The 144,179-nt window shown below is 36.7% G+C and overlaps 3 protein-coding genes across 22 annotated transcripts; 2 read left to right on the forward strand and 1 right to left on the reverse strand.

Moving 5' to 3' along the window:
• Positions 1-8,667: 8,667 nt before the first annotated feature.
• Positions 8,668-31,856, reverse strand: LOC18446352 (vesicle-associated membrane protein 711). Of its 2 annotated transcripts, XM_011629557.3 has the most exons (5): positions 31,375-31,856; positions 22,551-22,741; positions 13,804-13,967; positions 8,953-9,053; positions 8,668-8,763 (listed from the first exon to the last, which is right to left on the reverse strand). In XM_011629557.3, exons 1-4 carry the CDS (start codon positions 31,589-31,591, stop codon positions 8,963-8,965), a joined length of 663 nt encoding a protein of 220 aa, XP_011627859.1. In that variant the 5' UTR covers positions 31,592-31,856; the 3' UTR covers positions 8,668-8,763; positions 8,953-8,962. The 2 variants fall into 2 exon arrangements, with proteins under 2 accessions (XP_011627859.1, XP_011627858.1); XM_011629556.3 differs by having other exon boundaries at positions 8,668-9,053.
• An 11,047-nt stretch (positions 31,857-42,903) lies between these two features.
• LOC18446354 (alpha/beta-Hydrolases superfamily protein) lies at positions 42,904-103,019 on the forward strand. Of its 18 annotated transcripts, none has more exons than XR_016047167.1 (14): positions 42,915-43,380; positions 57,687-57,762; positions 58,977-59,062; positions 81,816-81,909; positions 82,015-82,091; positions 82,493-82,620; positions 83,532-83,603; positions 88,179-88,249; positions 100,088-100,163; positions 100,969-101,112; positions 101,305-101,391; positions 102,531-102,634; positions 102,744-102,879; positions 102,976-103,019. XR_016047167.1 is itself a non-coding variant. In XM_006856474.4 (12 exons), exons 1-11 carry the CDS (start codon positions 43,111-43,113, stop codon positions 101,345-101,347), a joined length of 1,137 nt encoding a protein of 378 aa, XP_006856536.1. In that variant the 5' UTR covers positions 42,904-43,110; the 3' UTR covers positions 101,348-101,391; positions 102,531-103,019. The 18 variants fall into 18 exon arrangements, 3 of the variants coding, with proteins under 3 accessions (XP_006856536.1, XP_011627860.1, XP_088711410.1); XR_016047168.1 differs by having other exon boundaries at positions 102,531-102,608; XR_016047176.1 differs by having other exon boundaries at positions 42,942-43,380; positions 83,532-83,596.
• A 19,034-nt stretch (positions 103,020-122,053) lies between these two features.
• Positions 122,054-139,621, forward strand: LOC18446355 (proteinaceous RNase P 1, chloroplastic/mitochondrial). 2 transcript variants are annotated; one of them, XM_006856475.4, is made up of 8 exons: positions 122,054-122,176; positions 122,468-122,548; positions 133,057-134,261; positions 134,833-134,922; positions 135,063-135,244; positions 138,879-138,999; positions 139,137-139,205; positions 139,296-139,621. In XM_006856475.4, exons 3-8 carry the CDS (start codon positions 133,158-133,160, stop codon positions 139,437-139,439), a joined length of 1,710 nt encoding a protein of 569 aa, XP_006856537.2. In that variant the 5' UTR covers positions 122,054-122,176; positions 122,468-122,548; positions 133,057-133,157; the 3' UTR covers positions 139,440-139,621. The 2 variants fall into 2 exon arrangements, with proteins under 2 accessions (XP_006856537.2, XP_020530573.1); XM_020674914.2 differs by lacking the exon at positions 122,468-122,548.
• The last annotated feature ends 4,558 nt before the right edge of the window (positions 139,622-144,179 follow it).

Below are 144,179 nucleotides of genomic sequence, written 5' to 3' on the forward strand. Positions count from 1 at the left end.
TCAGCAACTTTGGCATTTAAGGAACGAATATAGATATTGGATCTGTAGGGGTAGAGCACCCAGCCATTTGGAGGACCAAAACATTGAATCAGAGCCACTGCCTACCAGAATTCTACTATAGGCTAGAAATTGAAGCCTAACAAAATTTATGCCTTTCCACACAGTGCAAGTAGAGAAAGAGACCGAAAGCTTCTTAGGGATGATATGAGTAGGGTCCCAACCGTACTTGGCGACGACCACCTGCAACCATAACTGATCCTGTGAATGAGAGGAACACCACCACAATTTAATGAGGAGGGCATCATTAACCGCTCTGAGTCTCTTGATCCCCAGACCACCAACTTTCTTAGGTTGACAGACCACTTGCCATTTAATGAGATGAAACTTGACCCATTCCAAAGAATCTCGCATCATTTTCTCAAGGATCTTGACCACCGACTATGGGGCCCTGAACAGGGAGAAAAAAAAAACGGGGATGTTTGCCATAGTTGCATTGATGAGGGTAATCTGACCTCCAAAGGATAAATACTTGCACTTCCATCCATCAAGCTTCCATTGAAATCGTTGAATAGCAGGATTCCATTGGGCTGCCGACAATCGTCCGTCAGTGAGGGGAATACAAGTAGTTAATAGGGAAGGAGGCAACTTGGCTCTTCAGTCAGCTGGCCCGAGCCATAATTTCTCCTTCCATTAATTGATACCCATCAGAGTCTTGTGCAAGTTCACCTTTGCCCTAGAGACAACTTCATAACATTTGAGAAACAACCACATATTTTGAATTTGCATAAAATCCCCTTCTGCAACTAAGAGGGTATCATCGACATACTATAAGTGGGTGACTGTAAGGCCATTAAGTGACACTTGCTACCCATAAATGAGATTGCATTCAACCAACCCATTTAGCATAATGCTAAAAGATTCAGTAATAAGAGTGTAGAGAAAAAGAGACAAGGGGGTCTCCTTGACTCAGGCCTCTCGAAGCCTTGAAATATCTACACGACTTTCCATTAATAAGGACCAGAGGATAGGCAGCCCCTAAGTTAAGATCTCCACTTAGAGGAAAGCCCAGAAGTTCTATAACTTTATCTAGATAGTCCCATTCCACTATGTCATAGGCTTTTTTGAAATCAATTTTCAAAAACACAACCTTCTTACCCATACTTTGTGTAGAATGAATAATTTCTCGAGCGACTAAAATACCATCCATATTTTGTCTACCCTTAACAAAGGCAGACTGTGGGTCATGAACAACCTCTTCCGTCACAACTTTGAATCCATTGGCTAGAACCTTGGTCAAGATCTTATAAGAGGAGGATAGGAGATTGATAGGCTGAATATCTTGTAGAGATTCTAGTGATTGTTTTTTGGAATAAGATCAATAAACGTGAAATTAAGGGCTTTATGGACCACACACCATCTGAGTAAAATTCCCTAAAGAATTGAAAAATTCTCTTTGATATGCTCCAGTATTCTTGAAAAACGGCAATGGGGAACCCATCTAGACCAGGAGCTTTATCCCTGGGGAGACTAAATCGGCACTCTCAATCTCTTCAATGGAAAAAGGCCTAGTAAGATCCAATACACTTACAAATAAAAGCTTTTTGAAAGGAAGGCGGTCAATGGAACAATGGATACGAGGTTCCAAAGAGAAAGCAGAGCGGAAATAGGATACAATTGCATTTTCCCATGCATCCGAGTTATCTAAGTCCACTCCTAGAATATAAATCGAGGATATATTGTTTGACCATCTCTTAGAATTTGCAATTGCGTGAAAATATATTGAATTATTATTACCTTCCTTTATCCACTTCAATCTGCAGCCCTGAAACCAGTAAATCTCATCTTCTTTTAAAAGATCATGCAAACTGTTCTTAAGACCATCCCTGGTAGCCACACAGCTAGCATCCAGGCCCCTTTGAATTTGTTCAGGTTGGTTAAGAACATCCAGTAAGTGTGAGACCTCCTCAATTTTGACTTTAAGGTTTCCAACTTCGACCTTAGCCCAAGACTTAATCCTATGTTTCAGCTTTTTTAGTTTTTGAGCAATAACAAAGCCCGACCATCTAGAGAAAATAGCATTACCCCAACCGGACTGGACCTCTGATTTTAAGGAGGCCTCATTCATCCAAAATAGTTCAAACCGAAAAGTTGGGGTCTCAAAGTTGGGCCCCAGAAGCTCCACACATCCGACACACCAGTGGAGGGCAACTTGATTTCTTGAAGAAACAAAATATGGGGTTTGGAAACCCGCAATTGACGTCTAAAAGCTCTCTTCTTCCTAAGATCCCCAAGTCCCTTGATGTTCCAGGAGCATATCTTCATTAGGGGTCGAATTCCTTCCCACCCTAGAGGGGCCAGCAACTAGTTGGTCGTATGGGAATTCTGCAAGTAGTCTCTGGGCCTTACTTTGTCTAGCCCTCCTTCTATTTGGAGCCTGGTTCCAGTTCAGGTCCTCCACGGCAATGGCCTCTTCCACTACTATGATCTCCCCCGTATATTCCAGCTTCATGGCTATCAGCATCTCAGCCGTCTTGCCAATGACCTCCATCATGTTATACTGATTTTTGAACCAGTTGGGGTACCTTGGAGAAAGGTTTTCCTCCTCAAAAGATAATTCGGTCACTAGGATAGGTGGAGTATCCGGACAGGAAGCCAAAAGAAGACCCTTGGGAAGATGTTTAGGGGTAGCAGCCCGGGAAGGCATCTTCACAGAAAGGTGACCCCAGTAAACCTTCAATTCCCTCTTAGAGAAGTTCTTTTTCAGAGTTCCAGGGGGGAGAGCCAGAAGAGACTCTACATCTTGAAGCGTGATATCCTGTTTCTTAACTTCCCAGATGGTCACCCTTTGTGTTGCCATCTCCTTCCCTAGGAGAGATACGGCAGTTGGACTCTACCGCTTCAGAGTGGCTCATCGACGCCAAATATGTGCCATCATCAGGCTCTCCCTCGGGATCCAAACGAACCATTGATTTGTAGTGGAATAACAATTATGTATGAATATCAGATCGGATGGTATCCAGAGCTAAACTAGGATGAGGGGCTCCCAAAAGGCGGCTCGAGTCAACAGTTGGCATGGAAGGTGAAGGGTTTGAAGCATTATTTTCTATCTGAGGGGCTTTGCCCTTTGACACGTCTCTACATGGAGCATCCACCAGAATAGTTGACATTGACTGACAAAGATCATTATGCCCCTTTGGAGCGATATTTGAATTTGAAAAATAGCCATTCCCGCTCAAGCTCGAACAATCATTAGCATTGCTGGAGTTTCTCCGTCTCCATTCCCTTTTGAACTTGGCCTTTTTGGGAGGAGGGGCTTCCTGCCAGTGAGTCCCCTTGTCGGAAGGACCATTGCCAGACCCCTCAAGCGATATTGTTTCCTGAACACCACTTGCCATTCAACCTTCGTTGGCCCAATATTGGTAGCATTAACACCCACCTTAGGTGAGGAAGAGGAGGACAAGGCCACAGAATTGGACGTAGCTTGTTCAATCGAAAGGATAGGCTAAAAAATCAACGCCACCTTTAAATTTAACAAAGACGGCACCGACCTCCCTGGTGGTAACTTAACATTAAATCACAAAACACCTAAAGTAGGACCAGCTGAGGTATTCCAATCAAACTCAACAAGAAAACCAGAATAACTAACCACTAAAGAGAAAACCTCCTTAGTCCAAGCATAGGAATACCTTTGACCAAAACCCAAACAAAATGCATATGAATGTAGGAGTGATTCAGCATAGGAGTCCACCACAGGGTGGTAAGAGTCACTCTCTGAAACCTTCAGAAGCATCGTTGAATGATCCTTCCAGCATCTGCAACAGCATCAATGACAACAAGCATTCTATCTCCAGGGATGCGTTTGCATGAAACCGGCCACTTCCACGTCTTAGTAACCCATGCACAGAATGAGCCAAGATCAGCTAAAGGAGGAGAGAAAGAGCACACTACAACCTTTTGAAGCATTTCCTTCCGGGGCTCCAAACATGAATTAGCGACCTCAACAATCCGCACAGGCTCGATAGGTGCCTTTGGCCCAGAAGGAACTGGATCCCCAACAACATAAGCAAAGGACTGACAACTCTCCACCTTAAAAATAGCATTGGCTTTCACAACATCTCTTCTAATAACTCCATTAGAACCATCAAGCGGGGAGGGTCACCGGGGACCCTAAGAAGGGCAACCATTGGAATAAGCCTGCCCCTGAAAGCCAAAGGGATAACCATGGTGAAAGTTATGTTTCTTTTTCGAAGGACGAGAAGAAGAAGCACCAGAGAGACCAAATCTCCCCATGAAGCCACAAAAGAAAACCCCACCCACCCCAGGAACAGGAAGAAGAAGAAAGAAATACCCACCCACCTCAGAAGCAAAGATAGAGACAGGAAAAAAAAAAATAGTAGAGGCAATAAGACAAGAGGAAGCTAAAAGAAAGCATTAGAAAATATGGGGAAGAAAAGGATACATGCAAATGGAATGACCAACGAGGGAGGGAAGGAAAGAAGAAGAGAAGGTGCAAAAGGCTTCATGGTGAGAGTTTAGATAGAGAAGGAAATTATTTATTTCCTGTAGGATCCCTTCAAACCCATTTTCTCTTCCTTAAAATCTAAAAATGCAAAAGTTTACTTTCTCCTCGACAAAGGCAACAATGAGACACCCTACAAATTCGAGGAAAGGGGTTGAGGACGTGGTGGTCGCACTTTGGTATGGCTGAAATTTTTTAGATAGGGTTCGGATCCACACAAATATGGATTCAGATTCAAAAACTATATATAGCATCCGGTTCCGAATTGCCATCCTCATGAATTCCAATTTGTATATTATAAAATGGGATTGTCTACTAAGGGGACTATTTATTTTTTGTACATGGAGGTCATCATCATTTTTATCCCTTAAATTTTAAAATGGGTGGTTATAAAAGTGTCATAGAATCGACATTGTTTCAAAAACAAATTCTCGAACTTCATATATCCCCGTAAGCTATCCAATTTGCCAGCTAATGAGTGGAAATAATTGTGACATCCATGTACAAAAGATATATGATCTTTTTTTAGACCTCCACCTCCATGTATAAAAGTTCAGATAATTATATTTATTATGTATATAAATTAATCAATATATAAATTATAATATATAAAAAATAATATTTATTATTTAAAAAAACTAGGTCTGATCTGGATTGGATGCACCTATACTTGATCCTATTTCATATTTAAATTTTGGACCAGGATCCAAATTTCGGATCTAAACCTTGGATCCAAATTCTCAGCCCTATACCGTGGCACCCTAATACCGTTGTAGTGTCTATTCCCCCATTGGCTCCATCCTACTGAAACCTTAAAACAACTAATTCCTAAGGGCTCAAATAAAAGGAATTTGCTATTCAAAAAAATTTGTAAGTTTTTTAAATACCAATTAAAAAAAAATACAAAACCTTTTTTTTTGTTCTTATAAAATCGCTTGGGTGTTAGAAGTCTTTTTTCTCTATGCGATTCTCTCATTTACTGCAATCTCTTGTCTAATCTCCTTCCTCTTCCCAAACTTCTCCCTTTCTCTCTCTACTACAATTCTATCTCTAGAATTAAAGTGGGCGAAGGAACCAGGCGATTTTCTCTCTCTACCATCCATTTTCTCTCTAATTTGATTTACTCTCCAAAAAAATCCTCGTTCTCTCTCTTTCCCGTTTAATTTTCCCGTTCAATCGTGATTCCCATTCACATTAAGGAGCTCAAGGACAAGAATGTTGCAGTGGATACGGCTCCATAAAGGGGCTCTTTGTTGCAGCAAGAGGTCTGCAAGGGCGAGAGGACCACCAAGTGACACGAAAGCTCAGTTATTGCCTTTTGGATGTTGATCTTTAGAGAGAGAGAGAGAGAGAGAGTTGGTTTAAGAGGGTTTAGAGAGAGGGAGAGAATCGGGTTGTTGGGTCACGGTGTGGAGTTTGCACAGGTGAGAGAAAGTCGCACTTTTATCGGAAAAAACTAAAATACTATGGTTGTCGAACCGGTTTAACATCCGTTTTACAATATTTTTGGATTTTGGATACATCCAAATCGGGACTAAACCATTTGAAAAAAAAGGTAGGAGCTATCTTTCCACTAAATTTCCAAATTCTTTTATGAGTACTTCAATCAATCTATACCTGCTCCCGCTCTTCCTCTTGATAAACCCTCCCTTAAGGCCTCCTTTCTATTAACAAATTCTTTACATTTAAGAAGGGGATTACGGGGAAGATGGAGAAAGTAGGGAGAGAGAAAGAAGTCGAGAGAGATGACCCAGCGGGAAGCATGCGATGATTCATGCGGTAGTAATCAATATTTCAAAATAAGGAATTTGGGGCCCACTTTGATCACCCGTTTCCCAAGTTGCCACCGGTGAGGTGGCCCAAAATGGTGTAAAGGGAAAAAGAAAAAAAAGAATGAGACCATCTCATCTCCATTTTCTCTCTGGACCTTATTCGCTAGCCAATTTTTTTTGCAATTTTTAAGTGAATCATGAGCTTAAGAATGGAGATGAAACAATGTTTGATAATGAAGAATGCACAGATCGTGAAAAATCAATTGGAAATGGTGAAAAAACAATCAGACACTGATATTTTCACTATTTTGAGCTGATTTTTTGTCCCAAGCCCTATAGTGGTGATTGAAATCAAGACGCCTTGAAGAACCAGGAAACCAAGCTTTTGCATCGAATGAATGTGGCAAAATTTTTTTAAGCAAAAACTAATTTAACGCCATTTACAACTTTTTTTATCCCAAAAGCCCCAAAAAGGGTCTCATGTGCGAATCGGTAAGGACTTGGGAATTTCTGCTGTCCCAACAAAAAAAAAAATCATAATCAACTGATTTCATGGGTGCAGTTTGTATAGAGCCGAGGCTCTAAATAATCAAAGTAAACCGAATCTTTAAATAGTGTTGAGAAATGTGGTTTCAATATTAGAAATTTTTGTGATCGTCTTAAAATGTATTTTTATCTTTGATTATAAATAAAACTTCAAACAAAGTATAAATTGAGCAAATCTATGAAAACTTGAAAATTTAAAAAATTGACGGTCTAAAAATACATTACAAGATGTACTATTTTCAAAACTTGAAATCCATTTTTTTTCATATCCATGCATCTTGATATCAAGATGATCAATTTGAGGATATTGGAGCATCAAAACAATCTCCTCAAGAGAAATTTTTGAGGTGGCCTCTAATTTGATTGTTTAGAGCCACGGCTTTTATATAAACTTTTTCCAATTATTAAGGGATCAAAACATTTATCGCTGTTGACGGTTCATTTTTTAATTGTCCATTTTACCATGTAAAAAAGAACGAAAGAAATAAATATTAAAAATATCCAAATTGAGGTTCATGGGGCCATTTCAATAATTGACCCACTTATTAAGCCCCAACCAAATAACATGACCATCCCCACCTGTTTAGTGTGGCTCAAATTATTAAAAGGGAAAAGTTTATATAAGTTTGCAACCTTAAAATGTAGAACTACTGATGCACCTCAAAAATTCATCGAAATATATTGTTTTAATATTGAAAAACCCTCTAATTGATCATCTCAACATCGAGATGTATGAATATGAAAAAAAAAAAAAGATTTGAAGTCTCAAAAATAATGAATCTTGCAACACATTATCTAAACCGTCTATTTTTCAGATTTTCATATATTTACAGATCTACTTGATTTTAACCATTCTTGGAGTTTAAACTTTTATAATTATATATGAAAATAGATTTTCAGACAATCTTACAATTTTTTAACACAAAAAATACATGTTATTATTATAAAGTTTGGAGGTGGACCTTAATTAGATTGTTTAAAATTGCAACCTTATAGAAACCGCACCCTCATTAAAATAACCTATTTGTTCAAAGTTCTCAACCGGGAACAAATGCAATCTAGCATTTTTGGAGATATTTTTGAGGTACCGTAGTACACTAGCGTCGTTTTTTGTTCTTTTTTTTTTTTGAGAAGATAACAGCTCTAATTGTAATTGAGATCTTTTAACCCCTTTAATGCTTTGCAAAGATTTTGATCCCTTAAATGTTATTTTTCCTTTATTGAATTAGAAGCTATAGTATTTAAAGGAGTGAGACACAATCAAGTGTTTCAAAACCTGAATTGCTGGGCCGGATTGTTCACCTACAAATCTGTGTCGGATCACTAGATTGGTGATCTGGATTGGATGTAAACCGGTCCAACTTGGTGATCTTAAAAAAACAAAAGAAAATAAACGAAACAAAAATTAATACAGGGGTTTGTTAGGTAAGAATTTTGAGAGACCTAAGAAAACATTACATAGAAAAATATGTACACAAACGAAGGGGGGGAGGAGGGAGGATAGGGGGAAACCATGCCCGGATCCATACTATCCAGGAACCAATCCGGTCCAAACTAATTCCCATCCAGATCAGCAATTAGGATCGAAAATCGCCGGATTTTAAAACACTGAGATGCACAATTGTATAGGTAATCACTGAATTCTACAAGCACGACTCAATTAACCACAGGCCCCAATTGCGATAGCATCACAAATGATAGCCAAGCAGAAGTACTACTACATGGCAACTGCTTGCCCTGGCACTAAGAACCTTTTCTTCTACATTAATCAATCGAAATTCTAAGAGACACGATCAAGAGAGAAAGTTCCTTGCTGCTTGATTGTTTGCCTTTTTAAAAACAAAAAAAATAATAATCATAGATAACTTCTTCTCAAACTTCAACTTACTTTTAGTGTTCTACCTCATCTTCAGAGGCTTGCAGAGCCTGCTTATGAATCAGGCAGAGAAATAGAGTCAAAACATAATCTTTACAACCGTTCACACCCTTCACACAAGCAATAGATATGATTGGAGCACGACCAAGAAAATGTCAAAAAAATGTAATATCAGGCCACGAAACACCCGTAAAATAATTTGCAGAAAATTCAAATAAATAAAATACAAGACAACATACATCAAACCGCTCACTTCCGGCAGGATGGTAGAGTAAACCCATGACAGACAAATACGAGCACCACATAGATGACAATCAATAGGAGGGCAATTAATGCAACCCTGCGGCATACACAAACAGCCCTCATCAGAATCCCCTTCAAAATATACAGCTATAAACACAAGGAAGTTTTTGCTTGTTACCAAATAATAAACTTTGGCTTTGAGAGAAAATGGCGATCACAAATCTCGATCTACAATTAGTTAAGAAAAAAAAGAAGGAAAAAAATTCTTTTCCATACGGACTTCTTCAGGCTATAGTTCTAGAGAGAGCAACACAATGCAATAAAATTAGCATTGTATCCAATGATGGCCTTTTTAATGCTTAATACATATGTTAGGTTTTTCTTGGCCATCATGCTGAGAGCATGGTCCCAAGAGATAAAATCCGTGATGGGTATTAACTACTTTCTAGAACTATGCTATACAAGTCAGTAGCACAAGAATTTTTCTTTTTTTTTAAGGTTAACTATTTCTTCATTAATTTGCAAAAGTGATGTACAAGTACAGTTCCAGGTACGAGTGTACTTACCGTAGACTCCATACATTACAGCAATATGACTCAAAAGAAAGTAACAATCAAGATTTAGATTCCTTCCCTAGCCAGTTCAGCCTCTTTATTTGCCTCTATTTGTGCTCTAATGATACGATGATTTGGCTTTATGAATTCCCAGATTTCCTCAAAAAAATTGTTCGGACTCCAAGGGCAGGAGACCTCTTCACCAGCCCAATTGAATAATTTGTTAGAGCCAACCCAAATTATAATGTTAGTCCATGTGAGGTCTTGATATTCAGAGATCAATGAGTAACGACCATGCCTCAGCTTCATTAGCTTCACCTATCTGAAGTGTGCAGGAGTACCTCCTTAAGATTTCCCAAAATTGTCCCTTGCAGAACATAGACATAACCCCCCCCCCCCCCATGGAACAGCCACCAAAATTCAACTTGACTACCCCACTAGTTGGAGAATTCCAAATTTTTAGATCCATGTTTTCTTCTGATTTTTGTTTTGAGTATTACTTTCCAATTGTTAAACCATCCACTGAGACTCAGTACCTTTCGCGTTCTAGCCAAGGACATTACTGTGTACTTTTTATTTAACAAGGATGCTTGTGCGTGTATGACCGAAAACACTTTTCGTTTCATTTTAGAAAAACAACTTCTTGCCACCATTTAGTTTTATATCTTAATAATAAATAATGTTATACCTCAATTTTAGTTAATAAATATTTCTATCACAAAAACCTCTTTTTATAATCAACAACATTGAACATCATGTAAACAACATCTGAGAAGGTGATGATTAACTATACCACTGACCAGCTGGTTCTTTATGTCCGTCTTAGCTAACAAAAAAAGTTCTTTCATCAAACTGACATTTATATCCTACTCTGCAGATCCTCAGGACAGTTGATCTCAAAGTGACTTCCAAGGGAGACTGGTAACATCCATCTTGCCACCATACCAAATTCTACATTATCTGCTATTTTCCCTTTTGTACGCAGTATTCCTCCACAATAGCAGGCAATCAGGCACAATGCTTTGTAAGTCACCACTATGACAAGAGTCATTTAAAGCAAAATTGCACTACTTCAGCATTAGAAGGCTGAAGAAGATTTTCCATCATTTTTATATGTCCAACATATAGTCAAGATCCTTGGGCTGTGTTGGGGGGTTTCTGGTAAGGGGAAGTAGCGTTTGCAATTTTGTAATGGATTGGGTTGCAAGAGGAAGATAAATGCTAGGGCTTAGTACAGGGCAATGGGCTGGTCAACTGTGTCTCAACAATAAATATTTCAAAACTCAAAAGGGGAACAATTTAGATTTTTAAACTTTAACATTTATGAATAACAAGTTCTGATGGATGCAAAACAAGTTCAATGTGATAAGGTCTTCACGATCTTAAAAGTACTTGATTCGTTGATGGGCAGTCGTACTCATACCATTCATATAATAATAAGAAAACATTGGAATTTTCTTTTGTATCCATAAAAATTTGGGTATCAAATTCCTATTCAATAGGAGGGAGCAGATGCATCGAAATTCAGAACTCCTGAGTTACAAGATTCAACGAGAAGAAATTTTCAGGTTACTTGAGTAGGAAAATATTTTAGTCTGTGAAGTTAAATTCATGAATACAAAATACCAAGGAATAATAATCAAAAACTCCCTAATATGATTACATGCAGGTAATTGCAAACAAAATACAAAGTAGGCATGTCATAAAGGGACCAGATAATATACATTGTACAGGTATATAGTATTCTTGTACACTTGCACCCTGAACCCACATCCATTGAATAATGGTTTCTGCCACGAGAATTGTGCAGATATATAAGTGGCCAACAACTCATCACGCATCGTCCTTGGATAGACATGGATGGTGTATGTTGGGTCTTGAGTACCCATTCCATACCCCGTAAGTCGTATATATATGAAATGTTTTCCTTATGATAAAAAGGGGCATCTGTTTTACCAATTAAACTCCACAAATTAAACATGATCACAAAAGATCAAGAAACGAGATTTTCTAGACATGAAAAAAATGTGAGGTTTGTACAATGCTAGAAGATATTTATTGGTTAAAGGAAAGAACAAAGACTCCAGCTCACATCTATATACCTGATCAGTGCATTATTACATGGAAGGTGCTACCTTGGCAACAGTCTCCTGATCAAGAAAGTGGGTTTTAAAAAAAAAAAAAAGGACAACTCATCTCTTATCTCTCTTTATCCTCCTCCTATCCATGCTTTAGTTTCTCGTTTAATTTATAATGAAGGGGTAGGGGTAGGGGAAGAAAGAGCAAAACCTTTTACATTTGAAATCTAAAGATATATTTTATTAAAATTTACAATATATTTGATCAAATAAACAACTTTGTATAATATTATGCAGGACTTTATATGATAGGACTTAAGTACATTAATATTTGTCTTAACATTTACTTGATAAACATAATTGTAAGTCAAATAAATATATTTCTAGTATGTTTATTGTATATCTAATTTATAAAGACTATGTATGCTTTATTTTCTATATTTTCAGCTTTTTTATATATTTAATGCTCTCAAACTAGGAACCTTATTCCTACCAAACAATCCCTTGCCCCTGCTCCTATAGTTGGAACTCCCACACTCTCTCTCTAGTCGTTCATCATCCTTGGTGCCCAAAGCCAAAAAGAAGCTACCCTCTGATAAGGCCATAGAGAAGAAGAAAGTTGGAAAGTACGCAAGGACAGGAAGCCCACGGATAAGAAGCTTGGGGGAAAAGCACTTGTGAAAAGGCGGCACTAGGCCAGCACCCGATTAGGGCAAGCCAGCCTATAATAGGCCACATCCCATTGGAGAAGGTGCCTAGGCTTTGGGCCTTTAAGGGGCTGCTCAGGTGGCAAGGCAGCCTGTTTTTTAATACACGTTTAAGATGTTGTCATAGTTGGCCTCGGCATTGCTAGCGCACTACAGAGAGTAGAAATTTGAGGATAACACTGATGTTATAAGGACCAGAACCAAACAGAACAAGCATCCAATCCTGCTATAGATTTTGGTTGTACAAGTTGTTTGCTGACCTTGTTTTCAAATGAATATCAGTTGACATGTTTTCTTCATAATTGTTAGAAGAGGGTGTTGAGAGCGCGGGATCATCGGTAGAAAAAAGTTCATTAGTTTGGAAGCTTAATAGAAGAGCTAGTACAATATATTATATTTTACTTCCAAATCATCATCATCATCCAAGCCTTATCCCAACTATTTGGGGTTGGCTACACAAATCATGTACTTTCAGTCAGACTATGAGTCACACTATCTCTTTCTACTACAGCCATCCATGTCCTTATGGGCCTTCCCCATGCCCTTTTAGGGCCTTCTGCTGGAACCAAACCACCCCTCCAAACCCATGTTGTTCTAGGTGTATGCTGCAAATGGTTAGACTACCTACATTTACTTCCCCTCATCTTATCGCCCATGGAGCTACCCTTAAGTTCGCTCGGATGTCTTTATTCTGAATTCTATCCTTTCTTGTCTTGCCACTCATTGATCTCAATGTCTTCATCTCAAGTATACTCATTATGTGGATATATTGTTTCTTGACTGCTCAACATTTCGTCCTATAAAGCATGAATCTTACTTCCCTTTCAATTTCATTGGTACATGCAGCGATCGCATAGGACTCCATAAGCACATTTCTATTTCATCCACCCAGCTCTAATTCTGTGCGCCACATCTTCACAATCTCTCCATTCTCATGAATTATCGACCCAAGATATTAAAAATAATCTCTTTTAGGTACTTCTTGGCCATTAATCTTAACTAATTCCTCATTTTCACTCATAATATTACTGAAATTGCATTCCATATATTCAGTCTTAGGGTAATTTTAAAGCCTTTAGATTCTAGGATATTCCTCCAAATCTAACCAACTTATCAAAGAACCCGAGATCTATTCCTTGATTCTTTGGAACTCCTATTAGCCACCTACGAGGACGACAGCATGAGAATACTAAGAAGCAATGCTGCTGTTGTTTCTGTCCTTTGCTACAGTCAGCATACATGGTTTGGACATCTATCCCATGACATTTATAATGGCACACATTAACTTCAGACATGTACAGTCTTGTTGGAAAGCCAGTATCGTAAATTCTTTGCATGTTCCACAACTCCTGAATCGGAAAAGCAATATGCTTTCTTTACCATAAAAAAAGGAGAAAAAGCACAAGTAAACAAAGCAAGAAACATAAAAAAGCAAAAAATAAAAAACATTATTTGATGTCCATAGCAAAGCATAAATGAAAATGAAATGAGTTGAGTTATTCTCATACGTGAGCTTGACATTTCTCCACCAAACAGTGTTCTTGAAACGACGAGCTTGCTTTCTGAAGCGAATTGTGTTCCCTTGCATATTGGTAGTCTTATCAACCAGTAACTCTAAACGATCTCCTCTTTCCAGAACTTTATCAATATTCTCTATCATGACATTGCGCACCTGTTTACCAGATAAAGTAAATAACATAATTCGTTTCAAATTATACAACAAAGAATTACAGATAACACACATACAGAGTTCAAATGATTGCATAATTGACTGACCAAATAATGAAACAATAATATGTCCAGTAAAGCACATTCTTAAATTAAATCACATTAATGCATCAATTCTTAGGTGAAGCAATCACTAAATAGTAAATAATGAAATAAACATTAGATAGACCATGCTTTTGAAGTACAACTAGGTATATGCCAATGTTATCAGGACCAGACTAGACATCGAACAGATGGAAGCACTAGATCAGTCAGATTGCTCGATCAGAAGCGGCTCATCAGTCAGCAATGTTGAAACGCCTGGAGCAATTATTAGGAACACTAAAATCCTACCGATGGAGCAATTTACATTGTTCTATAGATGCATTAACGACCAAAAACTTAATAAGAAAAACAATTTTGTATCAAAACAAAGACACCAAAAATTGCAGAAAATCCTAATTAAGAAACAGTTTCTATATTTTAGCATCTTCCACAGTTCCACAGAAGCATTAAACAATAAAAATAAAACAAAAATAAATGAAAACAAAAAACCAAATATCGATATAAAAATGTATGAAATCCCCCAAATAGGTAAGCACCCACAACAATAGCCATAAAATCATTATCTTGCAAGAAACCTCTCTCTCCCTCTCTCTCCTCTCCCTCTCTCTCTCTCCACATCTAAATCCCAACCTAAATATCACTAATTAACAAAACACCCCTAATAATATTGGAAACGACAAAAGGAACCACCCAAAAATGGCTAAAATTGATGGAAACAAGGAATGAAAATGGCACCAAAACTTTTTACTATAATCCCATTTCCTTATCGAATTAAGAAAAGTACTCTATATTTTATATTTTATGCTCAAGTCACCCTTTGAGAGTGCATTTTGTATATTAATTTTATTTTTTTGTATATTAATTTAATCAGTGCATAAAAAAAATTGGGTATACAAAATTATTTTGGTCATTTTATTTTATCAAATTATATAATAGGGACGATCAACTTGGACAATCAAACCAACCAATCTAGGCATCACACTGCACATTCTCTAGTTCAATGCTAGTTCATTGATCACCATTACACGGCCCCCAATCTGATTAGTGGGCCCACCGATTCCTAGACCAACTAATAGAACATGCTTGTTTTGTAGGTCTTGATTTCAATGATATATGTATGTTTGGTAGGTTGTGATCGCAAAGTTTAGGCACTTGCTTATGGGTTCAGATGGTTACAAATAGGTATAAACAAAGGTAAGTTCATAGTCCCCAAAATGTCTTATGAGCAAGTAAAAATTCAGCCAAAAGATAACTAGGGACCTAGTCCAACGTTGAGTGATACACATTTATCGCACATTGTGCTTATTCCTCTCTATAAATGCCATTTTGAGTTTTTCTTTTTCCGATAAGTGACATAATTTATTTGTCCATCTTGTTATTTAACCCTACATAGGAATTAACCTTTAAGTTATTAGTTGAAACAGTGTTTTAAAAAACGGATCAGTGACCCGGATTGGGCACCTCAAAAACCCATTCGGATCGGTGAATCAACGATCCGGATCGGGAATCGGTCGGATTAAGCTTTAAAAAAATCTGAAAAAATTATTAAAATTCATTATAAATGTTGTTTTTTAGGAATCCAATAAGAAATGTAGGTATTCCATTAAGAATTTTCATTTTTTTGCATGAATATGCGAATATTGATATGTTCGTTCCCTGCATGAACTACTGTTTACCATTTAATTCACATCACACAAAAGGATAAGCATAGAATTATCATGGATTAAGTATATATGGACTACAATAGAGCATACAATTCGTAACATACGACCTAAAAATAAAATGAAAGACGACGTCGTTCTTCATCTTGGTCACGCTGGTGCCATTGATTGAATTCACGTGACAATTCATTGACTCGTTCTAAAAACGAATCATCCAAATTAGTGGACACCTGACTATACCCAAATCCTTAAGTGTTAGTGTTTTGTTGTGCTCTTAATCCAAAATCTTCGAAGCATGTCCATCCTTCATGCTCACCTTCATTGTCGTGCTCATCCCTACCCTCTTGTTGTTGGGACTCGATATGTGAATAATTTGGTTGGGATTGGGAGGCCTCAGAATCATCATCCCTCTCATTTTCCATTAGACCCCCTTCATACTCTCCCTCATTAGGTGCAATATCACCGACATCTCCAACAAATTGTGGATATATTGGCAGGTTGCTTCCTCTTTCATGCTGCTCATCACCTTCTTCAAGATGTTCCTCACCGATAGCCTCAAGGAACGCTCTCTTGTGCAACATTGGCTCCTCTTCCTCTACTACCCATTGTTCCGCTGTGTCTGTGGCAAATATTGTGTCCAAGTCTATCGGCCTGTAGTCTTCAAGCTTCCTTCTTATTTGTCGCTCTCGGAGGTTTAAGTTGTAATGAACGTAGCCTAGTTTATTAAGCCTCTATGAAGCGAGTCGATTCCTCCTAGTAGTGTGAAGCCATTGGAACGTACTCCAGTTTCGCTCACACCCAGTAGCAGAACATGTCTGGGAGAGCACCTTGATTGCTATCCTCTTTAAGTGAGGTGCATCACTACCATATATCTCCCACCATTCAGCTGGATTAAAATGCAAAAAGTATTGTAAGGGCAAGAACAATTCATAAGATTAAATATATGAATGAACAAAATATTAATTAAGGGTTAACCTGGATTTATCTTAGTTCGAGATTTCCTGGAGGGTCTAGTTCCGAAGGATCCTATAGCATCTCTATACATAACAAGCTAAAACAAAATATTTTCGTTTTAGTGCATTATTCCTCTCAAATTATAAAACTCAATGAAGTACTTACCCAAATATTAAATATTACCTCTTATATTGCTACTACCTGGTTTCGATGGCTTCTCTCCAGTCTGACAATAATGTATCTGACCCCTTCCATAATCTTGTGAGGATGTTCAGGTGTCAAATAGAAAAATTTTGAGCTAAAGTAGTAACCAAGAAAATACGTAGATAGAGAAAAGTCATTTAAAACTTCATAAAAATATATGTACCTGCATAATGATTTGGACAGCCAAGTTTGGTGTTCCACCTTTCTGTAATCTCGATCACTTTACTAGCAAAACTACACTTCTCCCTAATAGTTGATTTAGCCCTCTTGATACCTTCGTAAAAGATGCCCATGGTAGCTTTCTTGTCAGCATCCACCATTCTTAACACCGTTACCAAAGGGGCAGTGGCCTCTACGACACTGAAATATCGAGACCAGAACCTCCTATTTGAGACTATGCCGTCCACTTTTAGCCCAGTACTCGACTTCGAGATGCAGTCATTTAACCACTCTTCACTAGTAAACAATCTCTTTAAAGCACCTTCAGATTCTCGAATGGAGTCTACAGTCAACTAATCTGTCGCAAAGCGGGTTATGGCAGGCCTGATTATCTCTTTTTTCTTAAACTTTTCTCTAAACAAAAATAAGATTTTAGAATGGTTATATATAAATCTTGACACCAACCTTGCTTCATATAGAGTCTCCTTCACAATTTTGATATCACCGATCTCTTCTAACATAAGATCGATGTTGTGTGCAGCACACGGAGTCCATACTAGATGCTTCCTCTTATCCATCAACTTGGTGCCCGCAGAAACAGATGCACACGCATTGTTCGTAATAAACTGGACTACATGCTTATCTCCCACCTCCTCCACTATCTGATCATATAGTCGTACCAAGAAGTTTGCATCCTTCTTTATCCCTGATACGTCTTTGCTAGACAAAAAGGTTGTACCTTTTGGGGATTAGGCCAAGAAGTTATGAAACTCCTTTATGCTAACTTTATTCAACCAACCATCACTCATGAGAGTAATGCCTGTTCTTGGCCAACTCTGTTTATATTCTTCAATCCAATTTCTAACTTCCTCCACCTCTTCATCCAAGATTGGCCCACTGAGCTCATATGCAGTCGGGGGTTTTACCTCGGGCCCGGCACTCTGTATTGCGTTGACTATAGGTGGGAAATATGGACTATTGGCTGCATCAAAAGGGATCCCTTTATCGTAGAACCATTTACCAACATATCTACCCAACATGTGCCTCGTACCATTCACCATGCCTTTGAGGGTCATCTGTTGTGACTTAGGCTTTGAGAGAAATAGGTCTATACGGCTGACTTGCAATACTAGCACTCCTAGATAAGCCAGGAACAATTTCTTCAACGTCCGATTCCTCTTGATACATATTGCCACCACCCCTCCATATATATTCAAGCTGGGCCCTCCATACATGCTCGAGCAGGGCGCACCATGCATGCTCGAGCTGGGCCCATCATGCATGTCGGAGCTAAGCCCACCATGCATGCCCATGTCATAACCACCATGCATTCTAAACTCGCTTTCCCTCTGGTATGTTTCCTGTAAACTCATTCTTGTCTCCATCTCTAAGTCATTATTATATTGCTCTTCTGGATCATTCCCGCTCGACGGCGTATATAAACCAGCTATCTCCTCATCCATCCTCTATGTTTTACAATTTTTTTACCTCTGGTAGCCTTGAGAAATGTCGTCGTCTGTTTTCTTACATTACTAGGGACACTATTGCACGCAAAAACATCTCCCTTAACCCCTGCCAAGTGTTGCTTGAACCTATGTACCCCACTACTTATCATTTTTTGACAGTAATTACAAATAATTTTGTCTTTTTTGTTGGGATCAAGTCTGACCCCATGTTGTCATGCAGGGTCTTCCCTAGATCCTGCCATGGTTCAACTGTTTTAATATATAAATGGTTAATTTTTTAACCTGACAATTCAACATGAAAAATAATGACCATGTGTAGTGATAATATGTAGGGGTAGTTCATGAAGTTATCTTTTTGTTAATGCAAAATACTTCTACTGACAAAAATATTTTAGTTCCTACTGGCAAAAATAATTTATTTATGCAACAATATAGATAAAAATAGTTTATATCAGCCATTACAATAATATTGTCATCAATAATGCCACTACACGTACATTTGGCACAAAAAATATTTACAATGATATAATCATTCACAATGCCACAACTAATATTTACAATAATATAGTGGGCACAATCCCAACTCAATTAAAATGATCACAAATAGTTGTACATCTCAATTACAAAATGCAAGATAATATAATAAAAACTGTAAGCTCCAAACATGCCTACAACTCCATTATCAAGAATATATATATAATTTATGTATCAACATACATTTTTTTGCATTAAAACTTTAATAATAAAATTGAAAAATGCAAGATAATATATTCATCATACATGCCATGATTTTTTTACAATGATATTCATAGGTTAATACCAAGAATATACATACACGCCACAAATAATATTTACAATGAGATAGTCATTCAAGATAATATAATGATAAAATATTTATCAATCATATACATACATTTGATGCATTAAAATTAAAAAATACAATTTTGCATTAAAAATTTAACATGTATTTTTTTGCATCAATAATTTATCAACATGCAATTCTTTGCATTAAAAATTTAACAAACAAAAATAAAAAGTACAGTTTAATTCGTCATGATAATCAAAACCTGGTCACGATTTTCACAATTTTTCAGAAAATCACGAATTCTCGAATAACTCAATCATCAATTTTTTTAAAAAATAAAAACGCAGTTCTTCACAGACCCACCTGACATCAATCATTCCATCTCAAAAATCAAGCTCAAATCGAATAAATTACATCAAATTGAATACATGTTGTGATAAACAACACTATAAGGAATCAAAGCCCTATAATATTAACACATTATTATCAAAAGTTGAATAACATCGATTGAATGGCGGGAAAAAAAAAAGCAGTTCTTCACAGACCCCCCTGACATCAGTCATTCCATCTCAAAAATCAAGCTCAAATTGAATACATGTGATGATAAACAACACTATAAGGAATCAAAACCCTATAAAATTAACACATTATTTGCAAATAATTGAGTAAAATCGATTGAAAGGGGGAAAAAAAAAACGCAGCTCTTCATAGACATCCATCATTTTTTCTCAAAAATCAAGCTCAAATTGAATAAATCAAATCAAATTGAATACATGTGATGATAAACAACACTATAAGGAATTAAAACCCTATAAATGTAACACATTATTTGCAAATAATTGAGTAATATTGATTGAATGGCAGAAAAAAAAATAACGCAATTCTTCACAGACATCAGTCATTTTTTCTCGAAAATCAACCTTAAATTGAATAAATCAGATCAAATTGAATAAATCAGATCAAATTGAATATATGTGATGATAAAAAACACTATAAGAAATCAAAACCCTAAATTATTAACACAATATTTGCAAAATATTGAATAAAATTGATAGAATGGTAGAAAAAAAAAAAAAAAACCGCAATTCTTACTTGTTTTTCCTGCACCCGTGGTTTCAAATTCAAATATGAGATGAAATCGTCCAAAATACTCACAAATTATGAACAACTTCTAAACAACACTCTTAAGATAAAAAAACCCTCAGATTTTACAAAAACTGATGTCCTATTTTGCTTGAAATCAAAGAAATGACGAATCCCTAAAACTCACGCTTTGTTCTTCACAGATCGAAATATTTGTGATCAAAATCGATGATTTCTACTACAATTTATTGACTGAAATGTTTAAAAAGATTAGAGTAAAGGCTGAAAGATTCGATTACAAAGCTGAAAAATATGAAAAATGACAAAAAAATGATAAAAAACCATGAATCCCGTGAAGAACACTATGCAGCCCATGTTTTACTATTGGGAACATGTTTTACTATTGGGAACCGGCTTGACTCGGCGATTCACTGTTGGGAATCGTCCGGTTCTCTCTAGACACGAATGATTCACGGTATTTTAGTGGAACCGGCACGGAAGTGCCGGTTCCCGAGTCGAACCGGGCGAGTCCGGTTCGACTCGTCGACTTTTGAAACACTGAGTTGAAATAATACACATATACACATATATGAAGGGGTTAGGCCATTATTTTTATTGATGAGAATTCGATGTTTTTTGAAATTGGATATGGTATCAGAGCCACTTTGAACAAAGGCAACCCTTCTACATCATTATCATCATTAATCGAACCTTATCCTAAATATTAGGGTTGGCTACACAAATCCTATTTTGCCATTCCACTCTAACAAGGTCATTAGCTCAATCAAACCATGAGTCACCATATTTCTTCTCACTACTTCCATCCATGTCCTCTTGGATCTTTACCTTGCCCTTTTAGAGCCCCTTCCATTTGAACCAAATCATCCCTCCAAACCACTGTTATTCTAGGTCTATGATGCAAATAGCCAAACCACCTAATTGTACTTTATCTCAACTTATCGTCCATTGGAGCCACCACTAAATTTTCATCTTAGTTATACTTATTATGTAGATTTGTTGTTTCTTGACCACCCAACATTTTGTCCATAAAGCATGGCTCATCTTACAGATGCCTTACAAAACCCCCCTTTAGTGTCACGGGATGTGATGATCATATAAGACTCCAAAAGCATATCTCCACTTCCTCCACCCAGCTCTAATTCTATGTACAACATCTTCCTCGATCTCTCCATTCTCATGGAGTTGTCAACTCAAGACATTGAAAATAATCTCTATTAGGTACTTCTTGGCCATCAATCTCAACTAATTCCTCGTTTCTATTCTTTTTATTACTAAACTTGCATTCCATATATTTTGTCTTGGCTTGGCTAATTTCAAAACCTTCAGATTCTAGAGCATCCCTCCAAAGTTCTAACTTATGTCAAACAAAGCGTCCCTTATATCTAAAAAATCATAACCTAATAATCCAAAGGTTGCCTGGAACCAGTTCCAACAAGATTACAAATCCAATGTGTGCAACACAAGTTACTCAACTATGAGCATCATGAAGTACCACCTAAGATTTCGGTCTTATTCATTTATTTATTGCACGGGTGTCTCCATATAGGATTGTGAAAAACCGCAAACACCTATCAACTGTAATAACTATGCAATCGTCCAAGCAATACAAGCACAAAAGTTGATACTTTCTTTGATCCTTTAGGAACCATTTCCCCAGTCCACATCTTGTGATAGAAAGATGTGAACTGGAATGTAAATGTCAACACGTGCAAATCAATTCCAAGAAACATGGGAACACATGTTGCCACTTCCAAAAAGTATGTAGTCTTACTAGAATAAGAACTTGGTCATGACTACAAGAGAGAGAGAGAGAGAGAGAGATTTCATGCTAGAATTCACAACATGCCTCACGGCACATTAAAATCCTCATATAGGCTTTAAAGCATTACAATCTGACGGAAACCCAAAATCAGTATTAATCACATATCAACATAACCTATATCCTAGTTTAAAGTATTTTTAGTACTCAAACAGATTGTTTACTCCAAATTGGGAGAAAATGATACATTTACCAACCAAGAATTTCGACAAAATTATTTACTAAAAATAGATAGATCTTCACATTTGCATAATGATGGTTGAATTAATTTGACAATGAACTCAAGGATTTCAAAAATAATGTAACTTACCTGGCTCATTTCACCTCTGATGCGATTAATTCTGTCAGCATTAGGGTCATTTGAGTAATACTCTATCTGTTGGCTCAAGACCCTAGAGAACTCATCATTCATGCCATAAGCAGGAGCTGTATGAACAGCACGGCCATATGTCTTCACAAATCGTCCATGGATGTCCTCCAGAAATGCAAAAGGGATCCTTCCTACACCACCAAATAATAATATTAATAATAACAATAATAATAGTAACAATAATCATAATTTCCCTCTCAATTGTTATTCGAAATGAGCAACAGCCAAAAACTCAATTGATAAACTAACTCAGTTGATAAACTTACTGTATAGAAAATAGAAAAGAAAGAAAACTGCAATGGGTGACTACAATTTGATTAACATTACAAGAATGGTGAGCAGAGTACTTATTAACCCACACAAAACCAATGAATAGACTTAGAAACCCACAAGACTTGATAAAGAATTTCCTTACAAAGCTAAAATACAATCCAAATTCATGTGTAATTTTCAAAGTGGATCTGGATTGACCTGTTTTTTTTTGGGTAAAACCTTGCAAATATTAGTGAGAAATGACCAAAATGCCACTGATTCATGAAAAATAAAAAAGTCAACGTGTGCTAAAAATTAAGTGACTGAATTTAGAGAAATTTACGTACGGAAACGATCCGGGGGGGGGGGGTCAATTACCAAATGGCTCACGTTTGCCCGAAATTACGAGTACCATCCCCCTCACGTGAAATTTTTTTCCCCTAAGATACCCCCTTGTCCGGCAATGCAAACACTGGACGGGGGTGGGGGGGGGGGGGGGGCTATGCTATTCCTAGTTATTTGCTGTCCGATATTTAAAATACCGACCAGACAGCTATCTGCTACCCCCAAAACCAGCAAACCCTCTCTTCAAACATCGTGATTCTGTATTTTTTTTAAAACAATCTCTCTCAGCCCTTCTCTCACTCTTTGCTCCACCATCGCCATCCTTCCTAACATCCCGGCCACCACCACTACAGCCATCCTCCACTCTCATGGTTATTCTAGAATGCCATTTCCTCCACATTAAGTTGCCCCATCAAACACAAAAACCTTTCTCTCTCTGCTGCCCCACCCCTCTCTCTCTAGATCCCCTCTCTCTCCTCTCTCTGGTCCTCTCCAAAAACCCACCTCCCCCCACCAAATTCCCACTTTCGTTGTCTACGATCTCCCCAAAAACACTTCACCACTACCTTCTCTCTATCCACCATTCTATACATCTATCCTCTGCCCTCAAATTCATTCACTGGGCCTCTCAACAACCCAACCAAATCCGTACTACCCATTCTCTGTCTATATTCATTCACACCCTTTCTCGCTCATAAGCTACAAACTCAACTCGTTTGATCTTGATCTGATTGTTCGATAGGAAGTTCCCCAATCTCTTACCTCAAGCCCCATTTGCAAATTTCTCGAGCTTTGATTGAGACCCATCTTCCTGGTTCTTCAGCTCCCAATCTCTCTCTCTCTCTAACTTTATCACAAACACAAAGGGTTGTATGGTCTTTTGAACATCGGACAACAAATGCTAAAAAACTTTAAGGATGGGAAGCTGTCAGGTATTTCGAACACCAGACAGCTGTTTTGCTTTGCACGATCACCTAAGGGGGCGGGGGGGGGGGGGGGGGGGGGTGTGTTGCTCATAATTTTGGAGAAATATGAGCCCAAGGAGGGGGGGGAGTTGCTCATAATTTTGGAGAAATATGAGCCCAGGGGGGGGGGGGGGGGTTGCTCATAATTTTGGACAAATATGAGCCCATTTGGTAATTGACTCCCCCCCCCCCCAAATAGTGTCCGTACGTAAATTTCTCTTGAATTTAATAGGGACTTTCCCTTCATTGTGAATAGCCTTTTCATTTACCAGGACATTTTTTTTCTGAAAAAAGTACAATTATTTAACAAAGTTCAAGGTCTCCATTTTAAAGGACTACTAAGAACCAAGCCTAATGAGTTATTTCACATGGTTTAGAGTTTCTAAATTTAAGGATTGATATCCACGCTGTTGATTTTTTTCAATGGGGTTATGCATTATTCTATTATCAATGAGATTCTCTAATTTCTAAAACAAACCCAAGTACGTGCTACCCAAGTGTTATTTCTTGTTGCCATAATTGTCCTCATGTAGCACATATTGCTTTAATTTGATGCAACTAAATTTTCTTCAGCATCTTCAGTTTACAACTTTATTTTTTTTATTTTTCTGTGAGTTACTAAACACTAGTGTTTCCATAATTTTCATTGGAGTGTGAGTTTAATTTTATTTGGCCATATATTGGGGACTAATTGTTTTTTACTTGTTTTTGCTGAATTTTGGGTGCCGAATTTCTTGCTTTTTGGACTTGGAAGTGTCTATTGGAGTATATTCTAGATGCTTATAGGTTATATTTTTTAATCCTATTATGCATAAAATTTGGAACACTTGAGAGTACATTGTCGATTACTTTGACTATAATGAATGCATGATCAATTATATACATATGTATGAGCATTTAATGCAATAATTCTGCCATCATAGATGACATCATGCAGTGTGGTGTGTCTAGAAAAGTATATGCATGCTTATTATAAAATGCAAAGGTATTTGGTTTGCTCATAGGCATACATTGTTATTCATGATATCTATCATAACCATTTAACATTACCAAAACTAATTTCACAATTCACATACCTAAAGTTGGGATTTCCTCTCATAGAAGGTGAGTGACTTCCACAAAATTTTGAGGTTTTCACAAATTGGTAAAATTGTCCAAGAGCTTTTTTCCAAAAACAATGCTCATTCAGCTATAAATTGCTTGATTTCATCTTTATGGTTGAAGAATGGCCATCCCAAACCTCCAATTTGGGTAGCAATTTAGCTGCTGGTGTACAGCTTAGCCTATCCAAACATCCTAGTCTATATATAACCAAAATGTTAAGGGCGAAATCCCCAAAGTGAAATATCAAATCCCAAAAGTGATGCGTGCTGCTAATCTCAAACACTAAAGAAATAAGAAAACCATCAACTAATTATATTTTCTGAATAACGACATTGATATATATTGCTACGATATATAAACCATATCGAAATATTGAGAACTGTCCTACTGGTTGGATATCAATTTTCAAGTATATCATTTGCAAGATTTGGGAAAAACTAATTCACCACATCCACATTCCCTCCAAGCATTGATCTTTCTAATCAACCAGTTCATAGGCATTGGTTGCAGTTTCAGCGGTGTTATAAGTATCGATTCTGGAAGCTATTTTAGTGTCAGTTTCAGTATTGTCACTGGGATGTAAATTGATGATTCTCATATAAAAGCACTTTGATCTGTATTTTTATTCAGTAGCTTTCTTTACCTTGTTTCCTTGCATCAAAAGCGACCAGAGTAATGAAATTTAAAATCTTAGATGTTTAGCTACTTCAAACGATGAGCATGACAGCTGGCATGATCAGGTGTAATCCACAGAAAAGTACCCATGCTGAATGCCAGTTATACCGTGCTTCAATGGTATGAGCAAGTAAAGGCTGTCACCTCATCCATTCCATATCATTTGCACTATTTCCAACTTTGGAAACAATGCAGCTCATGCAGAAGGACAAGGGAAGGGCGGTAAAGTATTCACCAATATACATTGTGTTGTTCTTGTCATAACAGACTTAAACATCTTAAAAAGGATTATTGTTCCTAATTGCTACCGATATACCACCATGCATTAACAACACCAACACTTATCATTTTCTACTGGGGAAAAAAGAAAGCTCCACCTGACATTTTAATAATGTTGTGAAATCTCTTGACAAGATTTAGGAGCTAGCTTTGACTCCTCTAAAAAGGCAACATCCTCACTTACATTGATCACCCATTTTCACCTTCAAGCTCTTAAATTATTGATGGAGAATGGTTTAATCTTTTCATTCAATTTAATCTTTCCCCAAACATCCTCAAATAAAACTAACATTCTTGAAGTTGAGAGCTCATATAACAAAGATCTAAGATTGGAAAACAAAAATATATCTGATGTAAAATCAACAAGGCTTAGCTCCTACAAAAGTGTAACACACAAAGTGCAGGTCAAAAGAAAGGGTTCTGTTATGCTTGGGTATTCTAATAATGTTAGGGTTAGAAGTTCTAAAGGTTTTTGGTTCCTACAAAGATTGGGACAGGACTTTGGAAATCCTGAGGTCTCATGTATTGAGTAGGAATAGAAGTTAGGAGGCCTAAAAGATGCAGGACTCAAGCTAGGTTCATGGGGAAGCGTTTGGTAGGCAATAATTAGAGTTTAAATTTAAGGGTTTTAATATAAGAATACCTTGCTGGAACTTAACAGCCCAGGAAGATAGGATGATGGTTGGAAAGGAAATCTAGGGTTTAAACTCAGATTTAAATTCTAAGGAGGGTAAATATATGGTTAGGGTAGCTATTGAGCTAATTTACCTAAGATTTGGAGAGGTAAGTCTATAGTTTATACAAGAATTTGAATGGTTCATGAATTGGTTGTGGGGAGTCCTAGATGGCTATGTGCAACAAAAGAGGGGAAAAAAAGGAAGGAAACTAAGCAAACATCAGAAGAACACCCAATCCACAAGAAGAAGAGGGACTCAAGCCTTTAAGGAGACTGTCTCATAACTAAGCTAGAGTTGTAAAATCAATCTCTCTAGAAAAAGAAGACTAACTCAAAACTAAGCTAGAGTTGGAAAATCAATATCTCTAAAAAAGAATAGAGGAATCATTCCTCTAAATGTGGCCTCTCACAACATTCAATACCCAGATTTTGTTTCCCAATTTGAATTGATTTGACGGCTGCATGGGTATTTATAGAAGTTTGGATCCTCCCTCCTTATTTTACTTAGCTTGGGACTCAAACTATCTCTACTTTCCCAAATTTCTAGTCTTCCATATTTTTTTAAATTTATGCAACTAGTCCTTTCATAGTTTTAGGCAACTGGACACTAACACAACATGGAACAGATCTTCCTAAATTATGACGTGAATTCTTCCACTTGGAAATGATCTTCCTAAATTCTTAAAAAAAATTAGCAAATTAACTTGCAAAACCAGGAAAGATACAACATAGTAAAATTTTAAAGACTCAACTTTCTAATTTATGGAGCCCACAATCTTCTAGACAATTGCCTACATCCCTTATCCCAGAGTTTCTAGGATTCGACTATGGAAAGAGGAAACTAATAAACTTCAGAAAAAAATTTCGTCACAAATTTTCCAATAGGCTTTCAACCACGATTTGAAACCTGAAACATTCAATTATGAAAAACACATATAGACAAGGGTCATAGATATTGAATATATCTTTAATTTTAGCTTTAAATTACCCCAAACAAACATCTAGATGGAAAGTTATATTCTTTGAAATCTGGCTGCATCAATATCTCAGTCACACTCTGTTTTCAGTTAGTCATGATCATGACTTCTCATCTAAATCATTATGCACTAGTAACACAATAAAGAATCACATTTGTATTTGTCATATTGTTCCTTCACATTATCCTTTCTTGGAACCATAAGATGCAGAAAAGGACTGATGCAGGTAGAAGTTCAATGGGGTTGTTACTCTTCAGCAAAGGGCCACTATGTCACATTCTTCTTTCGACATCATTCAAGGACGCAAAGTTCCGAGGAAGATAATTGAAAGGCACGAGCCAAAAAGATATTTTTATTTCAACATGAAGCCTTGCATTCCACAAACAAGGATAAAGATCATGAAACCCTTTGTCTCTAGCTTTTGCATTTTGGGCATTTCTCAATCATTTCAAGTGCTAGTGTGATAGCATATCTTATGTAAAACTTGCCATTTGTCTAAAGACTTCCTTCCACAATAACTAAATAAGAAAAGGACTTTATTTTATAACCAACATAACTCATTGTCATGTATTTCCATCCTGTAGTTTACTTCTCCTTATCCTCCAGACCTCCACTACCCTTGAGAATTCCAAAAGAAAGGAGTTTGGTATGGAACCTACAATGTTATAACAAGATATTAAAAGATAAATCACAATCCCTATATAGAACAAGCCTAATGCATAGTTGTGTGGATCTCCTAACCTAGGTGGCAGTCCCGCTCCATAATCTCGTTCCGACACTTGAGGAAATGGATCCTCAGGGGATCTCAATTTTTAAATTTTGGGATATCAATCACGACTATTAAGCATCTTGATCCCCACCTTAAAGACCAAAATAACAACCAAATTGAAATTTTTTTTAATTTATATAGCATTGCAAATGTATTTTTAATATAGTTGCATTGCTTGTTGGCTAAATAAAGAGAGGAGTAAACGTAGTCTTAGACTATATCTACTCTTTAAAGTGGGGGAGCAAGATTCCAAAAGGTTGGGATCAAGATCCCAAATGGTCGAGATCAAGATCCCCAAATGGCTGGGTTTGAGATCCCTAACATTTGGAGATCCTGATTCCTAATATATGCATTGTACGGACAACACTCCTAACGATAGGAATCTTCTAGATTTTCACAATCCCCAAATTTCAATGCTAATCCCAATATCAATCCTAACAATTATGGACTTATGTCTATTCGCCAAGTGAAAATAATTAATGAAGGACATGCTGCTCTAGCCAACAAAATCACATAAAGTAAACTACAAAATAAATAAATAAATAAAAATAAAAAATAAAAAATATCTAATAAATCTCTTCCAAACTATTAATATCCCCATTCTTTTAGTTTTTCAAAGAAATTATGAAGCTTTTCTCAACTAATAATCTCAATGATTTCTAAAATTTGAAACCATTTGTAATTCTCTCCATCTTCAAATTAGTCATGTTATAAACGATATCTAAGAGCTTGAGCAAAAAAAAACATTTAATCAATGAAGAGCAATCAAATTCCCAATTCTTACCCAAAAAATCAAATTCCCAATTCTCTAAGCAATCAAATTCCTTCCTATCTTTTAGTCACAAAAACAGCTCATACCAGCTAAATCGATGCCCAAACACATCACCAATTGATCCTCAAAATCTCTTCAAACAAAAAGGCCAAATTGACCTTAATTTCAAGACTCCTAGGAGCCTACAAATAAAGCCTAAGTAAATCATTTTCCCGAGATTGGGAGAAGCTTGACCCTGAGCTTGTTAAGTGCAATGCATCCGTCAAAGGCTTCTTCAATAGTTAGTGATGAAGACACGACATAATGTGGAGTTTGCAGTGAAACACTAATAATAACGTGCATAAACTTTATTTCCCTTTTGTGCTCAAAGATTGTAGCTCACATAACACAACCAATGTATCTTCTTCTCCACAATTGATTATCAAAGTCTATGGTAGTTTTGGGTTAATAACACCACAATGCTAAATCCACCAGAATACAACCAACCTCATTATCTAATTGTTCCAACCACTTTTAAAGTGTCAATCTCTCCACGTTGATGGTCGCTCTGTACTCCAAAGTTTGCTCTCAAAGTCTCTATGGCTTGATTCACATTCTGCTTAACTTGTTGACTCAAACTCTTAATGAATTATTGCAACATATCCTTGATTGAGTGAGTGAGCATTGGCGGCATGATGATTTACCAAATTGACCCTCATTTGAAACCTCTATAAATCCAAAAGTAAACCCTAACTGCATCACCAACCTCATCAATTCACAATCTAACCAATTTGAACTCAAACTCACGCAAATTAGTCATACTCCGGATGTTGTGAATCTTGAACCAAACCTTTGGGATCTAAACAAGTATGGTAGTTCCAACATTTTATAAGTATCATTATCTAGATGGAGGAAAATATTGCACACATAATTAGAGCTGGGTGGGCGAAGTGGAGATGTGCAACTGAAATTTTATGTAATCGCCGCATACCAATGAAGCTGAAAGGCAAGTTCTATAGGACAATTGTGAGATGAGCTTTGCTCTACAGGGGCGGAATGTTGGGCGGACAAAAAACAATATACCAAGAGAATGAGTGTAGCAGAGATGAGAATGTTGAGATGGATGAGTGGCACGACAAGGGATAAAATTCGAAATGAATCTATTCGAGAGAATTTAGGTGTGGCACCAATTAGTGATAAGATGAGAGAGAATAGACTTAGGTGGGCTGCCCATGTGTAGAGCTAATCAAGTACAACACATGTTATGAGGTGCGAGTTAGTTCAAGTGGAAGGATTGAAAAGGGTAATGGGTAGACCTAAAAGGATGTGGGTGGAAGTAGTCCGAAAAAATATGGGACTTATGGCCTCAGAGGGTGTGGCCTTTAACAGGGCAGAATGGCAGACCAGGATTTGTATGGCTGACCCCATTAATTGGGAAAAGAATGATGATTTAGGATTGGCTGGGCCTTTGACAGGCTTGGTCAATTCTGTCATACCTGCCTCAGCCACAGGACCTAGCAAGTGCTAACGTCAGTCCTTGTTTTAAACCATTGATCAGAAAAAATATATATATTCAGATACAAATGTAAGGAACCTGAAATATGAGAAGGAAAAAAAATGAAATATTAGATCAGAACTAAAGTCCAGAGAAACAACAAACCAAAAGGGAACCCAACGAGGAAGCTGAAAAGAGAGGGGACTGCATTCACCAAATTGAACTTCACAAAAATGACAAATCCAAATCACGACAACTAGCCAACAATAAAAACGAAAAAATTAAGTGGGGATTGGAGTTCACAATTTAACAATTGAGGGAAGAAAAAGCTAAATCCAAATAGCACTAACCAAGTATAGAGCATCCAACTAAAGAAATCCAAACAGCACCAACCAGGCTAAGACTATCAGAATGAATATACAGAAAGGAATAGAATAGAGATAGTTTTAGAGAGAGAAAGAGGGAATTGGACTCACTTCCTGCTGTATCATCGGCCATACATAACACGGTGAGACCATCGGTCCTCTTGACATGGAACACATACCGGTCCTGCGAGTAAGACACATGGCTGTCCATAGACCCAGGAATCTTCTCAAGGATCTGCCGAGCGATGGCGCTCGCATTCGTCGGCGTAGCACTGAATTCTGCGAGCACCACCGACCCCCGAGCAACCAGAGCATAAAGAATCGCCATGGCCACCAGTCCACCACCGATCTATCTCCTAATGATCGTTCTTCACTCTCTCGCCTATCACTGATTCTTCATCAAAACACCCATGGATTTTTGAATAGGATGCAGAAAGAAAGAGAAATAGGGTTATGAGAGAGACTGTTTTATACTATAAATTTTATAGAATTGCAGAGAGAGAAAGAGGGGAAGGGATTTCTTTCTTTCTTTTTTTCTTTTTCTTTCTTTTGAATAGAAGAGAGAGAAGGGATTTGAGGAGACAAGGTGGGCTTCGGCCAATTCTTTTTTGCGTGTGAATTTACGTGGGAAGGGGCAGAACCTAAAAGACAGGCGAAAGCTCTGAAATTATTTTATCGATGTTTGTGCGTTACGCGGTTAAAGGGGAAAATTTTGCAATTTTTCCATCTTTTTAGCTTTTTTATGCGGCCAAGCCCGCGTATGTAGAAATGCATGCCTACTAATAAATTTATTTTTTAGATGGATTTTTTTGGCTTGATTTTTAAATACATATAATCCCTAACTTAGAGATCATGAATATAAAAAATAAGTAAATTTTAAAAATTATAAATAACAATCTTTGTATGAAAACATTTGAACAGTTAGTTACCATTGTTTTTTATGGAATACATACTTGCATCCATCTTTAAGATGGAAATGAGGTCCAACCCGCATGAAACAATTTTCCTTTAAAAATAGTGCATCGTATTTTCATAAGCTTGCTTTGCACTCTCACAAAGCCGATCCAATCACCCATCAAAATTGGTCGTATCAATTGTTTTAAAAAAATGAATATCTAGAATAAAATGTAGCATATCGGTTGGGGGACGCATTTCTACATTTACATACTCAGGTATCAAACAACCAGGCGGATGTAAAGTTGTGGTCCCTCTTAAAAGAATCAAATTTGAAGGTTCAAATTTTTTTTTCAAAATTTTATTTTTTAGCTTTTAAATTTCTTTTTTTTACATGTCGACGATCTCCTATATATATGTCTAAAAAATTAGGTCCAAATTCCATCGGGAAAATGTATAAAAAAGATGGGTTGCATATTTACATATGAATTCTAGGACTCATGGAAGCCTTGTCTTTTATAGATATATCCTATTTATTTTGTAATTCATATATCCTATTTATTTTGTAATTCGTATTTTAAAGTGATATTATGTAATTCATATTTTATACCTAAAGTCCTATTTTGATAGCATTTTAATTTTATTTATTTTTCTTAAATCTTTTTAAGGTCATATTTGGTGTATATATAATGCTCATCATCAAACCTCTATAAAAATATTTAATAGTTAAAATAAATAAAATTATATAAGGGATTGTCCACAACTATACCAATTATTTTTTGTATACAGAGGTCACAATCATTTCACTCATTAGATGTCAAATTTGATGGTTTGTGGTGAGTCATGAAATCCGATAATTTTTTTTTGGAACTTTGTGACTATTCAATGATACTATCTTATTACCACCCATTTTGAAATTTAAAGGACGAGAATAATTGTGACCTCCATATACAAAAGATAAATGGTCTCTTTTGTAAACAACCTCATTACGTAAATACTTATAAATAATTATAGGGGTATTTTGTCAATTGATTTTTCATTTAGTTTTTAATATTTTTATAGGTGTGCGATAGGGAGAAATATGAGCATACAAAAATTGTGCTTAATCCAACAAATAGGAAAAAAATAAAACTAAAACATACCTTATGCTCTTAAAAAGTGGGATTATGTTTAAATTTCAAAAATAAAACAATATATTTTGTAATTTTTTCTAAAATAAATAGGCCAGTTTAAACTTCTAAAAGATATTTTAGTAGGAGTGGATCTTCCTCCCATCACATCAAATATCCATCTTAAAGATGATGTTTGAAAAGCACGGTCCTACCAAAGACTAAAAGGGAAGCTCATCAAAGTGCTTATACGAGATGATCAACTGAAAAGATTACCATATATTTTGGTTTAATTTCAAAACAAATATAAAAACCTTACCCGTATATTTGAGAGAAAGTCACCCTTTAGATAATTCATTGTTTTTTAAATTGTTGATTTAAGTTGAAATCACTTGATCTAGATCAGAAATCATCAAAAAATGATCCGGTTCTTAAGCCTTAATGGCAAGGCTACCACTAAGATGCAAGGCCATGTAGCTTAAAAAAATCAATCTAAATAATATACATAAATTACATTTTAAAAGTGGGATTACGTTTAAATTTAAAATATAAAACAGTATTTTTTGTAAATTTTTCTAAAATAAAAATATTAGTTTAGAAATCTAAAATATATTTAGTAAGAGTGGGTCTTCTTCCCATCATATCAAATATCCATCTCAACGATGGAAGTTTAAAAAGCATGGTCCTACCAAATACTAAAAGGGAAACTGATCAAAGTGCCCATGCGAGATGAACAACTTAACAGTTCACCAATATATTTTGGTTTAATTTCAAAACACACATAAAAATCTTACCCGTATATTCATGAGAAAGTTACCCTTGAGATAAACCATCGTTTTTAAAAATTGTTGATCTAGATTAGAATCACTTAATCCATATTGAAAATCATCAAAGAACGATCCACTTCTTGGGCTTAATCATCCTTGCAAGGCTACCCCTAAAATGTAAGGGTATGGAGCTTAAAAAAAATTGATATAACTAATATACATAAATTTATTTATTTTAATATTTTATAGATCCGGGATCTAGTATATTCTGAATCGATAAAATCCAAAGATGGGTGGACAATCTACCCCACCAATTAGAGTCTTCAACTCATGTAAAGAACAACGAGAAAAACCAAAATATTTTTCTCCATAGATTTCATCAAATCTTGTAGCGGTAAATTTCGTGAGAATATAAAAATTTTCCTTCCTTATATTATGCTCCCGCGGGAGCATAGTATACACGCACATTTCCTTAGTAGACTGGAGCTTATAAGAACCGTTATTTGGATCCCTTAAATGGGGCCCTTTCGAATGCGTCAAAGCAGTCCCCACGAGGAAGAATGATGGAAGCAAAAAAAGGCGCGAAGATCCATATTCCTTCTTTGGAGTCGCGGGTAAATCCATTTCTCGAATCCAACAACAGGGGAAAATTTAGTTTTGGCGGAAAAGCTGAGCTGGCTTGAAATTTGCTCATGAAAAGAGCATAGGGATCGGTTGCAGCTGCTGCTAGGGAAGCATGTGTGGCAATAGGTGCGTCTCCCACTCAAATAAAAATAAAGCTGGGCTGGTCCAAGCGGGCTGATCAACCACTACCTGAGGGTAAGGTTGACTCCGGCATATGCCATGCTCGGCCGGCTCACTTTTTCTTTTTTTATTTTATTTTTTATTTTTTATTTTTATTTGGCCTGGCTCAGGTTGGGATAGTGGGCCGGCCCTATGGAGACCACTTGTTGTCAGGCGAGCTAATGAACCCCACCTTTTTTATGAGAATGGAGTAAGTGAATTTATCATGAGACTCGACAATACTACTGTCAAGGCCACACACCATTCTTAAAAGACGATAGATACTTAGCTTTTACATACACAACCATGACTACAATTTTTATAGAAAATATATGATTTTATTGTTTTTTCATAGCTTTCACAATCATTCTTAATAATAACTACAAAAGCAAACGACAAATCTTATTACTATTCATATGTGTGGCACTACAGGGGGGAGAGAAGGATTGGCTATACATTAACAACTCAAGCGAAGCTGCCCTCCAAGTTATATGGCAATCTCACATGAATTAATAAGATGGAGGAAGGCTGATACCACGCCCCCATGTGTCTTGCAAAGAGTGCCCTTTGCCCCTCAAACGCATAGTAACATACATGTTGGAATAGGGGCCGCATTTTTACATATGCGGTCCATAACCGTAAAGCATCCATCTTAACGATGGATGCAAGTAGGTGTTCTATCTAAAAACAATAGAAATTTACAGTTTAAATGTTTTTTTACTGAAATTATTTATAGTTTTTTAAATTTTTTTATTTTTTCATATTTATGATCTCCATGTTAGAGTTTACATGTCCTTAAAAATTAAGTCTTAAAATCTATCTAAAAAATATATTTATTAAGACGCTCGCATTTCTACATATGCGGGCTTGGCCGCATAGAAACCGGGTCCTTGAAAAATATTTAGAAATATTACTTTTAGTTTTGAATATTTATATTCATCATAGTTGAGCTTCTCACCCTGAGCACCGTTTAATGTCCAAACAACTAGGGGTGGCAATGGGTAAGGTCTGACTAGACCCAGACCTAGACCCAGACCCAAATAGATTCGGGTCAGGTTTTGGATACGGACCCAACCCATCGGGTCTGAAATTTGAACCCATACCTATACCCATTGGGTCGCGGGCCTATTGTCACCCTCACTATGTGTTTCTTCTCTTTTTTTTTGGCCCCTTTAGTTACCATCATGTACCCATATTATTGGTAACAAGGTCACAATCACCCACTATTAAATTTCAAGTATTGTGATTTGTCATTTAATAGCTAAAGATGACTACTAGTTCTAATTACATTGTCACACCCCAAGAATTTACAATACAGATATTCTTGAGATGTGACAGTCCAAAACATATATACAACTCTTAATAGGACAAATTTACAGTGGCGAGGTCTTACAAAGTAAATAAAGAAAGCTAGCACAATAACAATATCTTTCGAGGTTGATCGTGACTAGCACTCAAAATGAATCCGCAGTTATCCTGAAAAAATGTTTACCATAGTTTGATGAGTTTGGCTACTCAGTAAGTGATCATCATAATCCTAAAAATAATCATGGTTGGAAGATATCAATATTTTCCAAAAGGAGATATATTAACAGAAATGCATCAACAGTTTCACTTTCAATAAATGCATAATTAAGTATAATCCGAATAATTGAAATGTATATAACACTTTAACGGTAGTGCATAATTCAAAGGATTTCACAAAATACCCTACTGACGTCCCAAGTAGGTCACCTATATACCCCATCAGCGTCCTGATGAGTCCACTTAATCCCTATTGGCGTCTCAGATAGGTCCACTTAATCCCTGCAGGTCCACGTATACCTCATCGGCGTAAAGGATGAGTCCACTTAATCCCTACTGGCGTCCCGGATAGGTCCACTTATACCTCACCAGTGAACCAGATGAGTCCACTTGCATACTTTATTTCTAAATCTCTTTAAACAATAGAAAGCAGCAATATCATGTACTCAACATATCACTGGAATCATTAATATAAATATCACTGAAACCATTAATAACATTCACTTTCAATAACATTTAAAAAATAACCAATCAAATATTTGGGGCTCAAATTTAGAAATGTAGCAGTTCGTAGAGACATTCTAGCATAATTGCCAATTTAATATGTATAGAAAAACTCTTATAAAAATTCAAGAATAAAGAATTATCACAATTTATGGGATATCAATTGACAAATGAACATTTCACAGACAATGCTATAATCAAATGCAAAAATATCAGTTTTCAAATAATAAGGCAATCATTTGCACATGAAATTTACAATGTCTAAATATTCAAAAACAGTAGAAAGAATTCTCACAATTTTACTAACAGCAGAAATATTACATTTATTTTTAATAATTTTACAGTATCTAAAATTTTCTAACAATAGATAAAATAAATAAATAAATTTATTTTTCTAAGAATTTACAGTATTTAAAATTTCTAACATAGATAAAATATCACAATTTTTATTAAAAAGATTATTTTTCAAGATAATGAGGTCGCGTACGTATAAAATTTATCTCGCATAAAATTCATGATAATAAGTAGAAATAATTATTTCATTTTATTTTTAAAAAGAATGGATTATTTTTCGAGACAATAAGGTCACTTACATACAAAACTTATAAAATAAAGATCCTGGACGGAAATATCACTATTTATTAAAAACATACTATTTTTCAGGAAAACGATGTCACTGACCTAAAATATTTTGTGAGAGAGCTTCCGATAAAAATTCGACTAGAGAGAGAGAAAGAGAAACATCGCCTCTCGTATTTAAACTCTTACGACACCTTATAATAATATTTTATTAAGTTACACCTCATACACGTGGTGTAACGTTTATATTACCTCTTATACACTGGAACCCCACGTCCACTGGACGTGGCAAGGCAGCAGCAAACAAACAACCTCAAACTAAAAGCTTTGAAAATGGTGATGGTCCTTAAGAACTATCATGCTCATATGGACTACCACTTATTAAAAATTTTTTTTTTTTTTTTTTTGAAAGTTTAGGATTGTTACATACATACAATCCTTAATACATCAAAATTAATAGGGTTTAAAGTAGAGTATTTTATCTCTAACAATTTATGGGTATGGGTCGGGTCCCGCTGGACCCGAACCTGTATAGTGTTCGAGTCTAAGTTTTGGACTCGAAACCGACCTGTTGGATCCAAATGCTAGACCCATACCTGACTTGACCCGTGTCGGGTATAACCAACGGTTCCCAGGTCGGGTCTAGGTCCATTGCCACCCCTACTAGCAACATCGAAATTTGGGCATATTTTGAAAAGTTCTCACAAGTAATTTGGCATCAGGGGATGTTTTCTTTCATAAATTTGAATCAAATCCCAACTACAATTTGGGCATATTTGAAAAATTCTCATCACCACTCTACCGCTAGCTACAGGTTGCCACCTACAATTTGGGCATATTTGAAAAATTCTCATCACCACTCTACCACTAGCTACATGTTGCCACCGCTACTGTCATACCACCACTCTATCATCGCATATCTACCACCACCACCTCCTGCATGCTCCAAAACAACCACCACCACCATTGCATCGCCACCATTTGAATGGATGGTTACTATTTCAGGTGGTAAAGTTACAAAATAGTTTGAGTGTCTGATTAATTGGATGGCTTAGATTATTTTATTCTTATTTTTATTTTATGAATTATTTTACAATTAGCTTCGGGGCATGCACACCTCTGACATGGGCACGTTTGATAAAACATATTAAACTAATGTTATAAATTAGTTTACGAGTGTCTGATTAATTGGATGGCTTAGATTATTTTATTTTTATTATTATTTTATGAATTATTGTGCACCTCTGACATGGGCACATTTGATAAAATATTAAACTTATTTTTTATAAAAATATCCAAATTAACCTTGAAACTTGTAGAAGTATTTTGGTCCTTTTAAATTAAAATATATTTTTCTAAGGGCACACCAGTAAGATGAGCGCATGGCCCAAATTCGAGCCCCAAATTTCAAGCATATTTGATATATAGGAAAAAAATAAAAAATAAAACAATATCTAAATATGATATTGTAACTGAAGCTTTCCCAACCATCTATTTGGATCAGATGGATGGCAGTGGAGGCCACATATGTTTTATATATAGCTGATACCACATGTAAAGATTGTCCCTATGGATATGCATATGGGTGATGTGTAAGATATACACGTCAAAAGATCCTACATTCTCATGAAAGCACCTTCTCCAATCAAACCCTAACATAAAATCCAATAACGGAATATGTTTGGGCCTCAAAATTTGGGAATGTGACCTCTTACATTTGGCAATCAACCTAAAAAAGAGAAATCTTCAAAGGTACTTTGCGTAATTGTATGTGCCAAAAAAAAGAGTAATTTCATGCAAGGATTTACAGCTATATAATGAAACAATTTTCAAAAATATGCTTTCACGCTAATGTTCAAACATACAACTTTTTCATCAATCACAAAGAAACAAAAGTTGAAAACACACCTTAAAAAGTGCTCTTTAACTCAAGCAACACATGTATTCCTTTTAGTGAAATGATTAGATCAGATCTTAGATTTGTTTTTTAAAAAAAGTGGTAGATAACTTTATTATTATTAGATGAACCATGTTAAAAAATAAAAAACTGATTTTGAATTTGTAAATATGTAAATCTTAAATTTTACTAAATGGACGGTCTAGATTCATTGTTGGAGGGGAACTTATTTTTATCATATATGGGAAAATTTTAGTTTTTTAAGGTTGATTAGTGGGGATCGAGAGAGTTCATGTACTAATTTGGCATCATACAATGGAATAATCATGGTTTTATAGAAGTGTTATTTCATTCTATTCAATTGCATGGTGACATGAAATTGATAGTATATAAAGCCAAGTCCAAGTGAGAACACTTAGTTTTTTTTCGATTACAATACAAAATGCTCCAAATTACATGAATCTCACAACAACGTATGACAAGTATACACAATTTCTAGCCACTAAAAATGTCTTCAAATACACTTCAAGGGAAGATTACAACTCTATTAGGTCCCTTGTAAAAAAACAAACCCAAAATACAACAAGGAGATTGAATGAATACATGACAACACGTAAGTGCTACAAAATACACCAAGGAGATTGAATGAATACATGACAATACTTAAGTACTACAAAATACAACAATATACAAATTACGTTGCCAAATTATACATCACTTCATAATTACATCAAAGACCTCAATGCAATATCCGTCTTCACCAAACAAATGCTCACATCAGATTTGAGCATTGGAAGCTAAATAAGTGATCTCTTTTGTGCCCAGGAACCAAGGACTTGCCGCATACCATAGAATGACTACATAAATGGCACCAAGATTATAAAAGAAGAGCATATTTTACAGTTTCAAACAACAAAAGATAATTCATTTTAAAATAATCAAGTTGTACTAAAGATGGGCATAAAACATGATGATGGATAGTTCTTCTTGCATATTCTCTCTTACAAAACAAAATAAAAGATCCTACATCAAGGATTTGGCATTGAGTTCGTGAGGCATTGGCCTATGAAAAGGAGGCAAGCCAAGGGCGGCATGAGCTTCATTAGGTCGATGGTTGCCCCATTTAATGGGGCTGGTGTGAGACCACTTTTTATGAAAAAACGGGTGAATAATAAAGCATAAAATTTTTTAAAAATAAAAAAGTGGGAGCTTGGCGGCACTCTGGTTGAAAGCCAATATAAAATAAAGAATGAGATGAAAATTAAAAAAATAAAGAAAGAAATGAGAAAAAAAAGGGGCCCGATTTGCGACAAATTTGGCTGGTTCTATTCTACTAAGAATTGGTCATATCCTGATCATTATTATTTTAAGGGAAAAGTGCATCTGTACCGGTCTTTAAATCGTTGTAATAAAAGGAAAATGGTTTGATAGGGCTAAAACTCTATCAAATTAAATAAACACTCACCTCAAAAAAAATTGCAATTCAAGCATTGGAAAATCTTTATATTGATCATCTCGGCCTAAATATTATGGTTGTGAAAAAAAAAGTAGAATTTCAAGCTTTAAAAGTAGTGTATATTATAATAAATTATCTAGACCGTCCATCTCACCCTTAAAATAAGTCTTCATCCACAATATTTGTACCGGTTTTTACTTTCAAATTTTATTGTCGGTGTTGAAAATTGATTTTAAGGACATCATAAAGATTTATGTTGCCAAAAGTGTTTTTTAGAGGCTTTATTTTGTCTCATAAAGCCTAAGCCTTATAGAAACACCAACAAATAAGGGAATTGTCTACAAAAGCGACCATTTATTTTTGTACACGGAGGTCACAAATCATTTTTATCCCTTAAATTTTAAAATGGGTGGTTGTAAGAGTGTCATTGAATAGACACAAAGTTCTACTTTTTTTTTTTTTTTAATTTCGAAATTAAGACTCACCCCAAGTCATCCAATTTGACATCTAATGAGTGAGAATGATTGTGATCTCCGTATACAAAAGATAAAAGAAAAATAATTCATGTAAGCAGGACCACATTTCTACAATATGCGGTCCCAAGGAATAAAGCATCCATCTTAAAGATGAATGCAAATAGGTGGTCCATCTAAAAACTATTGACGCTAATGGTCTAAATGTTTTCTTAATAGAATTATTATTTATAATTTTCATAATTTATTTATTTTTCATATTCATGATCTCCATATTAGAGATTCCACGTCTTTAAAAATTAAATCCAGTAAAAAACTCCATCTTAAAAATATATTTTTAAGAGGTGATTCATTTCTACATGGACTCATAGAACAGGTGTCCAAAGGTAAACAATCTCTTTGTAGACAATCCCTAAAATGAAAAAGGTGCGGTTTGTATAGGGCCAAGGCTCTAAACAATCAAATTAGAGCCACCTACAAATATAACGAGAAATATGGTTTCAATACTAGAAATTTTTGTGATAGACTTAAATTATATTTTCATCTTTAGGTATAAAATTTAAAGTTTAAAAAATAGTGTACATCGTGCAGATCTATGAAAGCATGAAAATATTGAAAATTGACGGTCCAAAATACATTACAAGATGTACTACTTTCAAAACTTGAAATCTATATTTTTCTCATGTTCATGCATCTTGATGTCTAGATGATCAATTTGATTATATTTGGGCATCAAAACAACCTATTCTAGTGAAAGTTTTAAGACTGGCTCAATTTTGATTGTTTAGAGCCTTGGATCTATATAGGGAAAAGTTTATATAGAGCGGACGCTCTAAATAATCAAATTTGAGCCTGCTTTGAAAATTTCACTAGAAGATTGATGCCCAAATATCTCCAAATTGATCATCTCGACATCATGGACATGAGTAAAAAATGGATTTCAAGTTTTGGAAATAGTGTATTTTACAATGTATTTTGAACCGTCAATTTTCAAGATTTTCAAGTTTTCTTAAATCAGTCGATCTACAACATTTTTGACGCTTTAAACTTTATAAATAAATATGAAAATATATTTTTAGACTAACACAAAGATTTCCAATATTGAAACTATATTTCTCGACATTATTTGAAGGTAGGCCGTAATTTGATTGTTTAGATCCTAAGCTCTATACAAACCCTACCCTTGTGTGGAAACTTTTTCGAAATAAAAAAAAGGGAAAAGTTTATATGGAGCCTAGGCTCTAAACAATCGAATTAGAGCCTACCTCAAAAATTTCACTAGAAGAGGTTATTTTGATGCCCAAATATCCTCAAATTGATCATCTTGACATCAAGATACATGGAATTGAGAAAAAAATGGATTTCAAGTTTTGAAAATAGTGCATCTTTTAACGTATTTTTTGACCATCAATTTTTAAGTTATTCAAGTTTTCATAGATTTACTCGATCTACACTATTTTTAAAGCTTTAAATTTTATAATTAAAGATGAAAATCTATTTTAAGGCTAGTCAAAGATTTATAGTATTGAAACCACATTTCTCGACACTATTTAAAGATAGGCTCTAATTTGAATGATTAGAGCCTCAGTTCCATACCAACCGCACCCATAAAAAAATATACCTTTTTTTTTTTATTTTTTCCAAATTTTGCCCCAGCACAGTTTTACTTGTGAGCTATTGGACTGCACCAACTGCCCACCTTATGGCGGAGTAGCGGTCCTTCAAATGCCGTTGGATGTTACAGTGCGGCTATACCGGATAGCGCGAAGCATTATCCGGAAGGCAACGGTAAAGGCAAACCACAAACAAGCATGAGAAATTCAAATGTGGGACTCCAGTGCTCCACCCCAACCCTTGTTCGATGGCGGCCACAGGAACCCTTCCCCTCCCATTTTCTCTCTCTATCTCACGCCCAAAGAGGAGTCGACCCTCATTCTCACGAACTAGCAGTAGGAGGAATTATCAGAGGCCTCTGGTCTTTGCTGTATCAGAAGAGAAAGCATCAGAAGAAGGAGGACAGAAGGCTTCTTTTAGGCCGTTTGGTTTCGTCACTGATAATCCTTCAAGTAGAAGTGCTATTCAGTTGCCAGAAGTACCAGCAGAGGACGGAAATGTTGGCCAAATGCTATATGTAAGAATAGTTTTTAGCTTTTTATTTCATTATTCTAATTGCTGCAATTCCTTGGTTCTTTTGCTTCTGCAATGGGGTTATCTTTCATGGGTTGAGGGAGAAGGCCTCAATTTGTCTGCTTATTCAGTTTACTGAAATTGGTTTTTGTTTATTTGGTGGATGGGTTGAAGAAATATCAGGATTCTTGACGAAATTCACATTTAAATGCCATTTTAGTGGTTTTTCCTTGTATATTCATGTTCTTTCTATTTTTTTCGGTTGCCTCACTGCCTGTCGTTAGTGTAGGGATAAGGCCTTAGACTTTCAATTCAATTTATTCAAGTCGGCTTCCCTCTATTTGTGTGCCGTACTTGAAGAAATTGCAGAATCAATCAAGAAGTTCTCACTTGAAAGCTTTAGCTATTTTCACTTGTTCTTCTTCTTGTTTTTATTAGTGGGTTTTCTTTTAACCATTCCCTTCTTTTGTATTGCACTCCCGTTAATGGGTTGATATTGGAAGGCCCAATAAGCCTCCTTTGTCAGTTTATGGATGTTGGTTTCTGTATGTTGTGTGACTGTGTTGTAGATATCAGGGTTAATCATTTCAAGATCAAGTTGAGCAGTTCTAGGACATCCAATACTTCCCATATCTTTTCTAAGCTTATGCCCTCCAAGTGAATGAAATGACTTTATTCCCTTTCTTACTGTTGAAGGACTGAAATTTCTGCTCGTTGCTGATGCGGGTTCTAAATTATAGGAGGAAAAGTTGAATTATGAAGCGAAAAGACAAATCTGCACCCAAATTATGGATGACAACAATTTTTTTCCTGAAAACATTACTCAAGGGATTCGTGACATTAAGCACCATATTCTACAAAGTCCTGAAAACTTGTTTGCATCTCTTGTTAGAGTGCCCAGTTAACAGTGTGGCAGTTAGCCAAGTGAAAAGCATGCATATAAAGTTGCTGACTTTGAAGGCGGTCAACATGGTTGGTCTTGAATTGATTCCCTGAGTTTAGCAGCATGCAAAAGTAAACATATCAAAAGCTACTCTTCTGTCTTCTTGGGCCAGTAAGCATGGTTTGTATGAGAGAAGGAGAGGTAGATTTATGAACCTCTGATCTACCACTTCGAAACCTGACGCCACAATAAGGATTTTTCTTAGACTAAAACATTTGATAATAGTCTCTTTCATGCATAAGGTTCGTAGTTTGTTCGCAGGATTCTGAAGGTCAATGCTGACACTACCAAATCCATCCTTTCGAAAAGACAGACCTCCTCTTATCTATGCGGTCCACTAGCACCAAGGAACTCATTTTAATTATATAAATACCTAAGTTTCCCTAATGGAGATGTCACTTGCTTCATTGTGCATAACATCCTCGCTACTGGCATCCTAGCGGTTATGTTTAATCGCCCCATTGAGGTTCAACTTGATTAATCCTATGAGGGGTGCTTCCAAGCACTATCATAATATTTCATGGTTTTGAGAATTTCGATCTGGATACACCTTCTTTGTGTGTTTTTTACACGACCCCTTGAAACTCCTTGTGTTTTTTAAACAACCCCTTTTAAGTTGCTGGCAGAAAAGAAAAGCCTTCATTAGGCTTGATCAATAGAGGCCAATAGTTGAAAATGAGTAAATAGGAAGCCAATTGCTTCGAGAAACTCTTTCCTGCGGATTCATGGTGCCAGGCATGGGATTTAGTCATATAATCTCCGTTAATCAGCTTGAAATACTATCTCCTTTATGCAATTATTATTTTGAGATGTGAGTGATATAGTTGTTGAAAGCTGCTGGTTAGAAAAGTGAAAAGCCACATAAATTATAATAATGTGATACTTAATGGGTATTTTATATTACATGCCTGTCTGGCTCACTGGTTACTGGCCATGTCAATATTCATTTGAACTTCATTCTTATCATTTTTATTCTTCATTATTGACGGCATGACTTAGTCGTAAGTTTGTAGAAAGTCATCATCACCATCATCATCCAAGTTTGTAGAAAGTCGTGCTTTTCAAAGCAACTTTGGCTAATGCTCCTGTTTACCTCATGTCTCTCTTCTATATGCCAATCTCAGTGGCCAACCCCCTAGAACAACTCGTGAGGAATTTTCTCTGGTCGGTACAGGCAGATAGAACAAAATACCATTTAATCTCTTGGGATAAAGTCTGCTTACCTAAACATCAGGGAGGACTAGGGATCAAGACCCTAAGAAAACATAACCTGGCCTTGTCGGGGAAATGGTGGTGGCGTCTAGCCACCTAGACTGATTCCCTCTTGGCTTAGGTCCTACGCAACAAATATAGGATCTCTGAAGGAACTTGGGTGCCTGAGAGGAGACCTCTGAGCAGGGCTTCAGGAGCATGGAAGGCGTTCACCTCCTCCCTCTCATTGTTCAAAAATTTTATCAGGTTTCATCCAAGAGAAGGAACAAGAGTGCGCTTCTGGTTAGATCTTTGGCTATGATACATGCCTCTAAGGGGCCTTTTTCTATCCCTTTACTCCATCGCCACAAACAAAGACTCCACCATTGCTAAGGAAATGGTGCTGGCGGGAGGTCGAAGAGTGTGGAACCCCTCGTTCAGAAGATACCTTTCTGAAGAGGAAAGCAACCACTTCCTCTCACTTTCGGCAGCTTTGCATTGTATTGTCATCTCAACACAAGGGAGGGACTTGATGGTCTCCTGCCCCCCCTCTAGTACCTTTTCGGTGGCTTTTTACAAAAAACTTATCCAACCCCCCACCTTCCCTCTTAACCCATCCTTTGTTCTGTCCAAGGTCTGGTCCACAATAGCCCCCTATAAAGTGCAGACTTTCAATTGGATAGCGTGCTCCCAAAGGGAACTCACTGTAGACCAGCTTCAAAAGAAAGGGGTTCCTATCCCCAATAGATGTGTCATGTGTTTGACTGAGGAGGAATCAAATCCTTACCTCTTCATTCAATGTAACCAAGCTCACAACCTTTGGGGTCAATATTGCAGCTGTTTGGCTTCCAATGGGTTACACCCCCAACGGTCAAGGACCTTATATCCTCAGACCACGCATCACATTGGCCGAAAGCTGGACGAACCTTATGGAAGGCTGCCGTGGCAGCCACCATATGGGTGATCTAGGTAGAAAGAAACGCCAGGATTTTCCAAGGCCATTATACCCAAGGCTCAGTACTTTTTCGCAAGGTTACGACCTTAGTAACATTTTGGGCCTCCAACCACAAGATCGTTTCAGGTATCTCTGCGAACACTTTCCTCTGTCGATGGAAAAATATCCTATACCACCAGCCACGAAAGGTGCAAAGAACAAACACCTGGCTGCCTCCTTTAGAAGGTACCATCAAGCTTAACTTTGATGGGTGTTCTTTGGAAAACCCCGGCCCTGCGGGTGCTGGTGGTGTCTTCAAAGACCAACTTGCAATATTCTGTTCACCTACTCGGAGCACCTGGGCCATGAAGACTCTCAGTATGCCGAAGCTATGGCCTTGCTATTGGGCCTTAAAAGCCTCAATCAGTCTTGGGGACGACACCTTCTAGTGGAGGGAGACGCATGTAACATTATGGGCAACCAGGAGGTCAACACCTCCATGGTATCTTTGATGAGATTGCTTACATTTGCAGGACGTCAAACGAGTTCATCGATCTCCTGGCGAAGGACTGGGCTAGGGCCCAAGTACAAGACCAAACCCGGTCCATCTCCTTTTTTGCTCTGGACCACAGAGGGTACACATAGTAGACAATCTCTTTGTAATCGTGCATACCTATAAGCTCAATATTTTGTAACCTCACTCTAAATCTATTGTAATCGGGCAGATCTATAAGCCCATGTTTTGTATAGGGTTTGATGACCTATTTTTTACCGAGACCGGTCTAGTGACTCTTGGATAAACTCACAACTGTAATCCAACTATATTTAGCAATACAAAAGTTAACTTTTCTCCAAAAAAAAAATCGAGAAACTAAGAAGAATCTACTTATTGCTCTGTTAAACATTATCCAATCATATGCAAATTCATGCTCCAGTACAATAACTGACAAACTATAATAGTTGAATATGAATTAAAGATAATGCAATACTAATAATCAATTTCTAGAAGGCTACTTAGTGATATAAGAATTCTACTAAATTCTAGAAGATTACAATACATTGAGCATTTAAACTCGAAAATACAAAAGCACTGAAATGCATGAACCTTAAAACTGCAGCTAACAATGTCTAAGAATTATTACTCAATGCCTCTTGAGCACTGAATATAAGGTTGTGCTTCATTTTCACAAACTGTTTGTTCCTATTTTCGATACCTACATCAAAAAATGGGGCTAGAAGTCTTTAAGGATATAAAATCCCCACTAATGGGGAACATATTTTCAAGAATTCTATATACTTGCAGGTTTTCTTAGGCACATACTTGAAAAATGATGCTAAGGTGCCTAAGCGCATCCCAAGCTCTTTACTATGATGTTCAATTGACTCCTGGGAAGTCCATGGAAGTCCTTGAGACATCCGTTACGACTGGGCAATTGAAGAAGAAATGGTTGAGATTTTTTTCTTGTCAATTTCTTAATTGTGGGAACAAAGAAATTGCAAAGGACATAGCTGTGGTTCTGATGGGGATTCTTCTATGTAGTGTCCTTTGAAGACCTGCTGAGAAGAAACAAAAAGTGGACAAGATACATGTGATGGTGAGATCCAATTAGACATTCACATAATTGAGACTCTTTAGAAATCTTCCTTTTTTAGTTAAAAGGAAAGACCAATGAGACTCTCTGGAAATCTTCCATTTTTAGTTCAAAAGGAAACACCCATTATGTTCCCATTCCATTCTATCCTATATTGGTTGAGGAAGGAACGTGCTGAACAAGTGATTTGCAGCACTATCAAGCTGCAAAGGTTTTGTAACTATAAGTTACAACAATTTCTCTACCCATAAATTGTTGCCAAAATTGATTTTCTCCAAAGTAAGTTGATACAAGCATAGGCTGTTATTTTTAATTCATAGAAATCAAGAGTATTTCCTTTGGTTTCTTTGGGGAAACACTTTTGGTGATGCTTAAATGTAGTACCATTATCTTTTACCCATGTGTTTGTGTTTGTGCTATAAGAGTGGTGAGATAATGGTTTTTCTTCTTTTGTTTTTTAGTGCATTTGTTAGGTAGTAAAATTAGGTTTTGGATTATTTGGGTTTTAATTTTCTTTAATGGTATTTGTATGTTTATTAGTTGTAGAGAATTGAAGGGTATAATTGGAAGTTAAATGTTCAATAGACAGAGGGCTAGGATTTAATTGTGGTTAGGGTTTCTTAATGAGTAAGTTAGATTTTAAGGTTTGTTTTTATTGGATAGATGGCCTTTCAAGGCCTTATATGCAATGACCAACACTGGTCAGAGTCACAGTGGGCTGGACCAAGAACATGGTGGCTGCCAGCGTACTTGCGTATTGGGATCCAGATAAGCTTATATAACCTTGTTTGACTGAGGCAAGGTTCTTGAACCCTATTATGAACCGATTGGGTTCACCTCATGTCGTGTGAGCTAGGGCTTGGGGGTCAGTGAATCCCCATTTGTTTGAGATATGTTGTGTAATAAGCCCTGTGTGAGCATAGCTGGGTTGTAAGAGGACATAAGCCCAAATCCTTGACATATGTAACTTGCTCACAATGTGTGCACAGACAATCGCATTTTGGAAATCTGTTCTGATAAGGTAAAATCTACCTATTAGAACTGTACACACGTGCAGAGAGAGGAGCTCCGCAAGTGCATGTCCTTGGGGGGCACCTGTAATCCATTGAACAACCTAGAATCCATCCAACCATCGGTTAGCTTTGATAGGTCCACTCATGTCCGGACTGAAGTTCGTGACTCATAGGGGCATGTTGGGTCGGTCTGAGAAATTGGGTTGGGTTTCTGGGTCTAGCCTAGTGGAGTACCATACAGCCCGACCTCCTGTAAAACTGGGTTTTTTCACCCTGGATTTAATGATATTTTGATAAAAAATGATTTATCATGAGTTTAGATGCTTTTTAAAAGTTTTATTTCAAAGGAAAAATTCCTTGACAAAAGTTGTGTGATAATTTCAATTAAGTACGTCTGTACATGTGGCGTGTGGCACACAAATAGCCAATCTGTGCTACACGTGTATCCCATAAGGTAGCCATGTCATTGCCCAATGGGCGTGACATGGAAACCATAATCCTTGTTGTGGAATCCCAGTTTCGATGTGACACATATCATTGATAAGTATATTGTGTTTTATGGCACATGTGTGAACCACATATGTGGTGACACATGTGTACTTACATGTGGGAGTGTAGATATTTCACATTTTCATAAATTGATTCAAATGCTGATTTTGTGATTTGTTAAACCCTTAGATATTTGAAATAAAGAGACTTGATTGGTGTGAAGAAGATAAGGGGGACACACTATGACATATGGTGATGTAATGTCCCCCTTTTGATAATGACTTCACATAAAGCTTAAGTATGAAGCAAGCTTACTTTTAATAAAGCTAAGGGGTGGCACGCCACCCCCATTAGGGTTTTGAAATGAAGATATTTTGTTAAGGGTTGTGATTTGATGATTGAAAAATCAATAATTAAGGAGAAGTTGATTTTGAAATTTAGGGTTTAAGGGCACTTATGATATTATTGGAAATGTGTGGAGGTATTATACAGGTATGGTGATGAGGATGTACTCAATCATCACCATCCATATGATAGCCATCAATGGTGATTGACTAGGCTAGATCTTTAGCCTCTCTCAACCCTTGGTTCACTTTATGGGTGGTTGAGATTTAATCTAAAGTTTATACCCCACATGAAAAGTCTATAAATAGGACCACTTCTCATTCAATTCTAACTTGATTGCTTTTAATTTGAAACACCTACCTCTCCTCTCCATAACCTCACGCCTCACTCAAAGATCCATCTTCCTTGCTGGAAATTTGTTTTGGTTCCATTCTTCTTTAATGCACTCCTTTCACCCATGATCAAAGAGTGACTATTAAAACCCTTCCACGCACTTCCCAATCATTAGAGGCTACTATTATGACTTCTTAATGCTGCTGGAAACTCATCATAACAGTGAGGTAAATTGCTCCGACCTTGCTTTGAAGTGTTGTAGTGTTAGTGTTTTATTCTCATTTAATCTTTTGTATTTCGTAGGTGTCTTTTCCAAACTATTAAATGCAAACTGTTGTGCCTTTCATGGTGCTGGAAATGCAATGATATGGTGCATAACAGTGAGCATGTAGTATGATTAATGCACCAAGGTCTTCCCCTTTTCTTCTATAGTTGTTTGGAACCTTATACCCCTTGGGCCAAGACAACACCATTTGGAGCTCATTTAGAGTCCGTTTTCTCCCTTATTTGACTTGGATGGTCCTATATCCGAATTAATCCTATTTTGGACTTTGTTATGAGAAAACTAATTTTATCATGTGGTGATTTATTTGCTTCCCAAGATTAGATCGAAACTGCACCCTTCTTGCGTTATCGAGAGTGAGTGATGCTCAAAGGTTATCATTATCTAGTTGAGGTGTTCGCACAATGATTGTTTTGGAAATTGCGTTCCCATTGGATACTTTAACGGCATGCACGTTATTATTTTATCATGTACTTTATTTCATTTGAGTTGTAATATATAAAGGCATTAATGTTGTTGAAGAATGTTGTAGTTTTTGTTCTCATAGTTTGTAGTAAGTAGGGGCTTTCCCAAGGTGAAATGTAAGAGGTTTTTAACTTTATTTATTTTTCACATCAATTGGTATTAGAGATCTAGAAGATTTATTCATCATAACGGCATCAATGATATATTACCACAAATCATAAAGGTTGTGAATCACAGGATCATATGGGAATGTCGTGCAGATGATCAGGTGCCGTAGATTGGCAGGTCAAGTAGACGACCGTCACTGATTATGGACTGACTACCAAAGATATTCGTGTGACTTCGTCTGGCTAAAAGGCTAGCTACTAACATATAAATAAGGAAAAATAAAGCTAATGGGTAGGGGGTCGTGGAGTTAGAAGTTTTTATTGTTAATCGAACTAATGCATAAATCAAGCCATGGAAGGTATTAAGGTAGAGATATGCGAACTTCGAAGAGAGATTAGTGGAACAAGTCAAAGATCACAATGATTAGAAAATACCCAACCGCTAAGGAGAGGGTACTCTCAATTCTGTATATTCTGCAGTAGTTTTCACCCTAGGGATGAATCAAGCTCCATGATCTACTCCTGGTGTCGATCATATATGTAATAAGAAATTCTGGGGCAAAGCCATGACCTGAGGAATGTCCATGTGATCTCGGTGTCAAAGTTGATCTTTTGGAGTTTCATAAAGAACTCGACAAAGAAACCAAAACTATGCTTGATATCCCAATTTTCCACTACAAGTTGCATATTAAGTGTAGAAATGAAATACAATCCATGAAAAACAAGAAAGAACAAACAAACACAAAGGAAAGAAACAATCAACCACAACGCAAAGATATATGTGGTTTGGCAACGTGCCCACGTCCACAGGAGATTAGAGCTTCTTTACTGGCAATGGAGAATAGGGCTACAATTCGCTCTCTTCCTCAAGCCTCTCTATTTTTTTTTTTATATAATTACAAAGAGATCTACGTTTTTCCCTTAACCCTAAACTTTTGATGAATCCCTAATCGCAACGATATATATCGAGTCCCAGATAGATGGTATAAATTATCGAAATACCCTTGTACGGATATATATATATATATATCAAGTCAGATATATCGAATCCCATGTACGGATATATCCGAACTTTGGCAGATATATTTCTTCAGAATGCAAGACATCAATCCTTAATAATTTCCACCTTGGCTTGAATTCTGTCGAGCCACTTTGAAGATGTTTTCATCCCCGTACCTCCATAAAGGTACGCTACTGCACCCCCACCTGATATGGGGTGCTTCCCTCACTCTCAACAATGAGAGACATTAAGCAAGTCCAAGTAAAGCTTGAACTTCTCCGTGGTGACTGACTTTGTAAGCATATTTACGGGGTTGTCATTCGTATGAATTTTCTTCAGGTGAATGATTCTTTCTTACACAAGCTCCTTGATCTTGTGATATCTTACATCAATGTGTTTTGTTCCTGTATGAAACACTTGATTCTTTGTAAGATTTATGACACTTTGACTATCACAGTGCAACACAGTACCTTCTTGCTCCACCCCCAACTCACGAGCCAAACTAGTCGACCAAATCGCCTCCTTTGCAGCCTCAATTGTTGCCATGTACTCTGTTTCTGTCGTAGACAATGCAATCATGGGCTGAAGCATTGCTTTCCATGAAATAGGTCCACTTGTTAGTGTGAAGACATACTCTGCAGTAGACCTTCGCTTGTCTAAATCACCAGCATAATCAAAATCAACATATCCCACCAGTTCTATAGAGCTTCGCTTCCTGCTGAACATAATTTCGAGATCTAACGTCTCGCTCAGATATCTGAAAATCCACTTAATAGCATTCCAATGCTCCCTTCCAGGATTACTCATGTATCGACTGACAACACTGACAGTATGAGATAAATCCGGCCTGCTACAAACCATAGCATACATGAGGCTTTCGACTGCGCTAGCATAAGGCACTAGAGACATTTGCTCTATCTCCTCATCCGTAGTGGGACACTGCCGTTCCGATAACTTGAAGTGACTCACCAATGGAGTGCTAACTGACTTGGCCTTTTCCATGTTGAAATGCTCCAACACCATTTCAACATACCTTTTCTAAGTTACCCAGAGTTTACTTGCACTTCTATCTCTATGAATCTCCATACCAAGGATCCTATTAGCAGCCCCTAGATCCTTCATATCAAACTCAAAACTTAACATAGACTTGAGAGAAATTATGTTACATGCATTCTTGGCAGCGATGATCATGTCGTTAACATAAAGCATCAAGAGAATAAGGGAATTATCATCAAGAACTTTAAAATAAATACAACAATCATACTCCTTTCTTGAAAAGCCAATCCGTACCATGAAAGAGTCGAAACACTTGTATCATTGCCTGGGAGATTGCTTAAGACCATAAAGCGATCTCTTGAGCAAGCAAACTTGATCTTCTTTTCCATGCACTTTGAAGCCTTCAGGTAGCTCCATAAAGATTTGTTCCTCCAAATCACCATGAAGAAACGTTAACTTCACGTCAATCTATTCTAGCTCTAAATCAAATATGGCTGTTAAAGCAAGTAATAACCTTATTAAAGTGTGCTTGACAACCGGAGAGAATATTTCATTGTAGTCTACTCCCTCCTTCTGAGCGTAGCCCTTTGCTACGAGCTTAGCCTTGAATCTCTCATGTTCCTTTTCTGTTGCTATCTCTTTCTTTCAAAAGATCCATTGCATCCAATCACTTTTCTTCCCTTGGGCCCCTTGACAAGCTCCCAAGTCTTGTTCTTTTTCAGAGACTCCATCTCCTCCATCATGGCTGTCATCTATTTATCACTCTTTGCATCACTTAGAACATCTTTGAAGGAGTCAATTTCCTCAGTACCAACAGTTAGAGCAAAAGCTACCATGCCCTCAAAGCCGTATCTCACAGGGGCCTTGTGAACACGCTTCTTTCTACCTTTTGCCAAACTGTAGGGTTCACCATGTGATTGTTGCTGTTCCGGTATGCTGCTGGATGATTCTTCCTCTTCTGGTGTTTCGGACTTTTCTAGCTTCACCTGGACTGTCGATCTTTCTTCATCATTTTCATCTACTTGCACTTTGTCATCTTGCATGTTGATTGACTTCACCATGTGAGATTCATCAAACACAACATCCCTGCTAAGCACAACTTTATGTGAAGTAGGATCCCAAAGCTTGAATCCCTTCACTCCCTTCTCAAAACCAAGAAAGATGCATTGCTTAAACTTAGAGTTTAATTTGAAACGTTTCCCACTTTACACATGGACATAGGCTGGATATCCGAAGATCCTCAGCATAGAGTAATCTACCAGCTTTCCTGTCCACATATCTAGAATTTTGCAATCAATCGCTGTAGATGGTGACCTATTAACGATGAAACAGGCCATGTCAACTGCTTCTGCCCAGAAACGTTTCTTCAAATCTGCATTCAATCTCATATTACGAGCTCTTTCCAAAAGAGTCCTGTTCATCCTCTTAGCCATACTATTTTGCTGAGGAGTTTCTGGTGTGATAAAGTGACGTACAATCTCCTCTTCTTTACAGAATTCTTGAAATTCTCTAGACTTGTACTCCCCTCCATTATCTGATTTCAAGCATTTCAGTTTCTTTTCTGTCTTCCTTTCTACCTCTGCTTTCCATTGTTTAAACTTCGTGAATGCTTCACTTTTGTGTTTCATGAAGTAGACTCAGACCTTTCTTGAGTTATCGTCAATGAAGGTAATGAAGTATTCTGCCCCACCCTTGGATTTGATTGGTGAAGGCCCCCATACATCAGTGTGTACATAGTCTAGTATATCCTTGCTCGTATGAATTATAGTTTTGAATCTAATCTTGCACTGTTTATCGAAAACACAGTACTTACAGAAATCCAATTTACAGGCTTTGACACCTTTCAACAATTTTCTTTTATGAAGTTCCATCATACCTCGTTCACTCATATGCCCTAAACTCATATGCCACAGATTTGTGTTATCTGTGTTAGACTCAACATCTGTGGTTACAGAAGCTCTACCAGTAACTGTATTCCCTCTCAATCGGTATAGGTTCCCAGTCATTTGACCTTTCATGACAACCATAGATCCCTTACTAACTTTGAGGACTCCACCTGTTGCTGTATACTTACAACCATTCAAATCAAGAGCCCCCAGAGATATTAAGTTTTTCTTTAATTGTGGGACATGCCTCACATCTGATAAGGTTCGTACTATCCCATCAACCAGCTTGATTTGATAGTTCCTATTCCAATGGTCTTGCATACTGCATCGTTCCCCATTAGAACAGACCTACCACTATATGATTTGTAGGTTTCGAACCAGTTTCTATTTGGACACATATGAAAAGAACAACCAGAATCTAAAATCCAAGAATCATTAAATTGATTCTTACTTGAAGATATAGAGAGAAGATCTCCATCATCTCTGTTAGAGCTATTGGCCACGCTAGCTTCATCAGATGTTTTTCTTATTTCTATCATCTTTATATCCTCCTTTCTTTTCGGCCAGTCTCTGTTCATATGACCTTCTTTTTTGCAGTAATAGCAAATAAACTTGCCCTTCTTTTTCTATTTTGATCGACTTCTGCTTCCAGACCTCCTTTGATTTAATCTACCCCTTTCATGACTCTCTTTGTGTTTTCCAAAGAAACCTTCTCCTTGAGATTTAATACTATTATTCTTCCTTGTTTTGTTTGACATAAGAGTAGCAGTGAATTCGTCTGTCTCAAGAGTCTCCTTCCCGTACAGTAGAGTCGTAACCAGATGATCGTATGATCTTGGAAGTGAAGCCAACAGAAGTAGGGCATTGTCTTCATCCTCGATTTTGACCTCAAGGCTTGCTAACTGGCTTATGATCTGGTTGAACTCACTGAGATGTCCAAGTAGATCTGTGCCTTCTTCCATCTGAAGAGAATACAACTGTTTCTTCAAGAACAACTTGTTCGTCAGAGATTTCGTCATGTAGATACTCTTGAGTTTTGTCCAAACTTTCGGAGCAATTTCGAGATCCACCACATAACGTAAGGCGTCATCTGAGAGATTCAGCCGAATCGCACTTACCGCCTTTTCCTCCATCTCTTGCCACTCTTCATCGTCCATCTTTGCTGGTTTCTTCGATTTCCCTAGCAAAGCCTTAACCAGACCCTGATGTATCAAAAGATCCTTCATCCTTCGTCGTCAAAGGGTGAAATTGTTCTTTCATTGAACCTCTTAATGTCATACTTGACGCTTGAGCCCTTTCCTGTCATCGTGGTAGCAAACCCCAGAATGCGGAATAACCTTGTAGTCTCTGATACCAAGTTGAAGAAACGAAAAACAATCTACGAAAAACAAGAAAGAAGAAACAAACATAAAAGAAAGAGACAACCAACCACAAAGGAAAGATACACGTAGTTCGGCACGTGCCTACGTCCACGGGAGATTAGAGCTTCTTTATTGGCAATGGAGAATAGGATTACAATTCGCTTTCTTCCTCATGCCTCTCTATTTTTTTTTTATCTAATTTCAAAGAGATTTACGTTTTGCCCTTAACCCTTAACTTTTAATGAACCCCCAATTGCAACGATATATATCGAGTCCCAGATAGATGGTACAAATTACCGAAATACCTTTGTATGGATATATATATATATATATATATATATATATATATATATATATATATATATCAAGTCCCAGATATATCAAATCTCATGTACGGATATATCCGAACCTTGGCAAATATATTTCCTCATAATACAAGACATCAAACTTCAACATTAAGCGTTTGATTTATTGGCTCATTGAAGAAGACAATGCATTGGCGAAGGGTGAAACTTCATCACCAACTATTGAAACGGCCTTTACAAGATGTAATGAACACAACAAGCTCGAGGTTAAGTTTTTCCCAACCCCCAGAGGGAGAATGATGTCATGGGTTTTTAATTTTTTTTATTTTACTATGTCTTTTTGATACTAAAATTAGGTTTGGGTTTTTAATTTTCTTTTTTGATATTTGTGTCTTTTTTTAGTTATAAGGAATTGAGAGGTATAGCTGGATGTTAAATGTTAAATAGATGGAACGGCTAGGATTAATTGTGGTTTGTTTCTTAAGGAGCAGTATAGGTTCTAGGGTTTTTGTTTAAGTGTTGGACAAGAAAAAAAAGAGAACAAGAATTTATTTGAGTATTGTGAAAAGAACTTTTGGTGTGGACCCCCTACAGACCTAGAGAAACGGAGTCAAATCTCTTTATCTTTGGGTGGAATCCCTTACAAACCTAGAGAGAGTATAATTTTCTCACCCTTTTTTTTTATTTTTTATTTTCCTTGTTTGTTTATTTTCTTTCTCTTCTTCCCTGTATCGTATATTTCTACCTATTTGCACACATAGCACATGCTTCTTCTGATATGTTCCCATATATGACATTGTAAGTATTTCAAATTATTAGAGATTTTAGGTTGTGTGCTTCTTCATTTCTATTTTCTTATCACTGAAGTTTTGCTTCTTGGATCTCAACATGGTTGATCACATGACGTAAACATCATTCTGGTCATTAGATATGTCGTTGGTGACTTTATTGTTATGTTTTCTGCATCTTTATGGGAAGCAGACCTGGTGCATTGATAGATAAAGTACTCCATAGCACTCGTTGCATTTTATACATTGGAAATTTAATGTAGACATTATGATTTTCAGAGGATAGAGGATAAGGGGAGAGAATATGGGTCTTATGTCAAAGCTGGCAAATTTCGATGGTTTGTGAGAGAAACAGGTGGGTGTTCTCAGCTATTTTTATTGAAGTATCTCTTTCTTCTTGATGAGACATCAAATGGTGTTATACTCATATATTGGTTTTCATATGCCATATTTGTTGTCTTGCTTTGGTGGTCTACATGAAAAGTTATTCATGTGACAACTGTAAAATGGTTTCTGAAGGCTTGGAATTGATGATATTTGCTTTTTCCAGAATGATATGGGGTCGCCTTGATTATTTGGTGAACTTAGTTATTTTTCTCTCTATTGCTAGTCAAGGAAGCAATTTATCCATTCCTAGTGAATTGTACTTTTATGCTATTGATCAAAATTAGGTGCATAAATTTTTTTCTAAGAACAACCACTCTCTTTATCTTCTCTTTCAGGTGGGTCTGTGTTTCTCAAATCTAGTTTTGGGTTAATGGTATACCACAGTGACAACAAGATGTTGCAACAAACTATAAATAGGATTTGTGAAGCATGCATGAGAAAACATTTCATGTCAAATAATAAATTTGGTCCCAAGAAGTAACACAATAATATATGGTATTGGCATCTTAGCGGGCATGATTTGGGAGAAAACTAATGAAATGGATCCGATCATTTTTATTTTGTACCATCCAATAGGTTTTGTTTTGAGATCACATATGGTGATACACTTCAGATCATGCGGTCCCAGCATTGATGGGGATGTTACCCTTGAGATGTGGGGATGTGTGATGCTCAGGGTTCATGTGATGAGGACCCCCCATCAATGGTAGGGATGGTGGGTGTAGTGTGTATCGCAGTGTATCATTTATTTTCTCATATCTTAGAACGGAAAGCATCATACACATTACCAGAGTCCACATATATTCCCTCACTAGGCAGGGGTATTGGTTGTGATTCTTATCAAATGCTAACCGCTTATCAAATGCTAACTGGAACTTAAATAACATACAGTTCAATTGAGATATTGAATAGAGAGGTCATGCTTTTGTCAAGGTTGTGACCAATGCATGATCTGTTTGAGTACCATACTCAGTTTGAGTCATTCACTTCTGAAATTAGGTGTTTTAGTAGTTCTATGTTTCTTAATTTTGACTTTCGAGTTTACCTGTTATGTATTATCAAGTCAGATAGTACGTCTTATTTTAGAGATTCATAGATCATATCCTATTCATGTTTTGTTGTTTGTTTGGATGTTGTGCTGTATACCAAAGTTTATGTTTTCTTTTCACACGGTCATTGCAGGATCATCTAAAACCCAACGTGGAACAATTATTTTTGTTCATGGTGCTCCAACACAATCTTACAGTTATCGAGTGGTCATGGCTCAGGTTCAATTGTGTTTTATTTTCATGTTTTATTTATTTATTTATTATGAGTGCTTGTAAGCTGCATTTCTGCATTTTTTATCAGTTCCAAATCATTTGCTTGCATAGCATCATATTCATCACCTCTGTACAATTTCTGTCACTACTTTTGTTATAATCATAACCTCAAGTATTCAATTACTCGTGGATCACCTACATAGACCATGTCAGTGTCCTAGAATGGTTCAGTGAAGACTTTTTTAGCACAATGTTTAAAATGCGGGATGCGGTCCAGATGCTGGAACATCGCCCCGATGCCATCAATAACTATAAAAAATTTCAAAAAAATAGATTAATGCATGAAAATGATATGAACGTGATTTATGTGATATTAGGTACTTAAGTTTTTCATTAACTCCAACATTATCAGCTGTTCAGAGACTCTGAATCCCTTGTTAGAAGACACTGGAAAAAACTAGAAATGTAAAAGTAACTTTATAGAAGACATTTGAAGGCATCATATTATCATAATTCATAAAAATCCAAAAGCCATACTTGCAATTGCAAACTCGCCTTGAAACCCTTGGTATGTTGTCGATGCTCAAGCTTCTTTAAAACAACGCCCAAGTTAATCCCAATCAACAACCCAACCAACACTGAGAGAAAATTGACAATTTTTGCGAACATCATTTCCGCCTAATTTGTTTTGCTCTTCATTTGATCCAAAAACAGTCACAAATGTGGCTGTTTTTTGTTTGGGGGGTTTAATATCCCCAAAACCCTTTCCCCCCCTTTTTTTGGGGGGGGATGACCAAAACACCTCTGCTCATAGGCACTATTTCTGTCCACAGAGCTATGCGGCCCCATCCCACCAATGTGCATATGTGCCACTATGCGATGTGCTTTGGAGCACGTAGTGCATTATGTGGCTGCATATGTGGTGATGCTTCCGCATTTTAAAACAATGTTTTAGCATCTCTTAGAATGACAACTCTACTATCAATTCACTACTTAAAACACCTAACAAGTATTTTAATAAAAAGGGAAAAATGGTAACTACAAAACCAATAAGGGAAAAATGGTTGAATGTGTCAAACAATTATTCAAGTCATTTTATTACATTACCCATACTTCAGAGAACATCCTACAACCATGGCAAACCGTAAAGGGGACTTTTTTTTTTTAATTATTATATGTTTGAGATAAAGCTTGAGATGCAACTATTTCATTTAACTTGAGTTGGATCTTGTCTTGATTTCTCTCTCTAATGGTTGAAGAGTATGTGTTCATGCAGCAGTCTTCTCATTGAAAACACTAAACTTGGAAGTCCAAAAACAAAAGCAGTAAACCTTGCCCAGGTTTATTTCTTAGGGTTTTTTCTTCTTTATGTTTCATGGGGTCTCAATTATAATATTTATGGAAAAAGTTTATGCAAGGTGTCAACCTTGTAATATTAAAGTAAGATACACCTCAAAATCCCTTCAGAAAAGTGTTCCAACATTGGAAGACCCTCGAATTAATCATCTTGACCTCGAGATATATAGATATGGACAGAGAGGAAAAAAAAAGAATTCAAGTCCTAAAATAGTGCATCTTGTAACAAGTCATCTGGACTGTCGGAGATATTTAGAGCTTATAGATGTGCTTCATCTGTACAATTTTGGAATTTTAAATTTGACAACTAGGTAAGAAAATAGATTTTCAAGTTGTCATAAATTTTTTGACACCGAAACTACATCTCCCGGCAAAAGTTATAGGTGCCTTACTTTCACAGTATAAGGCCACCTTATATAAACCTCACCCTTCTCTTACTCTTCCCTTTACTGGAGAGGGATTCGATTTAAATGAGATAAATGCTCCGATACCATGAAGAACCTTAACTTGATGGAATGAGGCTGTTGATTTTTTATTAAAAATGCATGATGATTCTGTTAGAGTTGTGTGGTTCATATAGGATTTCAACCTTGTAGAAAATATTATATACATATCCGTATTGTGATTATTGTATGATGAAAACCCAACACCCTAAGGAGAGATCCGAGCTCGATTCAGTAACAACCTTTCGATCATGTTGGTCGATCAAACAAGAGGAAAACTTCCTTGATCACTGCCAAGAAAGGACGAGGAACAAGTCCTTTCAGCCCCTAATCACGCCAATACTCCAAATAGGCTGCACCTCCATGCAAAGTAGAGGCATCCACTACTGCATCAATTTAGGAGCGAATGCTTAATTTCATTAATCAAAATATTATCAACGACTACTGTCAAATCTCTTACAGCACTGTATATCATATATGAACCGATTCACTGGCCCTAACAAACTCCCCCTGACAAACTGCAAAATGACTAAACTGCTCTTAAAACCTATTCCCCACACATTAGAATCAACTTGCATGCGACCAAGTTCCTATGTTGCAACTCCCTATTCGTTCAACTAAATTTGCATTCATGAGGAACTCTACATTGTTGACTCTTTGACTCAAGGTACTCAAAACAACATTAGTCTGCTTTGACTTTTTGACTGCATGGGTACTCTACAACACTCTATTCGTACTTGACTTTGAACTAAAACCTAAAATAACACCATAATGACAAATTATGAAATGGCACTTAACAAATAAAACAATCCTAACACGCGCAACGTACAAATATTACAAAATTCTAGATGCTTCCCTACTTCAAATTCAAAAATATGTACTTTGGTCCAACTAGCCCCTTGATGTAATTTGCATCATTGTAAATAAATAAAAACTATTATCCCTATGCAAGAGTAGGAGGGTATAGAAAATGAAGGAACACATGGCCAAATGGCAAATTACAAAATAGGCACAAGTGCATTATCTCTCTTTCTCTAATGAAGAATTTAATAGCCCGCAAACTTTGTCTGAATTCCCTAGTAGTCAGCAATGGTCGTAACCAGTGGTTTAAAAATCACAGAGTTAGAACGATCTCGGGCGATTCGACATGGGAATCAGCCACCCCGTGTCGATTCTAGCTCAAAACAGGAAACCGCCCGTGTTTAGAAAGGAACCGGGAGAGTGGGGCGATTTTGCTACTGAAGACTCGCTGATTCTACCAAGTTTCAACAATGAGCAATGAAAGTTGAATGATTTGAGCTCAATGATCAAACTTTGAAGATTTTCGATCAATTATTTGAGCAAAATCGAATCATTGCAGCCTTCACAGATCACTTTACAGTCTTATTGATCATTAAAAACGAAATTACCATCGATTTGAAGCCACAAATTAATGATTTGTGAAGAACAAAAACAGTTTTGAAAAAAATCCGCCATTTCATCAATTGCAGACAAAAAGTGGCAAGATTTTAGATCAAATCAAAGGCTTTTTGATCTTGATAGTATCATTGACAAGAAATTGTAGCTATTTTTAGGTTTTTTGGTTGATTACTAGTGGATTTATGATTTGAATTCACAGTTTCTGAAGAACAAGTAAGGGTTTCAAAATTTCGGCCATTTCATCAATTGCAGACGAAATAAGGCAAGATTTTTTATCAAATTAGAGGGTTTTTTATCATAATAGTGTTATGCACAATGTATTGTAGCCTATTTTTGGTTTTTGTAGTCAATTATTGGTGTATTTGTGATTTGAAGTCACGGTTTCTCAAGAACAGGTTGGGGTTTTCATTTTTCCGCCATTTCTTCGATTGTAGACGAAATATGGCACAATTTTTTATCAAATCAGAGGTTTTTGTTTATCTTATTAGTATTATTCACAAGATATTGTAGCCTATTTTCGGGTTGTTTGGTCGATTAATGGTGTATTTGTGATTTGAAGTCGCGGTTTCTCAAGAACAGGTTAGGGTTTTCATTTTTCTGCCATTTCATCGATTGTAGACTAAATAGGGCACGATATTTTATCAAATCAGAGGATTTTTTATCTTAATAGTATTATTCATAAGATATTGTAGCCTATTTTCTGGGTTTTTGGTCGATTAATGGTGTATTTGTGATTTGAAGTCACAGTTTCTCAAGAACAGTTTAGGGCTTTTTTTTTTTCTCGCAAAACTAATGATTTCAGCCGAATTAGGGCATCATTTTGGATGATTTCAGATGGTTTTTGAAGGTAATGATGTTATTTAGATAATTGTTATTGTTATTTGTGTGATCGACAATGTTTTGTTGATCGAATTTTGAAAAAATCGTGATTGTTGGTGTTCACATGCGATTTTGAAGATTATGGCCTTAATTTTGATAGGGTTCTTTGAATAATTAATTTAAAATAATTTGCTGATTAATTGTGAATTATATTCAATTGATTGTAAATTTATAATTATCATACGAAAATAACTTCTATTGTTCAACTTTATTGTCAATTATTTAATGCAAGTACATATTGTAAAATTTTAGGGTTCTTTGGCTAATTAGTTTTAAAATAATTTGTTGATTAAAACTGTGAATTAATCTCAGGTGCCCACTAATTTAGATGATTCGTTCCTAGATCGAGTCAATGAATTATCACGCGAATTCAATCAATGGCACCTGTGTGACCAAGATGAAGAACAACATTGTCTTTCATTTTGGTATTAGGTTGTAGTTTACGAATTATATGCGTTACTGTAATCCATATATGATTATATATTTCATCCATGATAATTCTTTGCTTCTCCTTTTGTGTGATGTAAATTCAACGGTTAGCAGCAGTTCATACAAGGAAAGAACATCTCAATATTTACATAGAAAGAACATCTCAATATTTACATATTGATGCAAAAAATTGAAAGTTATTAATATAGTACTCCCATTTCTTATTGGATTCCTAAAAAACAATATTTGTATTAATAGTTTTTTTAGATTTTTTTAAAGGCCGAATCCGACTGATTCGGCTGATTCCCGATCTGAAACACTGATTCACCGATCCAGATGGGTTTTTGGAGTGCTCGAGCCGGGGCACTGATCCATTTTTTAAACCACTGGTCCTAACAATGTTAGAAAATGACAAAATTATGACTTGTTCTAGAAATATACTTTGAACTTCATTAAATTTTACTATATAAACTCTTTTATTGAAGTCCTCTTGGAATGTGCTATTACGTGCCTAAAAAGTTTAGCCTCCAAACTTTGTTAGAAATCCATAGTAGTCAAGAGATGTCCTAATAATGCTAAAAAATGATAAATTATGATTTGCTGTAAAAATATGCTTTGAAATTCATTAAAGTTTATTATACAAATTCTTTATTAAAGTCCGCTTGGGGTGTGCTATTACCTGCTGTCTATGAATTTTAGCTCTTGATATGGCCTTACTCTTGTTTACATGTATTGCACATTTAAAGTCCATCAGTGAACTATGTTTTTGATGTCTTTGCAACACTGTAAGCTACCAATGAAAAGAAAGTTATCTTTGCGCCTGTGAGTTGGAATCAGGTAGAATTTGGTTCAGATGAATCGCAGAGTTGCTGATCAAAATTTCTCATTTTATCAGGCAATTAGATGCTTCACATATCACATTTTCTTGTTTGGCATTTCAAACCTTCAGCTCATTTGCATTAAGACTCTTAACTGAAAGAACTCCTCTGATGCCATGTTATATTTTGTATTTTATCAATTTGATGCACAAGTTTAAGGACCTTCTTATGTAAAACCCTGGCACAATTAGGTTATCCCATTGTTTCAAAAAACAAAATAGGTTATCCCTGACACGAACACGCTTTAGTTCCAGTTTGAGAGCGCTCAGCTTAGTCACCAGAAAGTATGGGGATATCAGTGCATAGGCTTTCTAGGGCATAATGGTCCGGAAAAAGTTAATTTTTTGGTGAAATTAGAGATGCAAGAAGTTGAACTCTATATTGGCTTTTTGAAATCCTCGTGCCGTGATACAAACATGTGCTTGTTCTCCATATTGGTCGGAAAGTGCGGATAAGTGTGGGCTCTTTGGCTCGTAGTGGCAACCAGAGATGGGACTTTTTGTGGGCCTTGCCATTGGTCCTTATGGGGAAGCCTCCTTGACGTACTTTGTTTCTTTCTCTCTCTCTCTCTCTCTGTCTCTCTCTTTTAACCTATCTCCATCTCTCCCTCTCCGCGGATACCTCCAGATGCTTCTTGGAGCAACTACATATGAGTGGTTTCTTTTTTTCTGTATCTTGAAACCAAATACTGTTGAGCCTATAAGAGTGGCGTTGCAATACTTTGTAACTGTATGTCCAGTTGATAAGATCTCAATATTATGAGTAAGATGGAGACCAATGCATGAATGCTTTTAGGCCTTGTTTGCCATTGGAATGTAGGCTATCTTGGATAACAATGAACTAAGTAAGAACATGCACGTGTTTGTATATCCCTGCTTACATTGGTGTTTGTAAGCATGATGGCTTGAGAATACCTATAAGGAAAAGAATCCAGCCCAGACAACCGTAAGGAAAAGCATGGATGCCTCCGAACATCTGTAAGGAAAATAATGCCCCGAGGAGACAGTTGACAAGGTATACTTCTATTACTTGGGTACTGTATCGAAGGTCCTTCAATGGCATTCTATTGCAATGTCTATCCTGGGAAGAGGCTAACATGCATTATAAGAGGTACACAAAGGAGTATGTGGATTACACCAATCCGGCCAAAAGTTATATGACAGATTTAAGCAGCTGGGGTATTACTGGTCGTCAATGGCTTCAGATGCTATCAGGTATTCAAAGAAATGCCACTTATGCTAGATACATAGTTATTTTATACACCAGGCACTGGAGCCTTTTCTCCCGACTGTCACGGCTTGCCCTTTTTCCGAATAGGGAATAGATGCCATAGGCCCTTTTGACCATCCATCAGCAAGCCGTCATGCATTTATTTTGGTAGCAACAGATTTTTTTTCAAAATGGCGGAGGCCATCCCTCTGAAGGTTGGTCACAGCCTTTGTGAGGCATCATTAATCTTCCAGTTTGGGATTCCAGACAATTATTTCAAATAATGGATCGCCTTTAAAAAATTATTTGATCCATCGGCTTACAAGCCATTTTCACATAGATTGGAGTTATTGGACTGCTTATAATCCAAGAGCAAATGGACTAGCTGAGGCATGTAATTAAACATTAGGCAAAGTCCTAAAGAAGACAGTTTCCAAGTCTAAGGGAGATTTGCATGGGAGGCTGCTGGAAGTACTGTGGGCCTACTGCGCTACCATGAGAACCGCTACTGGAGCTTCCCCGTATTCCCTTGTGTACGGAGGAGAAGTGGTGCTTCCCCTTGAATTAGAATTACCCTCACTAAAAGATTGCGGTAAATTCGAAAATGTGTAGGGAAAAAAGAGCTTGATTGTAGTTAGCAAAGTTAAGGGCTCTGAACGAGAAGAGGTTGTTCTCTTGATGGACACTTGAAGCCTACCAAGCTCGCATGACAAAAAGGCATTGCATTTGACAAAAAGGTCAAAATAAGGACATTTAAACCGGGAGAGTGAGTCTCAGCAGTTATAGGACTTATTGCTAAAAGGGCAAAAATTGAACCCAAATGGAAGGGGGTCGTTTATTGTAAAAAAGGATTACTCTAGCAGGGCTTACTTATTGGTCCAAAGTAATGGTGAAGATGCCATGCCCCCAATCAACAACCATTTCTTTAAGAAATACTGCTCCTAAAATCATGAACTTTTGGTCTAGCTGTAAGACCCCAAACTGCACAGCATTGTGGTCCTAGCTGCAAGACACTAAACTACACACCATCACGGTCCTGACCACACGACCTTGAACTGTACGGTATGTCAGGGTTTTCAAACCAGCAAGGTGGTCCTGAGCAAAGTAAAGTAAAGAAAGAACCGATCGTGGGAAAAAAAAAGAAAAAGATATTCGAAACATAGAGTGCGGTGAAAACCCTTATGGATGTCTGCTCTACAAGGATGGACGCAGTGCTTACAAAAGGCACTGCGAATAAAGTCATTGAAATTCACATTCTCGTAACAAGATGCTAAGCTGCACGGCAGATAGTCTTGGTTATATTAGTTTAAACTATGCTGCGACATCTTACTGCAATGACGTAAAATTGCTTGGTTTTTGGGTTGAAGCCCGAATTGGATGAGGGCATGGAAGGCTCAAACACACTATCCAACTACCCTACTGTCTTGACGTATGACCTTAAAGCGCACTAATTCTATACAAAAAGCGGAAGCACAATGACACCTCAATGGGTATTCCTTTGACAGGATAATAAAAATAGACGGGATAAAAAGAAGAGAAATGGAAAAAGTTGTCCTTGTAACAAACTGGAAGCTCAGGAGATAAAGATTCATGATTTCAAACCAAAAAAAAAGAAAAAGAAAAAAGGAGGTGACAATGCTAGCCTAGACTGAGCAAGGTGGTTTTATGTTCTTTTATGGCAGCTATCAAGTCGTCATAAGAAGCCTTGCTCTTGTTAATCTCTGAATAGAATTTTTTCACCGAAAGGGCTGCCTTGATGGTCGTGGTAGGCGGCATCCTTTGTCCGCTTTAGCTCTTGAATTTGGAGCTCCCCGGACTCTTGTAGTTTTCTTTCTTCAGAAGTTACTGACTGTTTTCGAGCCCAGCTTAGGCAGCAGCAAGAGCCTTTTTGAGCTCATCCACCTCTTTTAACACTTTCAACTTCGGCAGAGGAAGCGGTTGCTTCTTCTCCTTTTATTCATTAAGTGCTTATATCATAGAAGCCTGCTGCTTCATAAGATCCTCCCAAGATGCAGAGCATAAGCTAAGCCGTGCCTCGTACTGCACCGCAACACTTGCATAGTCCCTCTTGAGGTGAGCCTTTTCATCCTGTGCCTGTTTGGCCTTTTGTATGAGTCTGGCCATTTCATCATGGATCGCTTTTGTAGAGCCACCGGCATTGCCTGCCAAAGAATATTTTTCAATGCTTTCATTATTTTGGGCAGGTTTTTCGCCTTCATATGTTTCATATCTTGGAAGATTAACGTGCATGCCTTCTAATCCATTCTTAGATTGTAGTCTTCTTCATTGTCGTCCAGTCCCAGAAAGGATCCAACACCATGGAGGAGGTGATGGATGACGAAGGAGTCCCCTCAGGCATGGAGTATGAAGGAGGTCTGCCTTCAACTGCGCCTGTGTCCAAGACCTCCATAAGAGAAGCGTTGCAAGAACTAGCAACCAACTGTCTACCCATTCCTGCTACAAGCAAGATGTGTGAGGGATAATAGTTGGTGAAGCCAACCATCACTAAAGGGAAGTGAATAGTAAATTCCTTTACCTTCTTCTATGTTTGTTACAGATGGAAGGGTAGAAGTCCTGGAGCTTCAAGAGGGGTGTACCAAGAAGGGTGTTGCGAGGGAGTATGGAAAAAAAAAAGAAATGGGGTGAACATGAGGGATCATTAGGAAAAGGAAGAGGTGGACCTGTGGGTCCACATGGAGGAAGTGTTCATGCAGGTGTACAAGGAAACGAAAAGAGGGTTAATGATCATGTGGGACCACGAGAAGGAAGTAGAGAAGAAGAGAGGAAGAAAGAGTGAAGTACAGATGGCGACAGGCTTCCGTCGTCCGTGAAAGAGGAGAGAAAAAGAGAGAGAAAGAGAAAGAGAGAGAAAGAGAAGGGAGATTTACGTTGAGCTCAGGGGTATCGGCCCAAAAGTTTTTCTCCTTCCTCTCTCTCCCAAGACGTGACCCAATCGTAGGCAAGATAAAAATTTTATTAAGCAAGTGAAGGGTCCATGTACAATGAGAGTATGTGATATATATAGAGTTTGCCCAAACATGGGTGGATTGATCAAAATTAAACCTAATTGCAAAAAATTAAGATTTAATTGAATTAAATAAGATAGGAAAATAGGGTGCAAAATGACTGATTTGCCTCTTCTTAGTAATTGTGGAAATTTCGGAACAATCCCTGCTGCTGTCATAGAACGTTTGTGATCTTTCATGGATGATCCGGGGTTGCTCATGTACCCGTTTATCCGAAAGATGATTGTTTTCTTGTAAGACTCAACATGACGATCGATTTGATACTAACTTCGAGTCATGGATCGTGTTTTTAAGCCACAATGATGTGCCTTGAAATTTGGATGAATCTTGCATGCTTCGGATTGATAGTGTGCTCGTTTCTTGATGTTTTTTCGTGATTTCTTCGCTGGATCATACTGAGCATGCTGTCACGGTCGCGTGGCAACAAACATAGCTCGATTTCGTGCTCGGACGAAATTTTGCAACTTTGGAGTTTTGACTGGAATCTGGAATTCCGATGCCTGAATTTGCAGTCACTTCATCGGCGTTGTGTGCGGAATCCGACCGTTCATCATGTACGGGGTTCGGACTAGAGATAGCCCTAGACCTTACGCAAGCGATGGAGCTGGTTTTACGTCAATCGGGTTCGCGAGCGGCGTGATTTGGCTGCTCGAGCGAGGTGCGACGCTGCTGATTTTCCTGCAACTTCCTTCACGGATACGCAATTTCTCTCTAGCTCTTCTTCGCACTCGGGTGTCGTCGCGGGGCGTGCCACATATCGAAACGCTCGTCTCGACGCGACAAACGCGCTCACAAAATTTGAGCACTATCCGACTCGAGACGGGTGAGATATGAGCATTGAAAGTCATTGTTCGTGGCTGCGCCTTTAATGGAGTTTCGTTGCAGGGTGGCCGCACGGGAATAGCGTGCGGCTCCTCCTGTTTCACTCTTTTGCCAATAACTTCTTCTCGAAATGTCCATTTAAGCTGAAATTTGACCCTTAGGGGTTTTCAACCGTGCCGGATCTAATGGCAGTGGTCCCACACCAATTTGACGCACCGAAATATAGTTCTAGTTATAGGGTTCGTTTCTGGGTGCTAGAGGCTTATTCTGTCGAAACCGTTTCTCAGTCTGCATTGCCTTGGACATGTCGGAATGCGATGAAACTTGGCAGGAGACTTTTGAGAGTCCTTATGAAGATCTTGACTAGTTATGGGGCCATTCTGAGATTGTCAGAATTTACACTGTTTGTTAGGCTTTATTGACCGGGGACCCATGATGATTACAAATGTCTTCCAACATTGAGAGCTCATCCATTAGCGTGGATTAGTGAGGGTCCCACTCCCTTTAGTTGTTCAACGCTACCACAAACTTCATCTATGGCCTTCACAAGTCCCATTGGCGGAATGCAGTAGGACTCCGGAGACACTAAGTAAAAAAGAAAGAGCGGTTAGCCTAAAAAAGAATGAAGGTATGAGATGAAACAAAGTGGGATAAAGTGCCTGTCACGGTCAGGCTCGTGTTGAGGGAGTCTTGACAACGAGAACCCATAGTCCACAGTATTTGGACCATCAGCCCACTCTTTAATTATAGCCAGAAAATTTGGGAGCTTTGCAAAGGGAACTTCTTTGATATATCCCTTCTTAATGACCTAAATTGGGGATGACTGCCTCCTAATAGGAAGCCTCTCAAGGGAAAATTATCCGGGGGAAAGGTTGTGCCAAAGGTATGTCTTTCTATTATGATGGACACTTGAAGGTAGTACCGCCATACAACAAGAGGCATATAGTTTTTGAGGGCTTTATCGCTTAATTCAGGGGCTTGAATCATAGCTTTGATGATCTTCTCATTGTCAACGAAGTCTTCGGCTGAAGAACCTGTGGGAGTTGGTCCCTTAGGATCTGTTTCTGTTGAAGTCACGTCGGAAGGTGGAGGTGATGAGCTTTGGCATGTGCATTTGCTCTCGATCAAGGGTCTGACGGTCCGTGAGCTATGTTTGGAAGCGGCCCTTCCCCAGAAGCTTCTTAGGTGAAGCTTCCTTTTTTACTGATGAGTGGCCGGGGAGAAAAGGACTTTGCTATATGGAGTTTTCAATGCCGGTTGGCTCGTAAGAAGATGTGCAATCCTCGAAAGGGTAATGTGTTGAAGATGTATGGGTTCTCCCATTCCCTTGCGTTTGCTTCCTTTGATTACATACTGATTGGTAGGAGCCGAGTTAACATCGGGTCTCTATTCTAGCAACTAATTCCGATGATAAGGCCCCAAAAACTTGGTCCAAATATTGACATGAGTCTCAAAGTCACTGATGTTGTGCTTGGGCTCGAGGTCTCTAATGGAACTAGGGGAGGAAGGAGGGCTGTACTCGGGAATTAAGAAGAAAGAAGAAAGGGAAGGAGACTGAGGAGGGTCTTTAAAATGAGTCGGCCTCAGTTTATTAACCTTGTCCATGGTCTTGACCAAGGGTCCCAGTCCCAGGCAAAAGAAGGGCCAACTTTATTATGTTATCAGGTGTAATAAGCAAAAGTGGGGCTGCCTTGCTTTGTATAGGTGGGATAAATGAACTGACAACCTAGCCCTCTGAAAAGGCTGGGGGCCCAAGCAACCGCAATGGCTTCTATACTAAAGTTGAGGGCCCGGTGAACTTCTTTGTAGGTCCCACTCTTCGTGGCCACTTCAGCATACTCATAGTTGGCAAATTCTATGAACTTGGGGATATGCTGGTCCATGTAATGCTGGTGCATGAAATGCTGTGAGTTGTGTAGGTGGTATAAGACCTAAGGACTAGAGATACCAATTTAAAATTTTCTGTTGTATTAATACAAGAAGTTTTAAATAGATAAATCTGCCATAAGAGACTATAAGAATTGATTCTAGCCCACAAGCTAGAGTTATACACATTTTGAATAATTAAAAATTCAACTCCGATATGTCCCTTTGCCCAAAATACAAATAAAGCCAAGGTAAAGTCCAAATACGCAAATGCTCGTCTCAAATACACATTACATAACATATATAATTCTCATTCTTGAAAATTACATTGTGACTTCTTCTTCAATCTTCATCCTCATCGAAAGCCATGATATCACCCATGCACCATATACAAATAATAAATATGATCATGATTAGCCAATGGCAACGTCAATTTGCATAACAATAAGTCATGACATAAAAGCATATACTACAATGTTATAAGAACAACCACATTTTGACATAACATACTCAAAATCCTTCAATTATGAATCATTAATGAGCATACAAACAAACATGGGGGAAGCCATAGGTCGAACCCTTTGTGCTCGGGCCACGATCGAGCCTTTTAAGGACTTAATTTTGCCCCAAAGATTAGTGCAAAAGTGGTTTAATTATCACAAGGAGATCTTATCCAAGTGGGAAGCTGATACACCTTTCGAAACACTTCATAAGTTCCATATTTAATCATAAAAGAACGAGAGAGATCGGATCAAAACCGTAGGAGATATGGCTAAACTACGTGTGGTGGTCCACCGGTCCACTAACACAGCTTTTCATGCTTAAGTTTGTACTCCAAATGAATAAACACAACTCTATGATAAATAAGATTTCTCTGGAATTTCAAGATCAAGTCTAATAAATGCTCTAGAAAAATCGAGTGGAAGAAATCGAGGAGAACTATTTATAATCAATGGATCATCAAGGCATAAGGCTCATAATCAAAGTGAGGGACCACACTCTATAGAAGTAGCATGAAGATGATGTAAAACTAGAGATTAAGGAAGCTTAACAGTACTGTAAATACAGATTTCCAGCAAGCTTTGATGAAGAATAACATGGACTTTGATGAAGAAAAACTCAATAAGATAATACCTTGATGATAACTCAAGATGAACTTGATCTTATGAAATGAAGGAACACCGTTAAACTCTATGGATCACCAACGGAATGAAGGGGATCAAGGCTCAATGGGTAGTGTGTGGAGGCTATGGGGTTTGATCTCTCAAGTCTCTTATCCAAAATAAAATTTGAATTTCTTAAGTGGGTTAGGGTTCTGGACCTATGATGTATTTATATGAAATGTGTAAGTTAAGATTGGATTATCACCCTTGATGTACGTAATCAATGGCACATGAGAGGCCAATTACCGAGTCACCCATCCCCATCCAACCACTAGGATCAAGGGACAGGATTTTGCACCTTATCACTCATATAAAATCCTAAGTTAAGCTACATGACCCTTTAATCCTTAACCCGATATATTAATTCCAAATGCATCCAAATAGTACTTACATAAAAGCCTTTAATATTAAATAATTCCATGCGTTTTGAGATTATCCAAGGGCAAGGGGTATATAAGTAAAAGGGACAACCCACATATGTGGGAAAATATCTACTTTATGAAAATCAATAAAAAAGTACATCTCATTTATCAAACCAATAAAATAATATGTTTTGTCCCCTTCACACATGAGAGCCAAAATAAACATGACATAAGGTATGAAATAAAACAATATGACAAATGCCATCCATGCCCCCCATGCCTAGGGATTATTGCTTAGGGCTGACATGAGCAGCAATTAGGGCCTTGTAGTGCCACGTGGCCACCTTATGGCCACTTAGGTGCCACGTGGCATCCATAGGGATGTTCTCAATGATTATTTTTGTTCAAACAAATTTGAAATCACATTTTTGGCGATTTAAAAAATCTTAAAGATTCTTCAAAAATCCCAGTAAGTATTTAAATTATTTTTGAACATTTATTCATCATTTCTCTTCATAATTAAATTGGACTAAGGGTATGTGAGATCTCTTGGCTTTGACTCTAGGTATCAGAGTACTCTGTCGGGATTATCCTGAATGATGTTCCACCGGTGTCTCAAGCTGACTCAACGGACCTATTCTCTACAGTCTATGGCAAGGACACATAATTGGTCACATTAAAGTTACTGAGCCAGAGCTTCCCATCATCCGGCTCTCAATGGATTATAGGTGCACTATTGTGGGATATATTACTACTCAATTACAGGTGTCCTCTCAAAGCACATGTGCACTGCTTCTTCCAAAGTCGAATGATGCATTTGGAAGAGTGGCTTCCCTCGTGAATGATTTTGTACATACCATGGAATAGTCTCATGTCAGGATACATACTCATGTCCCATAAGCCTTGACCATCAGCTCTCATGTCAAAACATTCGGGTTCTATTACACTCAATTGGAATCTCCAATCCCTGGTTAATCGCAACAAAACATGAGGCTAACCAATGTAAGATCCTGGCTAAGAGGTAACCCTCACACCTCCTTGAGAAATTTCTTTATCTAAATGTGAACTCTCAATGCCTCATACACTCGGCGTATAAGAATCTGGGCCTCAGTTCGTAAAGCACCCAGATTCTATCTCTCAATCACTCCCACTAAAGGAGAGACTCTTGGTATTCAGGCCTTGAACCATACTGCGAACAAGTTATACAAATCTAAGTAATGATCGAAGGCTTGTTTCAGAGGGAGAACACTACTCTGGGTAGTTAATAAGAAATGAAGCTCCATCGTTCTGGTAGTGACTTTGCAATTTCTTTTCCTATTTTATCTAAAAAACAATAGCAGTAGATGCCATTATAAATTTGAAGGGGGGGGAGTGCTGAAATGGTAAATACTCCCTGAAGAAACTACCTGCCTTCTAGGTGTCCTTTTAAATGGCCTTTTGCCCTATATTCTTCATGGAAAAGGGGATTCTCCAGGCTTTCACCTAGGAGTTGAGCTCATACATCCATGGAAAGCAAGCAACAATCCAGTCATATACTTAGTGTTGGGGAAAGCCAACTCGTTAGGATTTTTGTGGCTAGCAATGCTCGTAAGCCTTGCATAGATGCTGTTAAGGACATGTTGAGCCAAAGCATACTTCTTACCAGAAGCCATTTCGCAAGCTACATAGATGCATTCCGATTTGATGGAGCCATGCATATGACAAGAACTCGAAATGCCTCTATATAGCCAATTTCAGTTAGACTGCTTTCAGCGATGATGACGACTGGAGGAAGCGAAGTTGAACTTGTGTGGATTGGGTCCTACAAGTCCTTCTCTGCTTCGCCTGTTTCATAACCACATAAGTGGACAAGCCAACTACATAATGAAACCTTGTTGAGCTTCAAGGCTTTTGCCAATCCCTGATATATGGCAAAAAGATCTCTCATGCATTCGGGAGGATCTTCATCACCCAAATTGTGGGAGTTATAGAAGACCTTGTTGATTGGGTGAGCTGCTCATATAGAAGCCCCATCATCGGAAGTTCCTTGATGAATTGAAGATTCAACAAGGAAATGCTCATATCCCCATAGTAAAAAATGTTGGTGTTGGTGGAAGGATTCTAGATTTCAAAGTTGGCCCACAGAATATGAGAGCAGCAGGAGTATGGTTAGAAGGAACATTGAACCACGGCCAAAAGATCAATCCATTCAAGGACCCCTAAATAAGCTGTGCATACTTTCTTAGCCCTATGAGAACTAGCCTCACTGGTAGTAGTGCTCACCTGGATACCGTAGGTTATTAGAGCTCCATTGGATGTTGGGATTGGACATCATGCTTTGGCTAAAAGTGAGGCAAGGGTTGTTCCTCCTGGTTTCTATGGAGAGAGTGCGGATAAGCTATTTTGGGAAGGGAATCTTCATGCACATAGGTGGCATGGCCCATGCGAACATTTCTAATTGGAATGTGATGTAGTTAGGCCAATGAAGAGCTTGTGTGGCGTTGCAATCGGGTTCCTGTAAAGACTGATGACGTTTTGTTCTGATACCTTTGTATACTTTAAAGTCCTCAAGGTTTTCACTATCATCTGGTAAGCAACACTGCGACCAGGTTAACCATGGTTACCTAAAAAAAGGGGTTATGGATAGGAAAGGTAGTTTAATAAGAGGGACCAGGGCAAGATATTTGTTGAAACCAGAAAACCCAAGGAGATGAAAACTAAGGGAACAAATGATACAGTTATGTGTCTCTCTAAAAATGGGTTACGGTAAAGTTACTAGATTTGATCTTTCAGGTAAGGTGACTTTGCTCAAGAAAGTTGTGTGGAGTACTCACTCAAGGTTTGAAGAGGAGTTAGAGAAATGGCTTAGGAAGGACCTGCAGTTTGACCAAGGAAGGGGTCCTGAAGTAGAAGAAAGTAAGAGAAAATATGAAAGGGAAGTTTTTGGGGTGATGAAGGAGTGGATGACGGAAAACGAATTTGGCAATTTAAAAAAATAAGGAGAGGCTCCAAAGTCGGTGATTGTCGGAGGCCATGAAAAGGTTTTGGAAGGGAGCATAGCTGAATGTTATAACTTGCTTAGGTAAAAGATTTGAAAGATTTTCAGAACAAAAACCAAGGCATGAGGAGTTATCATGGTTTTATAAAGATGGAAATGCCCTCCTGTTTGTTTGTTCCGCTTTAATATGATGGAAGAGGGGTATAAATGTCTCTAAGGCAAAATAAGCTAAAAAATTAGTGAGACATGCAAAAAATGAACTGATGTCTAAAAGGGAAAACTGTGGTAGAAGATGCTGCCCAGAGGCCAAGTTCCCAATAACTGAAAATGTGAATTGGAGAGAGAGAGAGAGAGATCGATAGATAGATAGATAGATAGATAGATAGAGAGAGAGAGAGAGAGAGAGAGAGAGAGAGGGAGGGAGGGAGGGAGGGAGGGAGGGAGGGAGGGAGAGAGAGAGAGAGAGAGGAAGCAGAAAGGAAAGATATTGAGGAAAATAGATAATAGTGCATTTCATGAGAAAAGGAAGATGATTTCATTGATTCTCAGGATAATTACATTCAATCCACACAAAGGAGAGAGAGAGAGAGAAGAAAAAGGAACGAAGAAAGAGAGAAGATAGAGGAACTGCGAAGCAAGGAGAGCTGCTTCAGAGTGAGATCAACATCATCATCTTCATGACAACTAAGCTTTACAACGAGCTTCGTAAATTCCTTGCGAGTGGAATTGAGGAGTCTCCTCAAACAAGCCACTTCAGCCTCCGCCTCCTCCAATTCCTTCTAGAGGTCTAGGACCTGATGGTTGCGCTTGTGAATGATGGTTTTGTAGGTAGCCAGATGCTTGGCGTGGTTCAGCAACAATTGCTCTTGGGTCTGACTTTCAAGAGTGTGAATAGAGTTGACGTGCCAGAAATCAAGGATCATGTCATTGCGTAGTTTAACTTGACGTCTTGCTCCCATAAGCCCTCCTATGGGAACTGACTTAGATTGGAACGAATCCCAACCTAATGGTGACCTGGATGTAGAGAAGAGGTTAAAGGTAAAAAGGAAGAATAGGTTAGAAAGTATGGGAAATGGAAAGTAGAGAGTCGGTTGGAGAATGCAAAACATAAAAAAGGTTATTTATAAAAAAGAAGAGAGGAAAGAAAATTAATGAAGATGTACGGTTGAAAACCGGTTTTTGGCACATCAAGTGTCACCTTGAAAGAGGAGAACACACTTTGGAAGACATGGAGATAGTGGTAATCATAACGATGAAGGAACGACAATTATCATCATTGGGTGTACCGTGATAAAGTTTGTCAATGCCAAGGTGATTGGAATTTGTGTTGTGAGAAACATGCAAGCAAAAAAACAAAATAGAAGGAAAAGGAAAATAGGGGAAAAGTAATGGAAGATGAAGAAAATATGAAAAGGCAAAGGAGAGATGGAGAAAAGGAAAGAAGAAGAATTGAACATTTTAATATTAAAAAAGGGGTGATAACATCATGGGACGAAAGCCCTTATTTTCATCCACATCAACTTAATTGTGACACGCATTGAAAACAACCCTAAAAAAAAACCATCCTAATTTTCCACGTCAGGCTCAGGTTCAAACTTAGGTTGCTTCTTCGAAAATTTCTTGAGGAGCTTCTTGTTGTTCTTACGAGCAGCCTGAAGGTTTTTTCAGAGGCGAAAGATCTCCATGTCCTTGTCATAGAGTTTGCTATTTGTAATTGAGACCATGTAGTACCGCTTTAACCTCTCTCCTTTTAGGGACTCAATAACCCTAACTTTGCTGAGCAAAATCTCCTTGGTCTAGGAAAGACAAACCGATTGATCGGTAATGAAATTTTCGATCTCCTGAACTTATCTTCAAGAGTGGGGTCGGCATCACCCCACTCCCAGGGGATGTAAGTTGGAGTGAGAGTGGGAGCCTTCAGACCTTGATCCTCATGATCAGAGGAGGGAGATGTCTTAGAATGTAGTGCTGCCTTTATGTGGAGGACTTCTTCAGCATAAGTCTCAAGTCTGTATTTATTGAATGTATTAATATCACCGGGCTTGCTCCATTGATGTTTATGGTCGCTTTAGTCGGAGTATTGGGATTTTGTGTCCATTTAAAGGTCTTACGGGAGCATTATTGAAATTTCATAATAGTGGAATAATGAACTCCAATAGGAGTATGGTCCATAGGGACCGACATTGGCAATGTTGATGCCCTGATTCAAACTAGGCTTAACGAGCAAGGTTGAGTTGAGTTCTAAAACTCTATGATACCTGGGCATATAACACAACCGAGAAGGATTTGCAGGATTAACCCTTGATGGTATCGGAGACATGCCCAGGGTAGTTGACCAAGGGACTTTGTAACCCTTGTGTGTGATAGGTAGGCCTGAAGGGACAAGGGCCAAATCCTCATCATCACCATCAAACGACATGTGTATATGATAGTCATTTTAGGAAGTAGACACTATTGAGGGTGTTGCATGTACATATGCTACAGATAGTCACCACGGCCCAATTTTGATGAGTGTGCAAAGGTCTATGTGACCTAGGCTTGTCTCTAAGGGGCCCTGTAGTCCGTAGACTAGGATTGTGTTCTCATCACCTATTGGTTGACTTTGGCAGTTCAATTATGAAGCCCTATGATGGACTGTGCATCATGGAAACTACTAGGTTACTTTGAGAAAGTGAATGTGGGACATAGTCACCAGTCGAGATGGTGTGTCTCTGTATTTTCGTATTTTTCCTTAATGAAGTTGGATCCGATTCCCATCAAATTAATTTAAAAATAATTAATTTTGTTTTAAACTATTTTTAGAATATAAAATAATTTTTTAGAAATCTTCCAACATTTTAGTTTTTCAAAATTGATATTTAAATAAGCCAAAACTGATTTTTTTTCAGATATTTAAATATTCAGAGAGAAAATAAAAATATTAATGATTTTTATAAAATCATTTTATAAGTTTTAAAATCACTTAATTACTACTATAGGGAGGCATAATAATAAGGGTCCACCATTTTAGGCCCACCTTGATATGGGTGTGGGGCCCACTATGCAACGATAAGTGGAATGCCCCACTTTTCTCACCTTTCAAATATAGTGGCTTGTGTGATAAGCCATGCTTTGTAAAAGAAATAAGAAGGTTTTGTAAAAGGGGCTAATTAATTTATAAAAGGGTATGGGTTGGGATTGACTGAAAATAAATGGATAGACTTGGCATACTTTTCTACACATAATATTTGATAGGTTTAGGTTAAAGAAGTGGAGGGATAAGGTTCTAGGACCTTCCATTAGATCATGATGGACGATCTGTGGATTGTATGGCTAAGATCTCTCACCGCACAGGTCACCTTTGATTAATGGTCTAGATAGAATCTCATAAGGATGGCCAAACCCTAAGAAACCCTATACATACTAGGGGGCAGACCCACATAGTGTGAGAAGAAGAGAGACCCCATTTTGTGCGCATGCTCTTTAATACCAAGTAAGGGTTTTGGCATTACCTCCCATTTGCTGAGATTCAAGAAAGACCTAAATTTCGTGCGCCATTGGTGGCGGAGACCTTATGTGGGGTGTGCAAAGTCCATTAGAGGTAATCTTTTGGTACGTTGTTCTATTTTCTGTTTTCTTATATTTTTTTGGTCCCAAAATCAATTGATGTAATTTTTTATTGCGTAATGAAGAGTTATGAAAGTGGTAGCAAGTGAGAATCCATTTATTATATTTTCTTTTATGTATTTGAGTTTTAATTGTAATATTTGGACATATGTAGTGTTCTAGCTAGTATCGCAAAATAATATTTTAAAATACATAGACTGTGCTAGCTTACATTGTCCACTTTCAAGAATGGCTTGAGGATTCCATGGATGTATAAGAAATGTTTACTCGAGGAGAGTTTTGGTACAGGAAAGGAAATGGTGGGCAAAATGCTCAGGAAATTCCCTTATGTAAGAGGATTGCATGAGCAAGGGCGTGAATGTGATGTTGCATGAGATAAAGATTGAAGTTCCCAAAGATGAATCAAATTTTCCGAGAGAAAGACATAAAAGTGGAGCTTTGAACAGATAAGTCCAACAGAAGGGAGATGGTTTATTGGCAGTTTGAAAGATAATCAAGTGCCCAAAATCTTGACCGAATGTTGGGCTCCCAAAGACAAGAATGTTCAAGTGACATTCGGGAGGGCATCCGTTTGCGTGTATTTTATGACTCTCTGAGGGATTTCACCGTGGTTATAAAAAGGCAGGAAATGCATCAAGGGAATGATATGAATAAGTCAAGGTAAAATAGGAAAGTGAGCTTTTAGGGGAATCGGCAGGAATAGTCCTTATAATTAAGGAAGATTTCACCTCGGTTGTCTACTAAACCTCCTGATGATGTGGTTAAACAAAAGGATAAACTCACATAGAAACAAACAGAGGAAGATTCTAACTAGCGAGGTTATGTGAGTGATTTAACCAGGGATTTGCTGCTAAAAGAAACTGAACGAGCTTAGAATTTTAAATTTGAAATTTTAAAGTATGAATTAAAATAAGGAAATTCCAATAGTAACTAGGGGTTCAAACTTTATTGATCAATAAAGAAAGAGATAATGTTGTTTCAGATCAGATCATAACGAACCACCCAATTACAACAAATTTATGTCTAGAGTCTATAAAAAGTGCTCTAATCAACAAGGGAAGGGGACCTGTCTTCATAAACTTGGGAAAGAAGCTTAGCACAAAGCAAATTTGTGAAAGATGGAGTGTAAGTTGTAGTCCTCAAGGTACTCGCAGAGAAAACTCATCGGCCATACATTTTTAGCGTGAGGCCACAGAGGTTGAATTATGTAATTTTAAGAATATGTCCTGTAATTTGGGTTGATTGATCAAGGGTGTTCCTTATTTACTTACTGAGCTTGGATGAAAACGAAACATATGTCTTTGTAAGTGTTTGAACCTCTTCCCGAACTTATATTTATCTTCAATAAAATTTTGAATTTGTTTTTTTTCCATTTTGTTGTCTCTCTGGTTGTTATTGGAGTTTTATTTATCTTTTGTATCTTTATAAAAGACACATTTGGGGGAATCAGGGATAGGAATAGGTTTTTCTTTCTCCTTTTTTTTTTAATGATAATTTTTTCCCTTTTTTTTCTTTTTTCTTTTCTGTAAGGAAAGTAGAGATAAAATCACTTTTACCCTTATACCCCCTTCTCCCTTCCTTTTTTTTTTTTTTTTCAATTTTGGAAAAGGAGTGTAGATTAAGGTTTGGGAAGGGGGTTGTTAAGAGAAGTAGGGAAAATTGACGATTGGACGAAAAGAAGAAAGGAGTTTGAGGTTGAGATATATGGATTAGTGTTTAGAGAGGCGGAGAGAATTTTAGAAGAGTAGATGAATGTGTTAAAGATTGATTAGGATTTCCAGGTTAGGGTTTGGAAACAAGATGAGCAGATTATGGTTTCGAAGAAGATGAAGAAGCAAATATAATAGAGACACATACGAGTGGAGGATAAGAAGAGACTATTGGTTATCGTGATTGAGTGTGATTATGCCGAGGAGGTCTTTGCACACTGCTTTGACACCATTAAAGAAAGCAGAAAATATGAAAGAAAACAGGGAATGGCACCCCCCACAAGCCGTTGAAGAACACGAAAAAAGAGGAATGAGGGATTCTACCACTCGCCTTTTACATTCATAATATTTCTTTTATGCACTGGTTTCACAGTTTAGGGTATAAGTGAAATTTCACTTATACCCTGAATAAATTCTCGATATTAAATTATATGTAAAATGTGCACAGAATTACAAAAATTCCCACAAGGGTATTACGCAATCATTAATATTAATGACCTGTAAAAAAAGATAGAAACTTTCTAATGTATACAAAAAATAATTCTCATTCCTTTTTTCACTTGCTTTATTCTCATGGATGCCTCTCTAATTGTGAGAAGATACCTTACTGTACAGATGGCCGATCTTGGCTTCCATTGCTTTGCACCTGACTGGATTGGATTTGGTTTTAGTGATAAACCTCAGCCTGGATATGGTTTCTCTTACATAGGTTCGTTGAACTTTTGCTTTAACGCACTTAAGTAAAAAGAAAATAATATTTTTAAGGTGCCCAATGTTTTAATGTTTCTGATGTAATGTTATATGGCTCCTGCAGAAGAGGAATTTCATGAAGCATTTGACAACTTGCTTGAAGCATTATGCATATCATCTCCAGTTATTTTAGTAATACAGGTCTGATACCACTCACAACCATGAACAACGTTTTCGGTTAGCTTGGCATCCTAGCATTTGTTGTAGTTTTACACACTCGGAGAATCCATGCCTGCATAAATTGCCTGCATTTGAGGGCCTACTATGGGATGCCTGGTTCAAATATTAGGTCAATATTCACATCAAGACAATTTGGTCTGTGAACTATTGTTTGCTTTATAAATAGTGCCCAATTGGATGATGTTTTATATATTTCCCAAAATGTTCTCATAACTAAAATTGGAAGTTACAGTTGTTTATTGCTCCTTGTTTATTTTTTATATTTAGTTAGTTGTCATTTTTTTGTTTACGCGGATTTCTGAGTTATACAATTGATCAGCTGCTACTTGATTGTAATATGCTGCACCTCATCATTCTTGTAGGGATTTCTTGTTGGCTCATATGGTCTGACTTGGGCTCTGAAAAACCCAAGCAGGGTTTCAAAGATTACAATTCTCAATAGTCCATTGACCGTTTCATCTTCCATTCCAGGGTTATTTCAGAAGCTAAGGTTCAATTTCTTGAATACTTATCGCATAGGGTTATTTCGGAAGCTAAGGTTCAATTTCTTGAATATTTCTCGCGTATTCTTCCATTTCCCAAGATATGTGTAGTATTGCTCTATGAAAATTAGTGTGAAATCAAATTGCTTACAAGTTCCACAATTATTACAGCGCAAATATGTAGTTTTCTTATGAGCATGTTTGCAATATTATATAGGCAATGCAAATGTTCTGTGCATGACCAATATTCAGATGCTAATTAATTGGAATGACATCCACTGATTTTTACAGCTGTCTCGGTTTTAACATGACTATATATGTTGAGAAGGGCACTTGGTAGAAACGTATTTATATACATTTTCAATTTCTTGAATATTTCTCGCGTATTCTTCCATTTCCCAAGATATGTGTAGTATTGCTCTATGAAAATTAGTGTGAAATCAAATTGCTTACAAGTTCCACAATTATTACAGCACAAATATGTAGTTTTCTTATGAGCATGTTTGCAATATTATATAGGCAATGCAAATGTTCTGTGCATGACCATTATTCAGATGCTAATTAATTGGAATGACATCCACTGATTTTTACAGCTGTCTCGGTTTTAACATGACTATATATGTTGAGAAGGGCACTTGGTAGAAACGTATTTATATATATTCTCTGTCTATGGTTTATAAAAAAAGGTGGGCTTTTCTTATCGTCATTGTGCCTTACGTTCTTAAGATTCTAAATCTAGTGGTTGGCCTTGTAGAGTTTCCTTTTGCAGTGATCTATTGCCTACTTCTGATATCATGGAAATTTCAGAACAAGAAAAATTCTCTCTTGATTCACAAGCTGAAAACCTGTTAATGCTAGGCATGTTATTGAAATACGGAAAGAATTTTTAGATAATAGCCTCTTACTTTTATTTTTGCAGAATTCCTCTTTTCGGTGAATTCACATGCCAAAACGCTGTTATGGCTGAGCGTTTTATTGAAGCAGGTAGCCCGTACGTATCTGTGTCCTATCTTTCCACTTCAAGGATTTGAATAATGCTCCTTGGATGAATATTGCCTGAGACACTGGAATTGCATCGACAGCATGATTTCAGCTAGCTTATGGTATTCGTTTATTAAATGGCATGGCACATACATTGCACAATTCAAATGGAGGAAAGTGTGTTAAAAAGAAAGCAATTTCACTTAGGGCCTGTTGGATAGAAGGAAATTAAAAATCTTAGATATTTGAAATCCAAGGAAATCTATGGATTTTCAATATTAAGGATTTTTGTCATGGATTCCTCAAATCTCTTGTTTGGATAAACTATACAAAATTCATGGATTCCTTACAATCACTTCTATGTCCATTGTTTGGTAACAAAACTTGATACAATTTCTCTCTCTCTAAAATTTTTATATACTTTCTCTCTCTAAAACTCAAAATTTGGGATAGTGTATCTATAAAATTTTTGAGATAGTTTCTCTCTCTAAAATTTGTTATGGTTTATCTCTCTAAAATTTAATATACTTTTTATCCAAAATTTAAAATTTGAAATTGTCTACCTAAAAATTTTGAGATAATTTCTCTTTCTAAAATTTGTAGGTGCTTTACTCTCTTTAAGATTTAATATAGTTTCTCTTTCTAAAATTTTAAGATATTCTTCTCTAGAACTTAAAACTTGAAATAGTTCCCCTCTTCAATAATTTTGAGATAGTTTTTCTCTCTAAACATTTTAAGTAGTTTCTCTCTTTAAAATCTGATATAGTTTTTCTCTGAAATTTTAAGATACTCTCTTTCTAAAAGCTAAAATTTGAGATAATTTCTCTCTAAAATTTTTGCAATAGTTTCTTTTTCTAAACATTTTATGTACTTTCTCTATCTAAAATTTGAAATAGTTACTCTCATAAATTTTACGATGCTTTCTCTCTCTAAAACTTCAAGTTTGAGATAGTTCCTCTCTCTAAAATTTTGAAAAATTTCTCTCTTTAAAATTTGATATAGTGTCTCTCTAAACTTTGATATACTTTCTCTCTCTAAAATTTGATATAGTCTCTCTAAACTTTGATATACTTTCTCTCTCTAAAATTTAAAATTTGAGATACTTTCTCTCTCTAAAAATTTCTTGTACTTTCTCTATTTAAAATTTGATATAGTTTATCTCTCGAAAATTTTAATATATTTTTTCTCTCTAAAACATAAATTTTGCTATAGTTTCTCTCTAAAAATTTTGAGGTAGTTTATCTCTCTAAATTTTTTTTGGTAGTTTCTCTCTTTAAAATTTGATATAATTTCTTTCTAAAATTTTAATATATTTTCTCTTTCTAAAATTCAAAATTTGCGATAGTTTCTCTCTTAAACTCAAAATTTGAGATAGTTTCTCTATCTAAAAAATGAGATATTTCTCTCTCTAAATTATTTTTCTTTCTAAAATTTATAATAGTTTCTCTCTAAAAGTTTAAGAATACTTTCTCTCTCTACAATTTCAAGAATACTTTCTCTCTCTAAAACTTAAGATTTGATATAGTTTCTCTCTCTAAAATGTTGAGGTAGTTTCTATTTCTAAAACTTTTTAGGTTGTTTCTCTAAAATTTGATACAATTTCTCTCTCTAAAAATTAAAATATGAGATTGTTTCTCTCTCTAAAAATTAAAATATGAGATTGTTTCTCTCTAAAAAATTTGAAATAGTTTCTCTCTCTAAAAAATTGAGATAGTTTCTCACTAAAATTTTGCATGTACTTTCTCTCTCTAAAATTTTGAGATAGTTTATCTCACTAAAAAGTTTTAGTACTTTCTCTCTCTAAAATTTTAACATACTTTCTCTCTCTAAAAGTTAAAATTTGAGATAGTTTCGCTCTCTAAAATTTTGAGATAGTTCATCTCTCTAAAAAAATTTGGTACTTTTTCTCTCTAAAATTTTAACGTACTTTCTCTCTCTAAAAGTTAAAATTTGAGATAGTTTTTCTCTAAAAATTTTGAGATAGTTTCTCTTTAAAAAATTTAGTTACTTTCTGTCTTTAAAATTTTCATACCTACCAAATGCTCCATATGTTTTGGGTCGAGGGAGCCAATGAGCGAAATCCATGGGCCTTGGACATGCAAAAAAACAGGTTTTGGTGTAGAAATTAAATCATGGAAAAGTAAATCTTATTTCCATAATTTTGATTTTCCGGATTTTAAGTATCCTAGTCATTAAACCATCCAAACGGTAGATTTTTACAATATCCAATATATTAGGAGTCTATGCCTTAAAATCCATATACCCAAACAGGCCCTTAAAGGAAACTGCCTTGGTGAACAAGTTGATGGTTTGCCAATTGATGGAAGCATGTGCAGGGCCACAATCAAGTCCTGAATGAAATGTTTCTTAAGCTACTTGCCCCATAAAAAAATGTTGTTCGATCCATTATGACCCAAATCTCTCGTGGAAGGTTACAATTCTGATTCAAAAATGTGATTCGGCAATTCCGACTACGAATCTTCAGAAAACCCATTTCTGTGAAGTCTGGAATATCGATTCCTTTTTTTAGGAATCTTGATTCCAAGACTTATAGAATCTAGTTTTTAATATTTTCTAGTTCTCGATTCCGCAATTGGTGAATCTCAATTCTACATTTGTTGAAATTGGTGTCTACATTTACCAAAATTCTTCCATTTCTCTTTTTTTTTTCTTTTTGCTTTTGGTCTAAGAAGTGATGTTTAGAGGTTTTCAAGGCATCAAACTACTCGAGCTAGACACTCAATCTCAAGCTACAAGGTGTAGTCTTTTTTTTTGGCATGAAATGAGGAATAGAAACCAAGGTGGTCCACATTCTCTACTTCTTTAATTATGCATTGTATTGATCTAATGAAAAGATTACAACTCTAAGATGTAGGAATAATGTAACACAAGTAATATAAATGTGCATGTATGGCATGTCGATAAATGAACATTGAGACGTATTGTTTCCCTCTCAGTTCCCTCTCGATTCCAAAGATGTCGGAATCTCAATTCCGTAAAAAAAAGAATCTCGATTCTATATTGGTTGATTCCAAAGAGCTAGGAATCTCAATTACATCTATGTAGGGATATCAATTATATTTTTGTTGAATCTCTATTCCTAAAAATAGGAATCTCGTCCCTCATGATTCCTCTTGTACAGACATTGGTTCAAAAAACATGAATCTTCTAGCCATAGGCGATCCCCACTTCCGATTTCTAAATTGATTCGGGTTTTGAATCGCTTCGGGAAGCTATGGTTCGATCTCATATGTACTTACTCTCCACTCATGAAAAATCGGGTTGGAGTTCTCGATATCACTGATGTTTCACTGTATTGGGGTGTTGAGAGAGTCAAATGGATGCCCATGTCTTGAAAAAACTTGGTGTTCAAAATAGTCTCGTCTATAGAGGATATTGGCCGTCTCTTGGCCTTGCTACTGGACCCTAGAAACAAAGTTTCATTTTCTAATGTTTTGAAGGAATAACAGAGGCAACAAGGAAATCATGATAACTTGTTTGGTTCACTGCATTTAAAGACTAAGTTGATGCTGCCCGTTAGTATTTCTGATTGTATGGTTGTGATGTGGCTCATAGAGTTCATCAGTAAATTTATTGTCAATTTTCTTAGTCAAAACAGATAGGGATGCACATAAGAAAGTTGTGAGGTGAAAAGCAAGTGTAGCAATTGAGGGATTATGAAAAGTTACTAAGGTTGGTCATCTAGAGATCTAGAGTGAAGTTTTTTGAGTTGGATGTTGAGAAACCAGTAAGGGGAGATTTTGAGGAAGCCTAAGGTATTTCTGAAAAATAAAAACTTTGTCCTCTTAAATTCGTAGCCTACAGAATTTCAAAAAAATTTGATTCTTCAATACCTCCAGGGAGCATTAGAGATCAGTGATATCAATTCAAAGGTAATATTGATATTAATAAGAAGTTCTATTTATAGATAAGTAGATATGTATTGTATTCTTCAAGTTGCATTTGCTTTGCTACTTTTTGTTTCTTTTGTACTTAGCTCCCTTTTCTAGTTGTCCATGCAAGTTTTTATCAATATACCTGTAACTTCTTATTCTAATTGTCTTTTCCATACCATCCAGGTAATTTAATCAACATACTTGTATTTATATGTGTAAGATACCCTATGGGTACCTTCTAATGGGAAATTTTGATTTCTTTGAAAGATTGACTTTGTATTCTCATAATTACTGCTGATGTTGATCATTGAGTTATTCTTTTGAGGATCACTTATGCGACAATATAGTCAATGAATCTAGTTGGCTTCTTTTGCTCATAGATGTTAACGATTTATTGCACATATTCTTATATGTACAATATGGTGATAATCCAATGTGTAAATAAATTACATTGTCTCAACTTTCTCATACACCGCAATAAGATGTTGTTGTATTATTTGGTATGAATATTTTATCATGAAGGAGTATTTTGCAAAGTTTTAGCTCATCTGAAAGCGTATGTCTTCTTTTTTGGTGAAATTTACACATTGCAGCTAGGATACATTGAACTGCATTAGAAATTTTCAGTCCCTGCATTGTTGTATGTAATTAATTTCATGATGTGTTCTTTGGGTCTTATTTGTTGACAGATATGTGCTCAAGTTGGAAAAGGCTGACATCTATCGGTTACCATATTTATCAAGCAGTGGACCTGGTTTTGGTTGGTATTGAATACCTATGACCTCTGAAATTAGGGTACTTTTAGAACTATTGTCTCTAGTGAATGGAATCTTTCTGAATAATTACAATGGTCACTAATTGAGATCGGAATGAGCTTCAATTATGATTTGAAATCATTAAAATTCATTAAAAAAAACTTGATATGATTCATTTACAGGTCATGAGAAGTTACTGAAAGATTTTGAGAAAAGAATGATAGTTGTGTGTTGAGTGAATTCACTTATATAATTAGAAGCATTGGGGCCAATTACATAGTTGCCCTTACAATCAACAAATGGCAGCACATGGTATACATGTAACTCTTAACATGCCCCTGCAAGTTAGAAGATAAACCCGATGTTGATCTTTGGCAAGAGATCTACTGAATATGTCAGTATTTTGTGCACTTGAGGCCACATAAGATTGTATCATTTCTTTCGCCAGGATTTTTTTCATTAACAATATGATACTCTACCTTTATGTGCTTGGTTCGGGCATGAAAAAAAGGATTAACTGCCATGGGCATCGCACTTTTGCCATCACTATATAATACAAATGGAGTGGAAGTAGCAAATCCAAGGTCTTGACATGGGCTTGCGGTCATGTATGGAAAAGTGACGGATGGAGATCAATTGCATGCTTGTGCCTGGAAACCTGGATCCCCTTTGAAAGACTGTGATTGCGCAATCACACATGGTCTTTATTTCTATAGCCGTGGTTGTGGAGGTGGTCATGCACAGGAACAGAATGGTTACTTTACACCTTCCTGCCACATGCCTCTGCAGGCATCCTTGGCACACCTCCTGCCTCCTCTTCCATCTTATGTCAAGTATGAGTGGATATACAGCTCTAAAATTCACCCATTGGTTTAACCTGGCATATGAACTTCAGGCATTAGCCCATGATCTGGTTGCTATCTCTCTTGCATCTGCTTCAGACTCCTTAAGGTACCTTCATAGTGGGGCCTCTCACTACATTTCCAAGGACATAAGTATCATCTCTCCACCTTATCTCATTTTATGAACCATCAGCGTATAACAAAAGATGGTTGTTCTCATCTTATCTCAGCTATTGGTGTGGAAATGGTGCTGTAAAAGTGAATATTGGCTCCTAGTTGTCTTTTAATTGTATTTTAAGCCCCTAAGAACTTATTTGTCCTTAATTTCCCTCAAAGCGCACTTTTGTGTTCTTTTATAATTAATATAATGCAATAGAGAGGTGTGTGGGGTCAAGTTAGGCCTCATGTGACCTTCTCTCTTCCCTTTTTTCTAATCAAGCCCTTGATCACTCTTTCTATTCTCTCCTCCTCCTTGGTTGCTGCTGTATTTTTAACTTGGTATCCGAGCAAGGTTACTTCGAGAGGTTTCTTTCGAAACCCTAAAGATGTGATCTAGTATTGCAAAGGCCTGTAAAATCTGTATGGTTAGAAATCCTGGATCTGCAAAGGGTATGGGATGAAAAAATCGTAGTTTATGTAGTTACTTCTTTGTATTTTTTTATGCCGTTAGACCCTAGATCTAGTTGGTGTGGTTCAATGGTGTCAAAGTCAGTGTTGGACCCTTCAATGGATTGAATCCTTGTTTGTGTGTTCATCATCATCATCAAAGCGGTTTCCCAACTATTTCGGGTTGGCTACATGAATCCTGGTCCGCTATTCTGCTTTATCAAGGGCTATACCCTCTTGTTTTTAAGTTGTAAAAGTCAATTTTCTTTGAGATCTCTTGTATGGATGATCTTGGTTCCCTGTTTGAGGTGTTTTTTAGTGGCCCTTTGTGTTGATTAGCAGGTTTCCTTGATAGTTTTTTCATTGTATTTTGGTCGATATATCAAGTGTGAGTGATTCTGGACATGCTACCATCTCTATTAGTATTCCAAGTGTAACATCCTATATGGATATTCATGGAGATAAGCCTGGACTACAAATTACTAATGTCATAGTTATTGGGATGAGTTATTATAGTGGTCATAGTGGTCATAGTCCACAAAAAATATTCATTGGTGGAAGAGGGACGTTAGGTTATATCAATGATAAGATTATTGAACTAGAAGAAACAGATCCCTCACATAAGTAGTGGTAAACTGAAAATCTAACTATAATGTCTTGGTTAGTGCACTCCAAGCAACCCTCAATTAATAGGGGTTGTTTGTTTCTTAAAACCACGAGAGAGATTTGGGACTCTGTACACCAAATTTAATCTCAAACCAAGAATGTGGCTCAAGTGTACTAGTTGAGATAGGAAATTTCCCATCTCCAACAATGGTAGAGGTCTCTTGCTGCTCTTGCAACGTATTTTTCTTTGCTTCATTACGTGGGAGTTGGACAACTATCATGTGTTTAAAATGGCTTGTAAGGCATGTGGAGAGAAATACAAAATTAGATTATGAAGTTCTTTGGCGGTATTGAACCCAAAGTTTGAATTAACTAGGGTCCATATACTTAGTAGGGATAGTCTTCCTTCACTTAATCAGGAGTATTCCTTTATCCAAAGTGAGGAAAGTCGAAAAATGGTCATGTTGCTTGTTGTAAGTACTTGATTGTTCTGCCCTTGTTTCAGCCTCATTGCCTTCTATAAACAATAGGGGCCAGAACTTAAAAATTTGGAAAAGAGGGCAGAATTAAGGAGCTAAAAGTAACTTAAAGTGTGACTATTGTGATAGAAATGGTCATACTAAAGAAACTTGCGGGGACTTGGTTCATTGGCAAACTAAATTTAACCGTCAAGGCTAGTTTAATGCTGGGAGTTCAGATGCTGCTAGTACGTAGTAGTCAGTGCAAAATGCAATCCAATCATCAGCTTTTACTCTAAAAGAGATGATGCTAGCACAGTTAGATGACCTATCCACTACCTCTCCTTCATCCATTGCACACTCAAGTACTCATGCTCTAAGCATGTCTCCCTTGCTCTGTATGGACTATCCTAGATTATTGATTCAGAAGCATTAGATCACATGAACAGTATGTCATCCTCGTTTTCTTCCTATTCTGTTTATTCTAGTAGCGTTTAAGAGAAGAGCACGATCCACTTCTACAAAATGTCTATTCTTTCTTTCAGCTACATCATTTTGTTTGGTGTATAGGCGCAAGAATTTTGATATTCTATCCCATGCTCCTACCAAGTAGCAGTATAACTCTCCATTACAATATTCCCCACCTTGGTTAGATCGAAGTACTTTAATTTTAGCCTTAAATTGAGTGAGAATCATCTTATGAAAGACTTTGAAAATATGTGGTACTTCATCTTTGGTTTTCATATGGTAGATCCAAGTATATCGAGAGTACACATCCACTAGAGAAACAAAATAAAGATGACCAAAAGAAGATGTAAAAGAAGAATGACCCCAAACATCATAATGAACCAGTGTTTGAAAAATCGTCGATCCGGATCAGAATCACCTGATCCGGATCGAGAATCGTCCTGAATCAATAATCCAAGATTATATAGATGGCATAAGTGAGATATGATTGGCAGAAGCATGAGAACCAAGTGTGTAAAAGATGAAGTAGAGGTAGTGGATGGGCCTTCTAATTGTGCAAACAGCTCGTGAAGGCTTTTTTCTTTATGCATTGGTATTATCTCCTTCTAAGTTGATATTGAGGATTGTGATGGCTGATCTATACTAGCAGCAGTTGAATTACCAGTGGTTGAAGCATTGTGAGTATTAAATTGACCTGGATTGTTGAATTTGGCACAGCGTCGAACCAAATCCCAATAAGTTTCTTTGAGATGACTAGTTCTGCCATAACGATCACATTCAAGCTTACTTTTATCATCTTGATTAGGTCCTCTTTTTCCAAATTTTTGAGTCCCATCCCCTTTATTATTTGTAGAAGGAAAGGAGGTTGATGTAAGAGTAGATAAATCAAACTCCTTGGCTAGACAGCATGACATTTTTCCTACTCTCTTCACTTTGAACCAACGAATGTACCTGAGTAAGTGACCGAAGGATATCCCTACTAAGTATTTGAACCTTGGCGAATTCAAACTCTGGATTCAAGAATTCAAAATACAGTTTTATTCCACTAATTATTTGTATTTCTCACCTTCTTCTATAGTGGATAGTTTAAACATTTGATAGTGGTCTAGCTCCTCCCATATGTTACAAAGTAAGGAAAATATTCATTGAGAGACTTCTCGCCCTGTTGAAGATTGCAAATATCTTGCATTAGTTAATACAGTTGAGCCACATTTTTTCTTTGCGAGAAAGTTTGATACAGAGTCTCAAATCTCTTTTGCAGTTCAAAGAAACAAAAAAACCCTACTAATCAATGGATGCATGGAGTGTAACAACCAAGATATAATAGTAACGTTTTCAATTTCCCACTTCTCATGTACTAGACTGTTTCTTCGGGTTCAGTAATCTTACCATTGATATATCCAAACTTTCTCCTTCCATCGATAAACATTTTAGCGGATTGCGACCACTCTAAATATTTTTTTTTATTGAGTTTAACAATAGTAGTTTGCAGTACTACAGGGTTATCTCCATGGATACTCATATTGGAGGTAACACCGGAAGTACTTGTGAAGGTGGAAGAGTGGCTTCAATCACTCAAACCAGACGTAATGGCCACAACATAGCCTGGAAACACAAAGAATACGTGCTGATCAACACAATCGACCATTCAAAAATAATTTGAATGGGGACCCGAGATCATCTATACAAGAGATTTAGAAAAAAAAATGAGTTTCACAACTCATAAACAATGATTTGATCCATATAGGTGGTCCGACAACAGATTTTAATATCATAGATCCATGATAGCCAGGCCTAGGGTTTTTGATCCCACATAAAAAACTCGAGGAAATAACCGTGAATTATATTTGTTCTTCAATTCCATACCTTTCTCTGATCTAGGGTGTCGTATCGCCTTGTTCTTCATCAGATCTAGGGTTTCTGGTTGTACAGCTTTAGAAGACCCTCACATGGCCAAATCACATCGTTAGGGTTTAAAAAAAAAACCCACCTTGCTCTGATTCCAAGCTAAAATACAACCGTAAATAATGACAGGAGGAGAAACATGAAGAAAAAAGATGAAGAGGTCAAATGCTCAATGTAAGAGAAAATGAGGAAGGAAGAGGATGTGGAAAGAGGAAGAAAGAGAGAAGGTGATGTTAGGTCATACTGACCTTGAGCACCTCTCATATGTATATATTAGTTTATAGAATATTTATTTGTTGTAAAATGGCAGATGAATGGAGGAAAACTATTGTGGTACCTATTGACAAGAATTATGGAGACATACACAACTGTGCAAACTATCGACGGATCAAGCTTATGAGCCATACTATGAAGCTCTGGGAGAGACTCATTAAGCAACTACTCTCGCATGAAACGAATTTATCTAAAAACCAATTTGGTTTTTATGTCAGGAAGCTCAACAACTGAGGCTATTTTTCTACTTAAGTAGATGATTGAGAAGTTTAGGGCGAAGGGAAAAGGCCTCCACATGGTCTTTATTGATCTAGAGAAACTTATGATAGAGTACCTCGAGATTTGATTTTGCAGGTGTTGGAAAAGAAAGGCGTGTTAAGACACTACATCGACTTGGTGAGAGATATGTATAACGAAGTGCTAACTAGTGTACAAACAACTACTGGAGAGACAAGTAACTTTTAAGTGACAATAAGTGTACATCAAGGCTTAGCATTGAGCCTGTACCTCTTTGTCTTAATTATGGACGACTTAATTAGGCACCTACAGGATGAAGTACCGTGGTGCATGTTGTTCGCAGATGATATAGTTTTGATTGATGAGAATAAAAAACGACATCAACACAAAGTTAGAACTTTGGAGGGATGCTCTAGAATCCAAAGGTTTTAAAATCAGTCGAACTAAGACAGAGTATATGTAGTGCAAGTTTAGTAATAATAGGAGAAGAGATGAGGAACTAGTCAAGATTGACCTCCAGGAAGTGCAAAAAGACCACACTTTCGATATCTTGGGTTGATAATCCAGGAAAATGGAAAAATCAAAGATGTTGCACACAGAATTAGAGCGGGGTGGGTGAAGTTGAGATGTGCACCTGGAATTTTATGTGATCACCACATGCCAATGAGGCTGAAGGGCAAGCTCTATAGAACAACAATGATACCAATTTTGCTCTATGGGGCAGAATGTTGGGCGGACAAAAAACAACATACCCACAGAATGAGTGTAGCGGAGATGAGGATGTTGAGATGGATAAGTGGCAAGACAAGAAGGGATAGAATTCGAAATAAGTCTATTCGATAGCATTTAGGCGTGGAACCAATAGGCGATAAAATGAGAGAGAGTAGACTTAGGTGGGTTCGCCATGTGTAGTGCCAACCAAGTACAACACTTGTTAAGAGGTGTGAGTTAGTTCAAGTGGAAGGACTGAAAAGGGAAAGGGGTAGGCACAAAAGGATGTGGTTGGAAGTTGTCCAAAAAGATATGGGGACTTATGGCCTCACTGAGGATATGACTTTTAATAGAGCAGAATGGAGGACCAAGATTCATGTAGCCGACCCCAATTAATTGAGAAAAGGCTAAAATAATAATGAATGAATGAATGAAAGTCATTAGAGACTTAAATACATTATAATGATGACTAAGCCTTCAATAATTACTATCACAACAGGGTGCTCACCTTAACGTTGTAGGACTCCCAACCATCTCAACACTAATGGTTTAGGTTCTCCTCATGACTTTAATCCCAATTTTTGGGGTTTTCGAAAATATTTAAAATGGCTTTAAGGTGTTGCGTGCAAAATGTTTGGAAAATAGCACTCAATGGATGTGGTGCAAACAAGCAGCAATTAGCAAGCGGATACTCTATTGGAAATAAAGTATGGCACACGCAAATTATGAAATAATTGAATATTCTAAATAATATAGCTAATAGGTGGAATATATATTTTTTTACTTGTTATTTTCTAGGACTAAAGTAGCTGGTCAAGGGAAAAAAAAAAACCATCAGGAGGAGGATTGGGCTCCCTTGGGAAGTTTCCAGGGGCACTAGAAGTTAGTGGCGCACTCTGCGCTGCTAACTGCTTCAACGCCACACTTTTTGCCGTTGGATACTGACACCTAGTGATGCAAGGTGAGCTGTTGGAGCGTTTAGCCCACAGGTTTCTTCTAGATGCTTTGGTGCACCTTCCTTTGGTTTTTGGATGGCCAAAACAGCCACTTAAAAACTAATTTTCAGGGTGGTTTTTGACAGGTCTTTGTGCAAATCTAAGCTCGTCGGGACCCATGATGGGCACCTAACTGTTTACACGTGAATCTAGGATGGAAATCAACTAGAGGTCTATCCTATATCGATCTATGTCCAAAATTTTTATTTTTATAAATCAGTAAAGACATGAGTTTTGTCAAATTATGATTAATGAAGAAATCAGCCCCGAAAGACCTATTCTTCACAAATGGTCAGCAGGGCCAGCTGAGATCTACGTAAAAACCTAAAGAAACCTTTTGGAAATCGTAGGGAAACATGAGAATGATTTAAACGATCTTTGGAAAAAGAGAATTAATAATAAAGACAATAACATAAAAAATAAGGTGATGGCCTTAAATACCTAGGAAGCTAGGCCTTTAGGCATGACACATTGAGTTGAGTCTGGATCAGATGAAGATGGGGAGTTTGTGCTCTTTTTACGTCGAGGTTCGTTAAATTAAAAAAAATTTTAACTTCGAGAAAGAGAATTCCGAGGAATTTGTATCTAGGGCTTTGATTGGCTAAAAAAGGGTTTTCTTCTCTAGAGTTCGATGTAGTTTTTTGATATTAGGATTTTGTGGCACCTAGGGTTTGCTAGGTTTCGAGGCGGCGGTGAGAGGCTAGGGTTAGGTTTTCATTTTGGAAGAGGCCCCAAAGGCGACTGATAGTGGTCTATTTGTAGGCCTAAGTTCCCAAAACAAGAGGGCGACAGGTCCGGATTTAATCTAGATTGTCTATATAGCAGCAAAGCACCCTGTGCTATTAGCCTATTTCTGGCTTCACTTAGTGTAATTTCCTCCATACTTGATTAATTAACAATTTTATGATAGTTTTGGGTCTGTGTGGACTCTGTTCATATGACTGAATAATTTCTCTTCTTTCACACACATGACCTGTTTATTTTGGGTGATATTCATCTGAAGTAGGTTATTTGAAATATTTGGGGAATATCTTGGGCTTGACTATGGCCTGAGTGTGAAATTATGGCTCAGTGTGTCCAATGGTTCACTAGGCTAGTGTGATCTGGTCTAGAGACTCAGAAATAAATCTAATTTCCTTGGGGGTGTCTACAAAGAGCCAAATCAAAACTTTGACATGATAGAGACAAATTTGTGGAGATAACAAAATGAGCAATGGAATGTTGAGTGCGAAACCTTATACCGTTATAGATGCCGATGGGTACATTATCACCACACACAGCTTGTGAGTTAGAAGCAAGAAGGGAGCTATAGGCGAAGATGATTATTGAGTAGGTGGGGGGTATCCATCATTTAATTAACTTCTGGTTCAAACCTTTATGGGCTGGTCTTGAAGGACATCATGATGCGTAGAATTAATAGGTTCACCGGTTTGAGGTAACTAAGGTGAAGAAGCGGCATCAACATGAATGGGAAGGGAACTATAGAAGTTTAGGACTTTGAGACTTTTTCCAAAGTGGGATAGAAGAATTTGCATCAAACATTTGACCCTCTCATAAAAAATGAGTATTAAAAAAAATGGTAATATTAACACAAACAAATTTCTTTCATAAACATGGATGATAGTGACAATAGTGTTTATGGAAGCGTGAATACCTCAGAAAAACACACTTGATGGCTTGAGGATCCAACTTATTATTACCATTACCTAACAGATGAACAGAGTAGACACACAAAAACACTTGAGGAACCGCAAACTATGAAGTATTACGAAAGATAACAGTGTGATGTTTTTCCATTCAAAACTATAGTGTGCATACAATTAATTAATTAACATGAGATGAGCAAGGCATCTCCCCAATAAACTTTTTCGAACATGCATATTAATTAGCAGTGTATGGGTCACTTCTAGTAGATGTTGATTTTCCTTTCGACAATTGCATTATGTTGAGGAGTATGTGCACAAGAAGTTTGATGTAAAATTGCATTCTGAGCAAAGTAATTTTGAAATTCTCTAGAAAGATACTTTTTAGCATTATCGGAATGTAAAATACACACATTCTTATTGAATCAGGTACAAATTTCCTTGTGAAACAATTTAAAAATGGAAGTTCTCTCTGTTATTAAATACAACCATGTCATTCATGAATAATCATCCACGAAAGTTACAAACTATCTATGACCAGACAAACTTTGTACACTAGTAGGACCACAGATATTGGAATGTGCCTAGTTGACATGCCTAACACTCTAAAATTAGACATAGACCCTAAAGAACGAAGTAACAACTTCAAGCTATTTAGAGAAGGATGGCCTCATTGACAATGCCATAATAAGGGAAAAGTAGCAGAGGAAAGAGCAACACCAATCAGGTTATGATCTAAATAGTATAGGCAACCTGAATCATACCCACCACTTATTGTCCTTCTTGTCCTTAGATCTTGAAAGGCATGAAAAGAAGGATAACAGGTTACAGGGCAGTGAAGAGATCTGTTTAATTTACTCAAACAACATACTGAAAGGAAACTTTGGAACATGTAGCATAGAGGACAGGGAAAAGGAAGAAGTAGGTATAATTATTACCGTATCCAAACACTCATTGGCCAAAGTGACAAAGGAACTAGGAATATACTTATTTTAACTTACAAAAACAAAGTAATCACCATTCATATGATCAGAAGCTCCTAAGTCAATAACTCAAGGGTTAGTTTTCGGAGATACAAGAAGCATAGAAATACCCGAGTTAGCAAGGATGGCAGTGGAAGTGAAAGGGTGGAAAATAGGTTGTTTAACTTGTTTAACTAGTTTATTGTATTCTTCTCTTGAAAGCACAACAGATGAAACAACAGAATTTGATTGTTGTTGATGATATATGGATCCATTCAGATAAACATCATCATTGCCAATTGTGTAAGTAATGTGATTTGTCCAAGCAGACTTGCCAACCTTATTGCAACATTTATCAACCATATGATTTGTGCTCACAATGAGTACATTTTCAAGTTTCGTGCCCCCGGCCTTCGTCGTCTCTACTAGGCCTCTTCCTAAGTCACAACTCACAACCACATCCTTGACCTCTGCCTCCATCACCTCTCCCCACAAATGTATTCAATGCCGATCCATCACTAACACTCAAGTCAGAGACGCAGACATATTAACACGTTGAATGCACATACACATTATTGAGGGATGGTAGCTCGCTGCTTGCTAAAATCTATCCATGAACGAGATGGTACTCAGGGTGAAGACCGGGTAAACATTTGGCAACTCTAAATTCTTCACGTTGCATCCTATGTAATTTCACATTACTAGATTACTAGATATAGATTGATACAGTTTCAGTTCTTCCCATTGACCTCTAAGGGCACTATAATATTCACTCACACTCTTATTACCCGGTTGCAATTAAAACATTTTCTCTAACATTTCATAAACTAGAGAGATATTTTTATCCGATCAATATGTTTCTTTTCGAGTGTCCCAAATTTCTTTAGTGATATTGAGAAATATCACATTTGCACTTATTTGAGGTTTTTCATATTAACCTGTAACGAAGTCATGATCTTGTAATTCTCTCTCATCCACTCTTTATATTTATTGTTTTATATTCACTGGGCTTGTCCTTAGTCAAGTATTTCATTTTTCCCTAGCACCAGGGAATACTTTAACATATTGAGCCCATACAATATAATTGGACTCATCTAATATTACTAAAGTAATTTGTATCCCCACATGTTTAGGAAGGCTGAAGTTTCCAGGTTTTATTTCCTTAGCCGTGATTGTATAACCCATGTAAACAACCTTAGGGTTTAGATCAGACAAACCTAGGAAGTAACCGTAAATTTTTTTTAATCAAACAATTGATCCTAGGGTTTTGGTAGAAACGGGCGCAGGCAGTAAAAAAAAAATTTTAGGGTAGGAAAGGTGGAGAAAGGATAAAGAGCAAGAGGATCAATGCTTTGATACTATGTCAAAGAAGGGAGAGAGAGAGAGAGAGTTGAACGGAGAAGCGTGAAAGTCCGATCGACCTAGAGCACCTCTCATGTCTTCTTTTTATATTAATGAAATATAAATATGACAATACTGCCCAAAGAAATGGGACATAAAGGTCTTAATAACTTGAATGAAGGAGAAATAAAAATAGAAGTTCTTTTGACCACCGATACATACTATACATGTAATTCATGTTACACTGGCGTTATCTCCTATGCAATTGTAATAGAAGGTACTCCAATTGCTACAATCATCAATTTTGGCTGGAAATTTGGCAAATAAATTTGTTTTGTATAGAAAATTACAAAATTACTTGTAAAAGAAAGCTTCCAGCATATGCTTTATTTGTAAGCTTCTTTTTCTTTTTCTTGTCCTTTTTTTGTTTTTTTGAATATCGCTAATGTCGGTGGTCATATTTACAACTGACTTCATGGGTATTACTGAAATCGTTTTTCCTATCATATCGTTGCTAAAGAATTTCTTGGGTGAGATGTTTGTGTAAGTCAATACAGAGGTTCATTGACAATTCTTAAAAATCAATCATGGTATTGAAAGGTAGAATTATTGTTGGTCCTGAGTCAGAGTTGTTTCGTATGTTGATCGTCACTCGTGCGTTGTCCCTGTAAATGTGTGTTCAATATACTCTACTTTTGCATCTGTGGCAACTGCAATGCACTCTTAGCTTATATGAAGCAGTGAGTTTCATTATGAAATTGCCTTGTAATTTCTTTTTTCTTTATTCTCAACATAGCTTTGCTGGAAGCTGCAAGAAAAGCCGACTTCAATGGTGTATTGTCCCGAGTAGCAATGGGATTTTCGGAGGGACGGTATGTTTGGGTCCCTCGACCTTTATTATTCATTCAATTTCCAAAAGGATGGTATGAGAATAATCAATTGTTGTAGGATACTGATGTTATGCATCAAACATCTTTTTTAATAAATTGATGTCATGGATGTATTCAGCTTTCCTTATAACAAGTGAGCACCACTTGCTGCTTTTCATATAATGATGTTTATGTGCATCATGTGCATTTGTTAACCAGAGTCTACAATGTATTTGCGAAAGGGACTTTTGTCTTTTGTACCCTGAATGTCCTGTATATTTGGATAGTTCCTCAGTCACGTTAAGCGAAATCTGTTCCATGATTTTAACAAGGAAATTGCACTTTTGACTTGATGGCATCAATAGAATATTTTCCAGCCTCGGTGTTGCTGAGAAAGTACCTTCCAGTTGAGCTATGGGCGTGAACCCATTGGTTCTACTATTCTTTGTTTGAACCCATTGGTTCTACTATTCTTTCTTTCTCTTCTTCTTCTTTCTTTTTCCTCGTTTTATGTTCAGTTTTTAGTAAAGCTAAATAACCAACTACATAAGGATGTCAGATAATAACAGAGGAATTTGGTAGCAACAATGACTTCTTTTGCAAAAGGTTACCTTTAGGTATGATGCAATATTTTATTATGATAGCTTACCTACATCTAAAACTTAATGCCTTGCAATGGTTCTGTTTGCATCATTTGATTCATTTATCCTTTCTCATGTAAATTCTGTTTAGTCCACTTATATTCAGAGATGTCACTGGTAGACAATTTCTTATCAGTTCTCTGCATCTCTCTAAAATTGGAATGTAGATGGGATAAGCCAATACTACTTGCATGGGGAGTTGCAGACAAGTATTTACCTCTATCAATCGCAGAGGAATTTCAAAAAGGAAACCCAGACATTATTTCTATAAAGGCACTAGAAGGGGCAGGACATATGCCACAAGAGGACTGGTATATAAGGCTTAACCCTGCCACTTTTTCCTTTTTTTTTTTATAATGTAACCCTGCAACTTATTTTCTTCAGAAATGTCCAGCATGCTGAATTGTGTCTTGATTTACAAGGTTGTTTGCTATTCATATATGTTGGCTTGATTTAATTGTATTGAAAACTGCTTGGCTTTGGTGGCTATATTATCTCAACAGGCCAGAGAAAGTTGTAGATGCTCTGAGATATTTTCTTCTTTAGGCCTAATACATGTGAAGGCGTTTGAACACATCAGAATGCTTCCGGTGAGTATATCTTTTTAATCTACTTCAAATGGAAATGAATGTGAAGTAACTTTGAACCATTTATTTCCTGAAAAAACATTAAGTTTTTTCATTAACTTTTTTATCTGTAATTGGGTTCTTCATACCTGAATAAAACTGGTGCCGGTGCAATCCCATCAGTGATTTCTCCACACGACCGTAACCTGGTGCTGGTCCTGCCTAAGCAGGGTCCCGGGAGGGATGGACTGGAAACGGTCCTAACCTTTGGCTTATGCACAAAGTGGCCACTCTCAGGACTCAAACCTGCGCTCTTGCGCTGGCTTCCTGAGCCTTTTACCATCACACCAAGTGATGGCCCCTTGCCATCAGCGATATGTCCAATTTTTAAAAATCAAGCCGAGTCTATTGGAATTGTCCACTTTATTTGGAGCTGACTGGGTCCTAGGTTCTAATTATAATAAAATTTAATATGGTAGAAGTTGGTTTAAAATGTCAAGCTATGACTAGCCTGAAGTTTTCATACTTTGCTCTCTTTCCTAATTGACAGGCCTGAACTCACAGAAGTGATATTTGGGCCTACATAAATTCATTTGGAAAAGCACCGTTCTGTGTCATTTGAAGTTTTGAACCCTGCTCCCCATTTCCCTTACATCCTTCAGCATGTTATGTATTAATCTGTAAATTTATGTTAGAGGTTAGTTACTTATATGTGCATAATGATGTGTATTACATTTCTTTTAAAAAATTATATCGTCTTAGACCCCTAAATTGTTCGTATTTTTGTATGAACCTGTGCTTCCATATACAACAATCCATGTGGTCGTATTAAAGCATAACTGCATGACCATGGTGTTATCACCTTTCCATTCTATAGTTCTCTTTAACTTATGCTTTTGATTTACGAGTTTATCATATTGTCATTATACAATAAGTTATAATGTAGTAAATAAATGATAAAAGTATTAGTATTATGGTATATTAAGTTTTTAGATCCATTGATTATGCACTATTATATTTTATGCAATAATTACTATCTATGTGGAAATACATAGATGAATGTGCATTATTTATATATAAAGCATCCAGTGACTTTGTTAAAATCCTCTTAAGTCGTCAGAATTTTTTGTCTACTTTTTGTTTGTTATTTTAAATACTTTCAGGTAGCAAACTGAGCAAGAATCAATGGAAGAGTCATTCTGACCTGCTAACTGGAGTTATTGCCGCTTGTCTACACAATCGTGAGCAGATTGTGTATTTTCATCAAGTAGATTCTTGTTTGTTTTGTTAGAGTTGAAAGCCTATTGCTTAGCATAATCCTGCTTGTGATGCAAAACAAAATTGTTATGTAATCTAAATTTCTTCTCCCTCAACAGGAGTTCAAGGATGTTGTTATATGTTCTCAGAGAACTCAGTATGAGTATTATCCCAGGTCTCAGCAGTTACGATGGGCCACATTTCCTTAAAGTTACATCATGTGGTGTAAATGTGACAGATTCTAGTCTTATGCTGGTATTTGAAACTTGTTCGATTTTGTTGGTTATTTTGATTCTGATGTTATTCGAGAAAGTATTTCATTTTATTGGTTAATTTGTATGCTCTCTACAGTTATCCTAGTGAGTGCATGGAAGTATCGAAGATTATTGGATGGAGATCTTTTTCCTGGGTTTCTGCAGTAGTTGCTAGTTGCGTGATCATTACTTTTCCCTGTTAATAATGGAATAAAAATAAAACTTTTGAGGCTTTGGAGATTCTCGTTATTTTCTGAACTGAGTAGTTCTCAATTAGTGTCAAATGGGAAGTCCATATTTCCTTGCAATACACTCACAAGAGATATGCTCCCGCGATCTATTTAAAGTTTAATGTGTATGTACATCATGTGTTAGGTCTCGTTGTATACAATGAGACTATTTATCTTTATTATAAAGAGGTCAGAAACACTTCTATTCATTAGATGTCAAATTGGATGGTTTGGATTAGTCACGAAGTCCAAGGATTTTTTTTTTTTGAACTTTGAGTCTTTTCGATGATACTCTTACAATCACTCAATTTGAAATCCAAAGGACAATAATGATTGCGATCTCTTTTTACAAATAGTAAATGGTCTTTTTGTATACTTTTCCACTATAAAAACCGAAAGAAGAGGTAAAAGGAAAACGTGAAAGAAATTGGAAAATTAATGAAAAAAGTGGAGATGGAAATGGTGTAATGTAGGACACTTTTACAATGGTGACTTCTTGTGCATGTAACAACCATCTTCAAGATGGATACTATAAAATGACGGCCCCACAAATTTTCAAAATCAATTGTGTTGAAATTATGTAAAGAAATTTCATTTCTTTTTTTAATTTGTTTTTTTTCAAATTATTACTCATCATTGTTGAGATTATACATTCCTCACAATTTTGAATCTAAAATAGATTTTAGAGAGAGGACTCATTTGAATAGGTGAGTAGCAGACCCATGGAAACTTTTCATGTACTGTTCTTTTCCATTATGAATTTTCGTTATGATAGTTATTCATTTCTCAATGATAGTATACTCTTAAAATTGAAACCTATTTTAAATGTTATATAGAGCCGAGGCTCTAAGCAATCAACTTTGAGCCTATCTCAAAACTCACTAGAAGAGGTTGTTTTAATACCCAAATATTCTCAAATCGATCATCTTGACATCAAGATGCATAGATTTTTAAAAATAGTGTATTTTGTAATTCATTTTTGACCGTCAATTTTCAAGATTTTCAAGTTTTTATAGTTCTATCGATCTACACTATTTTTGAAGCTTTAAACTTTATAAATAAAGATGAAAATATATTTTAAGGCAATCACAAATATTTTCAGTATTGAAACTACATTTTTCAGCACTATTTGAAGGTAGGCTCTAATTTGATTGTTTAGAGCCTAGGCTCAATACAAACCACACTCCTGCCCATGCAATTACGTAAGGACCCAGTTTTTATGCGGTCAAGCCTGCAAATGTAAAAATGCAGGCCTCTTAATAAATCTATTTTTGAGATAGAATTGAAGACTTAATTTTTAAGGACATGAATCTCTAACGTTGAGATAATGAATATAAAAAAATAAATAAATTTTAAAAACAAAAAATAATAATTCTTGTAAGAAAACATTTGGACCGTTAGCTTCCATTGTTTTTAGATGGAACCAGTGCTTTAAAAAATGGATCGGTGTTCCTGATCGAGCATCCCAAAAACCCATCCAGATCGGTGAATAGGTGTTTCGGATCGGGAATCGGCCAAATCGGTTGAATTCGGCTTAAAAAAAAATTCAAAAAATTATTAAAAATCATTATAAATGTTGTTTTTATGAATTCAATAAGAAATGAGGGTACTACATTAATAACTTTTATTTTTTTGCATCAATATGCGAATTCCCTGTATGAAGATTCTCATCAAACATTTATTAAAAGCTAACTAAATACAAATTATGCATTGAAATTATAATTATTGGTTTGTATTTTATCATTTTATCATCAATTTACTATACAGGTAAGAATAAATTTGAAATTTATCTTATAATATTATCTAATTTTAAAATCGAATTTACAACTATAATAAAAAATAATACATTGCATAATTTCTAGTATAAATAAAATATAAGATTTGATTATCATTGTAATTAGTATAATTATTCATTACAATATTATAATAAACACCATTAAAAAAACAAGGGTGTGAACCTTACAAAATAAATAAATCTAATGTATAATAATTAGTGTCTATAGAAATATAGAATTTAGTAACATAAACTTGCAATCATATTTCAATAAAATTAAAAAAATAAATAAAGAAATGCATATTTGTAATGTGAGATAATTGATAAAGCAACTTGAAATTCTAAAGTGGTATGAGCTAGTGCTGTTTTTCTCTCTTAAAATATCTCATAAACTAGTTTGCTTTTTAATGTTCAATAAACCAGTATTAGTGTTATTTTTTGCTTTTTTAGTATCCTATGAGCTAGTACAACAATTTCATATAATTATGTTAATTTTGGTAAATTATTATATGGAATTTTATTATTGTAATTATATGTAATTAAAGATTAATTATATAAACTTTATGTTTGTACATTATAAAAATAAATAAATATAATTAATCTTAAAAAAGAATAAATTTTAAAAATAAATAAATATAATTAATCTTAAAAAGAATTATAGACCATTTCATTTCATGGATGTCCTTATATAAGAGATAAATATCTATTTATAGAGAATTTAATTTATATGGTACTGTTCACTATAGCAAATTGAAATGTTTATTGTAGCAAATCGGTAGCTCTAGAATTTTTTTCAAAATTGAGGGCTCATGTGGGCAACTAATTTTTTTTTTTTTTACTGTTCAATAAACTAGTATTAATAATATTTTTTATTTTTTTAATATCCTATGAGCTAGTATTATTTTTTTTAGTCCTTATTAACTACTATCTTAATATTAATCATATAATGAAATAATGCCTAAGATCCTAATAATATTAGTCAATGCAAGTTGCATTGTATTACAAGTTGTAAACACCAATATTTATGGCCTATTTTCTTCCCACATTTTTAAAATCTCTATAGTCTCGCACTCATTTATTAAAAGATTCTCATCAAATTAATCCGCGCTATCTCTATAGTCTAATCAAACATTTAGTAAACACTAACAGAAATTGGCGTGGCAAATTGGCGCGGTAGATGGACTTGATAGTTGTCCCACATCGAAGAGATGTGGGAACAGGTTGGCCTATAAAAGAAATTGCTTGTTGATCCAAAGGGAGAATGAATGTGGTTATGGTGCAGAGCATGTTGATGATCTTTAGGTGGCTTTTGTTAAGGTTTGAACAGTTTAAATAATTAGAAAAACGAGGGGCGACGGTTTGGATAAGGATAGACGAATCTTTTTATTGAGAAAGACGAATATTTTTATTGAGAAGAAAGAAGAATATTTTAATGCGAAAATCCCGATCCTGTTTCTATATAGAAACGTAACGGTACAATTGATCCGGATCAACCGATTTGTCCGATTCGGATCCATAACGGTACAGTTGATTTGGATCATCCGATTTGTTCGATTCGGATCACACCCGATTCCAAGTCGGATTGAAGATTGTTTTATATTTCCTTCAACAGCCTTATTTTTTAGGAAAATCACCTACAAAGAGAATGTCCCCATGTATATGGATATGAAAGAAAAAGTAGATTTCAAGTATTAAAGATAGTGCATCTTGTATCCATTTTAAAAAATTATGGATACAAAAGAAAAAATAGATTTCAAGTATTAAAGATAGTGCATCTTATAACATCTTATCAAAACCATTCATTTTCAAAAATTTTGAATACGTATAAATTTGCATCATTTTTGGAGCTTCAAATTTTATAATTAGAGATAAAATAGTCTTTCTACCCATCATATGGGTTTCCAGCACTAAAATATCCTTCAGCCGGGTTTTTGGGGTGCACATTACTTCTATAGTATGAGGTTGACACCTTCGAGAAATTGTACTCTTATTTTTATTATGGGATTGTTTACAAAGAGACCATTTGTCTTTATTACAAGGAGGTCACAAGCATTCTCACCATTAGATATCAAATTTGATGGCTTTGGGTGAGTTTAGGAAGTCCGATAATTTTCTTTTGGAACTTTATGTATATTCAATGACGCTTTTACAACCACCCATGAAATATTCATTTGATTGAAAGAAAAGTACAGAATATTCATTTGAGTCATGCAGTTAGATATTTCATTCGACCGAAGGAAAAAGTATAGAATATTCAAGGAAAAAGTTTATATAAGGTGTTGACCCTATAGTATAGAAGTGAGATGCGCCTCAAAAACCAATTGAAACAGATTCCTTCGATGTTGAAAAACCTTCAAATTGGTTATCACGACATTGAGATATATGGATGTGAAAAAAAAATGAGATTAAGTATTAAAAATAGTGGATCATGCAACAAATTATCTGAACTATCTATTTTCAAGATTTTAAAATATTTATGGATTTCCTTGATGTGCATCATTTTTGGGTCACAATTAAGGACATAACATATTTTTTAGTCATCATAGGAGTTTTTGGCATTAGAGGTGCATCTTCCATAAGGTTTTGGATGTGTCTTACTTTGATTGTTTATGGTGAGCATCTTATACAAAATCCACCCATACTAAAAATATTGATGAAATATCATAATCAAGATTGTTGGCTCGTTAGGCGAGTCATAATGCAGCGGAAAAATATGAAATTAATAATCAATAGATATGGATCAGGTAGAGATGTCTTGATGGAGTTGAGTTGAGAGCTTCTCGCATATACTCTGGGGACTTCTAAAAGGGTGGGAGCCTTGAGGGAAGAGAGGGGTGCAGGCGAGAAGGCTCTTTGTAGGGCTGGCAACAGGCTAAGCCAACGTTAGCCGTAACTCGGCCCTGCTTCTTATAGGGTCCAAGCCAGCCTAGATAGGGGCTAAGAGGCTCTAACCTGACGTTGCCTAACATAAGGTCAGGTTGGGCTGGGCCTAATGCACAAAGGCGACAGAACAGGCTTGGGCCAGGCCAACATTGTTCTTAGCCTGACTCAGGGACGAAGAGGCCCTTGCCCGACCTTGGCCCTATCTGGTTCGGGCCAGGCCTAATATACTGAAAGGAAAAGAAGAAAAAACAAATAAGAAAAAAGGGTCCGGCTGGACCAGGTCAGGTTGGTCATGGCCTAGGCTAGCTCAGCCTTCAAGGCATGGTGGCTCCACTCTATCATGGCCCCATTACCTTGTTTTGCAAGGTCGGACCACTAGGTATTGCCCACCCTAGTTCTTTGAGAGTGGTGTACCTCCTATCTACTCCTCCCACCTAAATACATTTAAGAACCTTCAAGTTTGAAACTCCCTCCTTTTTACTGGTTTGGGCAGGGAACTAAATTAGTTGTATCTTGATTCCTTATTTAATTAAGGATCTGTTTGACAAAACAGAATTAGAGTATTCAAAATTTTTAATATATCTAAATAAAGGCCTTGCATGATTTTTATATATCTAAATTATACATGATATATGCCTATTTGTGCATGTTTGACTATCTACTTGTATTTTAAAAATTTCTAAGATTTGAAATATTTGATTGTATGGAAGACAAAATCAGAATAAATTGAAGTTTTTTTTATTAAGCATATAATTGATTTGTAAAAAACTTATATTTTCTCTCGCTATTAAAGATATACCCTTGGCCATATTCATCTTAGAGATCTCAAAGAGTGTGCAATCGATGACGTTCGATGCAACATCCCTAAATCTATTGGTGAAGTTTGTAAATGGCTCGTAGGAATTTTGCTAGGTAGAGTTATGGGTTGTTGCTTAGTCTCATGATACTACTCGATGAATCATCGAAACAGTTTAAGAAGAGTTGATCCGGGTACTTAGTTACAACCACTCAGAACCAAGTCAGGGGTCTGGAGAGGGTCCATTGGAACATCGCCTTGAGTCGGCGAGGTCTATCTTCAAGAGCATGAACATATAGAAGGTAAGCAGTGACATGGTTTTCTGGGCCACCCTTCCCATTAAACTTGTTTTCAAAGTGGGAGAATTCGAAACCCGATAGAAGGGGTTCGACATCCCCAAGAATGTGCTTGTGGGAGAATATCAGGGACTCCCATTTTTTGCCAAGGTTTGTTTCAATGTGGTCAATTCGCCTTTCAGTTGGGCGAGCTTAGTTGATTGAGAGATATTGGCCTCATCAACATGTTGGTTGCCTAATGCTGATGGCATAGGGTGTGTCAGTGAGGCAGCCAAGGTGGGTTGCGCATGAGTAGAAGAGAGAGCAGGCTGAGCCTACGAAATGACAAGAGCTGGATGAGAAGGTGGCACAAGTGCAGTGACTTGAGCCAAAAGGTCACATGAACATGTCTGAGGGGTGACCTGGACTGATGGAATCAGGGGCTGGTACGCCCGGGCCTGTGGTTGAAAATGGACTACCAGAGTGGGCTGCATGGGCTGTCCTGGATAGTGATGACTATAGGTCGGAGGTGCAGCCGAAAATGATTGAGCTAACTGATGCGGCTGAACAAATGGATAATAAGGTGGCATAGGAGGCACTGTAGGTTATAATATGAAGTCGGGGCAGCCTAAAAAGACAGCACCAGAGGGTGATGGTGTGAAGCTGAGATGGGTCAGATCTGGATAGAGGTTTATGAGGTGGATGGTCCCGTGGTCGAGCTGGAACAATGGGAAGTTCAGGACAAGTGATTTGGCGATGTTGGCTCGCCAACACAGTGAAATCGACATGACTATGTTAGTCAGGGGCAGAAGAAGTTCCCTGATCTTGACCCGGATGCCGACAAGAGACCCAAGATGGGTCATGGGGTGTGACAAGGCCAGTGCGTTGTAAGCAGGCCCAGATCGAGGGTATATCTCCAATACATTCAATAGATTAGAACTCATAATAATCAGAATTGGGGTCAAGGTCATGCCTTGTGAACTCAAGGTGCATGCCCCTACTGGATGAGCCATGGTCTCTCGGGTTTTGGTGCTTGAAGCCTCTAGATTGGATCTCAGATGGGCTCTGACCCTGTTGACCCAAATTTTTGCCCCGAGAGGGTTGACCTTTTACCAACTGATCCCTAGGTTGAGGAGGTGAGTAGACACCAAGAATAACTTGATTTGAGTCAAATTTTGACTTGCACTTTTAATTGGCCTTGGTTGTGTTGATTCAGTTTTCGAAAATACTCTAGATCTTGCAGGTTAGCCTGATGAGTTCATCATTAGAGTTGCTATGGACTTTATTGACTTGGTGGCTCCTAGCTCTTGAATTATGGGTCAGATGGCTGGTAGCTTGGGAACCTAGGTGACTAGTTGTGGTTCAATGTGGGTTTTGACTTAACTAAACCTCGTGGGTCTTATGATTTGAGGATGGACCTTAGTGATGCCCTAAAGACTGGCCTAACTCCCTAGACCTAGGTTGTAATAAAGGGTTAGACCACACCTTGATTTGGTCTTGAGCCATGAGTCCTTGACTTTGTCAAACTTAGAAGGTTGGACCTAACTTTGGACTAGGATCTGGACTTAGGTTGAACCTAGACCTATAGTTGGACACCAACCTGGGTGTTAAACTTGTGCCTTAACCTGGGCAGGCTTGGGCATGGATTCTAGACTGGGAATGAGCCTTAAATGTGGATCTAGGTGTGGGCCTAGTTTAAGACTTTAGATTCAGACCTATGGCTAGAGACCTAGACTTAACCAAGATTCAGACCTAATTAGGCTTAGATTTAAACCTTATTGGACCGACGCTCGAACCTAGGCGAACCTAAATTCAGACCTCACTAACTTGGGCTTGGACTTAGCTAGACCTAGGCTCAAACTTGGCTAGACATAGACTTAGACTTGTATCTAGATTTGTACTTGGTTACAACCTAGACTTGAACTTGGATAGTTCAAGACTTAGACTAGGCTAGACCCATGATCAGAACTAGACTCGAACTTAGCTCCAAACAAAGTACACAAAAATGGTTTGAAGACAATTTGACATATTAAATTGTGGGTAGGCTAGGCCTGGTCAAGGTTTCCAAACTAAGGAAAAAGTTGAAAGCTTGGCTAGGTTTAATGGGTGCCCACGTAAATCTCAACTACAATTCACATGCGAGAGGTTGATCTTTACAATTCTAGGTTTGTTTTGTGATCAAGATTTTCCCAAAGGGTTGCTCACTTCATTGGTGGCGAATACCCAATGTCTTGCACACAAAACTGTGTTCCAGCATGACTTACGTGTCAGTATAAGAGGTTTTAGAAAACTTGAAAGTTTTAGGGTATGTCTGAACATGTGTGGTTGCGTGTATAAAATCAACACTCTAGTACTGTGTGCAAGTGGGGTGATCAAGCAAACATATGCAATCAACCTAATCTACTAATGCAAAAGAAAAAGATAAAGATAGAACAAGTTTATAAAGATCTCAAAAATCTAATCTAATAAGATAAGAATATATAAAATCAAGAATCCATATCCTAAACTGATAAGAATGAGATATATGGATAAGGGGTTAGAGGTTAAACTAACGTGCAAATAAGGATGAGCAAACAAACGAGAAATTAAAACCTAAACTATCTCAGGTTAGGATAAAACAAGAGAAAAAGAATTTAAAATCCAATCTATTTACAAGTAAAGAGAAAGCAAGAGATAAAGAATTTTAAAACCTAATCCACTTATGCAAGAGATAAAGAAGAACTAGGAAAAAGATAAGAATTAAGAAATCTAAATCTAATCAGATAAGAGTAAATCAAAAGATTTGAACCTAATATAATTAGATGAAGATTAAAAACCCTAATCTTAATAGATAAGATCAATCAAATTTTATCCCAATATATATGTGTGTGTGTGTATATATATATATATATATATATATATATTATCTATTAATTTACTTTTCATATTTGTTTCCTATTATTATTTATTTTTCTGAAATCTTAGAACACATGAAACATAAAAATAGAGGACACAAGGGCCAAAATAGTGTTGGAAACGAGTTGTAAAAAAAACATTTGGCAGTTCATATAGTGCAAAATGCCACATGTCGCGTAAGGACGAGTGACTCGTTCTTTGTTGGACCACATGCTTTGGCCCGAGTTCAGCAGCACAGAGGGCCCCTGATCGAATTTTAGTGTCTTTTGTGGAGGTTTTTTCGGCATTTTCCAACTTCTATAATTTCTATTTTTTGGAATATAATTATTGTAAATTTATAGTGGGCTATTCAGGATTTAAATAGGTGGATCTGAAGCTTGAGGGCCCCATGTTAAGCACTAAACTGTTTACACTCGAATTTGAGTCGATTTCTGAGTGACAAGTATCTTACAGAACGAGTTAAATTTTGAATATCAGTAGAGAGTGGGATCACTCAAATTATAGGTTTAGGGGCATTGCTGATTCTTACAGATCTGGTCCTCCTCAAAACCTATTGGCATGCCATCTCCAGAATCCATTTATAAGACCTTAAAAAGCTTCTAAAATTTAACTAAATTTAAAAATAAATAAATAACTAGCAAAATAAGAATAAAATAGAAAATAAATAAATAAATAAAGAGAAAAAGAGCATATACTGGAAAACTCAGAGTTAGCGCTCCTATTAGGACCGTGGGTTGATCTACACCTTTTGATGCCTTTCTCTTGCTTTCGTGAAGCATGACTCTAAGATTTACGATCTAGGATAAGTTGTTCCTACAATTTGATTTTAATTTTGGAGAGATTCCAAGAGAATCAGGGCCTAGAAGCTTGAGCCTAAGGCTTTATAAGGATTTTCCTTAATTTTCTAGAGGTTTTCTCTAATTTTCTAAGGGTTTTAGGATTTTCTTGTTTTCCTAGGTATTTTGAACAAATTTTCTAATTTTTAAATCATTCTTACAATTTTTTAAATTTTTTGAGATTTATCCTAATTTTTTGAAGGGTTTTCCTAATTATCTAGAATTTTTGGGGAATTTCCTAATTATTTGGGAGTTTTTCCAAGGGTTTTAGACCATTTTTTGGATACTTTTTTGGGAATTTAGAGGGGGCGTTTATAGGTTTAGTCTAGAGTTAGAATTGAAATTATTGAAACTAATTTCCTAGTCTCAATTGGATTAGGAATACGCTAATTTTTTGAGTTTTTAGAATATTTTGGATATTTAATGACGTAAAAAACTATTTAAATACTTATTTAGATGCCCGGTTCCATCGGGCCGTGCGACGCGTGGACCATTGTGTGGCCCGAAATCCCAGGTGGCATGCAGCCCGTAAGCGACACGCTTTGCATCGCACACAACTGCATTTTTGTAGTTGTGGCCCTTAAACTTGGCCTATATCTTTTTATCTTTATATTCGATTTGAATAATTCTTGGACCATTGATAAGCTCTCGAGGTTTACTATGGCTTCGGATAGGTTTTGGATAGCTGTAGGACAATGAAATGGGTTCTAAGTTGACTATGGCTTACTAGGGTTATTATGATCCTTATGACACAGAATCAGGGTTTTTAGGAATTCCCTTAACCAGAATTTCGATGGGAGTGTCTACAGCTTTTTAGAGGAATTGTACTATGGACATTGTAAAGTTGCTTAAAGGTAAGAGAGCCATTAGATGTAAATGAGTTTAGAAGAAGAAATAATGGTCACTTAAGTCTGGATAACAGGTACCGTTAGTTGTAAAAGGCTATGCACAGAATGAAGCCCTTGACTTTAGCGTATAACGAGATTTTCTCTCTGGTTGTAGAATACACATTTATTTAAATATTACTAGCTATCATAACAATATTTGATTTGGAGTTGGAGTTGCTTTGATGTCAATACTACATTCCTGTATAGAGAGTTGGAGGGGACAAAAATATATGACTCAGCCTAAAAAGTTTGTGGTTAAATATGTACAAGTTGAAAAGTTATTGTATAGTCTAAAGTAGGTGCCTAAACTATTGTACAAGTACTTTAATACATTTATGTTTAGAAACGGGTATGTCAGAATTAAGTATAACAATTGTATTTATTTTAAGATATTTGCTAATAATTCATTGATCTATTTGTTGCTCCATGTAGATGATATGTTGCTTGTTGTTGTGAAGAATTATTTCAATAAAATAATAATCAAAGGCTTAGATTGGTAGATAATTTGAGATGAAACATTTAGGTTTGTGAAGAAAATTTTGAGCGTGCAGATACATATTAGCTAGAATGTTGAGCGATTAGTAGCTATCTCATGAGTAAATTGATATCATAATCGACATAGAGAATTCAAAGCTCATGAGTACCCCTCTCGATGCATGTTTCAAATTGTTGAGAGCATTATCTCCAAGTATAAATGCCAAAGTGGAGTACGTTTCTCGTGTTCCCTATGCATGTATTTAGAAGCCTAATGCATGCAATGGTTTGCACTCATCCAAATATTTATGTACAGTGGTGAAATGAATATTGCATTACCTAAGTAGTACATCAAATGTGGGTCTGGTGTTTGACAATAACAACAAGTTTTGCGACAAGGTTATTAGTTATGCAAATGCATCATTCCTAGGTGATTTGGAAAATAGAAGATCTAAAATAGATTATGTATTTGTACTTGCAGGAACTCCAATTAGTTGGAGACCAATGCTATAACCCCATGGTTGGTTACCTTGTCTACAATTAGTTATTATTGAAGTAATGATAGAAGCCATTTGGTTCACAGGGCTTGTAAGTTGTTTGGACTTGCAACATAATGGGAATATCATCTATTATGATAGTCAAAGTGCAATACATTTAGCAAAGAATAAGGTACATCGTATTGGACTGAACATATATTTATGAGATAATAACTAAAGATGATATCTTATTGTTGAAGATTAACACTAATACTTTTGTTACGGATTCTAATAAAAAAGTTAAGAAGATTTTATATTTTATTAATGTATTGTTGAGGTGAGTGTTTGTAGGAGCGCATGTGGAGAAGACAATTGATAATGACCACTTTTCGAATTCAAACTAAGGGGGAGATTTGTTGGGATATCTTGAATCCTAAGAAAGCTTATGTCAGGATGTTCTTTGGGTTTTCCTTGTTTTGGGATTTTGTAGGGTTCCTAATTTTTGTAAGGAGTGAATCCCAGGCTTTATAATATACTTCCTTATGTTTGTAGGAAAGATAATTCTAAGTTTTTATGAATTATATCCTCTTATACCTTAAAATAGGATATGTGTAAGGGGGGATCTATTTATATATAGAGATGCTGAAAGTTCAATCTAGACTTTAGGAATTCTTGTAGTTCGATGGATCCAGGTTATCTCTTATCTAAGTATGCATTTTTTCACATCATTAAGCTTGTGGCCCATTTGATTCCTTAGAAATGGGACTCCATGGAAACATCCTAGACTAACTTGGTTGGTTCCTTCTGAAGATGGAATTGATATTTCGGTGGGAAATCTTGTCTATCAAATTGAAGAAAATGTCAATTCCACCCAAATATGTGGAATTGATATTTCCTGGAAATCAAAAGTTAAACGCATATACCGTAATGTTATTATTATTAGATACATTTGTAGGATTAGGATGTCAGAAGTAACAGACTCTTTGAAAAATATGAAAATAGGAAAAATATTAGGATCAGATGGTATCCCGATAGAGGTCTAAAAGTGCATGGGGGAGATTGGTATTGATTGGCTGATAAAGATGTTCAACAAGGTGTTGAGAACAAAGAAAAATTTATACGAATGGGGTAAAAGTATTGTGGTACCTATTTACAAGAACAAATGAGACATACAAAATTATGGGAACTATCAAATGATCAAGCTTATGAGCCATAATATGAAGCTCTAAGATTGAGCAACGACTAAAGCATGAAACAAGTATATCTGAGAATCAATTTGGTTTTAGGCCAGGAAGGTCAACAACTGATATTATTTCTTTACTTAGGCAATTCATCGAGAAGTTTAGGGCGAAGGAAAAAGACCTCCACATGGTCTTTATTGATCTAGAGAAAGTTTATGGTAGAGTACCTTAAGATTTGATTTAGCAAGTGTTGGAAAAGAAAGGAGTTTCTCGATACTACATTGACTTGGTGAGAGATATGTACAATGGAGTGCCAACTAGTGTACGAACAACTACTGGAGAACCGAATGGATTTTCAATGACAATAGGTCTACATCAAGTGTTAGTATTGAGCCCGTACCTCTTTGTCTTAGTTATGGACAAGTTAACTAGACACCTACATAATGAGGTACCATGGTACATGTTGATTGCAAATGACATAGTTTTGAGTGATGAGACCCGAAACAACATCAACACAAAATTAGAACTTTGAAGAGATGCTCTAGAATCCATAAGTTTTAAATTTAGCCAGATTAAGACATAATATATGAAATACAAGTTTAGTAATGATAGGAGTAGAGAAGATAAAGTAGTTAAGATTGAAGGTTAGAAAGTACAGAAAAAAGATCGCACTCTCAATATCCTAGGTCGATAATCCAGGAAAATGGAGAGATTGAGGAAGATGTTGCACACATAATCAGAGTTAGGTGGACGAAATGGAGATGTGCAAATGGAATTTTATATGATCGTTGCATACTTATGGAGTTGAAGGGCAAGTTATATAGGACAACTGTGAGACCAGCTTTTCTCTATGAGGCAAAATGTTGGGCAAATAAAAAATGATATGCCCATGGAATGAGTGTAGCGGAGATGATTATATTGAGATGGATGAGTGATAATGCAAGAAGGGATAGAATTCGAAATGAATCCATTCGAAAAAATTTAGGTGTAGCACCAATAGGCGATAAGATGAGAGAGAATGGGCTTAGGTGGGCTAGCCATGTATGGCGCCAACCCAGTACTATACTGGTTAAGAGGTGTTCGTTAGTACAAGTGGAATGATTGAAAAGGGCAAGGGGTAGCCCCAAAAAGACTTGGTTGGAAGTAGTCCGAAAAAATATGGGACTTATGACATCACTAAGGGTATGGTATTTAGTAGAGCAGAATGATGGACCAAGATTCGTGTAGCCGCTCCCAATTAATTGAGAAAAGACTATGATGTTGATGATGACTACTACTATTACTGTTATTATTAATATTATTTAAATTATTCATTATTGAAATAATGATAATTTAAATATATTTTATTATAATATTATATTATTATTTCAATATATTAATATTATATTACTATTGAATTATTTGTTTTTTATTATGATATTATGCTATAATATCATAATCATACTAATAAAATAATATTATATAATTATTTAATAATAATACTATAATAATAATATGTAATAATAATCATTGTAATATAAGTCTGCTATGCTACATAGGTGTGCTAAGACGAGAGAGGGCATCGTAAGTAGCGTGCGGAGAAGCGAAGATACACCCACATGCTTGAAGAACTCTTCCCAAGCATAACCAATTTCTTAGTGGTTAGCTAGCCGGGTGCTTGGATATGCGAGGACGCATCCAGTCAAGCATGGGCATAGGTTAGTCTCGCACGACACCGGCTCTACAATCAAAACATCGTTGCGCTTGAATCACCTTCTTGGTTTGATTAATATCCTTAATAATAGTGGTATAGTGCAATAATACTATAGTACCATTTAATACTAATAAATAATATTATATTATCATTTAATTATTATAATTGTGATGTAATGTTTGCATGCACATATTTTGTGAAATGTAATGTTGGAATGAAGGAATCTCACCTTGAAATATGGATATTATATTAGAACTTATTGAAAATAAAATCCTCAATTTTTGCCTCAAATTTTGGTTGCTTTTAGATGTCAGAAGACAAACTCGATAATTTAGAAATGTCACCATTTGTTCCTCTCTTGGAGAAACAATAAAAAGAAGGACCTAAACGATTCTTAAGTACAATAATCACGACATTGTTATGGTTATTTTTTTAAAAAAATAATGATACAATGTATTTTTTTGAATTTCTTAAAAATACATCAGGTCTCTGCTAGATGCCAAATAACATACACCCATCTTTCAAGATGCCATTTCTAGGATATACTAATTCTATGATATACATTTCCTTAGAAGTCCCTTTTCAGGGGACCAAAAAGGGCCTTAAGAAATATTCAAGTCATTTCTTCTAACACTCTTTACATTTTTATTTTTAGTTGAATGGTGTGCGTGTTATAGTTGTGACACACCTCATTTAAGAAGGATAACAATCAAGATACTCTCTTATACATGTTCAGTTACTGGTATGAGTGAAAACACAAGTATCTTCCAGTGGATGCACACTCTTAAGAGGAATTAAATGATTTTCGAGAGACTTCATAAGCTCATTTATATTAATTACAATTTGAAACTCTGAGACCGACAAATAAAGAAGAAGACTAAGGGCTACACTTTGATCGACTTAGATACAATATTTGTCACATATGCAGCATTGGGTGGTGGAGAAAGATGATCCAAGGCTATACAAGAGAGTATTCTTTGAGGTAATCGGCAAGGAAGATATAAAAAAATGTGTTGATGAATAAGGCGGAGGAGGTGACTCATTGAGATTTAAGCAATTCATCTGAGGTGTAGGTGTTATTTCATTTGTTGAGGGAGAGGGAGAAGGATGAAAGAATGACCTATGTGATCTTTTGTCGAGGAAATACAATTTAGTATTATTTTTAATAATAATTATCCCTTATAATTTTGGCAACAAGATCACTCACAGATGATCTTATTACAAACAATAGAAATTCTAAAAATAAATAACACATCAATAAAATAAATCTCAACTACTTGATGCCATTCATACAACCTAATACTGTGCTTGATAATATAAAATAAAAGAACAAACCAATAAAAAAAAAGATGCTGAAGATTGCCTCAACTGGGCTTTTTACACCCCACACCGAGTCACTACATCCAATGGCGCAGGATCTGTGGTCTAGCTTTAATCTCAAAATAGGATAGCTGATTTCGGCCAAACTAGGTAACCACCCGTTAAAATATCTACTAAGCCTTAACCCAAAAAATTGACTTAGGCCCCCCTCTAATTTTTCCAACCCTTAAAATTAACTTAGGTCTAGAGATGAGAGAGAGAGTACTACTTAAGGTTTTTGAAAAGAGAAAATTTAGAGACAGAAATATGGAAGAGAGAGAGTGGGGCGTGCTCCTCTAGGAGAGAGAGAGGTTATGTAGAGATTGGGAGAGAGCACCCCTATTTATAGTGAATAATTAGGTTTAGGGTTTATTAGGGTTTTCCCATAGTTTGTCTCTTTCATGAGATTGAATCTAGACTGTTGATTAAGGTGACTTGTGGGGTGAGAAATTTGAGCCATCCATGCCATAGATCGGCCATCAACATTATGGAAGGTGCTTGAACCATTATCCTTCTTTCCTTAAACCATTTTCCTATCAATATATTTAAATAAAATAAATATCATGCATTCCATAAAATTGCATGATCCATGTCACATATTCTATAAGAATATATCAACAAATATCAAGTAAATAAATACTACCAAATATGAACAAGATAAGGTCAATATTTACTATCTATTCAAATTGATCATATATTTTTAAAACAAACTTGCCAAAATACAAAATAAGTCATAGTCATTATTTCCTTTCCAAGGTATGACTACATGACATAAGATGCTATTTCCAACATTAAACAACTTAAAAACAAATCCAATCAAAGAGCATCCAAAAGGGTGGGGCGTGCCACCCTTATGTGGCATGTGTGAGCCCCCACTCACATGCCACATGGTGGGCCCATGTGCACTATGGGCCCCCATGGAATTTTTATAAAAATATATATTTTTTAAAATTGAATAAAACAATTTCACATATATATTTGAATTTTTATAACTTTGTAAGAACAATAACTATATTTTTATAAGACCAAAAATCACAAATAAAATATTAAGAGATTCATAAAATTCAAATAATAAAACTAAAATCATTTCAATAATAAAATGAACACAATTAAATTAATATGATGGGAAAAGGATCTATATGGTTTTAGGAATCCAATCTGTAATAATGGGGTACTTCACCTTCAATTGTGGATTATAGACCTCACTAGCTTTATCGAACCGACCCAATGTTTTCCATGACCCATAATTTAAGCAGGGGCTCATTAGCGGGTCACCAAAGTCAGGTCGATGAATCAAGGGGTCACAATCCCAGTCTATGGAGTACAGGTCCTCCCCTAGAGACGAGTCAATGTCACCACGACCTGATGCGACCACAACTCTATGGCGCATAGGGGTATCTCTCACACATGCATACGCTTCACCCAAATGTGGATATCTGGCTTTTTCGAACAATCTATCAATATGCATGACGTGTGATGGAACATGGATGAGGTTTTTACCCCCGTCTCAGTAGGCCTACCATCACACACAAGGGTCACATAGTCCCTCGACTCACTCATCTAGGAATAAGCTCCAACCTCATCAAGGGCTAACTCAAAACTCTCATCGGTAAATTCTTTATGCCCAGGTACCTTAGGTTTTCCAACCGACTGACCTAGATCGATAAACACAGTCCGGTATAAGAAAACATCATTCGCTTAGTATGGTCCTTGAGGGACCACACTCCACTAAGTTTATGTTGCACTATAATAAAAGTATCTCCACTCATTGAATTGGTGAGACAATTCATTGAGACGGTCAATCTACAAGTCATCCTCCTTAATAGCTAATTAACTATACCCAAATCTGCTAGGGCTCGGTTGGTTGGGATAGGGTGGCATCAAAATTGTATATTCTCTCATCTCTTTCTACCTCCTTTGTTGGGTTTATGTGGCCTTTAAAGGCCTTATGAGTGTGTAGAAGAGGAAGAACAACACTGTAATTTTTTTTGGTGCTAAGTTGTATTTTACAATTGTGTGCTCCATTTTGGATCATGTATTCATATCGATGATGATCATATATATATATATATATATATATATATATATATATAAATTTTTTCTATAATGTGAATGTAACGGTCAACCAACATTAAAACAGGAAAATAAGTATCAATATTTACGTATTTTTTAGGAAATAATGAAAATTCTTAATACGCTATTTTTATTTGTTTCTTGAAAACCCAATAAAATTAAAAAACTATACAAAGCAACTATTTACCTTTGCTACAAGAAAATCACAATTACTCTTGTCCGTTAAGTTTCAAATTGGCTGGCTGAGATTGTGTAATTGTCTAAACTCAAATTTCAAAAGAATTTCTTTTGAACTTTGTAACATGACGTAGGCCATCTAATTTGATATTTAACATCAAGGTCTAATTGTGACCTATTTGCAATAAAATAAGGAAGATGTTTATATAGAGCCGAGGCTCTAAACAATTAAATTAGAGCACACCTCTAAAATTTCACTAGAAGATGTTGTTTTGATGCTCAAATATCATCAAATTGATTATCTCGACGTCAAGATGCATGGACACGAGAGGAAATATAATTTCGAGTTATGAAAATAGTGCATCTTAAAACACATTTTTGGACCGTCAATTTTTAAGATTTTCAAGTTTTCATGTCTACTTGATCTATATTATTTTTAAAGCTTTAAATTTTATAATTAAAAAAAATATATATATATTTTAAGACTATCACAAAGATTTCTAGTATTGAAACATTATTTCTCGATACTATTTGAAGGTGGGTTCTAATTTGATTGTTCAGGACCTGGCTCTATACAAACCGCACCCTAAAAATAAATGTTTTATAAGGGTGGCGGTTTGTATAGAGCCTAGGCTCTAAACAATCAAATTAGAGCCTATCTTCAATTAGTGTCGAGAAATGTCGTTTCAATACTAAAAATCATTGCAATAGTCTTAAAATATATTTTAATTTTTATTTATAAAGTTTAAATATTCAAAAAAAGTGTAGATTGATAGATCTATGAAAACTTGAAAATTAGTGTAGATTGATAGATCTATAAAAACTTGAAAATTTTGAAAATTCACCGTCCAAAAATACGTGACAAAATATACTATTTTCAAATCTTGAAATTTATTTTTTTCTCTTGTTCATGCATCTTGATGTTGAGATGATCAATTTGAAGATATTTGGCATCAAAACAACTTCTTCTAATGAAAATTTTGAGGTAAGCACTAATTTGATCGTTTAGAGCCGGGGCTCTATATAAATTTTTCCCATTGTATAATCCCAAAACAAATATTTATAACGATGCTTAGTAAATTTTTGAATTTTTTTAAGACCGGGTCCCGCCCATCAATTGATCCAAATCGTCCATCTACATATTCAGAGATTCTCAACCATTCATTGCTGCTCGGCCCACAGAGAACCATAGCCTGCAACTTCTCTCCTCCTCGCCCAAAGTTCACTGTCTCCTTGTCGCTGTCGCCATCCAGGAACTCTACTATCTCACTCCGGACGGTGGATAGCAGGTATGCTCATCAATATCTCCCTCTTTCTCTCTGGGATTGGTGTCTTCGTTTCTCTCTACAATTTCTGAGACGGGCTTTGCTCAACCTCATTTTGTGTTGTCTCTGGATATTATTGAATCTTCAAATGGGTTTGAGTCTCTCTCTTGAACTTGGAGATGATCTTGGTCTCTCTCGACATTGTGGTTAGAGGTTTCATTGATCTCTCTCTAGAAGTTTAACCTGGTTTTTCTGTTAACTATGTTTTTGGCATTAGAGAGTATCCTAATCTAATATACGGTTTATCTGTTAAAGAGATTATAGGGAATATCAATACCCAACTTCAACAGGGTCAATTGGTTTATTCTACTCATTTAACTGACGAATCATTCACAGGTTTGTTGTCTAGTTTCTTATTTATTTTCTTTAAATTTTCTGTATTTTTACCATGAATGGCATGTTTCTTTTGAAGTAAGTTAACTATTGTATTGAATGGAATGCCGTTCATTCATGAATGGCATGAATGGTCTTGTTCATATTTGTTTTTTTTTTTTTTTTGCACTGTAATGTGAGTTGCGATTCTTTTTGCCTCTTTTGAGGTGCTGTTCATTTGCCTCGTTTCAGTTGCCATTCTTTTTTTAATGTGTTTTTGAGGTCGCATTTGATCATGTTTTGGTGTATTCTGATTCTGGTTTTTCATGATCTGCTAATAGTTGGAAACCTCGCTGATCTGTTATTCATCTATTTATTGTTTGATTGCTTTGCTATTTCTGTAATTTTTCACATCTTAGGATTCTTCTATAGGTATTTGATTCAGTTTATCAATGATTTATTCATCATTATTGCTCATTTTTTCTTATGCACTTCTTTTGAAATTTCTGCCATGGATAAGTTGATCAACAATTATTTTGTTCCATAATTTTTGTTGCGAGTTATTGATATTGTTATGTAGAATTGCTATGGGTGGACTCTGTGGTTCAAATGAGTGATTCGATTGAAATTTGTTCTCCTTTCGTTTGGTTTTCTAGGAGAAATTGTTGTGTTAATTTTATTCTTTGGATTAGAGTCGGTGTTTCGCTTCCAGTTGTCGATATGCTTTACCTGTTTTTTGGGATTTAAATGTTCAATGAACATTGCACAATATAAGAACAAACTTATCTCTCAACCATTACATTTTATAAGATATGCATTTATGAAAGTTTTGGCCTAAAAGTATTAGAAGGATCCATAATTTATTTGAATGGATGTTTTCATGCAAGTATTTTCATGGAAGGATTCATAATGGATTACATGGAATTGTACAAAGGAATTGTACAAAGTTCTACTGTTCTCCATATATGTTCATATCTTTTGCCTCTAGTTGTAATAGAATATCGTCATGCCTCGAGTTTCATAAGACTTTCGTGGTGAACTTTTGATATGGTTATGTACTTATCTTTTCTGGTATACTTGTGTGGTTGAAATTTGATTTTTTTTATTGAGAGTTATTCTCTCTTAAGTTACATAGATATGAGATTAAATTTCAATCTTAACCATACACTGTAAGAAATGCATTAGATGGATTGTAGCAAGATAATCTTATTCAAAAAATACATTTTGCGGTTCAAATCACTAAAACACACAATGAACAGTTAAAACAGGTTGTTTCTTGCTTTTCCACCACCAAACAGGTGAAAATAACAGCACCACAGTTTATCAAATGGGGTTCCCAGCTTTCTGGCTACTAATTTTCACTTTCTTCCTAGATTCCATGAAAGTTAGCAACAGAGAGATTCCTAGGGAAACTACAGAGAAAGTTGTCAAACGCACTTGGAAAGTCCTCGACTTTCTCCTATACTATAACAGTAAAAAGGTGAAAAGTCAGAACTGCCATATTCCCCAAAACATTGTTTCGGTCGGGAAAGTTGCGGGACATGGGTACCCTCGCTCTGCAACTTCCACGGAAAGTTAACGAGCAAAAAAGTTGTGACATGCAAAAACGCATTGGGGTTATAAAGGACACAAGGACCCTAGTTCACTACTTCTCTGAAGTCATCACCCCTCTGAGAAAAAAATTTCTAGCAACTCAACCATCCATCCCTCTAACCCTTTCTCACTCAAAACCCTAGCAACTCAACCATCCATTTCCACTCGCCCCGATGAAGCTCAACCTTTGAGCAACTCCTATCCTCCTCACCTCAGGTCTATTCCCCTCATCGCCCCCATTGCTGCAAGCTAAGAGTTCAGAGAAAGCTACATAGTCTTTTTTTTTTTATTTTTGTTAGAGCTCGAAAACGATAATATTTAACTTTTTTTTTTTTCGATTAAAGCTCAAACAAGGTTAACCCTAGCCCACTCTACCCAGCCACCTCTTTCCCAAGAGACACCTGGAAGGGTTCCACACCAGACCCTGTGCACTCTCCCTTGACCCCCCCCTTAAACACTATCTTCTCCCACCTCCCTCTCCTTCCTTTCACACTTCTCTTTCAAATTCTCACAACTCCCAAAATTCAATGCCTATCTTCAATGGCGACCATCATCCCTTCACCCCCCACCAAGACAGCTCGGCTATGGTTGTCTTCGCTTATACGCCTCTACCCCAATCTCCTCATTCTCCAAACTTCTTTCCACTGCCCCTATCCACAGCCTTCCATTTACAACCTCTCCTTGAGGAAGCCCTAACCTGCTCCTCTTCTCCTAATATGACACGCCAACAGAAACATAAACCTTCTTACCTGGGGTGGCTTTGATGTCAGTCCACCACAACCCCCCTCCCCCTCTCAACCTCCTCTCTTACCTTTGCCTTCCCACCCATCTCCAATCCTAACCTACACCCCGTCCTATGCTTTCTGCGCTGGATTTCCACCCCCACATTTAGATTCAACCTATACCTCGCCTACTTTCGTCTTTTCAGAGCCTACTCCAATCAACCCCTCTTCTTCCAGCAGGTTATCTACCACCTCCAAACCTGCTTGGAACCGGGGTACAACACTCCAACCTTGATGAGTTAATACCTAAGCCCTTAGAAATGAGGCTTGCCTTAAATGCAGCCCAACAGACCGGAGTTCGCCTTCCACCCGACATTTCCCCTCTCAACTATTTCTTCCCCTCGTCACCTTCACCTCACCAACCCTCCCCCCCCCCCCCCCCCCCCCAACAACTGAACCTCCCTTAATTCACAACCCATACTTATATCCTTCTTTCCTTGCCCAGTTCCTGTCAACTACCCTTAATTCTTATCAAGGGTCTGATTTCAATTCCGACATCCAATCTTCAGTTTCTCTAGACTCCCAGGAACTGGAAATGACAGAGGTGCTCCTCTTCTAATTGATACGATCACTGAAGCAGGCCTCACCTTTTCAGGAGAAATAGATCTTCTCACCAACCAATTCAAGGCCAATACTGGTGACTTGCATGTACTATTTTCACCTCGTAGAAGTAGAAGTTCTAGAGAGCTAGTTAAGCTTCACTCTAGGGTGAACTATCACACCCCTCGGATCTTAGTTCAACCATCTTCCTTATCTTCTATTCTTACTGCTAGGCCCATTAGGAGGAAAGTTTCTAGGAAATCCTCTTGCCACCCAAACTCCCCTCGATGAAGGTTCTTTGCTAGAACATCAGGGGCCTCGGCAGCCTCACCAAAAGAAGTGTTGTCCGATCCATAGTTGGGTACTTTTAACTTGACCATCCTAGCTCTTTTTGAGACAAAGCTTCCTTCCTTGGACCTATCTCAAATTAGGTCTATTTCAGGCTGTAACCCCTGTGTTTGGGAGGCCAAAGACTCCCAAGGGCCTCGAGGGGAGGGGGGGGGGGTATTTGGGTAGTTGGAACCCAGGTATTCTCTAAGGCACATCGGCACAAGTTATTGACTACTCCGTATCTGTATCCTTTAACCGCATTGTAGATAACTTGCTCTTTTTTACCACTTTTATCCACGGCCCAAATAGCTCAACCCTCAAACCATCTCTTTGGTTTAGAACTTTCCTCATTAGCCCCTCCTCACAACATCCCTTGACTGTTGGCTGACGATTTTAACATAGTGAGATGGCCACATGAAAAATCCAATGGAGGGAGTATTAGTGCCTCGATGAGGGCGTTCTCAAACTTTATAGAAACCATACCCCTCATCGACATTCCCCTTTTAGGCGCCTCCTTCACCTGATCAAACCATGCCCCTACCCCTATCATGTCTAACTTAGACAAATTCTTAGTCAATCAACAGTGGGAAACCATGTTCCCTGGCACCACTTCTCGAGCTCTCACAAAAGCAACTTCTGGCCATAAACCTATCTTTCTAGCTACCAATCCCACTCCTTGCACCAATAAACCTCTTAGGTTTGAATTGCATTGACTCGAGGAACCAACCTTTGTGCCACTGCTTGCTTCAATATGGTCCTCCACCAATGTAATAGGGTGGGTTGGGTTCAGGCTCACTTGTAAACTCCAAAACCTTAAAGCAGCACTTAAACAATGGAGTAGGGATCTCCCCTCAAACTTTAGAACCCGGATTAGAGATTATCCAACCTTAATCTCAGAAGTGGACCAGATGGAAGAAACAAGGCCCCTTACTACCTTAAAAAGACATAGTAGAATCCAAGCCAAAATAGACATCGCTCAAACCTTAGAACAAGAGGATACTTATTGGTACCAGAGATCAAATTGCTCAAACAGGGAGACCGAAATACTGCCTTCTTCCACAAGACGACCAGTTCTAGATGAAGAGGAAATGCAATAACACAAATTAAAGTTGGCCCTCAAACCTTCACTGATCCCTGCCATATGAGCCGGCTTTTCATTAGATTCTTCTCAAACCTGTTTTCCCAGCCCAACCATCGTCGCCCTAGCCTAGGAAACATAACTTTCAAAACTATTTCCCCTGAAGCTTCGTTACATTTAGAGGGGCCTTTCACTTTTGAAGAGATTAGGAAGGCTGCCTTTGATCTTCCAAAATACAAAGCCCTTGGACATGATGGATTCCCCATAGCATTATTTTAAAACCTCTGGGAAGTTACCTCCCAGGAACTCCTAGCTTTTTTTCATGAATTCTTTTTGAGAGGTAGGCTAAATTCAGCTCACAAATGTACCTTTTTAGCTTTGATTCCCAAAGTAGAGGGAGCCCATAGGATGAAGGACTTCCGCCCTATCAATCTTCTTAACTCTTATAAAATCTTAGCCAAAGTGTTAGCTACACGGCTTCAACATACTCTTTCCCCCATCATTTCTCCTTCCCAATCAACCTTTGTAGCTAACAGACAAATCCTAGATGGAGCCCTAACAGCCCCTGAGGCCATCCACCCTCAATCTCTCTTAGGTCAGCAAGGTCTCATCATCAAATTAGATTGGGAAAAGGCCTATGATAGGGTAGATTGGGATATCCTTGATTCCATCCAAACTAAAATGTGTTTTGGTTCAACTTGGAGAAAATGGATCTCTGAATGCACCTCAAATCCCTCAATCTCCATCAGTGTTTTAAAATGCGTCCGCATCGCCACATACGCGGCCACATCATGCGGATGCGCTTGCATCCGCATTAGAAACAGGCTCATATGCGCTTTTGACAGATGCAGCCGCATCAAGCCGCATCGTAGCCACATCCCGCATAGGCCGTATCGCACTGCATCCCACTGCTACAGTGTCTGTCGAATTTTTTTTTTGTTTTGTCCCTCGGGGAGGAGAAAAATGGTCTTCTTGACCATCCAAATGTTAGGAAAACTGTTTGGGGGGCTATTAGGGGCCCTAAACGAAGATTTTCCATCAAATCGAGGTAAAACAAATTTAGGCGGAATCTTGTTTTTCATCAAAATCTTCGATTTGGCAGTTGTTTGATACTTGGATGTTCATTGGATGCCTTTAATTGTTGATTTGGAGATGTTAGGGTGAATTTGTGATAAGAAATCGGGGGTTTCAGAGGTCGTGAAGAAATCGAGCAGTACTTCACAAAGTCGTTAAATTTTTTTTCCTTCTTGTACAATATTACTATTATACATATTTTTTTGGCAATGTCTTCTTCCCAATCTTCTAGTAATAAGGATCCGGCTTGAAAATATGCTAAACTAAAAAATCCCAAAGATAGAAATTGTGTGATATGCTTGCTCTATGGAAATACTTATATGGGTGGATAACTGGATACATAATTTCTGACAACTAATAGTTTTGAAGTTAATCATTAAACTAAAATACCTACTATCACATATATCACCTTTTTTTATGCATTAACTAAATTTTTAAAATGTTTTAGAATTTTTTTACATTTATTGACCGCATCTTCACGATGCACCTGCATCCGGGCCACATCGGCCCCCCACTGCATCAGGGTTGTATCCTGCATTTTAAAACATTGATCTCCATTCTCATTAATGGATACCCAGAAGGTTTCTTTCGGGCGCATAGAGGCCTTCGGCAGGGAGACCCCCTCTCACCCTTCCTCTTCACCTTTATAGTGGAATTGTTCAGTCAGGCAATTTCTAGACTCTATGACTCTGAATCCCTCACGGGCTTCTGGACTTCCCTTTAGGTCCAACTATCTCCCACCTTCTTTATGCATATGATACTCGCATCTTTTGTGATGCTAATCCCTACCAAGTCGATTGTCTTTGGCGATTCTTGAGAACCTTTGGATTCCTCACTGGTATGAAAGTCAATCTTTCAAAGACCAAAATGATGGGCATCCATGTTGATGACGCTATTCTTCATACCCTGGCCTCTCGCCTAGGCTGTGCCACATAAACCATACCATCTTCATACCTAGGTCTCCCATTATGCATAAGCAAACCTAAGAAAAAAATGTGGGGTAATCTTATAGAGAGATTCACTTGGAAAGGCAGATACCTATCATTTGGAGGAAGAATCACCCTCATTCGAGCAACCCTAGCTCATGAGAAAAGCTCATGAGAGATTTCATGTCTCTATTCCAAATCCCCATTTTGGTCATCAAAAAATTGGAAAAGCTCATGAGAGATTTCCTTTGGTCAAGGGTAGAGGACACCATGAGAATACACTTAGTGGCCTGGGATCTAGTTTGTAACCCTAAGAAATTCAGAGGCCTAGGAATAAAAAATCTCAAAATAATTCTCCAAGCTCTCCTCAGGAAATGGTGGTGGAAATTCTCTTCCCCCCACCCCTTCCTTTGGAAAGAAGTTATTCAAGCTAAATATGGCTTCAATGGGAATGATTGGCTCCTTAGATCTCCTCTACACAAATCTTCAGGACGTTAGATTTCACCAAGAGAATTAGGTACAGATTAGGAGATGGCCTTAGAAATCACTTCTGGACAAACATTTGGTTAGGATCTTCTCCTCTTTCTGTAGCCTTCCCCTTTCTATTCCTTATAGCTAGGAATCAAGTGGCTCTAGTTGTGGATTATGTGGCCTTCTCAAGCACATCTCTATTCTGGACTCCCATCTTCAGATGTAATCTAAACGAGCAAGAATCCATAGCCCTAATCTCTCTGTTGCAAACCTTAGGAAGATCGTTTGGCACCCTATCTCGACCTGACTCCATGAGATGGTCCCCAGCTCCCTCAGGCTCCTTTTTAGTATCGTCATTTTACTCCTCTCTCATTCCCAATCCCAATCCCAATCCTAAACCCCTTCTCAACCTCTCTTGGTCTCTTACCCATTCCTCACAAAATCTAGGCTTTCATTTGGATACTCTTACAAGGTAAAATCCTCACCTTAAACCAACTCAAAAAAGGGGTTTTTCATTCCCTAATCTCTGCATCTTTGCCTCCAAGAAGAGGAGACAATTCCCCACTTTTTTATTCATTGTTAAGTGTCAGAGAATCTCTGGTCTTCTCTCCTTAAGCTCTTCAGGTTACAAGGGGTTACTAAGCTAACCCAACTTTTTGAAATATACTTTGCACCATCTTTTTCAAAGCAAGGGAAAAAACTCTAGCATCTTGTTGTCGCAGCTCTTTTTTGGAGTTTGTTTTTTACTCTGTTGCTGCAGTGATCTCATACTGGGCGAACTCCATCCCCATCATTGCCACCATGCAGATTTCTCACTTCCTTAAACTAGGATAGCCTTTTACACCTAGCAGTCCAAACGCACAGACCTAAACCTCTCTGGAAACCCCCCCAAGGTTTCCTCAAACTCAACATAGATGGGTCCTCCTTCGGTAGTCCAGGCCCCTCGGGCATAGGAACTCTAGCAGGACCTTCTACCATCTTGACCTACTCATAGTTCATTAGCCATAGTAGGATTCTACCTTTGCAGAAACGATACTGGCTTCTCAGCTTGGCTTTGCTTTCATTCCTATTCCCTTGGCCCTAATATCAACTTGCATAAGCCCACCACCGTTGGCATATGACCTCAGGCATACTCAGAGAGAGGAAGATCTCCATCTAGCCCTCATGCCTCACGCCATCCAGCGTTCAATCCCTGGACTGGTCTCAATGCTCAACGACTAAATACCCGATACGCATCACTTCAACCCTAACCTCTCTACTTCTCACCTTCTCCTTCTATCCTTAACCCCTCTTTAAACCACCTACCTCCTTACTCGCCAACCCATCTCCCTCTCTCCTAGTTATTTTTCTAAGCTCTCGTCTGCTCACTCTCTTTCTTCCTCTAAATCCACTGCTTTTCCCCTTTAAAACCTCTCCCTTCATACCTCTTCTCTTCTCACCCTCCCCATCTCTAATCTTTCCACTTCTCCTACCCTTACCTCTCCGTGCTCGCACCCCTTTTATGGAGTTTCTTCTCTACTCGAGGGAACGGATAAATGATAAACTTGGGAGGTGTCAACTGTTACGAAAAATCAGGAAAGAGGAAAATAGGATTTGGGAAAGGAGGGAAGGAAAAAAAAACATTTTATTGGGGAGAATTGATTGGTTTAGAGGACTTCGCGAGAAGACGGAAAAAGAGGAAGGAATGGGAAAAAAGAAAAAAAGGAAAACAATAGAAGAGTTTCTTGGTTCTCCTGATTCTCTGAACCACGCCAACTTCTCAGGGGCCTCGATTTCTCTTTTTTCTCGCTATTCTCCCCTCTAATACCTCAACTTTGATCACCTCTTCACCCCTCCTCCTGCCCTCAATCTCTTCCCGCTCGGCTCCCCAGTTCTCTTTTCATAGAACTACAAGATTTTTTTCACAGTATGTTGCCAGTTGGGTTGCAGTCACCTCGACCGCAGAATTTCCATCCTCTAGCAGAAGCCCCTACCCGACTCTCTCAAGTTTGCCGACGCTGTTCTTTTGACTTGGACTGCCCACGCAATTCGAGCTTCAAGTCATACGCCTCAAGGTTCTCTGCTTTAGCTTCAGTGCTAGGGCTTTGTACCTTTTGCACTCATGCAAGGCTCTGCCCAACCCCTCTTCTTGTATATCTCCCTTTGCTCTTCTCTATTCTTACTATCTCAACAAATGTTGTCTGAGCACTCAATATGTGGGACTGCCGTCTTTAGGATTAGCTATAAATGTAAATTCATTTATTTTATTAATACAATCAACCTTTCTCTCAAAGAAAAATCTACAGAGAGCTTTTTTATTTGATTTTTTGTTTCTTTCTTTTTTTTTCCTGGTTATGCACAAAGAAGAAAACCCCATATTCACCGAGTTTATTTATTTATTATTTATGTTTTATTTTTCTAGTTTGTCTGAAGTTTTGATGTGGGTTTTCGGTTTATTGAGAAGTACTATTTGGGGCTCGAGAGTTTGATTAATTTGATTTTGTGTCGATTATGTAAATTTTTTTGGCCTTCGGGTGTTTGATTAATTGATCATTGTTGCTATTGTTGTTGACGTTGTTTTTGTTGTGTGTCATTGAACTAGTTTTCATTTGGTTTTATGAGTTAATAATCCATGTATTCTTTTATTCTTTTTATTTTTATTTATTGATGAAAGCTTATTTTGGAGGTTGTATTATGCAGTAGGATTTGATTTCTATAAAATTGGGTTCTATTTTATTGTCATTTGCTTATATAATTTAGGGATTTTCTGTTATTTGGTTTTTGTATTCATTGGGTTGAAATTTATGGAGGCATATCCTTTGCAGAGTGATATAATCTTGGGTTTTCCGGTTACTGATGCCAAAGTCTGGGGTTTAATTTTGTTATGTTGTTGTTGAAATGGCATTATCTCTCACCGGGTTAATAAAATTTTTAACTGTGTTTCCTTCATTTTGTATGTGACAAGATGATTCTAGATTGAATTGGGATGTTTGTCATATAATTTAGTTTGGAAGTTGTAAGTTTGAACTATTTTACCTGTTTGTTTAAGTTTAGTTTCTGCTTCAGATGTTGTGGCATGTTGATTTCTCACATTCTGGTTTTGAAATTTGCACTTTATTAGTACATATTATGCAGTGCACACAATGCTGTGTTAGGCTTGTATACCAAGCATTTAGAGTTTTGAGATTAGTATATCTAGCTATACAATATATTGATGTTGTTCTTATAGTAAACTATTAGTGATACTTTTCTGATTTTAACCCTCTCGGTTCATATAACTGTTATTTTTCTCTCTTTGTAATATTTATAGGCAATTTAATTCTTTTAGTCTCTACATTCTTTTTTCATGTCTCTTGCTCGTTGATTTCTCATAACATAAAAAATTGTAGAAGTATTGTGATTGGGAACTTACTTTTGGTTTCACTTGGCTTAAGAATTCTGCGTGATTAACACCACCTCTCTAGTTCCTTATACTTGTTGCAATTTTATTCAGGCTATTTCTTAAGTTACATAGATGTGAGATTAAATTTCAATCTTAACCATGCATTGTAAGAAATGCATTAGATAGGTAGTAGCAAAAAAATCTTATTAAAAAAATTACCTACTCGCATTAAATCGTGGAAATTCATAATAAACGGTTAAAACATGCTGTTTCGTGCTTTCCCAATAACAACAGTACCGAAAAGGCAAAAATAGCAACACCATAGTTATCAAACATGGTTCCTAGCTTTCAGGCTACTAATTTTCGCTTTCTCCCAGATTTTAGGAAGTCAATAGCAGGGAGAATCCCAGGGAAACTGCAGAGAAAGTTATGAAACGCACCCCGTATGTAAGTTGCTCAGCCTGGCTTTGAGCCAGCAATGCTGGCTTCCTCTCTCCCCTCCTCTCTCGTCGCTCTTCTCTTCAAATCCCTTCCCCTTTCCTCATCCACAACACTTTTGAGATCCTTCCTTCCCTCCTCCCACTTTCTCTTTCCTCCACCCAAGCCTCTTCCCTCTTTCTCCTCCATTTCTCTCTCTACAAGGGCCATGAAAGCCCCAACCCCTCAAACTCCAACACCACAACCCCAAGAAACCCAAACCAGGAAGAAGAAAGCGAAGCGCGAAAGCCCTGAAGGCCTCCTTCGCTTTGGCCTTGACATGTGCTCGAAGCATGGGGATGCAGTTGAAGCCATTCGACTCTATGATGATGCCCTAGAAAAGGGTATATCCCTCTCTCTCCATCACTACAATGTACTCCTCTATGTTTGCTCTTCCCCTTCCTCTACCCCAGAAACCCTAGAGAAAGGTTTTCAGATTTACCAGCGAATGATGAAAGACAATATCATCCCAAATGAAGCAACTTTTACTTCAGCTGCTCGTCTCGCTGCTGCTAAAGAAGATGGAGACATGGCCTTCGATTTGGTGAAGCAGATGGCCATGGCTGGAATCCCACCAAGGCTTCGATCCTATGGCCCTGCTCTCTTCACCTTCTACAAAAAGATGGAGGTTGAGAAGGCCTATGCGGTCGATGCCCATATTATTTCATCAGGGGTTCAACCTGAGGAGCCAGAGCTCGCTGCACTTTTGGAGCTGAGTGCTAAGGCCAAAAGAGGGGACAGGGTTTACGAGCTCCTGCAAAGGATCAGGGTATTAGTGAGGCAGGTTTCGGAATCAACGGCTGGGATTTTACGCCAGTGGTTTGAGAGCGAAACTGCAATGGAGGCAGGTGATGAGCTTTGGGACGAGGAGAAAGTTAGGGTAGGGATTGCAGAGGGTGGGGGAGGGTGGCATGGGCAAGGGTGGTTGGGGAAGGGGAGTTGGAGGGTGGAGGATACGAATATGAGTGAGAAAGGGGTTTGTGGTTCTTGTGGAGAACAACTTGTTACTATTGATATCAATAATGTAGAGACTGAGAATTTTGCGAAGTCGCTTGCTGTTCTTGCTTCGCAGAGGGAGGTTAGGGCTAACTTCGCTAGCTTTCAGGTATGCTCCTTGAATTTTTCTTTATTTGTTTGATTGGGGCTTTTGGATATGCTTTATTTGTAGCCTCTTTCATTTGCTTCATACTTGAATCTGTTCTGTCTTTCCTCTTTTTCTTTTCCTTGTTGTAACAATTATTTTGTGAATGTATAACTTGGGTTTGTGATTGGATTTATGTAGAAACCAATTGTTGATTCCTTTTCCTTCTTTTTTTTTTTTCTTCTTTTTCTTTAATTGATTTAATAAGACGAATAGTATAATATGTATTGTATAAGGGTAAATTTTTTTATTTGAACAAAACTGCCACAGAAAACACTTTAACTTGCATTGCATTGCTAATCTCCAGTCCCTATACAAAGTCATGGAGTCATATTAAGGATATTGTTGTTTCTGTAAGCTCCTGAAAACAGGGACCTTGGTTACATATTTCATGCCAACCATGTATACATTGTCTGGTTATCTTCGGCACGTATTATTAGATGCTTAGAAACTATTGTCCTTTTGTAATGTTTAAGAATTATGGAGCAATTAAAATGAAACATGTAATTAGCTAATTTTAGGGGAACTTATTCAGGATTGGCTTGGAAAGAATGGTCCATTTGAAGCCGTTGTAGATGGTGCTAATGTGGGTCTTTACGATCAACACAATTTCAGCTTCTTCCAGGTCAGCAAAAATATGCTTTCTTATATTGCTATGAGGACAGCCTTAGGTGGAAACAGTTCCACTTTTTATGGTAATTATAGCGGATGGGTTTTTTTCTATTATGTTTGGTCCCATGACTGATATTGGCATTCCTATGGCAGCTGAATTCTATTGTGAATAGGTTGCGTGAAATGAGTCCAACAAAGAAGCTGCCGCTTATTGTTTTGCATGGTCGGCGAGTAAAGGGTGGTCCAGCAGATAGTCCAAACAATAAGAAGCTAATTGAGAGTTGGCGGAAAGCCGGTGTACTATATACTACACCTCCGGGTTCCAATGATGATTGGTTAGTTTATTTTTGACTGAAATATAAAATTAACTATCACAAAAAAATAAAATAAATGAACTATGACTTCAGCAGGGGATAGTGATCATTGTTCATCTTTGATTACAATATGCTATTTAGAAAATGTCATTGATATAATGTTTCTTGTAAGCGATTCATGCATCATCTTTGATCAATTTGCAATAACTAGGAATGCCGCTTTTTTTCTAAATAACTTTATTTATAAGATTATTGCATATCAGAATGTTGTTACATTTTATTGCATCTAAGGAAATTCTTTTGTGGTAAAGTTTAGCCCTCAAAACTTGTTGAAAGTTGGGAAACTTGAACTCTTTGGTCAAAGAGAGGTTATCCTCATATATAAGCCTTCATGTTACGGTTTTATTTATACTAGCTTCATGTCTCCAACGTTTGGTATTATCAATAAAAAGGGATCACATATATGCATGTTTGTTGGTGGCTCTTAATTCCCTTTAATGAAGACCTTAGACTTGAACTCGATTACACCTCGTCTCCGTTATTGCAGGAATTAGCAGGAACCAATGTTTGACTGCTCGGGCTAGCTATCTCCGACTCGCCTGCATAACTCAGGCTTGATAGGATGCGTTGCCCAAGTCCCCCCAAACTCGGGGGTATATAAAGTTGATTAAAAATGTTTAAAATGGATTTGCAATTGATTTGATCTTTGTCAGATCAATTATAATTTGACTGACTATTAGTTTTTATAAACTTTTTATGATTTTGTGGATTTTAATATTTTTCTTATTTTCTATTTTTTATTTTTCTGAGAAAATGATTCTTTTGTTTTGCTTTCTGAAAACATTTTTCTCATCTTTTATGTATTTCTTCCATTGTTTTATCATTTTCTTTATTCTTTCCTATTTTTAGCAATTTTAAGGATTTTGTTTTCCAATTTTTGGGGGGTTTTTCGGCTTGGAGCCAACTTGGGCATGTCGACTATACCTAAGTAACTCAGCCAGACCAGTGGCCACATTGAGCGCTTTAGCCCATATTTAATATTTAATTCATTTGCTTGAATAAACATGGGAACCATGTTCATTCTTGAAAATTGAATGGTGACATGAAGAAGGTTTATGTATTCTATTTACATATCTAATGCAAAACTAACCTTTATCAAAAAAAGGGAAAAAAAGAAAAGAAAAGAAGAAGAACTTGAAGAAGGTTTACATGTATCCTGAAATCCTAGTAGAGAAGCATAGCGCATAGAGAAAGGGGTAGCTGTTTATTTTTTATGGTAAACCTGAAGGGAAAAAATGTATCCCATAATTTTAGCCTTTTAAGATTGAAAATGTGATTTGTCTTTAGGAATGGTACCACTCCCAAGTATGGAACTTGGCAGGTGAGTTCTATTCAAAATGCAGTTCTGTTGGATACATACTCGAAGAAGGTTTCTGATAACTATAGTCCATATGATGCTGGGGTTTGTGTCTACTGTCTATTGTGCAAGTGAGCCTGATAATAAGCAAGATTAGGCGGTGGTTTTAATGGAGTGCTCTCTTGCCAACCTTAATTGGTTAGAAAATTATGGTTCGATTCGGTGAAGAAATTCTGTAGCCTTCATCAGCTATGTCTTGGCATATAATCCAGAGCTTAATGAATGTGATGTAGGAGACTTTTTCTTCTGTTTTGCTGCTGGAATCCAGGTGATTAGGCAACTTTAAGCCATGTTCTGTGTGGTGTTTCTGTAAGTGGGTTGCGTGTGACTTCAAACAAGTAAGGTCGTGTCTTGTTCATATTTTTTCTTGCTTTCCCATCACTAGAAAATTACAGCAAGACGAGTCACATGGATAAACATGAAGGCCAACAAATAATGATCATAATTGATTATCAACAAAACAGGCCTGGGAACTAAAGGATTTGGTGAAGTGTTGTAGCTCCATGGGAGTGATTGTATTGAATATTTATCAACGTTGTAAAAGAATTGGTTGCTGTCTCTAAATGGAAGTTTCATTTTCCATACAGGACTGCTGTAAATAATTTTAGTAATACCATTCTATAAACTTCGTCCATATGGTCGGGGGGATTTGTGGAATTATCCTCCCCATGAGCAGGTAAAAGTAAATATAGGAGTTTAAGTATCAATAAACCGGGTAGACAGTGGTGTAATTCAAGATGCAATGGGTGGTTTCATGACTGCCTTCAGTAGCCCTTGTGGAAATATGAGTAATTGGTTGACTCTCAAGCATTGTGGCGCATAGTTCCTGAACTTCTGAAATCAATAACAGAAAGCTTGTTATTGAGAGCAACTCTGGATTATTGGTCAATTGTGTTAGACAAGTATTCTCAACCTTGGGGACTGAAGTTGGTGCTCTGAATTTTGGTAGAAATGTTGGGACATTTCAATGAATGGCAATTGGTTCATGTCTTTTGAGAGACGAGTATGGTTGGAGACACATGGGCTAAAAGAGGAGCCCAACTTGAAGAAGCGGTAGAATGGAGAGAAATATCTCTTAATTTTATTTTGTTACTCATTTCTTTTGATGTATGAGATTGTACCCTTCAAGGGGATCATGAGTGCTGAATATTTTTATTTTTTTATGGAAATCAATAAAGTTTAGGTGGTGGACCTCTTCGTCACTAGTCTAGCCCAACAATATTCTTATGTAAGAGGCGGGTAGGCTTTATGGAACTGGGCTAGTGAAAATATTGGTAAGCAGGCTACTTGTCTAGAAAGAAATTTGAATGATGGGAAGTGTTCCAAGCATTTTCTCTCACTTAACAGGACCCTAACTGATCTATAATTAAACATTGCATAGAATGACATTCAAAGGCCTAAAAATGGAGGTAATTTGAAGAGTTACAGGTTTTAATCTGAATATGTTTGAAACTAACAACGTTGGATACTTGAAAATTTTGGGAAACTAGCCATAGAATAAAATCTTTTTCTGAGCGAGAGAGATTGGATAACAATTCCCTTTTGTATTCCTGGATTGTTTTGTTGTGATCACGTGTTCTTTTCATCAATCAGTATGAAGTATGGAATCCCTCGATTTTATGATTTGGCAGAGAAATATGGTGGGGAATGTTCTACTGCAGACTGTCTGGAATTATCCAGACTGTCAACTGACTTGTTTAACGTAGCTCTTTAACCAATCTCGAGGAAAGTATGAGATTCCTTGCATGACCTTCTGGGGAGCGTTAAGTTAGAAAATAGAACGCACCACTAGAAAGTCCCTCCCTCAAGAACATTGATGTTAAAGCATGTAATAGTATTGGGATTGGAGACCTACTGGAAGCCCTTGTGCTGCACCATACTTGCATACATCAGCTGGGATTTGTGCCTTGGACGTCGTGACATTGCTCCTGATGCAGAAAGCGTTGTGCTGCACCAGACTTTCTTGCATTCTTCGGCAGGGACTTGTACCTTGGACGGCATGTTATGGCTTCTGATGCAGATTGAGCCAAGGCCCCAATCCTTGTAAATGCAACATAATTACCAACAACATTAAAGAAAAATTTGATTACAGACTCTCTAGAAGCATATGGACTGTAAATAATTCGTTTTCTTCTATTTAAAGCCCATTACTATCTTTCCATGTTATCTCAAAACAGTGGATATCATTTTTAACTGGACTATCTGCACCTTCTTTAACTAAAATTTCATATTGTTCAGGTATTGGTTATATGCAGCTGTCAGGTTCAAATGTTTATTGGTTACAAATGACGAGATGAGAGATCACTTGTTTGAACTACTGGGTACTAGCTTTTTCCCAAGATGGAAGGAGAGACATCAGGTTACCCTGTCTCCCTATTTTTCCATAAACCTTCATTTCAGTTGTCGTAAGACACGAGCTGCATGATTTGATGAAGTATCGATTGAGCACTTATTCAAACTTATGTTTAAGGGGCTTGTTATGAATGATTTTGGCAGGTACGTCTAACCGTATCTAAGAACGGTCCAGTGTTTCACATGCCACCACCTTATTCAATTGTGATACAGGTACTTCATCAAGACTCCAGTAATGATTATACACCTTCTTTTCTGATTTTTCATTGATACTTAGTGGGAGTATATTTTGGGGCTTTGTAGGAATCAGAGAGGGGCAGTTGGCACGTACCAACACTAGTTGGAGATGATATTGAGACACCAAGGAAATGGTTATGTGCAACCAGGCTTTATCTTAACAAGGCAAATGGGTCAGAAGGGTTTGAAGCCATTGAGAAGCCCAAGTAATTTTTTGCTTCTTATTGTAAATTATCATGCATTTATTTTTTCCATGCCAATCATATGGAAATTGAGAGATGCATGGATAGTTGGGAGTGGAAGATTATACTGCCCCTTTTTTAGGAGGGTGGCTTCTTTCTTTTCATTGCCCTAGGCGTTTAATTTAAAGCTGTATTAAGCGATTTTTGTGAGTTTGGGGAAGCATGTCTTATTTGAGAGGGAGAAGAAAACGTTCTATGGTATTTGTTGCATTATACAGATGGTCTATCTCTATATGGAGGAACATTATCATGTCATGGGGAAGTTTGTCAAATCATGCGGCCTTTGTTCTGTGCGGCCAGAAAAAAGAGTTTTTCCTTATTTCCATGGATTCTCTTAGGAAAATGGCCTTTGTTGACTATAAAAATTGTATCTTAATTTCATTCTTGCTTTTGTATATCCGATTAAGCTCAAATTTCTCGCATACATAATAACCTACTTGTATAAAATATCAAGGGTCTGGTTTCTATAAGGCTGCAACCTTAAACAATCCAATGAAGGTGCACTTCCAAATTTTATCAGAACATATAATTTTGGTGTAAAATATTATTAGGATTATTTGAAAATCTATTTTCATATTTGATTGTAAAATTTTCAATTCTAAAAATAGTTAAAATCGAGTAGATTTATATACATTTGAAAATATTGAAAATAGATGGTCTAGATAATATATTGCACGATGTATTATTTTTGGGACTTAAAATCGCTTTTTCTTTCATATTCATACATCTCAAAGTCAAGATGATTAAATAAAGGGTTTTCCAACATTAGAACAACTTTTTCTCATGGATTTTTGAGGTGCATCTTTAATTCTACATTTTAAGGTTGCAACCTTATATAAACTTTTTCCAAATATCAAAGGCCTTGTTGATTATAAAAATTATATTTTAATGTTATTCTTGTTTTTGTATATCCGATTAAGCTCAAATATCTTGCATACATAATAACCTACCTCTATGCAGCCAAGCCCGCATATGTAGAAATGCGAGCCTATTAATAAATCTATTTTTGAGATGGATTTTAAGACTTAATTTTTAAGGATATGTGATCTCTAACATGGAGATTATGAATATCAAAAAATAATTAAATTTTAAAAACTAGAAATAGTAATTCTTGTAAGAAAACATTTGAACATATAGTTAGCATTGTTTTTTAGATGGAACTCCTACTTGCATCCATCTTTAAGATGGATGCTTAACTGGACCGCATATGTGGAAATGCGGTCGCATATGTGGAAATGTGGTCCGCGTGAAGAAACAATTTTCCAAAGTACTTCAACTTTCAAAATTTTGGGGGTATTCTTTTGCCCTTTTCTTTTTATTAATAAATATGAGATTGTGAGAAGAATCAATTCCCCATATTTGAGCTTATTCATTTGTCTATAAAAGAAAAGAAATTTAAAATATAATATGCACTCTCAAAAGTAGGACTTCAACATATGCACGTAAAAACGACCGGTACAAGAGTGACCGAGTATTTAATGGCCAAAGAAATCTATTAGGCAATAGTTAATGTTGAAGATCTATTAGGCAATAGTTCGATGTTAAATAGTAAAAAGTACAAAAATTATTTTTCTTAATTATTATTTGTTATAAACTTTTTAAAACCAGCCAAATTATTTTTTTTGTGTTAAAAAATACTTTAATATGATAATGATATTTGTTTTGTTTATTAAAAGGAAAATGTGGCTTATATGGGTTGTATGAAAATTTTATAAATTTAGGACAATGTGATAAAAATAGCTGAGAAACTACTCTTACAGGGAAAAAGAACTTCTCCAACAATATGCTATTTTATATGGCGAAAATCCTTAAGAAATATGTTAATGTGCCATGAAAAATTGAAACCATTTAAATTTTATAAATGACAAATATGAAAGATTTTCAAACTAATTTTTTTTTTTTTAAAAAAAAAAACTTATGGTTTTAAAGAAAAGTTTTAAAATATGGGAAAGTAAACGTAGAACAGAAATAAAAAACATAAAAAATAAGAAACTTAGCCATAAACTATTTTTTAAGCATAAAAGTAAGCATTTAAAATTTTCAATTATCAAAAAAATTGAAAGAAAGAATAAACTTGATATCCTTTTTTTTAATATATTTCCTATATTTTTTTTGTATAACATAATTTTTAAAATATTTGTTTAAGAGTTAATAAAAAGAAAATAATTTTAAATTAATTCAACGATTAAAAATTTTAAAATCAAAATTTCAGAATTTAAATATTAGAAACTGATTTAGTATTTTTAAGTATTTGTTAGTTTTCATAAAATAACCAAAAAGGAATGTGGAAAAAAAAAAAAAAAAAACTCATAAAAATTTCATAAAAAATTTGAACATGGTAATTAAATGAAAAAGAATTACAAAGAGAGAAATATCTTCTCTTAAATTAGTTGATATTTAGGGCAACCCAAATATGGAACAATAGCATAAAAAATTAGTTGATATTTATGTTAATATTTGGTTTATTGACTTGGTTTATAGCAACTCAATGATCATTGAGTTTCCAAACTGCAGCCCTATCTTCTCTTAAATTAGTTGATATTTATCTTAAATATTTGGATTTTTTGGGATTTGATATCTAATGTTTTTTTCTTGCCAATTTTGATAAAAAAAATCTTGGTGTGACAAATCTTGTAATATTCACTTTCTAATTTACACAAGAACCCTATTTTGGGTGATATAGTTTCCTAAGCTAAGGATTTGGGATTTCTAAGGATATTTGGCTTCCTAAAATGCAATATTCTAGATCTTTGGCATATTCTTGGAATATTCAAAGTTGGACTATCGTTTGGGGTTGACTATGGTTTTGTGCGCCCTACAATGTACTGGGATAATATGATCCAGGGTATTAGAATTCAGAGAAAAAATTAAATTTGGAGGGAAGTGAACGATATGGTGATAATAAATCATGAATTTTATGATGGCACGAATGGCGGTAGCCAATGTTTCAAAAGTTGACTCAGTGGGGTGGATCGTACACCCCAAAAATAATGGTGAGGATTGTTAAAATGGTGAGGATTGTTAATTTTGCCCATCGTTTTTATTTTCTGCATCTAGGTTTTTATTTTCTGCATCTAAGTTTGTTTTCTTTAGTAAAATGTGATGCAAATAGTAATCCCACTTATATATAGTTTAAATTGAAGTATATAGGACATATGAACTTACCAAACCTTATGTGTACATTTGACTTTTGGTTTGGAATGACATGCTTTTAATATGATAGGCTTTGGAATCACATATTTTTGTTGTGATAAGTTTTTATGTTTTTTTTTTTTTTGTTGTAAGCCTTTTAATCATTTCTCGATGTAACTTCCAATTAATTTATTATGCTAACATTCAAAAATTAAAAGTTGAACATAAGTTTGTTTAGTGAATTAGAAAACTTGGTTATTACATTAGATGACAAAATCTGTTAGGGGATTGGAAGAGACTAAAGAGGTAGATTTATTCTAAGTAAAATTTTTTTTTTTACTTTATACAATATTAATTATTATTATCATGTTCGATTTGAAAACCTCATTAATGATAGGCAATGTGCGTTCCCACTAGTTCAAATAAGAATAATGTGCATTGCACGCTCCTTCTAGTTCAAATAAGCTATAGAAGGTGAATTTTAGAGAGGAAGAGTAAGCTTCTATTAGACTTTGTCAAAATTCTTGCTTCTATTTTGAGTTACTGCACAAATGATTTACTGCATACAAGATTAGTCCACCTTTGTATGGGTTAAGGTGGCATTCTCATTTTTAAATCCCAGTTGTTTTTTTTTGTGGTTTATTGGATGAATGTTAGTTTCTTTGACACACTTTTCGTTTTTCTTTGCTTTATTTTCATTTACTCCGTTGCATTATTGCACGTTGTTCTTTTGTAATCTGAATATCAGTTTCTTATTTCTTTGGTTTGTTTTCGTGTTGCTTTTTGCTTTGATCGATATTTGCAAAACCAGCCAGGCTGACCCGGATCCGGCTAGGCGAGCCCCATTTTGGCCGGTTATGGGGTCTAGTGATAATCAATTATGGTTTGTTGATATTTGAAAGAAAAAACAATCAAGTAATTATTTATCGAGTGCCATTTGAGAAGTCTAGAAACTGTTTGGCCTTGACTATTTTTTTTTTTTGCATAGATTTGAGATTTTTTTGAACTATAGGAATTTTTAATATTTTATTATTTTTATAAGGCCTAGGCTCTATGAAAACCAAATGAAGCCACACTATTATAAAGCAACATGAAAACGAAAGAAAAATAGTGCATTTAGCATAAGGAAGTTGAGTAGCTTATCTCTGTAATTTTAGAAACTGAATAAACTAATAGAAAGTTATATTTGCAATGGTTTAGCATAAGCCAACGGTTTAGCAAAAGACACAAGTCCCAACAACCTACATGGATGAGAAAGATAATCAGCATACCCAATTGGGTTATTTGATAGCAACAGCGTTATGCATGCTGCATAAATCACCTCAATACTATTAGACTCAACACACTACTACGGGTTTTGTGGCAATTTAAAGGCCTCATTGAAGTATGTAAAACTATAACTATTGTGATATTGTATTTCACTGGGAGTGTGGTCCAAGGGGACCAAAGAGGTATGCTTCGTAATGCCCATGACTCACCCGGGGGTTACGGTCTAGGCTCAAGATGGAGTCTAAACCCTCTAGCCTTGGGCATAAGGCAGAATTGTGGAGGGTTTGTAGAGTTATCCAGCTCGGTA

This window comes from Amborella trichopoda, chromosome 13 (assembly GCF_054954075.1).
Source record: "Amborella trichopoda isolate Santa Cruz 75 chromosome 13, AtrichopodaSantaCruz75HAP2 v2.0, whole genome shotgun sequence".
NCBI lineage: Eukaryota > Viridiplantae > Streptophyta > Magnoliopsida > Amborellales > Amborellaceae > Amborella > Amborella trichopoda.

What these genes read in the sequence shown, in the direction of transcription:
- LOC18446354 (XM_006856474.4), top strand. Translation starts at nt 43,111, where the DNA reads ATGGCGGCCACAGGAACCCTTCCCCTCCCATTTTCTCTCTCTATCTCA. An exon ending in GGGTTATTTCAGAAGCTAAG is followed by an intron (nt 82,621 to 83,531) that starts GTTCAATTTCTT and finishes TTATTTTTGCAG; the next exon opens with AATTCCTCTTTTCGGTGAAT. An exon ending in AAGCAGTGGACCTGGTTTTG is followed by an intron (nt 88,250 to 100,087) that starts GTTGGTATTGAA and finishes TTCTCAACATAG; the next exon opens with CTTTGCTGGAAGCTGCAAGA.
- LOC18446355 (XM_006856475.4), top strand. Translation starts at nt 133,158, where the DNA reads ATGCTGGCTTCCTCTCTCCCCTCCTCTCTCGTCGCTCTTCTCTTCAAA. An exon ending in CTAACTTCGCTAGCTTTCAG is followed by an intron (nt 134,262 to 134,832) that starts GTATGCTCCTTG and finishes GAACTTATTCAG; the next exon opens with GATTGGCTTGGAAAGAATGG. An exon ending in GATGGAAGGAGAGACATCAG is followed by an intron (nt 139,000 to 139,136) that starts GTTACCCTGTCT and finishes TGATTTTGGCAG; the next exon opens with GTACGTCTAACCGTATCTAA.
- LOC18446352 (XM_011629557.3), bottom strand. Translation starts at nt 31,591, where the DNA reads ATGGCGATTCTTTATGCTCTGGTTGCTCGGGGGTCGGTGGTGCTCGCA. An exon ending in TCAGAGGTGAAATGAGCCAG is followed by an intron (nt 13,968 to 22,550) that starts GTAAGTTACATT and finishes TCTGGTAAACAG; the next exon opens with GTGCGCAATGTCATGATAGA. An exon ending in TGGAGAAATGTCAAGCTCAC is followed by an intron (nt 9,054 to 13,803) that starts GTATGAGAATAA and finishes TGTATGCCGCAG; the next exon opens with GGTTGCATTAATTGCCCTCC.